Source organism: Rhipicephalus microplus, unplaced genomic scaffold (assembly GCF_043290135.1).
Source record: "Rhipicephalus microplus isolate Deutch F79 unplaced genomic scaffold, USDA_Rmic scaffold_22, whole genome shotgun sequence".
Taxonomy (NCBI): Eukaryota; Metazoa; Arthropoda; class Arachnida; order Ixodida; family Ixodidae; genus Rhipicephalus; species Rhipicephalus microplus.
This window is the reverse complement of record NW_027464595.1, coordinates 2,408,285-2,552,463: the sequence shown is the minus strand read 5'-3', so window position 1 is coordinate 2,552,463 and position 144,179 is coordinate 2,408,285. Positions and strand designations below refer to the sequence as shown.

At 44.6% G+C, this 144,179-nt stretch overlaps 2 protein-coding genes and 1 long non-coding RNA gene across 5 annotated transcripts; 2 read left to right on the top strand and 1 right to left on the bottom strand.

The window, feature by feature from the left end:
• Positions 1 to 32,536: 32,536 nt before the first annotated feature.
• On the top strand, positions 32,537 to 75,906 carry LOC142786306 (protein O-mannosyl-transferase TMTC1-like). Its single transcript, XM_075883930.1, has 3 exons — positions 32,537 to 34,748; positions 75,233 to 75,410; positions 75,776 to 75,906. The coding sequence occupies exons 1-3, from the start codon at positions 34,054 to 34,056 to the stop codon at positions 75,851 to 75,853; spliced, it is 951 nt and encodes a 316-aa protein (XP_075740045.1). The 5' UTR covers positions 32,537 to 34,053; the 3' UTR covers positions 75,854 to 75,906.
• Positions 40,083 to 99,058, bottom strand: LOC142786307 (uncharacterized). 2 transcript variants are annotated; one of them, XR_012888998.1, is made up of 3 exons: positions 98,719 to 99,043; positions 92,613 to 92,802; positions 40,083 to 40,482 (listed from the first exon to the last, which is right to left on the bottom strand). It is a non-coding gene; the product is annotated as an uncharacterized LOC142786307 (long non-coding RNA). The 2 variants fall into 2 exon arrangements; XR_012888997.1 differs by lacking the exon at positions 40,083 to 40,482 and having other exon boundaries at positions 92,530 to 92,802; positions 98,719 to 99,058.
• Positions 80,178 to 115,320, top strand: LOC142786305 (protein O-mannosyl-transferase TMTC1-like). Of its 2 annotated transcripts, XM_075883929.1 has the most exons (15): positions 80,178 to 80,354; positions 81,705 to 81,783; positions 87,445 to 87,548; positions 89,768 to 89,969; positions 91,179 to 91,354; positions 92,643 to 92,810; positions 92,963 to 93,076; positions 94,156 to 94,299; positions 94,665 to 94,876; positions 95,477 to 95,612; positions 96,409 to 96,553; positions 97,632 to 97,769; positions 100,015 to 100,137; positions 111,446 to 111,523; positions 111,715 to 115,320. In XM_075883929.1, the coding sequence occupies exons 1-15, from the start codon at positions 80,269 to 80,271 to the stop codon at positions 111,847 to 111,849; spliced, it is 2,040 nt and encodes a 679-aa protein (XP_075740044.1). In that variant the 5' UTR covers positions 80,178 to 80,268; the 3' UTR covers positions 111,850 to 115,320. The 2 variants fall into 2 exon arrangements, with proteins under 2 accessions (XP_075740044.1, XP_075740043.1); XM_075883928.1 differs by lacking the exon at positions 80,178 to 80,354 and having other exon boundaries at positions 81,163 to 81,783.
• Positions 115,321 to 144,179: the final 28,859 nt, after the last annotated feature.

The following is a 144,179-nucleotide window of genomic DNA, read 5'->3' as shown; positions in this document are numbered from 1 at the left end:
CGCTTGTACCTCTATGAAGGTTGTAAGGTGCTGGGAACCCCGCACCTATTTATTAGGCTAAAGTCTCGTTCGTTATCGGAATTAACCAGACAAATCGCTCCACCAACTAAGAACGACCATGCACCACCATCCACCGAATCAAGAAAGAGCTCTCAAGCGGTGAATCCAGAATACCATTCACCATTTTTCTTGTGCACATCAAATAAACGTTTTGTTGATTCTCTCAAGACACATGACTATCGTCTTTCGACGACTTATGCAGTGTAACATGCAGATTCGGGGCCGATTTTTCATAGTATGTAGGTGGGCACTTTGAAGCAACGTAAAATTTTTCACAATCAACAATAATAACAATACTTATACAATACACTTCAGTACTTACGATTCTATTTGGCATTACCAGATGCAATGCAACAAATTATTGCATAAAAGTTGTAAACAAACCTGCTGATAGGGGCCTTTAGGTTGCATTTTTCATTTCGCCGTCAGTAGTCTGGCTTTTCCACCAAGATCACTGATAGACTGAGTTCCGGAATAGGCGTTTCAAATTAATCGTAAGGCTTTGTTTTGTGTACAATAACATTTTAATGCATTTCTTTCGGTGTGTGGTTCCCATAGATGACTTGCGTGGGTGAGTACTGAAAGAATCGTGATCTTTATACCATCGCTTTAGCCTCTAGGGTGGCGTCGTGTAGTTTTCATCATAACAACCAAAGTTTACAGATGGCCTTATTGCAAACATTGTCCACATGCATCGACCAGTTGAATATATAAAAAAGGTGCCGCCATATCCACGAAGTGAATGATGATGAGTGGGCGAAGCTCCGGAGGTAAACCTGGTAAACCACGAATCCTCCGTACATTTTTCACACTCGATTTTATTACAACGCCCCCCTCCCCACTAGCGTACGTCGCCGCACTAAATCGGACTATTGCCTTCCACCAATGACACGTGCCATATGTGACATCATTCATATCTTATATCATCTCGCATCTTTCATCATCAACTACAAGTACCGCCGTCTAGTTTATAACATATTGCATCTTTTCATCGTCAGCTACAAGTACCACCATTTAGTTTACACTGCAAGAACTAAACGAGAAGTGGCTACATACAGGGGACGGTACCGCCATCTAGTGAACACTGCAAGAACTAAACGAGAGGTGGCTACGTACAGGGGACGCACAGCCCACGCCTTAAGGAGCTTCGCCCCTAATAATAATATTAGTGTTTATTTTTGATCAATACATTTTATGAAGGACAGCTGCAGGTAAAAGCTGCTCTTCAAAAGAGGCCGCTTGGGAAGATCCCACAGCCACCCTTTAATATGACAGCAAGAACCAATATTCAGCAGAACAAACTAAAATAACAAGCAAGAAAACAAACAAAACCCGATCTCAAAAAAAAAAAGAAAAACAACACTAATAACAATATAGCAATGGCAGAGATATATATAAAAAACTGAAAATGTGTAATTCGTGCAATGAGGATTTTGAACATAGCAAGAAATCTATGCCAGCTTTGTGCAAGCTGAATGCAAGTTCAATATTAAGGTACTTAACATTCTTTAATTCAGTTAGGACTGCACCTATTATGCTCTAAAAACAAGATAATAGTCCTTTCTTATGTGTCGAACGCATGAAAACAGTTTTTGACGCACTTTATATCATTTGCCATTCGTCGCCCTAATAGCATATTTTTTTTTGTAAATGGCTATTCAGTTCCAGCTGATTGTTTGGACAGATTGTCATGACGCGGTGGCGCACACTCTCATCTCTTACGCATACTTTGTACAGCGGAGAGGGGAGGGTGTGGACACTCACGTGTGCGCGCGCTTATCTAACGGTGGGGAGAATTGTACAACTTGGGCTTTCACAGAGACACTCTGTTGTATTTACCTGGTGCTGAAAGGTCACTGCACTCGCTGCACAGTCTTCGTTTGGGGAAAAGTCGCGCTTTTTAGACACAGCAAAAAAACTTGGTTAATAAAAAAAACAATGACACAACGGTATTCCAACCCGGGTTCGCTGCGTGCCTTCTTAGTATATCACTGAGCAGCGCTAGTGCTATATTTATTTATTTATTTATTTATTTATTCATTTATTTATTTATTTTCCCAATACTGTTAGCCTTTGGGCTGTTACAGGGGTGGGACATACTAAGAATGACAAACATCAATACATTTAAATCATACAGGAATTAGAACAGCAACACTTGAACTTGGAAATGTTACATGACATACATTGGAAACACCGGCATTGAGGCTGAAGGAAAAACAGAGCCTCAGTCAAATATGAACTCAGTAAAAAAAAAAAAGCGAGGCCTACGCGGAAGGAGCAGCACAGTCACCGTGAAATCTAGAAGAGCGGCCTCTCAAAGCCTTCGCTGTACACTCATTGGGTAACTGCTGCAAGCACACCTGCTTGATTTTTGGGTAGTAGACCGGCATTTGCTATGCTATTTTTCGTCATTCTTCCGAGAAGCTTGATATCCGCTAACACTTGCAAAGAATTTTGTACCAGTTGTTCATGATGTGGCTGACGACGATGAAGAATTATGCCTCAAGTGGAGATCCATCACAGTTAATAAGGGAACAAGAACAAGCTTTTGTAATCGGTTTGAGCGTTGGACGACCCACTCGTTACGCTATTCGCACTGTGCGATGACTGGTTGCTGTTTCGCTGTTTGAAAACGCTTTATAAGTCGTATTAGCGCGATTGCTTTCCCAACATCAAGCCTGCTTAAGGCAAGTTTGCCAACAAGTCCAAAGCCCTTGCGTGGCTAGGCGGTAGAATACTGGGCTCGCACCCAGCTGACCCGGGTTCGAGCCATCTGTGTCATTCGTACCGCGTTCCTTTCTCTAAGTTTGTGCGATGTGGTTATGGACGCCGGCGGTGGCGGACAGCTATGGCGGCGCGTGACCCAAGTTGTGGTCTCATAAATGATTTTGCTGTAAAAAACACCAATAACACAATCGGATTCGAGCCCGGGTCCGCTGCGTGCTAGTCCAGTATTCTACCACTGAGCCACGCCAGTTTTTTTTCTTTATTGCAGCACGTAACATTGAAACAACAGCAAACACGCTTGGACTGAGCTTCTAGCTCAACGCCATGGCTTCAAGGCAGATGAGCCATTTTCCACACCAACCTAAAAGCGTTTAATATGACATAATTCATCCATAAGATTTCGCAGCACATCATTGTAGTAAAGTTTTGCAAAAAATTCTTGCAACTTGCACATGTTTAATAAAATAAATGCGTACTGGCCGCGCGTCTAGATCACAATGTCTGACTGGCACCCGGCTTAGCCATATGCTGTGTAAGCCAAGGAGAAAGAACATATATTTTAGTAGGCCAGGTTTTATTTCTAGAAATCGAATCCCGTGTGAAGTGAGAGATAAATCTTTCTTAAGTGTTCTTTGTAGAACATCCCAAAACAAAAATGCGTCCTAGCAATCAATAAAAACATGCTCTAGCGACTCTTGCTTTGGGCACAATAAGCAGTTGGATCCCCACGGTAAAAAATTGCCTCTTTGTTGTAGCCACGTTTTAACCAGCATTGTATTCGTGTACATCTTATAAAAGAACGTTTTAACTCCAGCTGGTACGATCATCTTTTTAACTCTTTTCAAAACGTTTTCTCCTTGGCTTCCACTATACATAGAACGATACAAAGGAACAGAAAAAACAGTTTCAATCAAATCTTTCGACAAACGCTTCCGGATGACATTAGATAAGTACTCCAAACTAAATCTAGAACGAAGAAATCGAAAAGCCGCAACAACTTCTCGAAGAAAGCTGCTGACACCATAGCGGAATTCATCATTCGAGGTAACAATAAAGGTCGGCAATGCTGATGCTAGCCGGATTTCAAGGAATGTACGTAGATACGGATCTTGCTGATCTCGTAGAAAGAGAAACCTTGATACAACCTGCCTCAAAAATAAGTGTGGAGAGGCTAAGCCACCTCTTTTTAGTCTTAAGAAGAGGTTGTTGCGGCTTGTCCGTTCGTACTGGGATTGCCACACGAAAACAGCAAGAAGCCTATGAATCCTCTGAATATCGATCGTGGAACACGACAGTACTCGCAGCAAGTAAACCAGCCGCGATACTAAGAGGATGTTGCATATTGTTGCGCGAGCGAAGACGGACAGATCACGGCTTCCCCATTTCTGTGTCAGAACAGATAGCCCTTTGGTTTTCTCGGCCCAAAAATCATCGTTGTTCTTATACTGGTCAAGCGGAACACCGAGGTATCTGTTAGGCTTGCTTGACCGTTTTATCCGTTCATACACCAGTGGGAACGCTTCCCAATTTCCATGCCACAACCTAACACACTTGTCTATGTTTACAATACTACTGGTAGCATCACAAAGCCTTCGTACAATGCTCATGGAGGTGGGTATGCTTTCCTGACTGGTACAAAATAATGCAACATCATCAGAATATGCCAATATCTTCACCTCACACGCTCCTAAATGAAAACCATGTATATTTGATTTTTTTTGTAATGACCACACACAGAGGTTCCAGGTACAAAGCAAATAATAAAGGCGAAGTGGGAATCCTTGCCTTATAGATGAACATACATTAATTATTTTAGCTAACTCGCGATCACAATCAACTTTGTTGAACAATTGTCGTAAGCCATCTCACCACCCTTCAGTATCAGAGAGCCAACGCTAACATGTTCTAACAATTTAAACAAAATGCTATGACAAACTAGATCAAAAGCCTTCGCTAGATCGATTTGCAACATTGCAACTCTTCTGAAGTTCTAAATGCTTCTGAAGTCCTACATGACTCCTATATGCTTCGTGTTACGTGTATGTTCGTGAAAATTGATTTTCCTCTTATTCCACAGGTTTGATGTGGGCCAACCAGTGTACATATGACTGTTTGCAACCGCATCACCAGCACTTTCATTAGTATTTTGTAGTCAACATTCGTCAATGGTATCGGCCTGTAGCCAGACACATATTTCTCTTTTGCAGGGTCTTTACTCTAATGCTTCGGACTCATTTCAAAACTGGCCTTAGGAAGGCTTGATGTCGGTAAAATAATCGCGTTATAATAATATAAGTATATAATAAAGCGTTGTAGAACATCAAAGAAACATCCGGGCGTCACACGATGTGAATTGCGTAACGAATGGGTCGTACAATGCCCAATTCATTAGAAAACTTGTTTTTAATCGCCAATTAACTGTGGCTCATACCCACTCCACGCATAATTCTGCATCGTTGTCAGTGATTGCATCAAATATTGAACAAAATTTCTAACAATTGTGTAGCGGATACCAAGCTTTAGCATATTGAATGCTGGCCTACTACACAAAAATTATGATTATTTATGGCACTGTGAATACGCAGCAGTGTGCTTGTAGCATCCCAAAGAGTGTCTGGAAATGGCTCTAAAAGGCCGCTCTTTGAGCTTTCGCTGTGACTGCGCTGCACGTTCCGCGGAAGACGTGGCGTTTTTTTTATTATGCTCAAAACACTAAGTGTCAAAAAAATTAAAGCCGATGTGCATTAAAATCCCTCTAACGTTCCCTCGCTTCCTAAGAATAATAAACTGGTGCTTTAGTAGCTATAACGAAACGCAAGACCGCAAGAGCCCAGAGCAACACGGCGCTCAAAAGCACTCGCCGCCTCCTTCTGCCCTGAGCAATATGGCCTCCGTGGCTTCACTTCGATACGCGGGCGGTTAGGCGGGACCACCACTTCAGAAGTTGTAGTATAACCTCATTGGAGACGACCCACTTTGTAAAAAGCAAGTGTGAAATCTAAGATATAACTTGAAAAACTACGAGAACTACTGACTGAATAGTTAACCAGTAAGGTGTCATTTGTTTTTTGGTTGTCCAGAGGGTCACCGTTATCGCGGTCTGCTATTTTGTTTTACAGTTTGCAGAGTTCCAAAGAAGATGACGACGAAGAAAACACTACCCTTGTTTGTGTAAATGCATTAAGGATAGTTTGGACACTTTTTTTAAATTTGTGGCTTCCTTATGTCACATTTGGCAGCTAAATTTCTTCATGCTTTCTTTATAGGACACCAGGGCCGAAAGGGTTAAACGCTCTGGGAGCCAGACAATGGCTTTATACGTTGCATCGAAAACGAAAGCGCATCTTTGTACGTACGAGAGCGCATTGCGTAGGCTTTCCAGGCGTTTCTGATTCTCTCTTTATGACAGCCGTCCACGCTCTTGTTGGTCTGCACGCACATGTGATCTATGATCTCTTCAGGCAGACACAATGACGTGGTCGCTGATTATGCGTGAGTAAATTACGGCCGCCCTTCCTGAATGTACCCCACGAGCCACCGTTCTGCCGACCGCCCCTGCAGTTTACAGTGCATTCTTGTATGAAAACAGAAGTAAAAAAATAGGGGACTCTAATGCTTCGCCTTTAGGAGTTGAACACGATAGCTAAATCCTTTTCATAGTGCGTACTTCAAACACTTCGTGCATGAAAACTTTTTCGAATTTACTATTCACCCACTACGTGGCCTTCAGGATATAAGCGCAGTAGCGTGTGTGCCTTTTGTAGTGGGGTACTGGCTTTCAACCATGAGGACATTACGATAATCGCATATTTTGCCGCTCGTTGGCTATGGACGCTTGTACCTGGAATACTAACGATATTACCGCAATACTTCATGTTGCAGTGTCAAGCTTGTATACAGGACACGTGTGTTTTCAAGCATGACAGCTGCAAGCCCCGCCGCGGTGGTCTAGTGTCTAAGGTACTCGGCTGCTGACCCGCAGGTCATGGGTTCGAATCCCAGCTGTGGCGGCTGCATTTCCGATGGAGGCGGAAAGGTTGTAGGCTGTGCCCGTGTGCTCACATTTCGGTGCACGTTAAAGGACCCCAGGTGGTCAAAATTTCCGGAGCCCTCCACTACGGCGTCTCTCATATTCATATGGTGCTTTTGGGACGTTAAACCCCACATATCAATCAATCCATGCCTTCGCTGCATTTCCAAGCAGAGGAAGCTATTTTCACTGATTCCACAAGCAGAGGCGCGGACGTGTGGTACAACGCCCGCTTGCCACGCAAACGACCCGGGTTCGATGCACACTTGAATTTTTCGCTCAACACAACGACGCCGACACCGATGCCGGTGCCGACGACGGAACTTCTGTGAAATGAGCTCTTTTACGCTATGCCGCGTTCAAAAAAATTGGCAGCATATCCACGGAGTGAATGATGATGAGTTAGGGTGAAGCATTCGTCCGTCCATTCGTTCTTGCTTCCGTCCGTCCATGCATCAGTCTGTGTGACCGTACATGCATCCATCCGCCCGTCCGTGCATGCATCTGTTCGTGCGTCCGTCCCTGCGTTCGTCCATGCATCCGCCCATGCGTCCGTTCATGCGTCCATCCATGCATCTGTCTGTGTGTCCGTTCATCCATCTATTCAACACTCCAAGTTCCCCCATCTCGCATCTTTTCATCATATATTCCCCATATCGAAGCACCGCCATCCAGCGGACATTCCAAGGACTAAACGAGAGGTGGCACACGCACACTTTCTTACGTCCTTGCGCTTCGGGTCTACTTCCCACCTTTAACCTCCTCGAGTTCATGGTATATACTAGTTCACTGTATACATGGAACTGCGGCCCAACGCTCGCTAAAGCTTTCTAAAAACAAGGAGGTTACGCCCAGCGAGTATGACGTAGCAAACTTTTTCAGTCAGATAGTGCTCAATGTACATGCCAATGGCTGCTGATGGGAAATGAAAGACAGGAGAATTCGGCTTTTACTTTTTTACGGCTTGCGCTTCGTATCTACTTCCCACCTTTAACCACCTCGAGTTCATTCATGGTATATACAAGTTCATTGTATTCATGGCACTGCGGCCCAACGCTCGCTAAACCTTTCTAAAACTAAGGAGGTTACACCCAGCGAGTATAACGTAACAACCCTTTCTTGTCAGATAGTGCTCAATCTATTGCCACCATTGATAAACGAGCCACGGTGGCTCATACGCGTTTTTGGGCGCGAAGAAGAAGAGAACATCTTCGTTGCTCTGGTTCAAGTGAACTCCTGGCTGCGGGTCTTGTTTTGTTCGTGACATTACTGGTGGAGGTGCTGGGTACGTGTACTTCGGCTGTGTCGGCCATCGTGGAGACAGCTACATCTCCCAGAGCAAGAATCAGCCGCCGCCTGCGTGGGTTACCCCCTGAATTTGGTCCCTTGGCATCGACACCCAGAAAGATGGCAACTGCGATGACAAGCCAGGCGGTCCAAACCAGCGATGGCCATGATTCGCTTCTCGCCCATGTTCTCCACGTGCCACAGACACCAAAGCCGTTCCATGGAGACATCTTCGAGGATGTTGATGACTGGCTAGACCACTTTGAACGGGTTGCCAATATCAACGAATGGGACGATGTTCGCAAGCTGCGCCGAGTTTATTTCTACTTGGAGGATTCTGCGAAGACGTGGTACGAGAACCACGAGGGCTCCTTTGCAACATGGCAAGAGTTCAGCCGACAGCTTCGTGACGCCTATCGCAACACCGAAAGGAAGGAGAGGGCCGAACAAGCCATATCCAGCAGAAACCAACGGCCGAACGAACGTGTATCCATGTTTGTCGAGGACATGCTTCGACTCTTCAAGCGCGCGGACCCTGCCATGCCTGAGGAAAAGAAGGTGCGCCATTTAATGCGCGGAGTAAAAGAACAGCTTTTCGCTGGGCTCGTGCGCAATCCACCTACGACAGTCGCCCAGTTCATCAGTGAGGCGGCTACGATGGAACGTACGCTGCAGCAGCGGTCGTCACAATACGAACGCCAGATCCCGGCCACCACATGCTCTATCGGCTCTGACAGCGAGAGACAGACCCTCGCAGACTTCATTCGAAGTATCGTTCGGGACGAATTGCGACAGCTGCAGGCAGTGGGATCCCATCCACCCGTGTCAGCCCTCGCGGATGTAATCCGACACGAAGTCCGACAGGCCGTCACACCCCTAGCCCCAATCGCACCGCCGATTCCCGAGGCCCCAGTCCTGACATACGCAGCGGCATTGCGATCCCCTGCGCCACCGGCTACAGATACTGCTATGCGGCCAAGGTACCAGGCAATGCAGCAATTTCACGACACTGCTTCAAGCCCACCTCTCGGCTCAAGGTTTTCGAGCCCACCCACCTATCCGCCGTCCATCTCAAGACAAAGTGGTAGCAAGGCAAGCACGTGGCGCACCTCGGATAACCGTCCGCTCTGCTATCACTGTGGCGAAGCGGGTCACGTATACCGGAACTGTCAATACCGGCAACTAGGTCTCCGCGGCTTCCACCCTGATGCTCGATGCCCGCGCTACGGTGAGCGCCCCCGCGAAATTGAAGCCTATCTCACGGGCCAACGTACTCCTTCGACTATTCGGCACCACCAATCGAGATCACCATCGCCTCGCCGGTCTGCGTCACCCAGTTTGCCCTCATCGTCTTCCGCTCCTTTCCGATCCAAATTTCTTTTTCAGCTACTTCATAACCCTTATATCATTGTACATCCGTCCGTCAGACTCCCGCGTTATTAGGCACAAACATTCACACACACTGAAAGAGTACTCTTACCGGAATGACACGTTCAAGCACTCCTTTTTTCCACTTGCCATAAGGGAATGGAACTGTTTGGATTCCTCCATAACTAGTGCGAAATCGGTATCCGACTTTGCACTAAAATTAGAATATATGTTCTCTTAATGCGGCAATACTCGCATTACCAGAAGCATTGCGCCACCAGTGAAAGCGTACTAGTGGAGTGTACAAGAGTTAACTGGAGTGTTTGGAAGTTTGCTATTGCTACCACTGCACTTCATGCAAAATTTCTCTTCTTTTTGGTGATGGTTTTTTTGTCTTTGATGATATAAACAATTTTGTATATTTATCGCTCTTATACTTTGTGATGACTGTCATTTCACTACATTCCTGTTTCTGTTTTCTGCGCTGTTAATGTACCACCTGCATGTACAATCTGTACGCCCACCTGCTATGGTCTCGGAATGAGACTGGCAATATTGAAAATAATAATAATATTAATATGCCAGTGGCTGCTAATAGAGATCGCAGCAAACGCGTTAGCTAAAAGCCGAATGCTCCTGTTTCTCATTCCCCATTAACAGCCATTAACATGTACATTGAGCACTATTTTTTATTGTTCAACAATACACAGAAGCAATCTCTCACCGGCACCATCTTGGAGGTCAAAATGTTATACTCGTTACATACTACAACGGCTACGAGGGATGAACGGGTGCCGCTATAAGGAGCTTCGCCCCTAAAGAGAACGAAGGTAGCCATCCGTAATGGCAGCTTGTCATCATGAAATGCTTAATACAATTCTCAGCCTTTGTGTTTCCGTTATAAAAACATGTCGCCAATATCCACAAGAGAAGATTTTAATGAAATAAAAACTAGAACTTCTGTTGACGAGAGTGAAATCGACGATCTCTCCGTCCTCAAACCCACTGTGATAGAATAGAACGCATGAAGAAAGTTACACGAACCGCCCCTTTATTTCTAACAGTTTTTTCCACAGTTCTCTTCTTTAGTATAACGTTGCCGCCGCCTGGAAGCAATAAAGGTAATGCGTGGCCTCCGCGATTAGTGGCGACAACACGCAGTTGCTATACGATCATCACAATCGGCTAGTTTCTAATAGGAGTAATGTAATTTTGTCAATGAGGTATATAACACACAGCTGCGGCCGCCCAAGCTTCGCTCATAACATTCATCTATATTAATAAATTGGCAGATCCCTCGTACAGGGGCGATCGATGATATGCGAAGCACGAATGAGAAAGGTTGATATGTCACTTTAAAGTCAGCACAACATTACGAGGTGGAAGTAAATGATGCCGTATACATGGCTTCCGGGTCAAGATTATCATGTTTGGATGTGTCGTTTACCTTCGTCATCTATTCACGTCACCTGATACCAAATTTAGTATATGTGCAGCTAGCTAAACGACCGTGAGCACGCTATGAGCGTGGTATGTTGCCATGTTCTTACATGACACGTGCGTCAGGAATATGATGTCTGCACCAGTGATATATTTCGTCATCCATTGTATTCACGTAAAATCAAATTTGGTGTATATGAAGCTAGCAAAACGGCTGCGAGCGCATCATGAAGTGCCCAATATACTCCAATGAAGTGTTGACGTGCGCGCGCGCTGGGCACAGCGGCGCTACGTTAACAAAACGCGAGCACTGTATAGTTTGACGCTAGGCGTGACCGGTGCGACCAGCGTCCATCGGCGCAGCCCGACGGCAACTGGTGCGAAATGTGACATGCTGCATTTCGCGCCGATGCCTTACCCAGACGATACTGCGTCTCCATCTTTTCGTGACGAAGGGTCACCGGACGCGCTGAAACGCGCTTGCGCCAAAGACACGCAGCACGGCGCGGTGCTGCGAGTATATCGCAGAACCGGAGCCTGGCGTGGCAGCGCCAGTTCGACCCGACGAAATGAACGCCGGTGAGCACACGCACCGCGCCAAGTCTAAATGTACGGGCGCCATCACTGTAGAATGTAGTCGTGTTGCCACATGACGCGCATCTCATGATTATCATGCGTGCACCAGCCCCATACCTTCGTCAGCTATTGATGACACGTGATACCCATGTAAAACTAGCGAAACGGCCACGTGCACATCATGAATGTGGCGTGTATTCATGTTGTTGCTCGACACACATGTCGTGATTATCATGTTTGTATGTGTCATTTACCTATGTCATCCATTCGCGTCGCGTAGTGCCGAGTTTGGTAAATTTGGAGCTATCGAAACGACCGCGAGCGTATCATGAGCGTAGCATGTAATTATGGTTTTACAAGACACGCATCTCATGATAATCATGTTTGCGCCAGTATCATACCTTCATCATCCACTCACGTCCTGCAATACTAAAATTGGTATGTATGACGCTAGCCAAACGGCCGTGAGCACATTATGAGCGCGGCATGTAGTCATGTTGCTACATGACACACATGTCATGATTTTCATGTTGCGGTCTGTCACCTGTGTTTGCATGCAATCATATCATACCATACCGGTTTTGCAACATGCCATGCGAACAAAACCACCCCAAAACTGCAGGACCTTGAACTGTAAATAATGACATTCATGACATCCATGTAATAATTTTCATGTTATGATTGGTCAAATATGCTCTTCATGCAGTCATGTTATGCCATACCAAGTGTGGTATTGATACTATTAGCGAAACGGCGAGGAGAGCTAAATGTCGTAGGTGGCCAGATAGATAAATAGATAGATAGATAGATAGATAGATAGATAGATAGATAGATAGATAGATAGATAGATAGATAGATAGATAGATAGATAGATAGATAGATACGCGCAAGGTCGCCGAGGTTCACTTAGAAATGCTTCGCATTTAAAAACAATCATCCGACGCTCACCTGGTTAGAGTAAACTCGAAGCGCTTAAGATGCCCATCACACCGCAGTTCCAACTTGCCTTTGAGGAGTCACGGACAAACTGGTGGGTATAATGGAGGCGCGTCACGACATCTGAGGAAGTTCTGTAAGGCTGGAAAGATCAGTGGCTAGTTTACATAAAACGACACGCTCCGTCGATCGTCAGAATATTGACGGATGAAGCTCAATTTCCGCTATTAGTATGCAATGCGTTTGCTTGTAGTGTGAGTTCCTTTTCGTCGTGCGCATGTTCGTCCAATTAAAAAGTTTTGTGAAGAACCTGTCAACTGCTGCAGTTTTTAACATCGTGACCTCGTGACAATATGTGTACAGTGGAACCCTCAAGCTAAAGCAGAACCTTCAGTTTTGCACTAGCCTTGCGTACGCAAACGCATTTTCTTAACTTTCTAAAACCCAGAATTCTATGTCCAACTGGAAGTGCTCGAAAAAAAAAACGAGAGTTTCGCCCGCTACTCATCCTGCGGAGAAAAAAGGAGATGCGGGACTGCTCAAAGTGGCACTGACACAAAATTTCGCTGCCGAGATAGCCTGTAGGGTTGATTCCCAGAGACATTCGTATATAATCTGCAAAATATCAACAGCAAATATAGCTGGGAAGGTATTTCAACAGATGTTGAAGATTGCACGAGCCCTGGACTCCATCGTGCCATTGACACTCTTCAAAGGGGTCCCCTAGTATAGTGTCGGACGAGGCGGCGTAGCCAAAGCTAAAGGTACTGTAGCTTAAATGTAGCCAAAGACAAAAAAATAGCTAAAATATTTGTAGGTATATATAGCCATTCACATTTGCGGTTGTAGTTATATTTTCACTTTTGACAATATATATTTTTAACATCCGTTGTTAGTGTATTTTCTAAAGCAACCATAAACCACGAAGTGAATATGAGAGACGCCTCAGAAGAATACTCCAGAAATATTGATTAACTGCGATTCTGCACCTATATCTGAGTACACGGGCCTCGTCGTTAGCGTTTGAGAACGTGAGAGTACCAATATTCATGTTCTTTTTAAGCAAATAATGTGACTTTGACTTTGTATACCGTTAGGTATGTTTTCAATCATATAATTAATAATGAATAAAATTAACAGATAGCACAATTTTGCAAGCCACGTTGCACCAGTCAGTCGCTGTTGGAAAGTTACCTTCCGAGGCATGTATAAAGAACTCAGCGCTATTGGTCACATCCAAAAGATGAGCATGAATTACTTTTGACAAATATTATGATCATATAGACGCTAGCTTTTGCCGCCGTCCTTGTGAGTATTAATATTGCTACGTAGCTGACATATCAGTGGTCAGAAGACGACAACGAGGAAGTGGTCTGTCGGTTGTGCGTGCTGTCTGTGCTCGCTAGTTGGTCGCTGTCGTTCCAGGAAGGACACGTAACGCTTGCCCGTGCTCAACCTGCTGGGGTGTTCTTGGCTGAGGATTGAGTCGTTTTAACTTTCTGTCTTAGAGTCCGATTCTATAGTTTATCTGTTTCTGAGTCTAACTATATCTCTAGTGCTCGACATGTCGACTACTTCTCCTGGCCAGGCGCGATCCGCCTGGTCAGCGTCCCTGCCGTCTAATGAATTACCGCTAGACTCCTTTTTCCGCAGTGGTATCGAAAGCATTCCCGTGGAACTGGTACCTACAAATGGAGGCTTCATCAGACTTACAAACCCTCAGGTGGTTCAAAAGGAACTTAGGGCAACTTCAAACTATTTCCAGACCATCACAAATGTGCGCTCATTTGGGTGAGGGGGTATCGTGTGTAGGTCGCCGGATCAGACCTGCGTGCAGGATCTTCTCAAATGCACCTCCTTTGCTGCTACCTCGGTGAGTGCTTTTATTCCGCCTCACCTTGCATGTACCAAAGGCCTTGTTCGGGGACTCGACTGCAAGCTGAGCCCAGCTGAGACCCTAGACAGGCTCTCTGGAGCAGGCGTAATTTCAATTTACCGATGTAATCGCCTAGTCGACAAAGAGAGGGTACCAACCGAATCTGTCATCGCGACATTTGAGGGCACAAAATGCCCGTCAGAAATAAAATTATGGCCACTGATCTTCCGAGTAGAATCCTTCGCTTCTCGTCCAATTCAGTGCCAGAACTGCTGGAGATTCGGCCACAGTGCGGGAGGATGTAAATCTAACGTTCGTTGTAGCACCTGCGGAGAGAGCCATCTTTCAAGCAAGTGTACTGCAACAGCGGAAAAGTGTTGTCTCTGTAGGGGCAGTCACTGCGCCGACAACTCTGACTGTTCCGCTCGTTCCCGGAAGGCTCAAATCCTTGAAGTTATTGACCGCCGCCACTGTTCTCGAAGGGAAGCCATTGACATAGTTAGAGACAGGGCTTTTGGAGACTCTGGTATTACAGCGCGCTGCACTTCCAGTATGGACTCAAACCTATCGCAGGCTATTGAAACTGCCGTGGAAAAGGCAGTGAGTAAGGCAATGGAAAAACTCATATCTAACCTCTCCGACTGTTTAGTGCAAATTCTTTCAAGTCAGATTGGAGAAACAGTACAGACTAGTACAGAACCTGCAGTATTACACATTACCAGCGACGCCACACAGCTACGCAATGTAGTGTTGGACGAACTTTCTGCATCTGCAGGCAAGGCTAAGCAGCCAGGAACACAGGTGTACTTGGACCGACATTCGCCTCAGCCGAGCACAAGTGCTGCTACAGATATGGAACTCAATATACGAACTAATAAACGTACCAGATCCCCTATTTTCACCGATATCAAGTCCAAATCTAAACGGAATGAATCAGCTACTTCGCGTGAAGATGCTAACAAGGGTGCGACATGCGCCTCTGCGGTGCGCTCAACACCATAGGTCAGTTGAGGGTACTAAATTGGAACTGCTGTTCTATATTCTCAGCCTCAACCGACTTACATTACTTTTGCAATAATTTTAATCTTGATATTATAATTCTCCAAGAAACTTGGCTCACACCAGAGAAAAATTTCTATCTTGCAGGTTTTCGTTCTTTTCGATTAGATCGCCCATCACGTGGTGGTGGTTTAATGACCCTTGTATCAAGTAAATTATGCCATAGGGCGAAAATTTCTTTCACAATGTTAGACTTGGATTGTGAAATATTAGCAGTAGACTTGTGTCTCCCCGGATACCACCATTTTTCAATTGTAAATTGTTACTTCCCTTCCGGTGTGCAAAGCACGCGTTATCTTGAGAGCGTTTTGGTAGCATGTAGAAAGGAAATTGTACTCACAGGAGACTTTAATTCACATCATTTGTCTTGGGGTATAAGGACATATTCTTGTGGTAGGCGACTGTGGGAATGGACTATTGATCACAACTTCTCCTGTCTGAATAAAGGTCATGTAACATTTGTCCGAGGTCAAACTAGCTCAGTATTGGATTTAACGTTTTGCTCCAATGCAATCAAGGTTTTGTCATGGGCTGTTCTAGATTCGGCAACTAACAGTGACCATCTTCCTGTAGTTTTTGACATTACTTGTCCAACAATAACTTTGGATCAGCCAAAACGCACATACATCAACCATAGCAAATTTCAAGCCTGCCTCCGTTCTGCCATTTCCAAGCTTGCAAATGCCAGTACTAAGAAGATTGCATCTACGATTGGTTCCATGCTGGAGGGATCTAGAAAAAATTCCAAATCTTCTATTCCATCCAATAAACGATCCTCCTCTCGTTGGTGGAACGATGAGTGTACGCGCGATTATAGAAGAGTATATAGAGTGTACGCGCGATTATGGAAAAAAACTTCTTCCTAATGAGAACCTAACAAACTGGAAGGACTACCAATTCCTTGCTGGCGTATTCAGGCGTACAGTGAACCGCGCGAAAGAAAAATACGACAGTAGACATTTTCATTATCTTTCTAAATGAAAATATAAGCGTGCTTTGTTCGCTTATCTTCGGACAAAAAGAGTACTGCCAGCCCCTTTAACGTCGCAGTCATGTGTCTTGACGCTAGTAGAAATGAACACCTCTCTAGAAGACACAGCGCAAGGTTTAGAACGCCGCTTCACTGATAAGTTTTTGGCTATTCAGTTCGTTCTTGTATACTTGCATGAATTTACAGAAGTTTCTTTAGATGAATTGAATCAGATAGTGTTATGCTTACCGAGTACGGCTCCCGGACCAGATGGGATTATGAACTTTGTGTTGAAATGTTTACTCCAGGAATCGCCTAATCTTTTGCTAGAACTAGTGAATTATTCTTTAGGGAACGCGTGGATACCTCCAGAATGGAAACTTGCCCAAATTGTATTGTTGCTAAAAATGAAAATGATGCACACACGTTGGATAACATAAGGCCGATCGCACTGAAATCAATCTTAGTGAAATTGGTTGAGAGAATAATCAATATACGAATTAATGAACTTATTACCATGAGGTCAATTCTAAGTCCCTGTAAAATTGGGTTCAGGGCTGCTTGTTCAATTTGAGATGCCCACGTTGACTTAGAAAGTAGGCTTCAATTAGCTCGGCTACATAAAAAAATATGCTGCTTTAGTTACCTTAGACATTGCTAAAGCATATGATACCGTAGAGCACTGTATTTTGATATATAGATTAGAATACCTTGATTTTCCATCATACATAGTAGCGTGGGTTCACAATTTTCTCGCAGACAGGAAATTTTATTGTTTTAAAGATGGGTTTTTATCATCTACTCATACACAAACCAGGGGACTACCCCAAGGCTCGGTACTTTCCCCGGTGCTATTTAATTTACTAATGAGCACAATTCCTCGTAAACAGGATATAACAACTTATGTTTATGCAGACGAAATCTCATTTTTTGCAATGGCAGAAAACATTCAGACCTTATATGAACGGCTGCAGACTTACCTTAATATATTGGAGAGCTCGCTGGATGGCAACAGCTTTTTACTTAATCCGAGTAAATGTGACCTCCTTGTTTTCCCGCTGCAATACCCTGTGAACATCTCTCTGTCTTACCATTATGATTATATACCACAGATGGAATCGGTTAAATACCTTGGAGTAATTTATCACACATCGCTTAACTGGCGACCTCATATCGAATATATCGCCGGAAAAGGTGTGCGGGCCATTGGCATATTACGTATGCTAAGCAACTACCGCATAGGTATGAGAAGAGACACATTATTAATGATATATCGCATGTATGTTCGTCCCATTTTGGAATTTGGTTGTGTACTTTTCTCTGGAGTTCCAGATTACAAGTTGCGGCCTCTAATTCTTCTGGAAAGAGAAGCTTTGCGCTTATGCCTTGGCCTTCTCAAAACAGTTGCCAACAATGTGTTGTATCTTGAATCAAGGGTGCCTCCGCTTTCTTGTAGAATTCGCCTTCCGACTGTTCAGACATTCTTAAGAATTTATGAATCACCATTACGACATTCTGAAACAGCCTTTATTTCCACTCCAGAATCATTTTTCGCTGCTAGATGGCCGCAATTTCACACACCACAAATTATATTTGTGCAAAATTCGCTGGAGCCTCCACGTATATGCGACATCATGCCGAGTCGTGATAATTCAGCCTCGGTGGAAATTCAATTCAACGACATTTTTCCTAATAACGCCAAATTACTTCCCCATAATATTTTGGGTAGTTTACTACAAGATCACCTGCGCCGTATTACAACGAACGTTACAGACGCACGATTGCTACAGACGCATCGCAATACGACGAAAAATTAGGGGTTGGTATTTTCAGCCCGATTTTAAATTGGATTTATTCCTTTCGACTACCCGATTTCATACCCGTTTTTGTGGCTGAGTTTCTGGCAGTGGTGCTCGCCTTACGCAAGTTAGATACAGCAATTACATCAGCTGTCATAAGATTCCCTATCTGTGCGGCACTTTCTGTTGGTGCTGATAATCACGTAACAAAGGCGTTCCGTGCCCTAGTACTTGCGCATTTGAGAAAAGTGCGATTAGTTTGGGTGCCTGGACATAAAGGTTTGTTTCTGGATGAAATAGCCGATTCCTTAGCTAATTCGTCAATCAGCGAACCAATTCTACCGCTCTGTCCATCATCCGCTTATGCGACTGCTGCTCGATTCCGCAGACGTACGCTTATGCAAGTCTTTAAAGGGTCAGCACTAACAAACTCTACAGAATATCGCCATTTACTATATCCCTGGCGAAGAGACTTTTGCCGCACTCGAAAACAAGAAGTAGCTATCACAAGGCTGCGTTGCCGGGTACCAAATCAAAATTTCTATAAACACAGGTCTGCTCAGGCACCTTCGGCACTGTGTGCATCCTGTAATGAACTGTAAACAATACACCATTTATTTTTGACCTGCAGGCGGTTTAACACATTACGAAAAACCTTTTTAGAAATACCTTTGCATGGTAATGGTATGAACTTATCTCTGCCTGTCATTTTGTCTTTTGGAGCTTCCATTTCTGGTTTCTCTAATGGAAAAGTATGCGCGGCCGTCCGGGACTATATTGATGAAACTAATAGGTTGACTAATTAACCAGGTTCATTATCCTAACATGTCCACATAAATATATACGTATAAAACCAGATCATTGCTCTATTCTAAGAATGAATTCGTTTATGTAAATATTTGTATGCATTACATTAAACACCACACTTGCCTAGGCTATCGGTAGTCTTTCTCTTATACCTCCATCATTCCAAATCTGAACAGTAAATTTTAAAACCACTCAATTCTTGGCCGATCCCCCAAAGTGGGTATGCGCCACTAACAATAGGAGAACAACAACAACATCTTCCATCTTAGTCGACGCCATACGCATGAGTTTGAATATAGATTTTAAATAGACACGCCTCATGTCATTTTTACGTAACATCTTTGTGGTGGACGTGCTGGGTACTTCCCCGTCTCCATCACGAACTCCGCAACGGCCGCATCATCATAGGTCCAACCATGTCGCTGGTTGAACAACCATCGTCTTCGCCACCTGCCCCTACAGTGACTTCTACATACGTCGTTTTACCTCCTGCTCGTGATCCCGGTGTATTTTCCGGTCAGGATGGCGTTGACGTTGAAGCTATAGGTGGGACCCGGCTTTTATGCTTGCCAATGTGGTTTTTTACCTCGATGGACTACCGCGAGTGTGGTTCGAGACGCACGAAGCGGAGATTACGAGCTGGGACTCCTTTAAAGAGAAGATCCGTGACCTTTTTGGCGACACCGTTGGGCGGCAGATCGCAGCGCGGAATCAACTGGCGGCCCGTGCACAGACGTCGACGGAGTCGTACGTCGCGTACATTCACGACGTCATCGCCATATGCGGCCAGATTGACGAGCACATGAGTGAGTCAGAGAAAGTGGCCCATGTGCTGAAAGGCATAGCAGACGACGCATTTAATCTTCTAGTTTACAACAACGTTGCCACCGTCGACGCCATCATTAAAGAGTTCCGGCGGTTCGAAGAAGCCAAGAGCCACCGTATTACTCAGCGATTCATCCGGCTGCCCAACACGGCCGCAACCTCATCGTGTGAAGCCGCCCGCCAGTCCCCCACGTAAGACAACGTCACACGCATTGTTCGTCGGGAAATCGAAGCCGCCTGTCCGGCTCCTCTTCAGCCACCCGTTTTCGCAACGCTCGCCTCTGACCAACAACAGTCTTCAGTGGCGTTAATACAAGCTGTGGTGAGGCAGGAGTTTGCGAACCTCGGCCTTCCATCAGCATGTCCCTCGACTCGCCCTGAAGTCCCGTCCTACTCCCGAGGACATGCTCGCCGTTCACCTCCAACAATGCCCTTCCGTAACCCTTCGGAATGGCGAACACCCGACGACCGGCCTATTTGTTTTTCCTGCCACCAGCCTGGGCACGTTTCTCGCTATTGCCGCCGCCGTTGGTGAAACCAACAACGTCAGACTTTCTCTACCTCGGCGCTCATGCATCCGACGACCCCTCGACGTTCAGTCGCCACACCCTTCAATTTCTATTCGTCGTCTTCTTACAAGCCTTCCACTGACGCCCCTTTGCTCGGTCGCCGCTACCCTGATGCCCCTTCGTCCGGTCGCCGCAGCTCTCGCTCCCCGTCGCCGCTACGTCGCCAATACCGCTCTGCGCCACCTCGGCGCTTTTCCTCGCCGAGCTTCTCTGGGCGACCGCAGCAGGAAAACTAGATATTGCAGCTTATAGGGGTGAAGCTGCAATACCAATGACGGCTGAAAATCCTCTACTGACGCTTCCCACACACCATAGCCTGCTTGAAGTACAAGTCGACCATGTTTCTTTGACCGCCCTCGTCGACACAGCTCTCATGCCGCACCTGACTTTTGTGTCATGATTATCATGTTTGAATTTGCCATTTACCTTCGTCATCTATTCACGTTACGTGATACCAAATTTAGTATTTGTGGAGCTAGCAAAGCGGCCGCGAGCATGCTATGAGCTTGGTATGTTGTCATGTTTTCAAATGACACGCGTGTCAGGATTATCATGTTTGCACAAGTCGTATATTTCGTCCTACGTTGACGTCACGTAACACCAAATTTGGTGTATGTGAAGTTAGCAAAACGGCCGCGAGCGCATCATGAAAGGCCCAGTATACTCCTATGTAGCATTGACGCGCGCGCACGCTGGGCACAGCGACGCAACGTTAGCAAAACGCGAGCACTATATAGTCTGACGACAGGCGCGACCAGCCTCCGTCGGCGCGGCTCGACGGCAACTGGTGCGAAATGTGACATGCTGCCTTTTGCGCCGATGTGTTACCCTAACAACAATGCACCTCCCTCTTTTCGTGATGGAGGGACGCCGGACGCGCTGAAACGCGCATACGTTAAATCAACGCAGCGCAGCAGGCGCCTGCGAGTATTTGGCAGGACCGCCGCCTGGAGTAGCAACGCCGGCGTGACACGATGAAATGAACGCCGGCAAGCGCGCGCACAACGACACGTCGAAATGTACTGGCGCCTTCACTGTGGAATGTAGTTATGTTCTCACATGAGACGCATCTCATGATTATCATGTTTGCACCAGTCACATACCTTCGTCATCCATTAGCGTCCCGTAATATCCCATTTGTTATAAGTGAAGCTAGGGAAATGGCCACCAGCGCACCATGAGCGGGGCATATAGTCATGTTGTTACATGACACGCATCTCATGATTGTCATGTTTGCACTAGTCACATAGCTTTGTCATCCCTTCACGTACAGTAATACAAAGTTTGGTATACGTGACACTAGCGAAACGGCCACGAGCGCATCATGAGCATGGTATGTAGTCATGTTGCTTCATGACACGCATATCACAATTTTAATGTTAGGGTCTGTCGCTTGTGTTCGCCGTGCAATCATGCCATATCATACCAGTCTTGAAACATGCCATGTGAACGAAACCACCTCAAGAGCTGCAGGACCATGATATGTAAATCATAAGATTCATGACATACATGTCATGATACTTATGTTTGACTAGTCAAATATTTTTTTTCATACAGTCACGCTAAGCGATACCAAGTTTGATATCAATACCATTATTGAAACGGCCAGGAGAGCTAAAAGTTCGAGGTGGTTAGATAGATGGATAGATAGATAGATAGATAGATGGATAGATAGATAAATAGATAGATAGATAGATAGATGGATAGATAGATAGATAGATAGATAGATAAATAGATAGATACGCTCAATGTCATCGAAATACGCTAAAAATGCTTCGCATTTAATACACATCTCACTGCTTGGCTTCTAGTATAAAACTGCAGCCTAAAATTATGAGATTCACATGCCAGTAGAGCCAAAGAACGGCTTCCGGAGACGCTGAAAGGCATTCTGCACTCGCTCGGACAAAAATGGACATAGACTGCCGCTGCTCGTATCACGGTTTTCTGCTGTCTTGGGTGACAAAGCGTGTGGACTTAAGGTGAATTTGAATGTTTTCAGCCTCTTTAAGGCCAAATATAAATGCATCTATAAATACTTGCGTTCGCTCAACGAGAGTCACCTCTTGAGCGTTCATGACGGCTGCGTGACATACAGCCCAAAAAGAGATAAGTCTTCGATTTTTAGTAGCCCAAATATAGCCACATAGCCAACGTGCCCAAGACGACTCCAAAATTCTTTTTCTGAAGCCCGATTTGGCTATATATAGCCAAATCTGGCAACACTGCCCCAAAGGGACCCCCTACTTCCCTCACGTCACCACGCTGCCGTTAAGAAAATAACTTATGATGGCGTCTTAGCCGCCATTTTGTTACGCGTTTGTTACTGCAGTCTATATTTCTCGGCGGCTGGTTGCGAGTGCGTGGCCGTGGCGCAGGCTTCAAAATTTCTGTGTTTCATGACATTGCAGACCCGTTTCCTATGCGAAAGTAATACTTGATGCGGACCGTGCGGAAGTGTGTCACAATTCTGTGTTCTGACGTGGTCAAAAGCTGCACACGCTAGGTGGCGATAGCTGCACACAGTTTTTGGAGCTCTCTCAAACCAAAACTGAAACTTATCCACAACATAGCCTCCAAGTCCACAATGAGGGGCTTTTAATAAGTTATCTGTCGCGTGCTACAGCAAACGATGTGTCGTGTCATGACTAACAACCCCCCCCCTCCCCTTCCCAACAACACATTGCAGCAGAAAAATGCAAAGCCAAAGTTTTTGTTTCAGTACCGCTTCAAAATTTGTTTTGCGCAAGTAGCGCATCCACGTTTTCTCTGATTTCAGTGCTGAGAAGGTTTGCGATCATTGTCCTAGGATAGTTTCATCGTACAAAAGCTGGTAGTCATGTCTATCTAACGCGACTGAACGATGATTTCTGGGTGCACTGATACTGGCATACTCACAAAAAAGATGGGCGATCGCTCCCTAGCTCCACAATTTTATCATGTGGGGTTGTCTGCAAATGAATGCTAACGAACAATATCTCAACAAATGAAGGGAAAAATACTTTACGACACAGTGGCGTAAAATAGCTCGTTCTGCAGATATCCCAGCGTTAGCGTTGGCGTCAGTGTCGGCGTCGTTGTTGATGTCGGCTGCGTTGGTTGTGAACGATATATTAAGTGTTACCTTTCGAAGAAAACAGATATTTGTGCACATAAAATAAATAATAAAAATGTTACGTTAACTGACAATTTAAACCAGGCCTTCTGCGGAGAAAACAGGTATGCTACGCAAGAACCCTGCATTGTTTGAAGTAGCTTCGAAAGAAAAAAGAACACTTGATGAATGTCATGCAGTGCAATGAGTTTCCACAACAGGTGTATAATATTATCTTCGTTCAGCGAACTGGGAGCGCAGAGAAAACACATAGGACGAAGCGAGGAACCACACAACACGAGCGCTCCTTTTGCAATGTATAATATTACATAGCAGAAACGTAGAATCGCTACACGCATCATAACATGTAAATTACGTGACGAACGGATGTTTTAAAGGCCCACTCATTACCAAGCACCTATGACATATTTAATCATCCTCCTCAGCAAAAGCCGATGGAGGCGGAAATGTTGTAGGCCCGTGTGCTCAGATTTGGGTGCACGTTAAAGAACCCCAGGTGGTCGAAATTTCCGGAGCCCTCCACTACGGCGTCTCTCATAATCATACGGTAGATTTGGGACGTTAAACCCCACAAATCAACCAATCCTCAGCAAAAGCACCCTTGAAGTCAGCAGCTACCAAGATTCACGTGTTGCCTTACAACGATGCACACTTCGCTCAATCGTAATCGAAAGAATTATGGCAGAGGCTCAAGTTTGCTACTTGGAGGAGACTATTTACGGTAGTTTGAAACGGTCAATGAATGCCAAGCACACATTGGTTCGTCTGCTTGCGGCACGGTAAAGGCTCTCACCGAAAATAGAAGCCAGGCGACAGGTTAACACGTCTGTACAAACAGGACCTGATTGCGCTTTCGCGTTCTAATCTTGAAGTCAAAGCTGAAGTGTCCTTCAAGTCTTTTTATGAACGAGGGGACCTTCGACGCAAAAGTTTCGGTATGCCTGCCTGCCTGCCTGCCTGCCTGCCTGCTTGCCTGCCTGCTTGCCTGCCTGCCTGCCTGCCTGCTTGTCTTTCTGCCTGTCTGTCTGTCTGCCTGTCTGCTTTTAATAAGTTATCTGTCGCGTGCTACAGCAAACGATGTGTCGTGTCATGACTAACAACCCCCCCCCCCTTCCCAACAACACATTGCAGCAGAAAAATGCAAAGCCAAAGTTTTTGTTTCAGTACCGCTTCAAAATTTGTTTTGCGCAAGTAGCGCATCCACGTTTTCTCTGATTTCAGTGCTGAGAAGGTTTGCGATCATTGTCCTAGGATAGTTTCATCGTACAAAAGCTGGTAGTCATGTCTATCTAACGCGACTGAACGATGATTTCTGGGTGCACTGATACTGGCATACTCACAAAAAAGATGGGCGATCGCTCCCTAGCTCCACAATTTTATCATGTGGGGTTGTCTGCAAATGAATGCTAACGAACAATATCTCAACAAATGAAGGGAAAAATACTTTACGACACAGTGGCGTAAAATAGCTCGTTCTGCAGATATCCCAGCGTTAGCGTTGGCGTCAGTGTCGGCGTCGTTGTTGATGTCGGCTGCGTTGGTTGTGAACGATATATTAAGTGTTACCTTTCGAAGAAAACAGATATTTGTGCACATAAAATAAATAATAAAAATGTTACGTTAACTGACAATTTAAACCAGGCCTTCTGCGGAGAAAACAGGTATGCTACGCAAGAACCCTGCATTGTTTGAAGTAGCTTCGAAAGAAAAAAGAACACTTGATGAATGTCATGCAGTGCAATGAGTTTCCACAACAGGTGTATAATATTATCTTCGTTCAGCGAACTGGGAGCGCAGAGAAAACACATAGGACGAAGCGAGGAACCACACAACACGAGCGCTCCTTTTGCAATGTATAATATTACATAGCAGAAACGTAGAATCGCTACACGCATCATAACATGTAAATTACGTGACGAACGGATGTTTTAAAGGCCCACTCATTACCAAGCACCTATGACATATTTAATCATCCTCCTCAGCAAAAGCCGATGGAGGCGGAAATGTTGTAGGCCCGTGTGCTCAGATTTGGGTGCACGTTAAAGAACCCCAGGTGGTCGAAATTTCCGGAGCCCTCCACTACGGCGTCTCTCATAATCATACGGTAGATTTGGGACGTTAAACCCCACAAATCAACCAATCCTCAGCAAAAGCACCCTTGAAGTCAGCAGCTACCAAGATTCACGTGTTGCCTTACAACGATGCACACTTCGCTCAATCGTAATCGAAAGAATTATGGCAGAGGCTCAAGTTTGCTACTTGGAGGAGACTATTTACGGTAGTTTGAAACGGTCAATGAATGCCAAGCACACATTGGTTCGTCTGCTTGCGGCACGGTAAAGGCTCTCACCGAAAATAGAAGCCAGGCGACAGGTTAACACGTCTGTACAAACAGGACCTGATTGCGCTTTCGCGTTCTAATCTTGAAGTCAAAGCTGAAGTGTCCTTCAAGTCTTTTTATGAACGAGGGGACCTTCGACGCAAAAGTTTCGGTATGCCTGCCTGCCTGCCTGCCTGCCTGCCTGCTTGCCTGCCTGCCTGCCTGCCTGCCTGCTTGTCTTTCTGCCTGTCTGTCTGTCTGCCTGTCTGTCTGCCTCTATGTCTGCCTGCCTGTCTGTCTGCCTGCCTGCCTGTCCATTTCTCTGTTTGTCCGCCCTTAACGGTACCCTAAAATGCACCAGACGATGCCCCAAACAACTGACCCCATCTGCAGCACCCACGAATATTGCCCGAGACTTATCGTTCATACTTGTGCGGGTGTCTAATGAAAGCAATTATTGCGCATATCTGAAACACCACAACAACACATGATTGTTCTGTATGTGTATCTTTTGCTAGAAAATGCATACACAGGTAATTTTAAGGACCGTAGCGTTCATCCCGCTACACTGACCACGCAACGCTTGCACAAAAAGGCGAGTGTTTCCAACGCTTTGCTAAGACGACACGGTGGTGGCACCTACCCATCACCTTGCGTTCTAGACCCTATCATCTCCGAGACGGGCGAACACACCGCGCATCGTTTTTCAAGATAACTGCCGGATAGCGCTCATGTCTCACGTGTAATGTGACTTGATGCACTCGTTCGCCTCCGCTGCACGCTCGAGGCACTCCAACACAGCGCTACAGAATACCATTCACCGATTTCCTTGCGCAGAACATCAAATAAACGTTTTTTTCACTTTCTCCAGAAAGCAAGACTATCGTCTTTCGACGACATTTGCAGTGTAACATGCAAATACAGGGCCATTTTTTTTTTGTAAGCCTTAGGTCAATATTCTCGTTTTGATATCTCAGTGGCGATTGTTCACAATAGTGTAAGGAGCAAGCTGCAAGGAGTTTTCTGGTCCAAAATTAATAGCATGGCTACTGTGCTTCAATCAAAACGAGGCGGGGTGCATACAGAAAAAAAAAAAGAATTGAGCGCGTCTTGATAAATTCGCCAAGCTATTTCGCTCATTTCTCGCGCTCAACTTAGTACATTAAAGTGTTCACGAGAGCTGACAAAAATAAAAAGCGATATACCTAACACTACAACAATTCACGCTTTTCTATTTATTCTAAAAAATTATACAACCTTTCCAAAAAAACTAAGTACTATGACAAGGTTACAGGAATCGTAAGATGCCTCCTATAAAATTTTTTTTCCGTGCTTCGGATCGAGAGAAATGAGAAAGCGGACGTATTTGCTCACTCCGAGCCCGAGGCAAATTGCTCCCGTTTCAGGCCTCTTGGCACGTAGATATGGGTCTGATTACCATTTTTCTTTCTGTTACTTTGCAGTTCCCGTAATTCGTTCTCGTTTCTAGATTTCAATCAAGTCACGCCCGGCGCCCCTGTTTCTACTTCAAAGTAAATGAGACTTCGAGGAGAAAGCATGCAGAGGCGAATAATTTGCAAGATGTGTTACAAGCACACGTGCTGTTATAACACACGCTTTGGTCGGGTTTGTTCTCCTAGCATATTCGTTACAAAAATTTCATTAGAATGCACAGACGTCCGAGTGTATCTTGTTGAAACAAAAGTGGATTGCTACATCTCTTGCTACGTAATTTAAACAAACAAAACGGAACACGGGTTCGTTTGTGTCATGCGTTCTTCCAATTAGTGGGCGCCTGCTGTGGCGCGATCACTATGGAACAGGCGTTATATTCACTTTCGGATGTACGTGTGCGTTGAAAATTACGCACGCTCTAAGAAGAAACAAATACAATAATTAATGTTCGAACAGCACAAGCAACTATTCGTCACCTTCTCGTTATCGCATTGATAAAGTTAAGACAAATAGTCAAATCTTTTCCACGGCCCCAATAAAACAGCACAAATTAAGTTTAGCACTGTTTGTGATATAGTCGCTCAACATACCTTGTTCTGCGTAACAAAATCCTTTTTGTTGAGTTCTCACTGTCTGAGTCACTGCCTATATTATTCCATGGCTTTATCCCTAGCTACATCCCATACTGATGTTCCACAGGTTTTTGTGTTCCTACAATGTAATGTGTAAATTGGAAACTTCAGTTTGAGTAATTCTTTAAGAATGCTCATTCTCTGTGCTTCCTCACCATTCAGCTAAAGGTAATCAATGTATTTAATCATAGGTAGTTTTGGACACATTTTCTGTGCAGCTGCGTATGCATGTAAAAATGTAGATGAAGAAACATTGGCAGCTGTCAGAATTGCTGCTCGGCGAATACTTGAAACAGCTAATTTTACTAAATTTGGTAGTTAATTAAAATTTTATTTTTACGCGATTGTGCATTCGAGATATTGCTGTGCGAGCAATGTTTGCCTCTTCTACTTAGATTGCGTTTATAATTAGAAGACGCCAGATTTGGATTATGACAGGAATATTTGGCGCAGACTTAGTTTTGTTTTACTTCTGGATACTTAAAAAACAGATACCGAGATTTGATTCGAAATCTCCTATATTTTGCATACAATTTCACAGTTGTTTTTCTCTTGAAAAATTACACTTTTACCAATATTGTTGACAGCGTGTTCCAGATTTTGTAATTTGTTACAGCATATAGTTCGTTTTCCGAGGTATGGTCACTGTGTACAATTTACATGTAGGGCGCAATATTTTATGGAAATTCATACTGTTAGTTCGTGTATTTCTCCACTTATCACTGGCCCCACCGCAGTGGTCAACTGCCTAAGGTACTCAGCTGCTGACCCGCAGGTCACGGGTGAGTGGTCTGCTTTCTATGTCTTTCTCTTTCTGCTAATATTTTAACGCGAGCGCGTTGAAGAGCTAGTGTCACCAAAATTCCCGTGTCGGCGTCGGTGCCGTTGGTTGTGAGCGAAAATTCATCATCTTATGCGTGACCCAAACGTCTAGAACGATGCAAACTGAATAAATAAATAATGAGGAACACTGGTGCTGAGTGGGGACCGAGCCAGGGTTGTTGGGGTCCGAGTGGGAGATCAAACCCAACTCGTTCGCGGGACAAGCGGATGTTTAGAAGTTTGGGAACCCTAAAGCTTGGCCTTTAGGAGTTGAACGTGATAGCGACATCGTGTTCATAGTGTGTACTTTAAACATTTAGTGCACGAAACCTTTTCGACTTTACTGTACGCTTTTACGTGCCCTTAAGGGAATAGGCGCAGTAGCGTGCGTGCCTTTTGTAGTGTGGTACCGGCTTTCAATGACGGAGCCATTATGATAATCACATAGTCTGGCGCTCACTGGCAATCAAACCTTGTAACACGCATTATTACTACAATATTTGATTTTGCATCGGGAAAGATATATAAAGAACGTGTGCGTTTGTGAAGCATGAAGCTACTTTAACTGAATTTGCAAACAAAGGAAGTTCTTATCACAGTTCTCACAAGTAGAGGCATGGCCGTTTGGTAGAACATCCGCTTGCCCCGCAAACGACCCTGTTCGATTCCCGCTCGAACCCGCAAACAACGCTGCTCTGGTCCCCACTCTGCTACAGGATTTTTTATCATTTATTTATTTTATTTGCATCATTCTATATTTCTCGGTCAAGTATAAGGGAATTTTTGGCTCACAACCTACGACACTCACGCCGCAATTTCTGCGAAAAAAGCTTTTTAATGCTATCGCGTTAAAAACAGTGAACAAAACTTTCTTTTCTTGGAAATGCAGTTAAAGTAACTGTCATGCTTCACAGCCACACACGTTCTGTTAATATGTTTTAAAAGGCAACATTAAATATTGCATCAATGATGCGTGGTCAAGTGTCCGATGCCAACGTGAGTCAGAATTTGTGATTATCATGATGGCTACGTGGTTGAAAGCCGATGCCCCTCTACAAAAGGCGCACACAATATTGCGCCTATACTCCTTACGGCCACGTAGTGGGTGAATAGTAAATTCGAAAAAGTTTTCATGCACTAAGTGTTTGAAGTACTCACTACGAACAGAATGTCGCTATCAGGTTCACCTCCTAAAGGCGAAGCTTTAGGGTCCCCTCATTTTTTTTTTATTTCTTACGCCATCCACCACAAGAACATTTGCCATGTCGCCTACAAGGTAGACAAAAATTAGCCTCTTTATTGTTTTCTTCAAGAACTAGTTACTTCTACTCACTGTTTTTTTTCGTTTTGATTTTCTTGTTCAGCTGACTTTGCACGTATAGCAGACATATTCACATTTGTTACTGTAACTTTTTGCTTCTCTTGTGTTATTCAAGTTTTTTTATTTCCTGCTTGAATTATTTTTACTCTTGTTTTACAATTTAATAATGTTTGCTGGCTTTCTCCAACCGTATTTACTTCCTTAGCGTGCACTGACTCCTTTAATTTGTACGTTTTCGCCATTTTTCTCCCGAAACAGCTCATACAGTTTCGAGCCTCTCGGGGTTGCTGCCTATCACCCAACTTATGTCGTGCTGCTACACTGTGCACCAGTTGGCACCCTCAAGGGCGCTTGGCGAACATATAACACCCTACTACAAGGGTGTTTTGAATCACCGAAATACCCTTGACATCGGTGATTTAGTTTTCCAAAGCACTCTCATTGTTAGGTGTTAGTTTCAGACACGGTAAAGCCCCTTTAGGGGTGCAACTCATTTAGAGTGTACGGTGGCCTGCAGAATGTGCACGGGAGAAACACTTCCACGTGCAGCTTGTTCAATGAATGTCCCTCTTCTTCGACAGTTTCTTCCAGAATTTCGGCTAATGTAACATTATTTGCATTTAGATTTCTCCCGTTGCTTGTATTATTGATTCTCGGAAGCTCGCGCCATTGAAATAAACAAAGCTCATTGGATGTGTTACTACAACCTACTATTTAGAGTAACCTACAAAAGAAGTCCTGCCACACTAATATTTTGGTGAACCATCTGCCAAATATTACTCACAGTAAATAGGTTCATTATTAATAGAAGCAATGTTGCAGGATCAGTTGTGTTCAAATTGAAAAAGGGGAAAATGTTTAGTGTAACCAGAAGTTGTATGATGACAACATTTTTGGAAAGAAAATTATAAACCCAGGCAGCCATTCGCAAATAAAGACAACTTTAGAGATACTGATTAATATGAGATGGTAATGATATTCAAGTATGTAAATCAGAAAAGCAGTGTATGTCCCATAATGTCTATTTGCCTCGCTCTTGTTTCTATTTGCTTCATTTTGTTTTAACTTTGGCTTCATATAGACTTGTTTTCATTACAAAAGAAAGGTCACATTTGATATTGCCACGTTCCATTTCTCACGTTTTTGTTATCGTCCCAAAACACCACACGATTCTCAGCGCAAACTGCGCCTGCAGTTTTCGAGGAGGTTCCGGACTGTAGTAGATCATTTCGATAAGATCATGCCCACTGTGCGAACGGTACAGCTTGTTCTGGAACCTACGCCACCGCCAGCGATAACGCTGGAACATTCGACGGCAAGAGTATAAATGCCGACGCGTTTCGCCGCTTGTGAGTTGTTGATCGAAGGCCGACGCTCCGTTCGCCGCTATTAGTCCGAGACTGCTATCTGTGCAAGACTGCTGCTGTAATTAGACTTTCCGTTTACCGGGCACAGGTTAGCCCAAATAAACAGTGAAATCCCGACACGAAGTCTCCTGTCTTCGGCCACGTCACGACCCCGTGACAATATGAACACAAAGCGCCTCAGAGCCTGCGGAGAGCGAGCGATATCCACAGCGCCACCGTTACCCTTGCCACAGGAGACTGGTATTTGCTGGAGCATTCGCAGGTATTTCTCGATTGTAAACACCACTACAGAGCCTGTCTATAATGAACAAGGTTTAGCGCAGTACCTTTCGCTTTCCCAAGTTTTCCGCGTTCTCCTAATGTACAGTAAAGAGATAGGAAAATTAATCCTGAATAGTAAGGAAATTGCGTTAAAGTTTTGTTTGGACCAAAGAAAAGGTGTTATATAGCTATTACTTATCAAAGGCTATGACAATACTTGTAGGTTACAGTGAGCAAAGTTCATAATTTATGGACGACTTATGTAGTCTTTACTAAGAACCCGTACACATGAAAATACGAAAAGATTTTTGTTTAGCTTTCCAAACTTGTTATGCCCTCAAAATAACGTGTTTTTTGTTATTTTGTTTTTTTGAACAATTGTTTTATGCTTTAAGAAGAGTGCTTTGTAGTCAGAAGTTAGAAAGTAATGAGTAATTTTCTTCGAATTCCTCACTTGAAAAAATACATCACAATAGTTGGTTAATGTAACTAGTCAAATCTAGTCTGTGTAATTCCTATCTAGTCACGAACAGTAGAACTGAATTTTGAAAATTTTGTTTCATCAGTCAGACATCAATAGGCAAGTTTTAGTCTAGCAAATTATTTACAGGATTCTTCCGTCGATGTGAGCAGCCATTTGGAGCAGCTCAGACCTCAGCATTCAAATGCTTGCACTCCAGGAAGCTCGTGAGGTGGTGTTGAGGCAAAGCATTTACGTTTCCCAAAAGGAAACCTAAGCCCGGTCAATTTAAACCTTGCTAGGCAGTGCATACAGTTGTATTCATCTGTCAATTTAGGAATTGTATGACCTAACTGCTACCACATGTGCATGCCACCGTCCCCATATCCACTCACTGTAACACACTACTGCTGAATGGGCTACATCCATACTTTAACCTTATATGCATGCTTCGTCGAATGAGACAAGTAAAGACATTGTTACGTTGTTTATCGTGGCTGCTTCATCACAGTAATAATCAAAAGAAGATGTAAATTTCTTTAGTTGCAGGTATTTCTATTCGATTTCGCAATGACTGAAGCCTTAGTTCGGCGGTTTCGTTCAGTATAATTTAAAGAATCATGTGCAACATGCTAGGTTTCACACGAAATGCTATTCTTTGGCTACGCCACTTAGAAACGTTACCACTGCAAAGGCGCGATTGCGCCGAACCGAGAGATAAAGGGGGACAACCTGGCAACTGAAACTAATTTGCATTTATCGGTGCCAAGGATGGCAAATTTTCTCACACGTATGCAGTATATTGTGCTGATTTGATTATTTCACACGAAGTCTTGCAGCATTAAAATATTTCTAGTAGTGAATGTGATTTCCGAATCGAAGACAATACAAGTATTCAACGTATGAAGTTTCGAATATTCGCGCACCCCTACTTCGACTGAGAAGTCTGTACCCGCGCCTCAAATCCGTGCGTCCAAAAAGCGAGATTTTACGGCACCTCTATCCCACAACATCTGCGCCAGCCGTTAGATGGCAGCACTGCCCACGGAACGCATCGAACATGCCAGCGCAAGCCCTCTACTGGGCGTGCGCGGAAGCCCACCGGGGTTCTCTCGCTTTGCAGTGCCGTTCAGTTCGTGTGCGTCCTATGCGCTGTGCGCTCCAACTGCTGGGCGCTCTCAGCGAGAATGGTCGCCCATGTTTCCGCCCAGTGCGCGCGTGAATCTCAATTCGTGCTCTTAGCTTATCTTTTATTTTAATACAGCGTGGCGCCTGAATCGTCTTATCAAAGTTTCGCCTTCCAAAGTACTGTCGGCAGGTTAAGGGAAGGTGTTTGGAGATGCACACACGTCTTTGGAAAGCGAACATGTAGCTTCAGATGAACTCTTTTCCAGGTGCGAGCCCTGGAAAGTGGTTGTATATCTTTCTGGGTGGCTCCGCTAACGTTTGGGTGTCTACAAGAAGATGCGTTATGAAGGATGCAGCAGTAGTATTCAAATAGGTTTACGTTCTGTTTAGTTTTTCTTTAGTTTCTTCTGAACTAGTACTCACGATGCCCTGCGCACCCTTCTTTCTCATGCGGGAGGTGTTCTTATCCCCAAGCAGAAACAGGACACTCTTGTCTCCTTCCATTCATTTGCTGTACCAACCGAAAGTGACGTCTGTGGAACGAATTTACCAAGGATTACCACGATACTTCACCGGGAGTGTCGCACAAGATGAAGGCCTTGAGTGGACATACGCTTCGATTCACACCGGCGGCCGGGAATTAGCCGTCCTGTGAGCGACCACGTGCTTCGGAAAGCGCCCAGTTGTCCTGTGACGCTTTCCGTTTGCTTGTGTGCGTGTGTGTGTCTGTGCAGTTCATCGACTTCGTTAGCGTGATTAAAGTGTATTGCTTGGAACGGTAGAGCGACGAAAGCGTGCGTGCTTTGATTGTATTGTGCTACGCTGGTTGTGTGGATCTCAACGATGGCTGTAAGAAGCTGGTTTAGCGGAGGTGCGCAATCATCACTGCTTCATGCCTACCTGGAAACATCTGGAGGTGCGTCTACCGAGACGGCACTTTCGGATCACACAGACGGCAATGGGAAATACTGCCACCTGGACACATGGCACAGACTTTGTCGAAGTAAAGCAACGCGCACTGCGGGAACAGTGCGTGCGTTGACTCGGTCGTTCAGTGCCAAGTGCGTTTCGATAGTAACTAGGACGCACTCTTACTTGAAACATTCTACGATATTACGAGCAGTCAGTGTGAAGGCGACACCAGTTGAGGATCAGCACAAGCAGCGGCGACCATCATCTAATTGGCAACGATGTCAACACCCCACGAAACAACAACCACAAAAGCGAAGCGACGATGGAGCCGATGCCACCAAAGAACCGGTGTATGTCGACAATGGCGTGGAACGTAGGACCGCGTGGATGCCCGCGTTGTGCGCCGGTGTCGTGGCCGTGCTGTGTTACGTGAACTCGCTGGATGGTGATTTCGTGCACGATGACATGGTGGCCGTGGTCGGTAACCCCGACGTCACCGGTGAAAATAGACGACACGCAGCATCTTCGTCATTGTCGTCGCTTTGGATGAACGATTTCTGGGGGCGACCGATGGCGGATCCTCGAAGCCACAAGTCGTACCGGCCGCTCACAGTGCTCACGTTCAGGTAAGAATGGGCGCGCTCACAAGCAGGAGAAACTGACTACTTTGCTTTGCACATTAGATGTGGACGCTGTTTCTAAAATTGTTGTATAGAGACATCATCGCTGTCCCCCCTCCTAACATGCCCCCAAGATCGAATCTCGTGACACCACCCTAAATGATTGCAAACCAAGTCGTCTGCTGTGGTGGACAGAGTGAATGGTACTCGGCTGCTAATATGAAGTGTGTGATCCCAGCTGCGGGGGTCGCACTTGGATGTTGAAATGCTAGATTCTCATACACTGGATGATATCAGTGCACGTGAAAGAACCGCACAGGGTTGCTATTTCCGTAGCCGACTGATTCCGCGTGCCTTATAAACTTTTTATGGTTTCTGAACGTAAAACCCCAGGTTTTATTATTTGAGGTGTATAAGATATTCAGCTACTGCAGCTAGACGATACTGAATACGGCGAGACATACAATTTGTTCATCGAAGTGAACCGAAAATTTTCCCTGCAGGTGGTGCATTGAACATCGTGGATATTGAAAATGGAGGATTTAAATATTTATAGCCCTGTCTTGAAACACGAGTTGTTTCTCGAATAACAAAAATTGCTATTAGGAGACGTCTCTTAACATTTTCATTTAAACATGATTATTCTACGGTTGCGATAAACGGCCTCTTACACACAAAGGAAATATTTGACCGTTTGTAACTAAGGAAAACTGCTGCACTTTGCGTTACAACCTAAATCTTCTGGTGTGCCATTATATAAATTTAGAGTGTGTTGCTATCGACAGAACTCTATTTCTTGTTTGCTCATCATTGAGAAAGATTATGCAATAGTTTGTACCGAACAATCTGCGTTGGTGGCAAAGTTGTCATGTTATTATTAATGTTAATATTATTATTACTATACGCGGACAAAGTCAAAATAAACAGCTAGCCGAGATCCCCACTAAAAATAAAAATGTGTGATTAGCTGCGTATATTTCCCACTCTGGCATCGCTCTAATGAGCCGGGCTAAGAAGGTACAGCTTAACAATACAACTGACGTATTTCAGTTGAAATACTTTATCTTGAGCTTGTCGACAGTGATATGCACACTTTTCTTAACTTCGGAGCTATTCCTTTTGAAGATTTTCTTTGAATAGTCTCCCTCTTCATAGTCGCTGACCCACCCTGAAGTTAAACATCGCTGTTCTAAGGCTGTCTTTCGGGAATCTGCCGAAGACTTCGGTGCTTCGTCAGCATAAATTAATTGCGAATAGGGGCCCTGTTTGTGGAACCACACACACGTTCGATGGTGTTCGATGGCGTGCGTAATCTTTCTCATTTCTTCTATAGGCCAATTTATGTTTTTAGCAGAGACTGAAAGCAAGTGCTAACAGAAAAGACACACTAAGGAAGAGGAGGGCTGAAACGCCCTTTGCACGCGTACTGACCTGCGGCAGCCGGCCAGTCACGCCAGCCGCGTGGTGTAGCGGATCGGTTTATGTTACTTGCTGGTAAAGGTTGCAGGAAAAGCTCCGGAAAAATGTGAAACGTAAGTCTTTTTTTTTTCTCTTTTTTTCGCATCAGCTTTCTGCGTGGTCAATGAACAATGTGAGAGCGGAGTAAATGTTTGTAGAATACACCACACGATTCCTAGCGTGAAATCGTGGAAGTTATCCTTGCAGAAAATTTACGTGGCATGACGTCAGCAGATATTTCTTACGGGGGATGGGGGGTGAACTGGCAATTAAGCCTATGTAGTTCGTGCGTGCGTTTGTAAGTGTGATTGCGTGTATACAGGAAAAATATGCCAGGCAATAAAATACGCAAAATAAACGCTTCTAACAGGACCACGAACGTAACCATGGATGTGCCTATATACACATGCAAAACTGAATATATATTTAGAAGTTGTTGATCCCCCCCTCCCCCTCAACACTGGTTACTTTCGTCGAAGCCAATGAAACTCTGAGATTCACTGTTCGCATCGAAGTCTTGCAGTGCAAAATTTTTAGGGGCGAAGCTTCTTAGAGTCGAGCAATGTCCCCTGTCCGTCAGCGTGACACGACACAGGGGATACATGATGTGAGATAGCGGTACTAAGAGTGTTCACTAGATGGACGCACAGATGAACGGACGAACATACAGACTAGCAGATGGGCGGACAGACGGACGCACGAACGGACGGACAGGTGGATTGACGTATGTGCCACAGCGATGCGAGATGCCAGATGGCGGTACGTGGAGCGTTCACTAGATGTACGCACAGATGGACGCATGGACGAACGGACAGACAGACTACCAGACAGAGAGACAGATGGATGGACGGACGCGCGGACGGACGGACAGACGCACGGATGGTCGCGCGGATGGACGGAAGCAGGAACGAACGGACGGACAGGCTGGAGGCCGCTTCGCCCATCTCATCATCATTCACTTCGTAGATATGCGGTGATTTTTTTAAATATTGAAGTGGAAGCCTGCCGAAAATATGGGCTAAGAATAACGCTGACCCCTTTAAGCAAAGTACCAAATTTAATCTTTGTTATAGCTGAAGTAGTAAACATATACCTGGGCACAGTGTATTGAGAATCATGAGGTAAAATGGCTTCCACAAACACAAATAAACAGTGGTACTCAATATACCCTTGCTTAAAGAGTCGTCAATTAAGGAGACAAATGACCCAGTGTGCGTTCTCGAGTTATGGATTAATTTGCGCCTGTGCCCATTCGTGCACACTACGCTTCTGCCACATGGGAGGTAGAGGCTAGCAGCTTCTGCTTACAATGCGCGAAGGCGTACCACGCCCCACTGGCCTTTGTCTCGCTCCACCGAGGCTCAACGTTCGCCCGTCGACATCGTTGCCTTTCTGCATTGCATATTGTAACTTACCAACTGCTGCACATAAAGATAAGCTACTACAAGTTGTTGACGCAACTTAAAAACGTGTCTCTAACGGTAAATCAGGTGCGTTTTCGTGTCTCCGGTTAAACGTCTCTTCTTTGGTGAACCTATAGGAGCTGCGTCAGCTACAATAGGCCTGCCTAGGCATGAAAAAAATAATCGATATTTCTCGATATACAAAAAATCTCCCAAAGATTACAGGAGATTTCAGGGTCGTTCTCTTCAAACTCAATCAATTTCTAAAAATTCGGCAATGAAGAAACAAAACAGCATCGCGTTACATATTGTGAAAAAAATTGCGATCGCAAGAACGCTTTTGTTGTTGCCTTTGTCGCATATTGGGAAGACGTCACCCTCACGGTAGAGGAGCGTTAATTAAGAGACGCCATGGCGAAAAAGAGAAAGAAGGGAAACCCAGGGTTTTTTGGGTTGCAACCACAGCCGCCCACAATTCAGAGGCAATCGTGAGTGATCCCCATGACGCACAGCACGGTAAGAACGGAGACCGTCCTCGATATGGTCGTTTTAATGACATACATGCCCACACCGTGAAAGAAAAACTGAAAGTCGCAGGAATCGTTACCCAAGACAAGGAAAGCGTTCTCTTTCTCTCCACTTGAAGTTCGTGTCAAGTACAGGGTGGAGAGAAAATTCTTTCGACTTCGGTTGTGTTTCTGTACTTCTGTCTTTCTTTTCATTTCCCTCGATAGCGCTGTACGCACTGAACTAATGAAGTGGTCTACGTGATGTGTTGAAAGAGAGCGGACTTGATCAAAATCTTGTCGTCGTTCAACTGAAGACAGTTTGCTTCCCTGCTATTCTGCGAAATGACTGCTTGCTTTAACGCTTGCAGTTTCAGATGTTGTAAACTTTTTATTTTTGTTTGTTTTTTATCTCCACAGCATGAGTCTCAAAACTCTTTTATGATATTGTGCAAACAGCCTTTCAAACTTGCGAAGAATTTCTTCCTTGCGTTGTTAGTCCCTCTCCGAAAATAAACAATGCAGTGGCTGATATTCATCGTGCTTCTTTTTGACGCGGTTCTGGGGGGGGGGGGAACATAAATTCAGCGAATAGAAAACGGAATTTATGTTTAAAAAAATTGAACAAGACGTCTACTTTCATATCACCAGCAGCGAAAATTGGAAATATTTTCCCTTATGGCAGTGTTATCCGACTAATCACTGATTCTCACTGATTCGATTTTCTAAACGCATTTTTGCAGGAATTATTAGCATGCGTTGAAATGTCCACGCACACATCTAGTAAAGGCGGTACATCACTCCAAACAATGTGGGAGCAAACCTGTATTAGAAAACAAGGTTGGCCTTTTAAACAAAGGTAGTCTTTCTTGGTACACGGTAACGCAGAAATTTTGACCTGTCTCTCTGTCAGCCTGTCTGTCACACAATTTAGCCAATAAGTAAGCGAAAGAAGAACTCCCATACACCAGTATCGTTCTTCGACGAAATTCGCAGCGAAGCACGCGCAACCGCGGTCAATTTCGTTTCCTTATGTGAATCAATAAACCTGAGAGCTAGTGAAAGCATTTCATTTCGGGAAGCATGAGGCCACGTGTGTAAGCCAACCTTCGGTGCACTTGCTTGACAATGAAAGAATCTTTATTAACCAAGAGTGATACCACGCAGTTGTTCTGACTAGTAGCAAACACGCTGTTATGCTCACCGCTGCTTGTTCACTCTATATTGACCAATTGTATATGTGCGAATGCGCTTTCAAACGTATGCCAGAAGTGATAGTTTTCTATGGTTGTATTTCAATATACAGATGTTTGAGTGTCTGAAGATTGGCAGTGACGACGAGCTTCGCAACCGCGTCCCATTAGTGTTATCTTCGATTGTATGAGGATGAAAAAAATAAGACAAATTCGCTTCCAACACTCCTACAAAACAGTAAGGCTGCTGACGTTTCTTATGTCAGGCTGATGCATTTTTATGTTTAGCAAGTTTTTTTCAGATATTACGTCACTGCTCTTTATTTAAACGTTGTTTGTTAAGCTTTCAGGCGGTTTTATCAAACTTTACCTAACCACTTTCATACACAAGTTTACGAATAAGCACTCACTTGAAAAACTCTGGTATGTTATATCACTGCTCTTTGTTAAGCACTCCTTGTTACGTGTAGATGGGGTTATATAGCCACCGCATATATGGCTGCAAAGTATAACGTGACAGTCGTGCGTGACTATAATAACGCACACGCCATTTTTGGGGCAAACTGCTGTCTTCTTCCTTTTTAGTAGAAGTTGCCTGCTGTGGGATTCGCTTAATTTCTGTACCACACACTCGTTCATAACATTGATGGTTTTGTGATAGGCCGCACATATTTCTCTGGCACATACCCAGTTTTCGGTGAACGCTTGCCTCAATTCGTAGTGGACGAGTAGTTATATGGTTGGGATACATCATTGGCTCTGGCGCGTACCCGTTCCTAACACCCACGAGCTTTATGACGGATCACGCGCAATAAAGGCTTGACCAAAAACTGCTTCGCGATTAGTAACGCCTGTCCTAATGCCGGGTTTTCACACTTGAAGAAGCGTCTTTCTGTACCGCTGGTTTCCGAACGCCCATATAAACCTACAGCTCATGTTTCACAAAGACCCGAGTAGTGCCGAAAGTCCCAATCGGGAGCGCTAAGAGCGTTGTTAAAACGTCAACGTTCTCAGTCAGTCGAACTCTGAAGGAACTTCAGCCTGAAAATGAAATAATTCATTAAATAGGCAAAAAATAAAAAAAGTACACAAACCTCTGGCTGTAGTTTTGTATAATGCGCCGCTGTTTCGCGTTAGGAAACTCGTTCCATCAACGTAATGTCACCAAACCTGCGAGACACTGTAGAGCGAAGAATTGGATGGAATTAGCACAGTAAACTAGAAAAGGAGTTTGTATCAATACAACAAAAGACACCAAGAAAAAATTATGAAAAGTTCTCACTGCTCGCCGTGTCCTCATTTTCTCGTCTGTCGATTTCCCATTAAGCCCTTGCGCCGCGAAAGTTTTTATAGAAGCAAAAATAATATTAGAAATAGACCTGCAGAAGAGACGATCATACTTTAACTGTGTGTACCTTTCGTGTTGGGTTTGTTTATTTAATTCCTCGTCTCTTCTCGACATGTTGAGAAAACTCACTGGCATGGGCATTCTGTTGGGAAGACTGCGAGTTATAATTACCTCCTATGCGAGATACAGTTACAACGTGGTATTCTTCTTTTCTCTTCTTTTTCAAAGCCACTCAGACTGCCAAGAGACCTGTATCTAGGATCGGCGCCTGTGAGAGATATCTGACTTGAAAGAAGGCGTTGCGTAAAGAGCGACAAAAAGTTTTTGTTTCTTTCTGTGACGGCACCTGAGTAAAAATAAAAAGGGCGATAGAAGGCGGGACATCAAAAAGAAAAAAAAAGCTCAAGTGCATGCATTCGCCTTTTGAGAAAATTGCCTGATGCGGCAAGCTAGATGGAACTTGTTTTTCAGGCGACAGAAACCTAACCACGTGCTGAATGCAGAAATGATATTAGCTTCGTTATTTCAACAGATAGGCGTTCTTTTCTTCCGCACTTCATGTCTGTCGTCCACCAACATGCGCCAGTTTATAAGCTTGCAGCATTAGTAGTCAATGAAACTCGACAGAACAGCAATACCGTAACAAAGTTCCGTGGAAAGAGACTTCGACCGGACATCCTCCACAAACATGGCCCCTTTCTTACAACGTGCTTACCAAAATTTAAGTACACGAGAGCCCTCCATCTTGCTTTCCCACTGTGCCCTTACTCTGTAAGTTTCGACGTGCGTTTCAGTTCACGAGTATACACCATAATATGGGACCTTGCACTACACGATGCCCCAACAAACAGCTCGTTTGCATTTGTCATGCGCAGCCCATTCTCCTCAGCCATGAATGTAGAGGTGGGCGTGCTATAAAAAGACACGGCGCACACATTTCTGTACCAGTGTTTGTGCGTCTAGTATTGGCTGACCGAATGCGGCGTCCCTCTTTGTCAACTATAGCATGTAGTGTGCAGTGAACTTGATTTACAATTCGCGTTATGTGGAGAGGCTTCACCTGCGCGCACAGCTCACTGCTGCTCACTGAACCCCTTTACACTACCACCAATCTGCATTGAAAGTAAGTGCGAAAAATTGAATGGAAAGGGACATGATTTATTTATGTTGTTTCTATTGAAAGAAGGCGGTAATGGAAGTCGACTGACACCCCACGAAGTGCGGGGATCCCAATGATGGCAGACATATAAAAGAAGAGATGCATTAAATAGTTTGGTACAATTATCGAGCTCACGCTCATTTCAAGATCTGCAGACTCGGGAAGTTTCTACGCGATCTCCCAGCCGTAACTTTGTTAGAGGACTAAACTAGGAAGAAGAACGAAGTGGAATGTTGACTTTTCTCATACACGACATGCATAGGAGCTGAAACGTTAGCGTTGCTGAAGCACAAGTGCAGGATCTTTAGTTATATTTTCATCTTAATAAGATAATGTATACATGCTTATGACTATTGGGCACCCACATTGCTTCATTGACTGATTCATACGAACTCAGTAGTTGTCGGTTGTTGTACGACTGACTCGCCGGGCGTTTCTGAGAATTGCAAGCTTCGACGTGGCGTAGTTTTCGGCGAAGTCGGTGGCATAGAGGCATTATTAATGTGCGAGACAGAGTCACTTTATTTCAAGTTTTGATCCTGACCAAATTCACTGCGGAGCACCCAATACGAGCTTCAGAAAACAATTGGCCCCGTATCTGTATGTTTCACTCCAAATGTCGTCGAAAGACTATAGTCTTGAGTCTGAAGAGAGTGAAGAAAACGTTTATCTGATGTTCTGCGCGTGAAAATTGGTGATTGGTATTCTGTAGGCGCATCGTTAGTGTACCTCGATGCGTGCAGCACAGGCGAACGAGCTCATCGAGGTACGGGAGACATGAGTGCTATCTGGTAGTTATCTTCGGAAACGAAGGATTGCGTGTGCGCCTGTCTCGGAGGCGAGAAGGCGTAGAACGCAAAGTGACGGGTAGGTGCCACCACCTTGTCGTCCTAACAAAGAGTTCGAAACAGTTGCCGTTTTGGCATAGCGTTGCATTATCAGCGCAGCGTAATAAACGCTACGATCCTTAGAATTACTTCTGTATGCCTTCTCTAGTGTAAAAAGACACCAGAGAATATTGACGTGTTTTCATTGTGCCTCAGATATGTGCAATAATTGCTTTTTAATTGACAATCGCACAAGGATGAACGCTTGAACTTGAGCAATATTGGTGGACGCTGTGGATGGGGTTAGATTTTGGCCGTTTCGGGTAGGGGTTTCGATGGACAAACAGACAAATGGACAGACAAATAGACCGACAGACACACGAAACGTTTTGCGTCCAAGTAACCTAAGAAAGACTATCGAAATAAATAGAGGACGAAACAGAGGGAACGAAACAACTACAGACAGTCAGAAATGCCACCCACGTGGAGAGTAAAAATGATTACAAGCTGCATGACAAAGTTGCCGACAAAGACCCCTCGCCACGGCTGCTCAGAAACTTTGTACCGGCAGAAAATGAATGCGTAGCTCAGCACCCCAGGCGAGCTCTTGCTCGTCCCTCGACTACCTCGGCGGCTATTTATCTTCCAAGAGATTTTGTTATTTTCTCTTTCTTACACCACCCCTTGTTTTCGCTGAAGGACCTTGAAATAGGCGAGAAAAAAAAAGAAACATACATGTCGAGGTGTGCAAAATATGCGTCCTCGTTTTGGCGGCCAGCCTTCAAAGCCATGCCTTTTGTACAACTATAATGTGGGCCGTAATGCAGCCTCCACATTGTTGCTTGCGTAAAGTACGTGAAGAGGATGAAAGGAAGAAAATACGCAGCTGGCGAATTTACTTTATTTTGCTGTTGTTGGGATAAATAAGCATCCAGTTGAGAACGAAGCGAGGACGCGCCTGCTTTTCTCTCTTTATGTCTCTTATTACACCTGGTGCCTGCAGTAGTTTCAGGCGTAGGTCAGCTTGACCGACAACTGCTTAAGGTGGCGGTTACATGCCCTCCTTCTCTCAATACTTTAAAAGGATGCACCAGACGAAGCCACTTACCCACGCTTGTAAAAAGCAAGAAAATTACTCGTGCAAGTACATTCAGCATCGCCGGTCACGCGAGGTGGCAGATATTGGCCGAAGAAAACCACTGAACAAAAACCTACAATCCGTCAACTGTGGCCGTCGTTTCAACGACACGACGAAAGGTTCCCCAGTGACAGCTGGCAAACTGAAACCAGCGTTGTTTCACTAAAGTGTAAACACACGTGCGTACGCACCCACGTACACAAACACACACTCTCTTTGTCTTTCCAACTCACTCACGTTTATGGAATAACGATTGATCAGGACGTCAACAAATACTTCGAAGTGTTTGAGCGCACTGGCATCACCGCTAACCTTCTTTTTGATGTAGCGACCTTGCCATTGGCTGGATTTAGCGTCGCACGAGTGCATCATTTTTAAAGACGATTGTCTTCCTTTGGGACCTTCGACAGAAAAAATTTAGTCTGCCTGCCTGCCTGCCTGCCTGTCTGTCTGTCTGTCTGTCTGTCTGCCTGCCTGCCTGCCTGCCTGTCTGTCTGTCTGTCTGTCTGTCTGTCTGTCTGTCTGTCTGTCTGTCTGTCTGTCTGTCTGTCTGTCTGTCTCTGTCTCTGTCTGTCTGTCTGTCTGTCTGTCTGTCTGTCTCTCTGTTGTATGTATGTACATTTGTCTGTTTGTCCACCCTAACGATACCTGAAACGCCACCAATCGGCCGACCCCATCCGCAGTGCCTACCAATATTGCTCATGATTCAGCGTTCATACTTGTGCGATTGTAAACTAAAAAGCAATAATTACGCATATCTGAGGCACCATAACAACATGTCTATGTATGTGTTCCTTTATACTTGAGAAGGCAGACACAAGTAACTCTAAGGACCGTAGTGTTTATCACGCTGTACTGACAGTGCAACGCGATGCTCAAAGAGGCAAGTGTTGCCAATGCTTTGCTACGACAACATAGTGGTGGCACCTGCCCATCGCTTTGCGTTCTACATCTTATCACCTCTGAGACAGGCGGACATCTTTCTCCGCAAGCGTGCACGCCTTCGTTTTTGAAGATAACTGCGAGATGGCACTCGAGTCTAACGTGCCTCCATGCGCTCGTTCGCCTCCACTACACGCTCGAGGCACTCTAACGCAGCGCCTACACAATTCCATTCACCAATTTTCTTCCGCACAACATCAAATAAACGTTTTGTTCACTCTCTCCAGACGCAAGACTATCGTCTCTCGACGACATTTGCAATGCAACATGCAGAATTGGGTCAAATATTTTCTTGTTTATTTCTTGCCACTGAAACTGCTCAAGCTCAGCCAATTAGCTTACGCTACAAAAACAGCCAGTCACATTTCAGCACAAGATAACCTGAGGATTCTGAGGTTATTTGCTGAGTTTCACCCTTTCCAACTAGATTATAAAATGTTTACCTGAATGAAGTGCATCTGGTTGATGATTAGTTAAACAGCTTATTTACACTTTTATAGAGGAAGTGGAAGCTTCTAGAGCCCGTGGTTTTTTCTAAAACTTTTTATGAGTATTACGTGGACCACCTAGTGCATGGGATGACGTGGGATAATCCATAGGTTCGTTCACGCTGTTTCCCGTCTTGCTTTCGCCATCTTTATGCTACTTACTAAATTATGGTAAATAATCTCTCATGAAGTGTTTGCTTGAAAAAATTCTTCATTTTCATGAAAAGTATATTTCCAAATGCGACGTAATTGCACACACACAGAATATAAAATGGCAGCACAATCGAGCTCAGCGTCACACTTAGTGGGAGGGCGGGAGGAAAGGGGGTTGTGCATATTCGAAAATCATAAGGCATTATGGCGACACCCACATAGAAGCCACACCTCTGACCCCATGTTCATGTGTTCTACGAATGTATTTTTCCTATACTCCGTTTCCCTCATCAAGTGCAACGCTGTGAAGGCTAGTGAGAATTCTTGCAATGATTGCGTTGGCACTAAAAAATAGTAGAATTTTTTTTCGCATCTAAGACATGACTTGTTTTCTTCTTTCTGCTTTGTGCGTCGGAGATAAAAAAATTGGCAGATCCCGTGTACAGTCGAATCAATGATATATGAAGCACGAATGAGAAATGTTGATATGTCTTTTCAAAATCAGCACAACGTTACGAGGTGGAAGTAAATGATGTTGTACATGACTTCCATGTCACATTTATCATGTTCGGGTGTGTCGTTTACCTTCTTCATCTTATCACAACCCGTGATACCAAATTTAGTATATATGTGGAGCTAGCGAAACGGCAGCGAGCACTCTATGAGTGTGGTATGGTGTCATGTTTCTACATGACACGCGTGTTAGGATTATCATGTTTGCACCAGTCATATAATCGTCATTCACTGGCGTCACGTCATACCAAATTTGGCATATGTGCAGCTAGCGAAACAGCGGCGAGCGCATCATCATTGTGGCATGTATTCATGTTGTTACATGACACGCATGTCGTGATTATCATGTTTCGATGTGTCATTTGCCTATGTGGTCAATTGGTGTCCAGTAATACCGAGTTTGGTACATGTGAAGCTAGTGAAACGGCCATGAGCGCAACATGCGCGTAGCATGTAGTCATGCTGTTACATGACACGCATCACATGTTTATCATGTTTGCACCAGTACCATATTGTCACGTCGCTCCAGGGGGTGTCGACAAGGTTTATTGACGTCTGAGCAACAGGGCTCTAACCAAGCGCGTCGGTTGGGCTTGTTTGCCAGAGCGGGGGCCCACGCGCACTTCTTTCTTGTTTGTGGTGGAGCCTTCACCTTGGCATACGACCCACTACTAGAAGTAGGTGGCAATATTCCTCCTCAACAAAAATAAAGAAAAAGAATCGTCCCGATGCTGTAAAGTTACTGCAAAAAAGCAAAACAAAGCAGCTTAAACAATGAAAAAGGGCACCAATAATCAAATGTTAGACGCAATAAGTCCACCAATGATGAGGCAATCGTCGGAGCACTAGAAAACAGGAAAAGTGGTCTTTTAGGAACGCGCAAAATGAGGCTTCATGCGCACCACGTGAACTACGTCAGAGGTCGGTTGTCTTCGTTGTACCCATCGTGATGACGTAGCGTCCGGAACCACTTCGTAGTTTACGTCACTCACGCGGCGTAATACTTTATACGAACCGAAGTATCTGCTGAGCAACTTTTCGGAGAGGCCACGGCGACAAACAGGGGTCCAAACCCAAACTTGGTCTCCCGGACAGTAAGATACGTCATTGTGACGCATATTGTGACGTCGTGCATCGACCTGTTGCTGCTGACCAATGTATAGCCGGGTGAGCTGACGAGTTTCCTCGGCACGCTCTGCGAATTCTTCTGCGTCAGTTGTTAATTGATGGCGTCTTCACAAGGAAGCATCGCATCCAGCATGGTCTGAACTTCACGGCCGTATAGAAGGCGAAACGGTGTAAATCGGGTAGTTTCTTGAACGCCGGTGTTATAAGCGAACGTCACATAAGGCAAAATGCGATCCTATGTATTGTTTTGGACGTCGATGTACATGGAGATCATGTTTGCGACTGTCTTATTTAGTCGCTCGGTTAAGCCGTTGCTCTGCGGATGGTAAGCAGTTGTCGTTCGATGCCTAGTATTACTCAGTCGAAAAACTTTATCAATAAGCTGTGCAGTGAACGCTGTTCCTCTGTCGGTTATCACTGTAGATGGAGCACCGTGGCGCAGAACAATGTGGCACATGAAGAACTGTGCTACCTCAGAAGACGTGGCTCGTGGTATCGCCTGTGTCTCAGTATAGCGGGTCAAATAGTCAGTTGCGACAATGACCCATTTGTTGCCGTCGGACGATAAAGGAAATGGGCCGAGAATGTCCAAGCCGACTTGGTCAAACGGCTTGTGGGGTGGATCAATTGGCTGAAGTAATCCTGCCGGCTTGCTTGGTGGTGACTTTCGACGCTAGAATTCACGACAGCTTTTAACGTACTGCTTCACGCTTGCCGAAAGTCCGGGCCAGTAGTACGCCTCACTTACTGTGGCGAGCGTTCTCGAGTAACCTAGATGACCAGATGTGGGCTCGTCATGACACGTGGAGAGGACTTCGTCCCGCATGTCCTTCGGAATGACGAGAAGGTAAGCGCGGCTCGTAGAACGGGCGTCCTTTTTCGTACAGGACATTATCTCGGAGGCAGAAAGACGTCACGACGAGAGATAGATGGCGAGGTATAACCGAGCTATGACCCTCCAGATAGTCGATGAGCGGTCGAATCTCTTCATCCTCTCGCTGGCGTCTTCTCAAGTCAGATGAGCTAAGGGCGCCCAGGAAACCGTCATCGTCTTCTTCTTCTTGATTGACTAATTGTATGGGTGCACGCGACAGCGTATCAGCGACTTCATGCTTCCGTCCAGACTTATATACGATGGTCACATCAAATTCCTGTAGACGCAAGCTCCATCGGGCCAGTCGTCCAGAGAGATCACGTATGTTTACCAACCACCAGAGGGCATGGTGGTCCGTCACCACTTTGAATAGACGACCATTGAGGTACAGGCGCAACTTGGTGATCGCCCACACTACTGCGAGACACTCTTTCTCTGTGGTCGCGTAATTCACCTCGGTACGGGACAGTGAGCGGCTGGCATAGGCTATGACTCGTTCTTTGCCGTGTTGATGCTGGACGAGCACTGTGCCGAGGCCGATGTTACTGGCGTCACTGTGCACCTCTGTGTTAGCATCATCGTCTAAATGCGCAAGAACAGGGGCTGACTGCATCCGCTGTCGTAGCTCGGCAAAAGCAGCCTGTTGCTCGGTAGCCCATACAAACGGTATGTCGTCGCGTGTCAGGCGAGTCAAGGGTTCAGCTATCTTCGAAAACCCTCTAATAAATCGTCGATAGTAGGCGCACAAGCTCAGAAAGCGCCGAACAGTCTTCTTGTCTGTAGGATGCGGAAACGCGGCTACATCGGCAAGTTTGTCGGGGTCGGGTCGTACTCCATTCGCATTGACTACATGGCCAAGGAATTTGAGCTCTTCATAACCAAATTGACACTTCTGCGGTTTGAGTGTAAGATCTGCTGATTGATTAGCCTGTAGAACACTCCTGAGGCAGTGAAGGTGTTGCTGGAAGGTTTCAGAAAAAACGACAAAATCATCAAGGTATACGGGACAAGTTTGCCACTTCAGACCAGTAAGCACAGTGTCCATCATTCGCTGGAAGGTTGCGAGCGCTGAGCACAAACCAAAAGGAAGGACTCGAAATTCATACAGGCCATCAGGGGTCACAAATGCCGTTTTCTCGCGGTCTCGCTCGTCAACCTCAATCTGCCAGTACCCGCTTTTTAAATCCAAAGAGGAAAAATAGTGGGCGTGGCGTAATCTGTCTAACGAGTCGTCGATGCGTGGCAGCGGGTACACATCCTTTTTAGTCACGCTGTTCAGCTTCCGGTAATCGACGCAAAAACGTAGCGTTCCGTCTTTCTTCTTGACTAGGACGACCGGAGAGAACCACGCACTGTTGGAAGGCTCGATGATGCCAACATCAAGCATTTCTCGAACTTGCGTACGAATGGCTTCTCGTTCCTTCGCTGACACACGGTAAGGCTGTTGGTGTACTCGGCGGGCATCGTCGTAAGTGATGATTCTGTGCCTAGTGATCGAAGTCTGGCGCACCTTAGAGGAAGTAGCGAAGCATGACTTGAATTCAAGCAAGAGTTTTCGCAGTGCTGTCTGGTTTTCTGGTGTGAGGTTAGAGTTAGTATAGATATTGTTTAGAGACGTATTGGCGGCCTCCACTGCGTCCGACGAGAAGCAGATGGGAACGATTCCTAATTCATCTGCAAACGCTAACGAAGTGCCACGGAAAATGTGTCGGTGTTTGTTGCTGAAATTTGTAACGAGCAGTTGGGATCGGCTATCACGTAGCTGTATGATACTCCTAGCCACACAAATACCTTGAGTCAGCAGGCGTTCAACATTACTTTCTACAATCGCTCCACCATCTCGCACTCCACAGCATGTGACGTCGACTATAACACTGGCTCTTGGAGGAAGCGTTATACTTTCAGCAGAAACACGAAGAACGTTGGTACGTTGTTGGTCGTCCTGCTTGTCGATTGCTCGGTCGGCTGAAAAGGTGATGGGATTCTCTCGAAGATCAATGACAGCTCCATACTCCTGCAGAAAGTCAACACCAAGAATAACGTCGCATGAACATTCATGGAGCACAAGGAAACTTGCTACAAAATTATAACCGCAGACCCGAACTCTAATCGTGCACGTTCCAAGCGGAGAGACGGTGTGGCCACCGGCCGTTCGAATCACGGAGCCATGCCAGGGCGTGATTACCTTCTTTAGTAGTCCGGTCATTTTCCCGCCTAGTATCGAATAGTCAGCCCCGGTATCAACTAAAGCACCTACTGCATAGCCGTCCATCAGCACCGGTATATCAAGAGAAAGCTGCACATATCGCTCAGTCCAATCTACACCCTTTACTGTTAGCATTGATCGGAGGTCTTAAGCACGTCGACTGCCAGCGACCTTGCCTCCAAGGGTCGCTTGCGTTAGTTTTCCCGGCGTGGACTGGGGGGCCGTGCGCCAGCATGGCGCTGGGGCGAAGATGCAAAGCGCCTCGGTGACGGTGAGCGCGACTGCCGTCCAGAAGGCGGTGCAATGCGCTGTTGAGCCAGGTAGCCCTCAATGTCCCGGGGTGGCTGGCCATACCAAGGAGGTGCTGAATATACTGAAAAGCCGCGCATCCCGAGGCGCCGGTATGGACACTGGCGGTACAAATGGTCCGCTTCACCGCAGTGGAAGCATGCAGGTCGGCGATCAGGAGTGCGCCAAGCATCAGATTTCCGAGGTGAAACGCGTCTGTCGTCAAGGTAGTGTGCTGGTCGTTCCACAAGATGCACAGGACTGGCGTAAACGAGGGGTGGGGGCATGCGTGTGTTCTCGTAATACCGTAGAGGCTGCGCCGACTGAAGGGAAACCGTAGAAGGTGCCTGAACAAACAGCGGGGAAGAGGAAGCTGGGCGCTTCAAGGCTTCCGCATAGGTCGCACGGTGGTAGTCAGCCGGGGCGGGTGTGGCGTTATTCAGACTCACAGGGTCACGAATGACATGATGCAGCTCGTCCTTGACGATGCTTGCAATGGAACACACGATGAGGTGTGTTCCATTGAGGTGTGTTCCAGGTGTGATGAGGTGTGCATACACACTGTAGGTGGTTGTGGTTTGGCAGTCTTTTGGAGCTCCTCGCGTACTATAGAGCGGATAAGGTCGCGCAGACACTCGGTGTTGCCCCCAATAGCCATGAGAACTTGAGCAGTGGACGTGTTCACTTGCCGCTTATACAGGGTGGATCGGTGCTGAAGCATCTTTTCCATCGTGACGGCTTCGGACAAAAACTCGGCCATCGTGTTCGGAGGGCTCCGTACAAGGCCAGCGAAAAGCTGCCCCTTAACTCCACGCATCAGGTGACGCAACTTCTTTTCCTCTGTCATACTCGGATCAGCCCGTCGGAACAGGCGCGTCATATCTTCCACATTGGTCGTAACAGTTTCATCGGACATCTGGATGCGGGCCTGGATCGCTCGCTCCGCTCGTTCGTGGTGATCAGCACTTCTGTAAGTATTCAACAGCCGGCGGCGGAATTCGGGCCACGATGTCATCTGTTCCTCATAATTCATGTACCAGGTACATGCTCCATCCTCCAAATAGAAGTACACACGCCGTAGTTTGGCCGCGTCGTTCCAGTCGTTCAAAGCAGCCACGCGCTCGAAGTCGACCAACCAGTCCTCGACGTCTTCGAGCTCGGTGCCTTGAAATGGTGTCGGAACCTGTGGACTTTCGAAAGTGTACCATGTCACTGGGGGGGGGGGGGGGGTATCTGTACCTGTTAAAGTAGTTTGAACGGACTTGCTCATCATACTGGGGTGAACTGTAGGGTCAGCTTCGGGTGGTAATCCCCTGATCCTGCGGCTTGTCCGATGAATGGGAGTGTTGACTCGCACTGGACTTGTGGTGCCGCTTCCAGGGAGGGTCTGAAACATCCGTCAGGGGCTACTCAGCACCTCCACCAATTGTCACGCCGCTCCAGGGGGTGTCGACAAGGTTTATTGACGTCTCAGCAACAGGGCTCTAACCAAGCGCGTCGGTTGGGCTTGTTTGCCAGAGTGGGGGCCCACGCGCACTTCTTTCTTCTATGTGGTGGAGCCTTCACCTTGGCATACGACCCACTACTAAAAGTTGGTGGCAATACCTTCGTCATCACTTGACGTACCGTAATACCAAATTTGGTATATGTGACGCTAACGAAATGGCCTCGAGTGCATCATGAGCGTGGCACGTAGTCATCTGTTTACATGACGCGCATGTCATGATTTTCGTGTTAGGGTCTGTGGCTTGTGTTCGCCATGCAATCATGCCATACCCTACCAGTTCTGCAACATGCCATGTGAACGAAACCAGACCAAGAGCTGCACGACCATAAAATGCAATTCATGACATTCATGACATATATATCATGATTTTCATGTTATGACTAGTCAGCTATGCTCTTCATACAGTCATGTTACGCCATATCAAGTTTGGTATCGATACCATTATCGAAACGGCCAGGAGAGCTAAAAGTCGTAGGCGGCTAGATAGATATATACATATGCTCAAGGTCGCCAAAGTTCACTAAGAAATGCTTCGCATTTAAAAACGGCCAGTTATACGGCTTGCCTTGGTTCTTATTTCCTGATGTTTCACTTGTAGCCTTACGCGACGCTTTGCAGGTGCGTTTGTGCTCGTCTCGCACGAGCGTTTACAATGATGGAAGCTAACCGCGAGATGCGCGAAGTCACACATGTTTCTGGCCGAACTTCTTGCATAGCTCTCACAGCATTGCACCTGATGCATGAAACAGAGTATAGCTGTCAGCATAGGCGTGCACACGAGGAGGGCAGGGCGAGAGCTTGCGCCCCTTTGTCTTAATAGTCAGCGCGAAAAATCTGTCCCGTACTATAGTGCCCAGAATACGCACCTATACAATGCATTGATAAAAAGGGGGGTGCTGCTATTAACCATTGATTTTTTCTTTCGAAGGGGAACCCTCCACACGTGTATATCCGCCAGACGACGCCAGTGATGCTAAAAATATCAATGAAAGTTACGTAGCACCTTGGGGTCACTCAAGGGTGCTTATAAAGCAAGATATACGGTCTGAACATGCAGTGGCTGCATAAGGTATAGTTATTTGCTAAATTTTCTTTTGGTATAGATTATCGAGTTCGTGCAGCGTAAATTGTGCACGTATTGAAACTTTTACAAACAATCCAAAATTTGTTTCTTTTCTTCTAGCTCTGTTGCCATTTACTGAAAAAAGCAAAGTACACTTCAATCGGTGATTTTCGAATGTACGATGAACACAGACACAAAAAAAGCTGAGGTAATAAAGCTATGTAATTGTAATTATCACGCGCGCATACACATGTGTCAACGAGAATAATGTGTTTAAAAAATTGTCAGCATATCCACCGAGTTAATGATGGAGAGTGGGGCGAAGCATTCGTCCGTCCATTCGTTCTTGCTTCCGTCCATCCATGCGTGCGTCTGTGTGACTGTCCATTCGTCCATCCGCCCGTCCGTGCGTGCGTCTGTTCGTGCGTCTGTCCCTGCGTTCGTCCATGCATCCGCCCCTGCATCTGTTCATGCGTCCATCCATGCATCTGTCTGTGTGTCCAATCATACATCTATTCATCACTCCAAGTACCACCATCTCGCATCTTTTCATCATATATTCCCCATATAGAAGCACGGCCATCCAGCGGTCATTCCAAGGACTTAATGAGAGGTGGCACACGCGCTCTTTCTTACGGCTTGCGCTTCGGGTCTACTTCCCATCTTTAACCACCTCGAGTTCATGGTATATATTAGTTCGCTGTATTCATGGAACTGCGGCCCAACGCTCGCTAAACCTTTCTGAAACCAAGGAGGGTACGCCCAGTGAGTATAACGTAGCAACCTTTTCCTGTCAGATAGTGCTCAATGTACATGCCAATGGCTGCTAATGGGAAATGAGAGACAGGAGAATTCAGCTTTCACTTTCTTACGGCTTGTGCTTCGTATCTACTTCAACCTTTGACCACCTCGAGTTCAATCATGGTATATACTAGTTCATGGGGGTGACTTTAATGCTCCTCATAGGCTCTGGGGTTACCCCCAAACACTCGAACCAGGTCACCTTCTACACTGCCTCGCCCAGGAACGCCATCTCACCCTTCTTAATACTCCTGACACCTCTACTCGAGCGGGCACTGTTTCACAGCGTTCCACTACACCCGATCTCACGTTCTCTAGGAGTTCCCTTCCTTTTCACTGGCAGGTGTCCGCTGAAAATCTTTTCAGTGATCACTTTCTCATACACATCACCACCCCTCTTTCCCACAATAGGCGGAAACAACGAGTCGATCACACTGACTGGGAAGCATTCCGTAAAAACCCTTTGTCTGACTCATTTAAAACTTACGACGACTGGACGTCGCGGATCTCCGCAGCACTGACATCCTGTAGTCGCCGCGCTCGTTTTCAACTCCCCATTCCTGACCCTGATCCTCACTTCCTCCGCTTAAGGCGACGTCATCAACGTTTGAAACGCGCTCTCTGCTCCCAGCCACACAACGTCCAGCTTTCCTTCCGAATTGATGCTCTGCGGGCTGAAATTATCGCTTACGGCACTTCTCTTGAGCACTCTCGTTGGAACACGCTGTGTGACGGCCTTGACTACGCACTGCACTCGCGCTCTACATGGTCTCTGTTTAAGTCTCTCTTAGGTACCAAGCCTGCCGTTGCTCCCACCCTAGCTAAAACTCTCGCTCAAGGGACTCCATCTGATGTGTTTGAAAATTTAAAATCTCTGTATATCCCACCCCCACTCACACCTTCCTACCCAGATTACTGTGGTGAAGCTAACCCAGACCTGGACCGCCCATTCACGCTCAGGGAGCTGGAAGCGGCCTTAGCCACTCAATCTACCCGCTTGGCGCCCGGTGAGGATGAGATAACATATACTACATTACGTAATCTCCCCGACAACGCGAAGGAATTTCTCTTACACACATTCAACGAAGCATGGAACAGCGGCTGTCTTCCGAGCTCCTGGACATTATCTCTAATTTGCATGATTCCGAAGCCGGGCAAACCTCCATCTCTATCTAACCTTCGCCCTATCTCTTTGACGTCATGCATTGGCAAGACTCTTGAGCGAATGGCCTTGACTCGACTGTCTGATTTCATTGAGGCGAAAGAGTTTTTCCATCCTTCTCTTATTGGCTTCCGACGCCACGTTTGCGCGCAGGACATGTTCCCTGTTCTTCAGCATACTTTTCTTTCACCTTTTCGTAGTCAGATCCATGCGCTTGTAATCGTCGATGTACGGAAGGCATTTGATGGCGTGAGTCATGACTACATACTCGCTCAGCTCTCCTCCTTGTCATGTGGCTCCCGCATGTATTCTTACATCTGATTTTTTTCTTTCCAATCGAGTTGCTCGCTTTAGAGTCGATACTCATTTGTCCAACCCACACTCCCTCACCCGCGGCACTCCTCAAGGTGGCGTACTATCTCCTACTCTATTTAATATGGCTATGGCCCCCCTTGCCTGCCAACTGTCCCAAATACCTGACCTCCACCATATTTTTTCTGCAGGCGACATCACTCACTGGTGTACGTCTGGATGTCCCGGCCACGTGCAGGATACTTTGCAACGTGGCCTGGACCTTATCGCTTCCTTTCTCACTACTGCTGGCCTGTCCCCTGCACCGGTAAAATGTGAACTACTTTTGCTAAACCGGTCTGCGTACCAGCGCTCCCACAATACCCTCATCTCCCTATATCTTTCTAGCTCTCTCATCTCCACTGTTCAGCAATGCAAAGTTCTTGGCTTCCCTTTGCACGTGACAAAGAACGCGCAGGCCCTACATCACGCTGTGAGGACTTGCCACTCGGTGACCCACCTCCTGGGACGCATTGTCACTCGGCAGTCGAGGCTCCACGAGGCTCATGCGTGCCGGGTTGCACAAGCGCTTGCCCTTAACAAGTTCTTGTAGTTTGTACCATATGTTCAGTTCACCCAAACGCAACTCAACACACTCGAAAGAGCTCTATTAGGCCTCTACAAGACAGCTCTAAACCTCCCTGTCACTACCTCTACAACTAAGCTCTTTGCCACAGGCCTCTTCCATTTATTACGTTCTCTTACTTCTCTGCACCACGACTCTCAGATTGCCCGTCTTTCTCTCACTCGTCAAGGCCGATGGCTATAAGCCCAAGCCAGTATCCCTCACATTCCCGTTTCCGTTCCCACCTTGCCTTCTGCCGCTAGCACCGCTGCTTCTAACCTTCGCATCCTTCCCCTCCCATCTATTATGTCTACCGTTATTCACGCCGGTCGGCGTCTTGCGGCAGCACAGCATCATTCTCCTCCTCTCTCTACACAGGGAGTTGCCTACACGGATGCCTCATACATGGCTCCTCGGAGCTCGTGTGGCTACGTTATCTACCATCCACACCTTTCGGCACCTGACACGCACACCAGCGGTCATACTTACACCCGCCAAATGTACTTTCGCTCGAGGTCCTTTCCATGGTCCACGCCATGCAGTCCTTTTCCTCCCTTCCTTCTCGCCCCGAGTACACGATTTACTCCGACTCTCACGCCCCCATCCGTCACGTACAGAACAACACGTTGCCCCCTGCTCTTCAACAGGAGGTCGAGCGAGCGGCGTCTGCTCTTCAACCCTCCACTGTCTTCCTCCGCTGGGTTCCTGGGCATTCAGGTATTAACGGCAATGAGCTAGCTCATCAGCTTGTCCGCGATATATTGCACCGGGCACCGTTCATTCCCTGGCCCACACCTTCGGAAGACAGTGAGAGCTCCGCGAATAACGATGGGCAGATCTCCTTGCGTCACACTATCAAGGAGGTATATCTCCAGCTCCGGCTCGACAAGTGTCTTTACCCTCCCCCTCATCCATCACTCACTGCGCTCGAGGCTCGAACTCTACGGCACATCCAAATTAACTGCCTGATAACCCTCTCTCGCCTTTTCCTTTATAAATATAGGTCTAACCCCTGCTGTCCTAATTGGTCCTCCCCATACGCTGACCTGTTATACTGCCTGTTTTACTGCCCAACTGCTCAGCAATCCAGCTATTACCCTCCCCCATCCCTTTCCATCACCTCCTGGCTCGACTGGATTGGCGCCGAAGGGGAAAAAGAACAGCGTCGACTGATCGCACAGGCGGTCGAAATGCCTAGGCCAGTAAATTTGGCTGAATAAAAGTCTATTACTACTACTACTACTTCATTGTATTCACGGCACTGCGGCTCAACGCTCGCTGAACCTTTCTAAAACAAAAGAGGTTACAGCCAGCGAGTATAACGTAGCAAGCCTTTTAAGTGTGAATACACTTTATAAGCGACCCCAAACCATCCACCGCCGTCGGTGGCGTCCGCAGTCTTCTCTCTATCTTTAAAAGAAAGAGGACTTGGCGGGCCGCAGCGCGACGCTCTGCCGAATAAGCCACGGACACGACGCTGATATCGGTGTCAGTAACGCGCCTTATATCTTTAACGCCGCTGCGCGCGTCCCCCTCCCCCTTCGCTCGCTCCTCCGCTCTCCTCGCTCGCTGCAGCTGCGTGCGCACCCCTCTCTCTCGCGCGCCCGCCTTCTCTCTCAGTTTCCCGTCGAGAGTGGGTCGTGCGATGGATGTCCCGGAGGCAACGCTACCATCAACAACGAATGCAGTACAACCGAATGCTAGCACTGCACCCGTCGTTGGAGGTGACGGTACCGCGGTGGTTTCGCCGACGTTGGAAGACAAGGCGGCGCTGCGAAGGGCTCGTGAGACCGAACGTAAGCGGGCGAAGCGTGCAGCGGATGCCGAACTGCGCACTCGCGAGGCCGAGGAGAAGCGGGCGAAGCGTGCAGAGGATGCCGAACTTCGCGCTCACGAGGCTAATAATAGTGCGAATTAATAAATACCCCTCATAGCATCACCCCGTGCATTCGCACTTAACCATGTTCACCCTCGGGGAAATGCCTGGGAGTTTTCTTGTCAGATATTGCTCAATGTACATGCCAATGGCTGCTAATGGGGATCGCAGCGAGTGCGCTAACTAAAAGCTGAATGCTCTTGTCTCTCGTTCCCCATTAGCAGCCATTGGCATGTACATTGAGCATGGTTTTTTATTGTTGAACAATGCAGAGAAGAAATCTCTCACAGGCACCAACATGGAGGTCAAAATGTTATACTTGTTACATAGTAAAACGGCTATGAGGGACGAACGGGTGCCGCTATAAGAAGCTTCGCCCCTAAAATCACGTGTTGCAACATTTCTGTCATTCTTCTTCCTTCAGTGGCGATAACCACAATTAACGTTACACGAACATTACGGTCTATATGAAAAGTAGTTCTGAAACCTGGCGCGGCTTAGTGGTAGAATGTTTGATTGCCATGTACAAATCTTACACCTGTTCTGGAAAGTTGTGGCTTTTTTTATATTGACTTACAGGCACCATCGACAAGATTGCCATTTAGGTTGCTGCAACAGTTTTTCAAAAAATAAACCGGCATATTCTACGTACCTTGTTAATCGACGTTATGCTAAGCATGTGTAGGGAAAGTTACCATGTCGCAATCTTTATATTGCGACACATCATGAAATGACGCTAAATATATGTACAAATCTTGCACGCACAGAAACAGGTTGCAGATGTTTGTATAATCAGTTTTTCGCACTTGCGCGATGATTTCAACGAGGAACATGAGTATTAGTAACACCAAAAGCGATAAGCTGATATGAAGCACTGGTGCTCGCGAGGATGGTACCCCTGAACGCTCTTACATAAATTAACTTCAGTGCATGGCATCTAACTGCAATTGACGTTAACCCGTCGTGACAACTGTATCGCAGGTGCACCTATGTAATCGGGATATAATTGGATAGCCAGCACGATAACCACAATTAACGTTACACGAACATTACGGTCTATATGAAAAGTTGTTCTGAAACCTGGCGCGGCTTAGTGGTAGATAGTTTGATTGCCAAGTACAAATCTTGGGTTTAATTCCTGCTGCGACATTGACATTTATTCTTTGTGTTAATCAGATCAGCTTTGCCTATATCAAGTTTTTCTTAACGCTCACGTGTTAAAACTGTTCCTATGTGTTCTCGTAGTTGCTGCATGATTCCAAGTGTCGATCAGCTGTGGCATATACCCGCTCGCAGGTTCGTGCCACACTGAAGTGGGAGGTTTTTGACACCATTCGTGATGGGATTATGAAAGTATTCATGTCTTGACTATCGCGTCATATTCATAAAATTTTCTTATTTTCCTACACTAATTTTGGTTCATGCGATCGCGCAAGCACCTAGACGTAAGCGGCTAGATAGACAAAGAGATAGATAGATAGATAGATAGATAGATAGGTAAATAGATAGATAGATAGATAGATACGTTGATACACGCCAAAAGTGCTTGCAGTACGCAAAGAAATGCTTCGCATCAAAAATGTCTGTTGGTGCTACAGTACATGTAACAGCACTATTTTTTTTTCATGTGGCCATTCTCATGGGCGTCGAGGTCAGGTTATTCTTCGATGACCATACATGCTTACACTGAAACTCTCGGCTGTTACAAAATTTGAGAAGGTCCACAGAAAATGCGGATGTAGAAGGGCGATCTGTGTGACAATATTTCTGCGAATAAGTGCGCCAGTTTCTTGAAGTAGTGAAGGTAGAAGAGGATGTACCAGAGTGGACTGTGAACATCGAACCATGCATTGGTACGAATGCCAAAGTATTGACCAATAGTCTGTTCAGACCGAATGGTTCTTCATCGTATTTTGTGGTACTTTTGTATTTTGTCGAGTATGTGAAATCTGCACAGTTTTCATATGCAAGGCAAAAAAGAAAAAAAAAAACATCTTGTCTCATTTGAAGTGGCACTACATACATATCATTCGCACGGCATGTCATCGTCCATCCTTTTAAAAATTCGAAGCTCACAGGCATAAAAAGCTCAAAAGAACGCGCGAAACATGAGCAGCTGTACCATGAAGAGACGCACATTACTAAAGATGCGGCGGGGAACGCTGGTTCTGCGAACGCGTGACCAACGCGCAATTATACGGCGTACCGAAACCATTTGCCACTTGACGATGCCGCCACCCTGCGGACGTGGTGGCACTGGAAATTATTCATTACTCAGCCCTCCTCCTTTTACGGGTTGTATTGCTTACGAGTGGTGATTATACTCACCTTGTGAGGCAAACGATGAAGCTTGGACATATAATCCATACCTGTTTCACCTGTTTCTTTATGTTTAATTGCGCCACCTTTGGCAAACATTTGAAGTGACGTAAAGCAACTTGATTTTTCAGTTGATAGAGCTACCACCAAAAAACGCCTGTGAGATTTATGATTCATTGAAAATACATTGTTTGAAGCACTGAGTGGTCAGGTTAGTGCAAAAAAATATATACTAGACGCAATATGCATCTACAAATGTGCAATACTCGTTGGTAGTTAGCGTGTAAAATGAAAAAAGCGAGTCTCTACGGAACTGGCCAGCAGAAAAATTAGCTATAATCAATGCTGTTTCTTAGGTTCTGGCATAAAAATAAAGAATTTTTTTCTTCATAAAATCAGAGTAACGATCTTGCTGCTTCACTATATAGAATTTTAGAGGATCAGCTAGTAGAATTTTGTCGCTTAGTTGGTAATGCATGACCGAGTACAGCCATATACTGCCCCAATGGCACAATTATAATTAATCAAGTTTTCATCGGAGCACTAAGCGATTTTACATAAAAAATAATTCTAATGTAGTCTACATAGCCACTCAATATAATGGTTGTGCTATGTAAAGAAAAAAAGATATTCTTACACAAACCTTCATTGTTTTGCCCATATTCATTGGAACGTAAATAAGTTACTAATTACTTTACGTCCAATATCTTTTCATAGAAACCTTGAAGAGCACTCAGTCTAAACGCATAGTAAATTTCGCTTTGTTAAGTTGAATAGTTTCGCCGTACTCTGTACAATGGAGGCTTGTACAGCAAAAATGCTTTTGCGGCTCACACTATTTTCATTGCTACAGGGTATCGCTTTCAACCAGGCATTAAAATCAGATGTCTTTGAAAAAAGAGGATAATAAGCTTTCTGCAGAATCCCAATTCAGTTTTCTTTGTGAAGCGCAGCACGCCCAGTGCATCCGCAAACATTGCGTAACATGTGGAGTGGTTGCGTCCGGAGTGGGACCACCACCTTAAGGCAGCAGTGATTTGTGGGGCCTACCCTCTGTGGCCTGCACTGCGCCGCCTATCACTTATGTGCCAAATAACATAAGTAAATCACTTTGCATGCTAACTGCTGGTCCCGAAAAAATAAATACGCCGAAACTTAGCCCAACAAACAGGTATTTGTCATAGAAAATCTTGCGGTGTATGAGAAATGTCATTCTCGTAAGCTGTCAGTATGATATATATGTTGGGTGAGCTTTGTTGCTTCCCACTGGTCTGTTAAGAAAAAAAGACGGAGGCAAAATCAAGAACAAAGACAGTTAACGACATGCCAACGGTGGCTGCGAAAAGACGCCCGAAGTGACGCTAGGCCCGTAGATCCGTGAGAACTGCGAACTCTTGGTTTCAGCACGAGTTCCTGTGTCTGGAGTTTGGACATCCGTGTTGTGACTGTTTGTGCTTTACCACAAAACTATTTTTTTAGTTACATATTTCTTCAGTTACATATTTTCCTTCAGTTACATATTTTCAGTTACATATTCCGCCATCTTTTTAACGGGCGGCCTTTTTCTTGCCTGGCAACCCATCTGCAGTATTATCGGCTGCATTTTTATCGTTCCACGCTAGTTTTTAGCAGGTGAATTTCAACTGAAGTGACGCAGGTTCTGTAAAAAAGAAGTCTTAGAGACATTCTGACAAGGTTCAAGTCGTTAAGAGCCAATTGTTTTATTATACAGTTCCGCGAACGAGTCCAGTCCACCAACTTTCTGCTCGAAGAATGCGCAGTATTTTGAGCAACCGCACTTCGCGAGCACAACGGTTATCTTTCTTGAGCTGTAGTAGTCTGCTTTTTCAACAATATTTTTTTACGCCACGCCGTCGCATCGGCTAACGCTCTTGCACGAAGCCGTGTGTTGGAGTGTAGTGGTTCGGCTTCATTTCGCTGCTCTGACAGTTCTTGTCAACTGCACACTAGCTGTTGTTCAGATTGTTTCTCAGCTGTGGAGAAGTCAACATATTTTACTCGCTGGTTTGGTTTTACAGGTGCCCTGCCGCAGTGGTCTAGTGGCTAAGGTACTCGGCTGCTGACCCGCAGGTCACGGTATCTAATCCCGGCGGTGGCGGCTGCATTTCCGATGGAGGCAGAAATGTTGTAGGCCCGTGTGCTCAGATGTGGGTGCACGTTAAAGAACCCCAGGTGGTCGAAATTTCCGGAGCCTTCCACTACGGCGTCTCTCATAATCATATGGGGGTTTTGGGACGTTAAACCCCACAAATCAATCAATCAATTGGTTTCATAGGTGTCCACTTCAATACCACTCTTACATCGAACGAAGGTGACGTAGCTGCGCGTCCCATTTTCAAATGCGAGGCATTTTTTAGCGAAATTTGGCGGTTTTGAGCGTATCTATCTATCTATCTATCTATCTATCTATCTATCTATCTATCTATCTATCTATCTATCTATCTATCTATCTATCTATCTATCTATCTATCTATCTATCTATCTATCTATCTATCTATCTATCTATCTATCTATCTATCTATCTATCTATCTGTCTGTCTGTCTATCTATCTATCTATCTATCTATCTGTCTATCTATATATCTATCTATCTATCTATCTATCTATTCGCTTACGACGTTCAGCTCTCCTGGCCGTTTCGATAATGGTATCGTTACCAAACTTATCATGACATAACAAAACTCGATGAAAATAATATTTGACTAGTCATAACATAAAACTCATGACATGATTGTCATCAATGTCATGATTTACATTTCATGATCTTGCTGTTCTTGTGTTGAGTTCGTTCCCTTGGCATGTCGCAAAACTGGTATGGTATGACAAGATTGCATGGCGAACACAAGCGGCAAACCCTAACATGAAAATCATGACATGTGTGTCATGTAACAACATGACTACATGCCACGCTAACGACGTGCTCGTGGCCGTTTCGCTAGCGTCACATATACCAAATTTGATATTACGGTACCTGAATGGAGGACGAAGATATGTGACTGGTGCAAACATGATAATCATTAGATGCGTTTCCTTTAACAACATGACCACATGCCACGCTCATGATGTGCTGGCGGCCATTTCGCTAGCTTCATTTATATTAAGTTTGGTATTACGGGACGTGAATAGATGACGAAGGTAAGATACTGATGCAAACATGATAAACTTGAGAGGCGTGTCATGTAACAACATGACTACATGCTACGCTCATAATTGGGCTGATGGTCATTTCGCTAGCTTCACATTTACCAAACTCGGTATTATGTGACGCGTACAGACGAAATAGGTAAATGACACATCCAAACACGACAATCGCGACATGCGTGTCGTGTAACGACATTACTACATGCCACACTTCTGACGCGGTCACGGCCGTTTCGCTAGCTTCACATATTCCATATTCGGTATTATGCGACGGCAATGGATGATGAATATGTGTGACCGGTGCAAACATAGTAATCAAGAGATGCATGCAATGTGAGATTATGATTACATGCCACTGCCAAGGCTCCAACAGATTTCGACGTGACGCGGTGGGCGAGGTGGCCGGCGTTCATTTCGGCTCGTCACGCCGACGTTGCCACGCCAGGCGCCGGTCCTGCCATATACTCGCAGGCGCATGCCGCGCTGCGTGGCTTTGAAGCATGCGCGTTTCATTGCGCCCGGCGTCCCTTCGTCACGAAAAGAGGGAGACGCAGTGTTGTCTGGGTAACGCATCAGCGCAAAATTCAGCATATCGCATTTCGTGCTGGCTGCCGTCGGGCAGCGCCGAGGGACGATGGTCGCGCCTGGCGTCAGACTATAGAGTACTCGTGTTTTGCCAACGTAGCATTGCTGTGCCCAGTGTGCGCGCGCGTCTACGCTATTGGAGTATATCGGGCCGCGCCGAGGGACGATGGTCGCGCCTGGCGTCAGACTATAGAGTACTCGTGTTTTGCCAACGTAGCATTGCTGTGCCCAGTGTGCGCGCGCGTCTACGCTATTGGAGTATATCGGGCCGCGCCGAGGGACGATGGTCGCGCCTGGCGTCAGACTATAGAGTACTCGTGTTTTGCCAACGTAGCATTGCTGTGCCCAGTGTGCGCGCGCGTCTACGCTATTGGAGCATATCGGGCCGCGCCGAGGGACGATGGTCGCGCCTGGCGTCAGACTATAGAGTACTCGTGTTTTGCCAACGTAGCATTGCTGTGCCCAGTGTGCGCGCGCGTCTACGCTATTGGAGTATATCGGGCCGCGCCGAGGGACGATGGTCGCGCCTGGCGTCAGACTATAGAGTACTCGTGTTTTGCCAACGTAGCATTGCTGTGCCCAGTGTGCGCGCGCGTCTACGCTATTGGAGTATACTGGGCCATTCATAATGCGCTCGCGGCCGTTTTCCAGTTTTACATACACCAAGTTTGGTTTTACGCGACATCAATGGATGGCGAAATATATACCTGGTGCAAACATGACAATCCTGACACGCGTGTCATGTAAGAACATGACAACATACACGCTCATAGCATGCTTGCGGCCGTTTCGCTGGCTCCACATATACTAAATCAGGTATCACGCGACGTGAATGACGAAAATAAACGACACATTCAAACGTGATAATCATGACACGGAAATCTTGTATGGAAACATTCACCTCCACGTCGTAACGTTGTGCTGATTTTAAAGTGACATCAACATTTCTCATTCGTTGTTCACTTATCATCGATTCCTATTTTACGTGGGATCTGCCAATTTTTTATATTCTTTTTTTAAATCGTGATATTTAAAACTCTCGGTGCCACGGTACTTTGACCGACGATAGAAAGAAATCTCAAATTGTGTTGTTTACAGGGGAAATATTGTCATCATTCGAATAGCTGTATAGGCTGCGTACTTTCCGTTCATAGCGGATGTAGAGCATCGGTGTCGAAGTCGTCGCGGTTCGTTCGCCTGACAGCAAGTGCTCTGAACATACCCGAGTACCCGCGGAAGATAACAAGTTTTTCCTGTTTAAGTTTGGAAGCCACAGAACCCACTGCTCTCGCCAACAGAAAAAAAATAGCAGCATATCCACGGAGTGAATGATGGAGAGTAGGGCGAAGCATCCGTCCGTCCATTCGTTCTTGCTTCTGTTCGTCCATGCGTGTGTCTGTGTGGCCGCCTATGCGTCCATTCGCCCGTCCGTGCGTGCGTCTGTTCGTGCATCCGCACGTCTATCTGTACGTCCGTCCATGCGTCCATCCGTCCGTGCAGCCACCCGTGCGTCCGTCAACGTGCCTGTCTTGGTATCCGTTCGTCCATATATTCAACACTCCAAGTACCACCGTCACGCATCTTTTCATCATATATTCCACATATAGAAGCAGCGTCATCCAGCGGACATGCCAAGGACTAAAGGAGAGTTGGCACACGCACACTTTCTTAGTGCTTGCGCTTCGTGCCTTCTTCCCACCTTTAACCACTTTGAGTTTATGGTATATGCTTGTTCACTGGATTCATGACACTGCAGCCCAACGCCCGCTAAACCTTTCTAAAGCCAAGAAGATTACCCCCGGCGAGTATAACGTAGCAACCGTTTTAGATGCGGAGCATCTAATACTCGAGGCTTGTAGTGCGGCGCCGTCCGCAAGCTTCCTCCTCCTTCTTCCACCATCTGTGCATCCCTTCCTCCTCTACACACCGCGCGCGCTTCACTCCTCCACCATCTGTGCACCCTTCCTCCTCTACACACCGCGTGCGCTTCTCCTCTTCACGAACATTCGCTAGCTGTATAATGTAGCGCGCATGCGCCGTCGCGCTTCGAGAACATCGGCAGCTGACGCGCGTGCATGCGCCGTTGCGCTTCTCTCCCTTCTCGAACATTCGACAGCTGACAGTGCATGCGCCGTCGCGCTGTATATATACTCAAGGTCGGTGCTCGCTCGCTCAGTTGCCGCTCGTCGGTTGGTTTGTACGGCGCGTCGACGTCCGAGGTCGCAATGATCGACGTCCCTTCGACCAGCGCCGGCCAAAGTGTTGGCGGAACCGCAACCAAGTCGTCGTCCGAAGACAAGGCAGCGCGGAGAAGTGCTCGCGACGCCGAACGTAAACGTCGGCGTCGAGCGGAAGATGCTCAACTTAGAGAACGTGAAGCCGCTGAGAGACGTCAGCGTCGAGCAGCAGCACCGGATTCGGCCGCTTTGAAACGTAAGCGTCGACAAGAGGACCCGGACTTTCGAAAACGGGAAGCCGAGTGCAAGCGTCGGCGACGACTACTTCATTGACCTCCGACTACAGCCCGGCGTTCAACAACGCGCCAACGGCGAGCACTGCGTTGCTGCCGTCTGTGGCGTCGACGTCATGACGATGTACCTCGCGCCAAACCTCTCTCGTGCCGCCGTACAAAAGTACGTCGACGAGGCCATGCAAGATTACAGAAAACAACAACCGCAACATCGACCGTTCATGCTAGTTGGCGACTTCAACGTCGACGCCATCAAGGACGATTGGATAGTCGAATACATGGCGTCGCGACACTCGCTGAAACGCGCAACGCACGACGACTGCAAACACAACCAGCCGACCACCATTCGCGGAACCTGCATCGACCACGTCTTTGCAAATTTCGACCTACGACCGCTGCAACCCGATCCACTCACTCTTCACTTTACCGACCAAAAAGCCATCGTGCTCAAAGTTCGTCGCAATAAATAAACACTGCCCTTTCGCATACGTGTCGTACGTGTTCACTCATTTAACACCCCTCCTACAACCACGTTAACCAATTTAGCCAGCGACCCAAGTAAGTTGCAATTTAACACCCCATTTCACAACCACGTTAACCAATTTAGCCATCGACCCAAGTAAGTCGCACTTTAACACCCCGTTAACCAATTATATGCTCCGCATCCTCCTCAGTGTTCCCCCGAGGGAAGCTGCGGGCAATTTTTTTTTGTCAGATAGTGTTTTATGTACACGCCAATGGCTACTAATGGGGAATGAGAGACAGGAGAATTCGGCTTTTAGTTAACACGCACATTGCGTGTTTTGTATTGTTCAACAACGCACAGGAGAAATCTCCCACCGGCACCACCTTGCAGTTCAAAGCGTAAGACATGACACGTACTACGACGAGGGACGAACGGGTGCCCCTTTAAGAAGCTTCGCCCCTAAAATGTCACATGTGCTCCTTCGGTGCGCAACTGTTGCTGTCTTTGCTTTGAGCAGCACCTTAACTAAAGGGAAAAAAGGGAGTCCGGTTTTCTGGCTATCTTCACAACAGAGGGAAAGAATGGGCTTCGTCCGTTCGCTTGTCTTTCATGTCACGAACGTCTATGACGCATACGGTTGCATGAACAAGCTAGCTAGCGCTGAAAGCGTGAACTGGCACTCGCAAAACTGAGGAGCAGTGCACTGCAGGGGATAATAAAGTAGTTAGGTGCAGCGTGCTGGAGGCTTCGTTGCCAGTGTTTCGCATTTGAGGCTTGCTCTATTGTTCTATTTCTGGTTTATGTAAAGCTGCCCCATATGTCAAACAGAGTATGCAGAGTGTGGCCAAACTTGGCTAAACTCTTTCAGATGATGCGCAGCAGTACGCTATTGAAGCAGATAGTGAGAGTTCATGCGTCCGCATTTCTGGCTGAGCAATTCTGATATTTGATGCTTACCTTAATTGTGGCTTGAGCGAATCCGCGCTCCTACCAAGATTGGTCGTCAAGGGGAACGTGATGGTATTTTTGGCAAATCCGAAAGCACAAGCCCCCGGTTATTTCTATATTACGCGGGCATACGAACGCATAATGCATTCAGAGAGAGTGACCCGCAAGAGAGTAACCAGGGTAAATTGAGGTTGCGTTGGACGTTCCGGGACGCGATCGTGCGTAGCGGCGTTTCTCAGTTCAGCGTCACCTACGCCTTTACGTATTCGGTCAAGCATGCTTTACTAGCGCAACCTAACCAGGTCAAAGAGCGAGCAGCGTCTCCGAAGATACCGTTCATGAACGTTCACTGTTCTGATGCGCATGCATCACATTTTTTCATCGCCGTATATATTTTTGCTGATAACCATCACCTAGCTGTTTGCAGAACTTTTTCTTTCGTAATGTGGAATCAAGTGGTGTGTGTCTTTTTTTAAAATTTATTTGAAATGAAGCGGTGCTTATTGCCAGGCCTTGGACAGTGGCCAATTGAGCTTCTTGCGCTGAATTGACACGTCTGTTTCCGCTGATCGATTGAAGCAGGCACAGTGTTGGCTTAACTTGGACGTATACTGTGTAATTCAAGAAATTAGGAAACAATCAGGAAAATGTGATATTTGCTTTCTGTCATCACAACTCACTTTTCTTTAGCACTAGGCATATTAAGACCATTAAACGCATCTTTTGGGGCAGCCATCGAGATGCTAAATTTATTAGCTTTTTGAATATGGGAGTTGGACCTTTATTTGAAATAGAGAGGTTGAAGTTTTGCTTGCGCAGAACAAATTGCAGCCTAAAGATATACACCAGAACACAGCGAGTTCCGAGCGTGCTGACATGTTCAAAAGCACGTCGCGCCATCTGTTTCAAGCGTGGCGAAGCAACACCCATGCACTGCCACGCGAGCAGACGCTGCGCAAACCAAACGCGAAACTGCACAACCCGAGTTCGGCTGCAAGAATGTTTCGCGTTTCGCCTGCAAGAATGTTTCGCTCTCCTGGAATTTTCTGCTGAGCTTGTGTGAAACGTCAAGGAGACCTTCCTCGGCAGCCCGAAATGTCTACAGCACGTGCATGGCAGACTTCGTAAGCAACTTCATCAAGTGCTTACTATTGCGATTGAAAAAAAAACACGATTAGCGGAAAGCGTTGCTTTCGACTCAGTTGCACTGCAGCGTGCCTTGGCTGTGGGAAGGAAGAATTTGTGTTGTAAGTCGGCGTCAACCGTTTAGTTTTTTTTGTCATGCCGCGCACGCCTTGTTGCTTGTGGTTATTTTATCGGCTGTGTGTGTACTGGTTCAGCGGGTTGTCTTGGCTCATTGTCACCATTTATTCTGCGATATAAAATTTCTATGCGTATTTATTTAGCGAATTAGCATGTTTTTAAGATGAATAACTCAAGGAATAAACTTTGCAAGTGAGCGCTTGTCCTGTAGAAGTTTTTTTTTCGTTTATGTGCTGGTCATTTTGGCACGGGACTAAATATTTCTGTATATATTCACTTTTTTATCGCTCTACATTTTCCTTCCTAAATTTTCGCGGCCATTTATTTCTGAATTGTCGACATTGACATCACGTACAATCGCAATGACATTACTTTTTCTGAACGCGATGTAGCGCCACCATGGATCGAATAGTATTCGTATCTCAGACTGCCATTTGAATCTAGTGACATGAACATCTCCGGTCTTATTAGTCTGCTCGCACTCCTTATTCTTCCATATTTTCGTATGCTCCGTAGAACTTCCTTAAGGAAGTTTCCGTATACTCCATAAAGCGTTTCATATTTTCACACCTTTCCACATTTTCCTTAAGTAATATTTCGTATATACCACATGCCTTCTGTATCTTTCCATATCTTCCTAAGAAATTTTCCGTATGTTCCATATTATTTCCGCATCCTTCCATATTTTCCTTAAAAAAATTTGCGTATACGCCATACAAGTTCCGTATGTTTCCATAAAAATCCGTACACTTTCCGTATAGCTCCTAAGGAAATCGTATGGAGTCCAAGTGTTTTCAGTAAGATTTCAAACGGAATTTTTCAGTAGGGTAGTGCTAGAATCTCGCTCCAACTTGCACTCATCCACTGTGTTGATCATTTGCCACTCATTCCGGGCACTCAGAACACACGCGTTGCAAAACTGCCAACCAGAACAAGATTTTAAAATGCTACGGTGACGCCGACAGAAAGCACAGATTCGCCTAGGGAGTGAAGGCTTGCCGCAGTTCGACTGAGTTGAAAGCTATGCTTTTCACGCCATTCACGTCGCTTTGCATTGCTATAGTACGCCATTACAGAAGTATAACTGCGCGGTGCTTGCATCCACGCGTGAGTCGTAATATATCCAATTACTGGCATGCAGCCTCCGAAAGAGTACGATAATGATTCGGTGCTGCATACTATACAGTCATACTGCACGCAAAATGCTGTGAAGCGGAACAGCTGGCGTTGCGCTTGAGTAAACGCATTATTTATATTCACTCGTACACCTTTACTGGCGTCTCTCATAATCAAATGGTGGTTTTGGGACGTTAAACCCCACAAATCAACACCTTTACTGGACTCATAGTTTTTCCTTCCTGCCGATTGACATCATATGCACTGGTGGCGGAGCTCGGCGTTTTTCGTTGCGGATGGAAGTTTGTGCAATCGCAAAACACCGCACCAGCACAATTCCCGCGATGCGCTGTGAATTTCAAAGGCAGTGCTTATCAATCTATTCCTCTTGCGCTGGTTGTTGTCGCATCAGATGACAGCGCAGTGGTATCCAGATGAATTGTTATAAGCGGGGGCAGCGTGAACAGGCGCTTCTCCGCATTTTAAACTCCCAGGGCCACTGCAATCCATGCTAGCGAGGTGCGCCTTGGCAGTTGCAAACAAATTATGGCGTCTATGCGAGTGAGGGTATACCGCCAAAGGCGCCTGGTTGCGAGATCGGCGTGCTCTCGTCTATGTCGACAAATCTTCCTGTTGTATTTATGGTGCCCATTAAAATTCAACAAAATTCAATGGCACAAACGAAATTGATTTCCATGCTAATTGGCATACCCGAAAACATAGATACGACTAGAATGACTTCACTGTTGACGAAAACGATTACAAATGTGCATTTATTCCTCGTTTGTTAACATATGTGCGTCACGCATCCTATAATTGCTAGCGCAGTGCGCACACTCACGCAAAAAAGTCGATGGATGTTTGATATAACGAAGATAACTCTTTTTGAGCTTTGCAGCAGAATATGTCACTTGCGTTCTAACACGTTTTGGTTAGAGTTTTCCCAATGAACTCGGCCGAATTTAATTGCTTCGTAAATATTTCTTCAGGCTGCTTTTTTTCGAAATCTGAAAGCAGCAAAGGGTTTTTCGAGTGAATTAATTTAATTCTCCAACTTGATATAATCGCTTGACTCCACTATTTTATAAAATAACGTTACCTCGTAGCTGCAGTTCGAAATGATATTTTCAGCAATATTAGGATGCCTGGAGCCGCCGAAGTAGTAATTGTGTAGGAATAGAACAAATATCGCATTTGCCTGATTATTGAGGACTGTTGTATCTCGCTTGACACATTTTATATATACTTAATATTATGAATTTTCAAGTCCTATTTTGCCGCATGTACCTTTTGAGAAAGATTTTTTTCATTACAGCCATGCTCTTTACTCTTTGTACAGCAGTTATTACTGACGCAAAAGAACGTCTTTAATGGGGCCCTTCGTACACCATAACTGCATTTCCCGTAATAGACAAACGAGAAATTGGCTATGCAGTAAGCGCCGTGCACTTTGTAGACTCGTCAGTGGAAAGCCATAAGCTGAATTGTTATCGACCGTTTTCTTCGCCTCATACTGGCTTGCTTTGTGGGTGCCCCTGCGTTCCCCGTCTTCTACGAGAGCTTCTTTTTTTCTTCGTCTATCTATCACATAGGAAGTAATGAACAAAATTGCAGCGAACAGGTCGTTAGCGTGTCGTTATAAGATAAAGAAGAAAAAAAAATCTAAACGAAGGAAGCGATGAAGGGAATCTGATTTCGTACCGCAGCTCTAGAGGGAAGTCGACAGGGGGAAGAGAGGACACCCTAGGAAACGCTTGGAGGTTAAGCCTTCGATATGAACCCCGTCGTCTTTTATAACAAGTGCCGGGGATTAATCGATGCCCGCGGTGCTCACATCTACACCATCCCAGGAAGGTGCACTTCTCTCCCGCTGCTCGGTGAAGGGCGATATGGGCTTTTGAGCGCCAGGGGTCCGGGCTCTCACGAAAGGTTATGTATGTCAGCACGACACGAAAATGCTGCTTCAGGTTTGATATTTCAGATAATTGCAGATGTAAAAAGCAGTGAGAATGATACATTATACAGGAAGTCAAGCTAGTTGGTACTACATTTTAAAATAGCGCGAAAAGCACGTGGACACAGGAAGAAGACACTTGCTTTGTCTTCTTCCTGTGTGCTCGTGTTTTTTTTTTGCGCTGTTTTGCTATGATGAATTGCGTTGAAGCAAAAAAAGGAGGGGGGGAAGCATCGAACGTGCTAAGCATGCCGTTGTTTTCTGACCAAGTCATGAGGTTATCAGATAGGCAGGAACTGCTCAATTTTTGCACGTAGCTTTGGTGTAAAAAACAAGGTGTCTATATTCCCTGAGTGACGTTAACAATTTGCACAAGGAAGAAACGAAAGCTTACGTCAGGGTTTAAAATGAAACAGCCATTTCATCCAACAGGTAGAAGTGTCCTTACACAGCTGTTTCTTTCCTAATATTAGACAATGTTTATTCAATAGGTTAAGAAGACATCGAGATAAACTAACATTTGTTTCAAGATATGTACTTTGTTCATAAAAGTGTCGTAGCCCCCCGTGATATGAATATTCCGAGATGTGTGGCGGAAAACAACTCGTGTGCGTATAACAGATAATCTTTCCGCATTGATGTGACAGGCAGATAGGTAATGTGGCGTGAATAAAAAATGCACAAAAAGTTGACACACAACTGCTCATGCCGGCACACTAGCATTTGCAACCAGTTCTGCAGGGATTCGCAAAGTTCGTTTAGATGAAAAAAAGGAGTAATTTCGTGCCGGGGCGCTGTTTAAGAATGGCTAAATAATATTTATACGTGCAGCTCCGAACGATTCGTGGTTTTTTTGAGAGAGTGGAAAGATGTGTTTGTCCACCGCTGTCCGTATTGTATTCTCTGCGCTGGGAATCTAAATGGGCATGCAGGGCTTAAAACCTTGTTTATTAAGGAGAGATGTATGTATTTAAAACGAAGTCTGCACACCTCTTTTTTTTTTAATGCTAAGCAGCTAGAATACGCTCACTCATTCAGCATCACTGAGAAAAGTAGGTGTTACAAGAAAAAATAGATCTTCCTCTTCAAAGACGTCGCGAGTGTAGTTTTCAACATATCGAGTATTAAATTATGTCTCTATATACGCATCTACACATGTCTCTTTTACCGGGTCGTGCTGCTCCTGCCAACACACAAGAAAAGAAAACCGAAAAAGAAAGAAACAGTAAAACCGACCGACGTTATCACCAAAAACCATCTTAGTTTTTTGCTTAAAGACGCTCTTGGTGAGTCAACGCTTCTACTTGCGACGTCCGTCCTTTTGAGCAGAGAATGTTTAGCACATGCAGATCCTCTGCTGCTTCAATCTTTTCGAGGGTGTACTTGCAATCAACAAAAAGAACAGCGAAGTGCAGCGGTAATGTGCGGAGTCTGTCCTCTGCTGATAGCGAATGAATCATGCTATTCAAAAAGAACTAGCGCGCTCAAAGAATACGGCATGCATCGTCTGCAGGGATCATAATATTAAAAAAAACATAGAAGGTGCTGCTCTTGATGAAGCTTGCTCTTTAAGTACGTGCGTTAGAAAACAAAAGTGTTACTAATATATATATATATATATATATATATATATATATATATATATATATATATATATATATATATATATATATATATATATATATATATATATATATATATATATATATATATATATATATATATATATATATATATATATATATATATATATATATATATATATATATATATATATATATATATATATGAATGAAAATGAAAAAGGGGCGACAAAAATCTGATGTAGGATTATTGGGGTGGTGTTTTTTTAGCAGCTGACTTACTAATCGCCGGTGCACTGAACTCTCATTTCCAGTTTTGTATTGCTGTATCTATCCAGCGTGTAGAGATACAGAACTACATGTCTTAATAAAATTTATTATTTGAGGCTCTATCTGCTGAAAGCATTGTGTAATCTATGAGGCAAGCGGTGCGGAAGGTTCCACGGATTTTTACAATATGTTGATATTTAACCTGCCTTAGTACCGCCGAGTAAACAGCCACCTGAGACATAGCATCCATCAAAGTGTGACTGAAGCTTTTGGGACATGGCTCGGGACCTTGGATCAGCAGCCGAACACTGTAACCACTGTACCTCTGGAGGAGACAGAAATAGCTTACAGTTCGCTTCAAAAATTACTACGTAAACTAATGAGACGACCTTTCTTTAGTGACAGGCTATGCAGAGGGTATACTGCATTAAAATTTTGTAGTTTTTTTGTACTGGCTAAAAAGTTAGGGCAGAGAAGCGTCGCGCGTTCTGGCCTGACCTGCTCTTCGTCTTTCTTGATGTTGATGATGATTTGTGGGGTTTAACGTCCCAAAACCACTATATGATTATGAGAGACGCCGTAGTGGAGGGCTCCGGAAATTTTGACCACCTAGGGTTCTTTAACGTGCACCCAAATCTGAGTACACGGGCCTACAACATTTCCGCCTCCATCGGAAATGCAGCCGCCACAGCCGGGATTTGATCCCGCGACCTGCGGGACAGCAGCCGAGTACCTTAGCCACTAGACCACCGTGGCGGTGCATTCGTCTTTCTTGCAAGTCTTTCTTTCAAGACGTAGAAAGTAGCGCTTGGTTAAAATACCTTGTCCGCCAGCTACCGCAGTGATCGCAAATGCTCTAAAGAAAACAGCTTGCCTTTCAAAAAATTATTTCAGTTTATAAGTATGATTTATCCTTAAATTCAAAGCATTTTTAACTTAAGTATACCTATGGTCTGATAATATATGTATTCGAAATAACCTTTAATATTGACCAGAACTGGAAAATTCATACTAGATATTGAGAAAGGGTTGTTTTTAATATTCTGAAAACCGAAAATGAGTATTGTGACGGAAGTGCTTACAAAAGCTAAGAAAGCGTCACTTTCTGCTCGTGCCGCTTATAACACTAATGAACAGCTAATGTTAATTTTCAGGGAGTAGCGTTATATTCTCTACGACATGCATTTGCATCGACGCCATACAACCACCTAAAGGATATTCACTCGTCACTTGATCAGACTTTACGCAGCAATTCCGCTTTGACAGAATAGAGAGCTTATTGCAGAGGCAGTTGCAGCATCACATTGATTTATTTGGTCTATGCCAGGTGGTTGGTCAAAGACTTTCACAGTGGTGGGTTACGCTGGAAACTCTTCATGTGCACGTCTTCTTGTATTCTCTCGCAGAGCCAACTACTACGTCAATGGGCGGCAGGTGCGTGGCTACCACGTGGTCAATGTCGCCCTGCACTGCGCATGCTCAGTGTTGGTGGCTGTCGTCGCACGCCGTGTGATGAGAATAGCTGCGCTCCATGCGTGCCTGGCCGCTATGCTGTTCGCTGCTCATCCAGTGCACACCGAGGCCGTGAGTACTCTTTTGTTTCTCAAGACTAGAACGCCTGCTCTGATTGGTTTTATATATCGATTACTCCAACTGCTTATTTCTATACTTCAACCAATGGTGTTGTGTTTTGGACAAGTTTTTTTTCTTTGTCTTATCTTCTACGTGTCTCGTTGTGGTGTGCAGCAGAAGCAAGAGTGCAGTTTCGCCAAGACCTTCTAAGACTGTTGCGGCCCGTCGATTTTTTATTTCTTTCCTTGTTTTGTTTTCTATTTCTGCATTGTATAAGTTCCAGCAATATGCCGCACTGAGCACTTTATGATTATTTTCGTCGTGTAGTGTGCTATATAGAACGTGCTTGTTTATTCATATCTGTCACCCTGGCGCAGGTATCGAGTATAGTGGGCCGCGCCGAGGTGCTGTGCTGCCTCTTCTTTTTGCTGTCTCTCCTCTGCTACCACCGGTAAGAATACGTATGAGTGGTCATTGGTCGTGCACTTACACGAATAATATTAATGCACGTGATTATTCTTCTACTCTGACGTCAGAAAATGCCACGATAATATTGTGTTGCACTCAACCACAGAGATGTCTCCAAAACCTGTCTGTTTTCCTGGTATCGATAGTGGTTTGATTTTAGAAAGTAAGAGCTCCATTTATATATCTAAGATTTTGTTCGGGCACAATTCATTTTATTTAGTTACACATAATTATTTTTCGCACCAAATGCATTTCCACTGATTGCACGCTTAAGTTTCCCACGCGGTAAGATTTGTGAAGTCTATTGATAATCTTGTACACAGAAGCTTGAAAACATTCGTGCTCATTTCATTGTCACATTACGTTATCTATATAGAAAATCTCCACAGTTGAACGCAAAGGTGATACAGAACACTTCAAAACTTCTTGTACAGCTAGCATAAGCCAAAATAAAATACATAAAAATCGAAAAAGATATAGTCGATCTTGAAAGTAGGTTCGTTGATTGTGTCTAGGGGAACATCCGTATTTCTCCCAAATTACGCAACAGAGTAATTCAGAAAATGTTTCTTGGAATGAAATACTGTGATCAACCTTGTAATCATCGTGAAGTTTTGTGCTCTCAGTTATTCGACTTTATATTCTCGATTGCAGAGATATGAGACATATTTTCTAACCGTGGTCGTCACTTAAAAGACTTACCTTGCAATGGCCATAAATGAAACGCTGTGTTGTAACTTTATCATAATTAAAACACATAGTTGAGATGCGATTCCCCAGAGTTCTTCAAATAGTGCTTTTAAATATGAGTTTCTAGCCTTTCTTTTGCTCCAGCGAAGAATCTGAACTCTTTCACTTCCAAGTTCTCGGCATAGAGTTTCAAAATCACTTTCAAATCGCCTTTTAATAGCCTCATGCAAGACATGAGTTGCTAAATACCTATCAGGTGTATTGCCGCAATAAAAATGACATTTCTATGTATGAGGCCCTTTTACTGACCGTGAAAGGTTGACTTACCTTTGGCAAACTTTGCGGGCGTCTATCTTGCAGCTGTACTAAGAAGGAAGGAGAGATGACGGATATATTTACTTACTCGGCCATGGAGAAAAATCACCGCGCATTTATTTTTCGAGATATTTTGTCCGGCAAAGTGCGCGATCTTTTACTTTACGGTCGTGCCTCACTGCCAGACTGATGGGCGGCTTTTTAGTAATAAATTGACAAAAGTAAAATTCTGTGTTGTCAATTTTACAATCGGCTTTCGTCACAAGCTTCTTCATGTAGACAAGCGGTCTTTCAATAAAACGTTTTTTTTTCTATGCGATTGTGGGACATTTTTTGACATTAGGTATTATTCTTTAAGCCCAAAAATGAGAGACCGAGGATGGCATAGATTGATTAACAGCATAAATGTTTCGGCATTACGGATACCCACAGTTGTCGCACTGTCTGATCTTGCTACGTCATAAAATACACATATGAATCATTTTTTAGAATATACGAAGATAAGGATAAATTCGGAATAAACTATTCGCGCTTTGGAAAAAAACAATCAGTTACTTCTGTAAAAGATGCAGCTACTTCATCAATGCGCGTATGATTCCGAAAGAATTTTTTTTTTCATATCCTGCCGAACAAGCTTTCATACTCATTGCTTTACATAATTTTTGGTTGATAGTCATTCCGCTTCACTTGCCCCGATGAGTTTTGTTGAAGCATAGCGTTGCGGTGCAGCAGACTTCCTTCGCAGTATAACGAGAAAACAAAGCACGCGGTCAAGTTGTCCAACCACTAGGTTCAATTTTATGTGTGTACCCCAGACGCCTGATGAGAACGTGGCACTTTATTGCAGCCAAATGTCGTCAATTCACGTGTCATTGTGAGTAGGAAGCTTAAGTTTTCTAACTGAACCAAACTGTGTTGAAATAGACGCAATGTGGTTTATTTGAAAACTCACGTCACAGACACGATTACTGTCAGCGGCGGCTTGACTATTTTAGTGTTTGGCAATAATAAAAATTATCATAGCCTAACGTTCCAGAACCACGATATAATAATGAGGGACTGATGGCCAGACTTAGCACGAGAAAATTAGGACAAAGAGAAAAACACGCGAGACAGCGCCTGTGCCGTGTGTTCTTCCCTGCGTCTTGTTTTCCTCGCGCTACGTGTCACCATGAATTTACACACTCGACCAGTACAGCACGTTACTACAAGATATGAGGAAGGCCGTACAGGGCTCTAGAATTACCGAACACCTGGAGTGATCTAACATCCACCTATATCTTAGCGCAGCGCATCAAACGTTTTTCACCACCATCGAAAATGGACCGCCATGGCAGGAATTGGAAACCACTAGAGCACCGTGGTGAGATAAGATGCAGATATGCGGTTTGCCACTAATGTCCCCGTGGGACGTATATGTGCGAGTGGGAGACTTTAACTTATTTCGTTTTTTTAATATTTTCCTATATTCTTTCTTTTTTCCACAGTATGTTATTTGCATACTTTATATTATTCCACTAATTCTACCATGTAGATCCTAATGCCAAAGATCCGTGCGGAAAGTGGACGACAGAGTTTCTTACCTTGCGTAATGAGATGAATAAGACCTATATCTCATAAAAGAGAAGAAATATTAAGCTGTGACCTTGTATCAAAAAACAATCTCGTGATTTACCTGAAGCAATGACCATGGTTACAGGCCTTGTATTTGCGAACTAAGTAAGATTGGAGAGTAAGTATGTTTAATAGCGTTTAGTTGGAGAACTATGAACTATGAACTGCGATAATCAAATAAAGTCTCTTGGCGTTACTGCATTTATTTGTGTTTCTTTCCTGCTTTCAGTCAACAAAGAAGTACGAAAAAGAAGAATACTGATAGTGCTCCAATTAAGTCTTACGTAAAAACGCTTTGAAATGTTCACCTTCAGTTGTTGCCTGATTTATGCGTTTTCGATAGCAGTGTGCTTCTCACCAGGCATTGCATCAGATGTGCGCCGAATGTTCGGGGCACAATTGCCCTGCTGCAGTGTTGCCGATTCGCACGTAATTTTCTTACGAAAAAGGTCACCCCCGCTCATATATACAAGCTGCCTACGCATGCCTTGTCTCAGCAGTCTTGTTAGGCATACCTGACTCTAGGAACGGACGCTGCAGTTTCGCGCTTAAGCACGGACCTTTAATGTCAAGTACAAATGACCAATAAGAATGTTCGGTGGGTAAAGCACGGGGATTGTTAGCAACTTTACATAGCGTAATAATTGGATCCTGATCGCCGCCTTAATTTCAATTTTGAATGAAAAGACTGCCCAATCAGTCAATTGTGAGTTATGAGTGTTTCGCAAGAACGTTGTTAGTTGGTTATTCACTTTTTTTTCGTGAAGACGTAGTGATAAAGACACAGGAATGCGTAGGATAAGTATTAACGCGCTCTTCTGTGCCGCTGAAGAGATTTTCGCTACATACTTCTGCACCGAAAATGTGTTAGCGCTCAGAATATCCCAAAATAGAAATAATGTGAGGGGTCTCGGGTTCTCATGAAACAAAGATGGCCATGAGCATGATCGGCACATTAGTGCAGATTTAGAGGCTGTGTGATATTAGGAGTAACTCAGTGCACTCAACATTAGCTGTCAACATATTTCAACTAAACATCTATTATTGCGTAATTTATCATTACTGAGTTTAGAGAACTTACGTCTAAATAGGCTCTAGAAGTTCAACAAAATGTTCTTCACTGGCACACTACAAGGCCACGTAAAAATTGTAAATACAGCTACCATAATTCTGCCTTCCAACCCCACCAAGATATTTAAACAGACTACATAAACGAGTGATCTTTTACAATTATTTTTGGATATAGTGCCTCTGTTGGTTTTGCAATCTGATGTAAATATGAGAGGTTTAGTTTTCGGTTATTTTTATGAACCTTGTTATGTGACTTTAGGTTTTATATTACTGAAACCGTTTCGGTGCGGCATGTTGGGTCAGTCAAACTACAGATACTGCATCTTACCCAGCCATCTTTTCCACAAATAGTGCGCTCCTGCTTTGTCACAAATGTACGGATATGGCGAGAGAATTACTGATTGCATATCTCATAAGCGAAGTAATTTTGTTGTCGCATGAGCATCTCGTTACAATTTGCACGCAGACTGCGTACTCTAAAAAAGAACGTTCTGAAATATTCGCGTTCTTATTTTCAACAGGTACGAGAGTCCAGAGTTTAAGACAACCCTGAGATACGCGTTCTAATTCGCTTTTTTCTCGGAACAGCTGCCAACGTTCTCAAGATGTACAAGGAGGTCATGAAAGGTCGAAGTGGCTCGCAGCTTGTGGCCTGCTCTCCGTGTGTGCGCTCCTCTCGAAAGAGCAAGGCATCACAGTACTGCCGCTGTGCATGGCTCTCCGAGTGTGCACATTAGTGTGTGATTCTATGCACGCGGAACAAGAGACACGGTGCCATAAAGCTCAGTACCGGAAGTGGTAAGCTCTATATCTTTTTACCGTCACTTGAAATAAAGGGTCCCCTAAAACAGTTTTTGAACATTCCTTTTTTTATCAGACCACTACTGAAGCATCATTGGCACCAGAGTTCAAAAAAATACACTCAATATTAACGGAACTACGAGTATTGAAAAAGTACCTTCCTCCTCCGCTCCGTCTTTCACTCTCAACTGCCCTCAACTCTTTCTTCGAACGCTCGTGCCTAAGCTCCGCCTTGACGGCGCCTACGTCAAGATGTGGCATGAGACCGCATACGCGCAAATTCTGCAGCCGATTGGATACCGGCAGTCTGTGCTGCACGTTCCACAGCCAATCAGACCAGCCGGAAATGATGACGTCACTGAGGCAGAGCGTGTCGCTTGGTGTATGGGTGGCTGAAAACCCGTTTGGCGGAGTCGCAGCGATCTGGAGCGATTCGCAGCTTTAAAGCGTTGTAATAAATTACACAATTTACGCAAAGAGCTGAAATTGATCTCTAAATTAGCCTTGGAACTTGGTGTACCGGCCCAATTTGTTTGCGAAAAATTGTAAAAACTGTTTCAGGGTCCCTTTAAATATCTTTTATTGCGTCCTTTCAGCATGTGGAGATGTACCAGATGGGGATAACCTGTTTGCACATTTTGAACGCACAAACTTGTGTGCCTGATTATTGTTTCCAAACCTTCTCGACAATCACCACGCATGGTTCACAGCTACTTCACAAACTCGTGCATTCAATAAAGCTTTGTGAGCTCGCTTCTACATTTCGAGAAAACAAACAAACAAATGTTTAGGAATAAAAGAGTTTAGCATCAACATTCATATAAATGCATTGGCATGCCACAGTGAACTTGCTGTTCGGCATTAAATCAAACAGTGCATCAGACAGCGTTCTGAACGTCAGAACAAGATGGAACAAGGTGAGGAGGTCGATCCCAGCTGGTCCTGACAGATGCGCCGTTTGATTCTGATTTATCAGAAAGTTTAAAAAGGCTTTTAGCACCGCTTTCAAGCCGTGGTAGCCATATCCTCGGGCAGCAAGTGTTAACCCTTGTGTTGTTGCAGCCCTTTTACTGGGCCACAACAACATGTGGGTTACGTCTGGACTTCTGGTTGACAAACATTAGCTTAATGTTTCATGCTGACCGGATGGGCTTCCGTCATACCCTCGACTTCAAGGCCAGCCATGGTTCTCTCTCGAAAGTAGATCTTGTGATCTCAAACATTGTTGCTCAATTTCAATATACGAGCGTCATTGAGCATGTCTTTGAAAAAGTGCAAGAGATCTGCGCACGAAATTTTCAATGACAGCTTTAAACACATGAAAAAGTTAGCGTCTGTAACTTTCAGGCCAGTCTGCAGGTACTGTATACGAGACGTTGCCCACCGATGCATCACGGATTGTGAGCTTGTGAAGCTCACGGCACTGGTAAGTGATTCCTTGCTTCACATTTGCCTGCGTTAAAAGGAACGCTGTATAAGACTTCTAAACATAGTTATCTGGACATCTGTATTCATGTAGTAATGCTCAAACTTGCTAAAAAATTGAAGTGTTTACTCAAGGCGCATTGTGCTTTCTTCTCTTACACTTGAAAACTCGAAATGTTTTATGTATATTTGCCACTGACATATCCAACGAAGTGCTGTGGTTTATATGGCAAGAGAAGCATATCTACCCGTATACCTCTGCGTATGTCTAGTTCGTGCAAGGACTGGTGTGCTTGAAGCCGTAATATGGGTCATAAGCAAATGACTATCACTGTACCACGCACTCTACAGTGCATATTTGAAGAAGAGAAAAAGGATGACGAGCATGAAGAGGCAATGTTGCTTTGCAAGTTCATATTGCGGGCCCCGTGGTTGTAATTTATTAAAAGGCCTTGCCGAATTTTCATGCAGGAAAGCACTTAGGTGCAGTTCAATTGCTGAATCGACAGGAAGCTCACCAAGAGGTACGTCTATTGGCAGCAACTCAGTCCTATAGAAATTTGGCCCTATCTAACTTTCATATTGTTTCGAAATGAAAAAATTTTAGCAGATCCCACGCACAGTTGCAATCGATGATGTGTGAAGCACGAATGAAAAACAGTTATATGTCACTTTAAAATCAGCACAACGTTAAAAGCGGAGGGAAATATGACGTACATGACTTCCGTGTCTTGATTATTAAGTTTCGATGTGTTGTTTACTCGTCATCTATTCACATCACGTGATACTAAATTTAGTGTATGTGGAGCTAGCGAAACGGACACGAGCACGCTATAATCGTGGTTTGTTGTCTTGTTCTTAGACGACACTCGTTTCAGGGTTATCATGCTTGCACCAGTCGTATATTTTCGTCATACGTGGACGTCACGTAAAACCAAATTTGCTACATGTGGAGCTAGCAAAATGGCCACGAACGCATCGTGAAGGGCCCAATATACTCCAATGTAGCGTTGACGCACGCGCATGCGCACGCTGGGCACAGTGACGCTTCGTTAGCAAAACGCGAGCAGTCTATAGTCTGACTCCAGGCGCGACAGGCGTGACCAGCGTCTGTCGGCGCGGCCCAACGGCAACCAGTGCGAAATGCGACATGCTGTATTTCGCGCCAAAGCTTACCTAGACTGCACTGCGTCTACCTCTTTCTGTGACAGAGGGACGCCGGACGCACTGAAATGAGCATGCGTCAAAGCAACGCAGCGCGGCGGCGCCTACTAGTGTATGGCAGGACCAGCGCCTGGCGTCCCAACGCTGGCGTGACGCGACGAAATAAACGCCGGCGAGCACGCGCACGGCGTCACGTCAAAATGTAGTGGCGTAGTCATGTTCTCACATGACGTGTAGTAATGTTCTCACATGACACGCATCTCAAGGTTATCATATTTGCACCAGTCACATATTTTCGTCATCGATTGGCGTCGCGTAATACCGAGTTTGGTACATGTGAAGCTAGCGAAACGGCCGCGAGTGCATCATGAGCATGCTATGTAGTCATGTTGTTACATGACACGCATCTCATGTTTATCGTGTTTGCACCAGTCACATGCATCTGTCATTTATACACATACCGTAATACGAAATTTGGTATATGTGACGCTAGCGAATTAGCCATGAGCGCAACGTGAGCGTGGAACGTAGCCATGATGTTACATGACACACATGTCATGAGTTTCATGCTAGGGTCTGTCGCTTGTGTTTGCCATGCAAACATGTCATGCCATAAAAGTTTTGCAACAAGTCATGGGAACGAAATCACTGCAAGAGTAAGGACCACGTAATGTAAGTCATGATTTTCATGACGTACATGTCATGATTTTCATGTTGTGACAAGTCAAGTATGCTCGTCATACAGCCATGTTATGCCATACCCAGTTTGGTATCGATACCATTATCAGAACAGCCAGGAGAACCAAAATTCGTGGCGGATAGTTAGTTAGATAGATAGATAGATAGATAGATAGATAGAAAGATAGATAGATAGATAAATAGATAGATAGATAGATAGATAGATAGATAGATAGATAGATAGGTACGCTGAAAGTCGCCGAAGTTCACTAAGAAATGCTTCGCATTTAAAATCACTGATAGTGTCGTGCTGTATAGGCAGGAAACTCATTACATTACACGTCTTATTCCATTGGTAATGTTGGTATTATGAAAGTAAAAAATTATTTGAAGCAACCATTGGGGCTATGGTTAGTATTTAACAGGAGATCTTTTCGGCGTGTTGAGAACTTGTAAACTCTCCTACATCCACATACATAATGACAAAACCGACAATTTATTCTAGCACATCTAGACTTCTCATTCTCACAGCTCTCTGCCCAGTAAGGGTATAGTATGTGGATGTTTACAAGCTGGAACCGCGCCATGAATATGAGACACGTTGAGCTCTTAAAGTTTTTATCATGTGGGGTTCGTTTCCTTGTAACTGACATCACACAGTTACCTACACAGGCGCCTGGCATTTCGCCTGCATTGAAATGTGACCACTTCGGCCGACACGGACCTTTCGTTTCAGGAGCGAAAAACTGTTGCCACTGTACTACACAGGTCGACGCTTAACTGGTCGCCTATTTTCTCAACAAATGCCACTCAGCGGTGAAGTACATAATGAATAGGGCCCGTCACAGTGTGCGTGCGGATTTTGTATCGCGTAGGCGGGCTACAGGCTTTTATAAAGGAAAGAACGGCGATTGATAAACAGCGCAGTTTTGTGCCAATAAGTCTGCCTTGGACCAGAACAATAGCGTTGCCACGCTGCGCAGGAGTGATAGAACAAACCTTAACAGTCTTTATACCGTTTTCGTCAGGCTTCTCTCAATGAGTACGCCTCCGCGCTTACTTATATCGGGTAATTCCATGCCAACTATCCCAACCGTGCCCTCACCAACAATAACTTTATGTCAAATAGTTTGGGAAAATTACACAAATATATGCATTAACCCTAAGAAATTTTTCCAAGGTATTTGCAGCGTCAAAACATTTTTGCGTCCGTGGCCGCCATTTGAAGTTCAAGAAATGGCGGAAAACTAGGAATAAAAAAAAATTCCCATAAATTCACTCTTTCGCACAATATTTCAATACTTGCTTTTTGGCGTTTTTTGAGCAACGTGCTCGTATTACATAAGACAGTTACTCATCATAGCTTCAAAATCTTCAAAGCGCACACAAAACTATGCAAATTGTTGTGTTTTCGCAGAACTTCGCTACAATAAAAACCTTCAATAGAAAGAATAAATCATTATCATAAAACTCTGCGTAATATTTACTGTGTAGAAATATTTTTGTTTTGCCAGTGTGTGGCACATAGCACCGAAAATAAAACTTTGAACTTGGCAAAAAGGCCCGTTTGGTCTAAGTTGAGACGTCTGTAGTACTCTTAAGTGCTCCACAAAAAAGTCTGGTGAAAAATGAATAAGATTGATGATCATAGCAACTTTGTTCACAAAAAGTGTATTCGAAGTCATTCTTCGTATTAGTAGAGAAATACATTTTTGAAGTTTATACGCGTTATTCCATTGTATTGTTTTGGGGGCAATACAAACCAACTGAATTCGCCGCATAATTAAGTGGTAGTGCACTTGCAAAACATGCTTTAATGTTCAGCTTATTAGTACTCTATTTTGTATACCACATATTGTGGTAAAGATATAACAATGCAAATGATTTTACGTCACTACACTCCAAATAATGAAACGCGTTGCATTTATTGCATGTGGCTATGAGACTCCATTGACGTAAAAAAAAAAAGATGTCGCAACGTTCATATAGATCGTGCGAAGGGGCATGATCGTAGTAAATAACCGCGCTGACGACCCCTTCGCACGATCGCACAAGCTGATCCACACAAAATTCACCTGTGTATTCCGCAAACGGCGCACGATGTGACGACGTCCTGCGCATTCGCGCCTACCGCATGGCGTCCATATGTCGCGACAGAGTATGCTAAGCTGCTTTTTCTCAGCTTGTTTGGGTGGCTGCTGGCAACAGATATTGATTAAAGCAGGAATCGTCAGTCTGGTAACATGCACTGACTCACAGCTATCATGAGATAATATCAGATTCTTATTTGGCGTAGTCGTCAGCCGCCGCCTGTGCTTTGTGCTGATGGAGTAAGTAACGCAATTCATCGTTGGGAGCGTAGTGACGTGCAGTGCCTTCGCATTTTTATATCCTTACCTCTGTTTAATATAACCTCACTGGTAATGATGGTTGAATAAACTTCAAAAATGTTTCTTTCACTAAATAAAAATGGCTTAGATTATACTTTTGTGAACAAAATGGCTACGATTACCACCTTAGGGTGCTACAGACGTCACAAATTAGACTGAAGTGGCGTTTTCGCCAAGTTTAGAGATTTATTATAGAGTCTACGTGTCACAACCCGACAAATCAAACGTATATGTATATAATAAATTTTACCTGGAGCTGAAAAAAGTAATTTACGCATTCTAATAAGGGTCGTGTTTCGCAGCAAAATTCTCGAAACACTACAATTTGCTTATTTTTTGGTACACTATGAAGAGTGCAAATTTTTAAGCAATGATAAGGAACTGTTCAATAGTACCAGCATGTTGCTGTAGAAACGTAAAAAAGCAAGTATTGAAATAATGTGCGAAACAATCAAATAACGGAAATTTCTTTCGTACCTGTTTTCCATCATTTCGTGAATTGTAAAGGGTGGTCACGGGCGGGAAAAGTTTTTGCCTCTCAAAATATCTCGAGAAATTACTTTGAAACTATTGTCCATATGTGTGTAATTTTGTCAAACTATTTCGTAGAAATCAATTTTTATCGAGTGCTCTGGTGGGGACAGTTGGCGTGGAATGACACTACTTGTTCTGTATCTTGCTTTATTGTATGTCCAGTACGTGCGAGTGAGGCATAGTCACTTCCGGAAAAGTGTAAGAATTGCACGGCGATATCACAATCCTAGCATGGAGCAACGGTCTCGCCCCCGATCCTCTCTCGCCATATTTTTCTGTGCTTTCTCGCGTTCTAATAAGGCCACAGTGTGAACGAAGTCGTTTCGCATTTACTCCAGTGTCGGTGTCGGTGTAATACATTGTTTCCAAAAAACAAAAATGAGAATTTGCTAATGCTGAAAAATTGACAAAGATGTAGATAAACGAAGCGACGAAAATAATGACAATCACAGTGATTGCTATACATGTGCTGCGCCGTAAAGTGCAATGCTGTCACAACAAAAATACGAGTGAAGTGCCAGCAAACAAAATAAAGGAATGTTGTTTTGTATTTCAAAAGAAATCATGAAGGCTTCTCAAAATAAACGTAGCTTTAGTTTCTGCCCTATAACTCAGGTTTTCAGAGCGAATAGTGTTCAACTCACTAACGTGCCGCCCCTCCGATTAATCTTTCAAATGCCATAATCTTCAACTGCCTAAGTTTTCAATGTGAGAAGCATCTATTTGTTTATTCCTTTGCTTCGTGCTACTGTTTAGTCGGTGGATGGCAATCGTTTTCTTGCATGAAACGGCAAAATTATTGACGTCTCGATGTAATCACTGGAAGAAACTAAAGTAAAAAAACTTTAATATAACTTATATTGGGCTAATATCTTGTGTTTTGCTTCCCTGTACAGACGATATTGCTTCTGTGCTTCAGGCTATGTATTTTGCAAGGAAGTTTACCCGAATTCTCAGAGATGGACAACCCTGCGTCCTTCTCGTCGGCGAGTGCAACCAGGTGACCATATCTTTCAAATAGCACTAGTGGTATTTATACACTATTCTATATCATTAGGCTAATTGAAAATGCAGTAATGGCTTCTAGCTATTATACCCCCTTTATTAATCAGTAAGTGCACTTCCCCGCATTTACATTCCCTGAACTAATGGCAGCACCTGCTATGTTTCAAGTCGAGACAAGCTCCTAGTTGCACGCACTGCGGCTTGTCTGTTATGCCTGTTTATGTCAAGGGAGGAGAGCCTACATTTTTTATGTCATAGTGCAAATAAACTGCGCACGAACAACCTCTTTGTAGTAACTGCCTAATCAGCATTAACTGGCTACATAGCAGGAAGGCTTGCTTTACAATTATGAAAAAAAAAATGGCAGCATATCCACGGAGTGAATGATGGAGAGTGGGGCGAAGAATGCGTCCGTCCATTCGTTCTTGCTTCCGTCCGTCCATGCGTCCGTCTGTGTGACCGTCCATGCGTCCATCAGCCCGTCCGTGCGTGCGTCTGTTCATGCGTCCGTCCCTGCGTTCGTCCATGCGTCCATCCATGCATCTGTCTATGTGTCTGTTCGTCCATCTATTCAACACTCCAAGTACCACCGTCTCGCATCTTTTCATCATATATTCCCCATATAGAAGTACCGCCATCCAGCGGACATTCCAAGGACTAAACGAGAGGTGGCACACGCACACTTTCTTATGGCTTGCGCTTCGGGTCCACTTCCCACCTTTAACCACTTCGAGGTCATGGTATATACTAGTTCACTGTATTCATGGCACTGCGGCCGAACGCTCGCTAAACCTTTCGAAAACCAAGGAGGTTACGCCCAGCGAGTATGACGTAGCAAACTTTTTCAGTCAGATATTGCTCAATGTACATGCCAATGGCTGCTAATGGGAAATGAGAGGCGGAGAATTCGGCTTTTACATTCTTACGGCTTGCGCTTCGTATCTACTTCCCATTTTTAACCACATCGAGTTCATTCATGGTATATACAAGTCCATTGTATTCATGGCACTGTGGCTCAACGCTCGCTAAACCTTTCTAAAGCTAAGGAGGTCACACCCAGCGAGTATAACGTAGCAACCTTTCTTGTCAGATAGTGCTCAATGTACATGCCAATGGCTGCTAATGGGGATCGCAGCCTGCGTGTTAACTAAAAGCCGAATGCTCCTGTCTCTCATTCCCCATTAGCAGCCATTGACATGTGCATTGAGCACTATTTTTCATTGTGCAACAACGCACAGAAAAAGTCTCTCACCGGCACCACCTTGGAGGTCAATATGTTATACTTGTTATATACTACGGGGGACGAACGGTTGCCGCTATAAGGAGCTTCGCCCCTAAAAAGGTCCATTGAATCAGCGTATCGAAGACCCTTCGCTTAGCAGAATAATTGAGATAGGTGGTCTTTATAGGGGCAAGCAGTTGCTTGTACAACCTAGAATAGAACAAGATTACATTATTGTAGATAGTTGAAAACTAAATTATTAAGATGTTTCCTTCGTATTCATTTTGAAGTCCCGTATAGTTATCTCAAACACTGAGAACACCTTGACAACTGGCGTGTCACACAGATAAAGCTGAGATATTGAAATGCAGGTGTTGAACTACTTGGTATAAGTGGCTATTTCGAAATTACAGAGAAGAGCAACATAAGAATAAGATCAGCCTTTTAAATTACTGCACAGGTTGAATAATGTTTTGTCGGTTCATTGTTCGTTCCGCTATATCGAACATGAAGTTTCACAATAAAAAAACAGTGAGAAAAAGTTGCTCAAGAAGGGCGAACAAATGAAACCAGGCATTGAAAAACGCGAAGAAAATGCTGTACATAATATTTATGCATGTTTATGTAATAACTACACAGTTCCAAATAAATCCTAACTCCTCAGAAAACAATGTTAATTATGCTGCAGCTTTTATTATTTATCTAATGTATATGTCTGTGTATAGTGTTTTGAGTTGTAAAAATACTACAGTGTTTCGTCACTACTAACTGCGGGAACCAATATTCCATCACAAATTGTTGCCCAATCATTGGCACATAAACAAAAAAAAATTTAGCACATGCTAACAACTTCTCTTCACTTCAGAACGAGGACAGAGCAGGTTTGCAGCACTGCGCAAACAATTCTAGGCGACGACGTTGATTTTAAAATTAGCTCTACAAATGCGCATTGTACGTCGCCCATTCTGATTCCTATCTTTCCTTTATGACAGGCTGCTGACTTACAGCTACCTGTGTGCCTTCAACGCCTGGCTAGTGCTGTGTCCACACACCCTGTCATACGATTGGCAGATGGGCAGTATACCTCTCGTGACGTCACCGAGTGACTGCAGGAATCTGGCTACACTGGCGTTACTCGCTTCGCTATTGACTCTCGGCTGGCGGGCTTTGACGACAATAAAAATTAAAAGCAGCGTGAGTTCACATAATGTTGCGTAATTATCATCCTGCGCGCATTGCCTAAAACTGGGACAACGATCATTTACTTTAATTTCATTTATGCCAATTTTTTGAGGGAGGGAGATACTAAAATGCAATTGTTTGTGTTGATCATGCATGGACATAAAATGGTATATTTCCGCCATAAAAATTATTGTGTTGGTTTCGAAGACGATCAAATTTCGAGTCTAGAAAGCACTATATGGCGTCAATGTCTGAGAAATTTAGAATTAATTAGCATCACGAGGTCAACTTGTGTTTGGTCTTGTAGCCAACTTGTAAGAAGTCGAGGGGACCAGTATTTTTATTCTCCTCACATCTGAGGGCGATGACGCCTAAACCTACTTGCGCAACTTTTTTCGTATGTTGCATTCTAAGGAAGCTTGACATTGCTATATTTATTTGCAGATGGCTATACGATACTTGTCCTTTCACAAGGACGCGAGTTATATTGTCTATCAGCTGGATTATCTATCAAAACCGGAGAACGAGTTCCTCTGTGACGGGACGAGTAGTCTCAATAGCCCGTTCAGACGCGGTTCACTGTTCTGTCTTTACAGACATAAATTAATAAACATGAATGACTACAGACAGGCATCTGTATTGGTGCGAAAATTTGTGTCCTTGTGTTCTCCACTATTTTATGCCCTCTGCCCTAAACAACATTCAACTAGCTAAACTTCATACGTCTCTTCAAAAATTATATATTGGCCTTTCTTGTAGTGACAGTCAGAACTCTCGATATGACCTAATAAAGCTTCATCATTGAAGACTTATATCGTGCTTACACATCATCAAATAGACGCAAGCACCACACAATTACTACCTGAGACAGAAGGAAAGTTTAAAAGAGAAAGTAATCATGAAAGCAGGGGGTGCAAACACAAACACAAATAAAGGGATGAATACAACACAAACCCCGTCTGGGTTCCTTCTGTTGCGTTCCATTCTGCATGCGTTACCTCCTTCATTATGAGTCCTTACAAAGAAGCTCGACTTTCAGCCACTTTAAGTATTACCTTTAACATTTGTGCACATGCGCATGAGTGTATTTGTGTGCTTGCATGTGTGTCTTCGGAAGAAACGTTCTGTAATCATATGCGCTGCCCGAAATTGTTATTGATAGCTGTATACTAAGATAGGTGGAGAGTTTGAAGTGATTGTTATTCCATGTGACGCATGTAGCCTGCCGGTGGATCAAGAGAACAACTGTGTTGCTACAACAATAATGAGCGGCTGCACGGCCATTCATTAAGACTACTGGTGCCCCTGTTCCTGACAGTGCTGCCATTCCTTCCGGCATCCAACTTATTCGTGACCGTTGGCTTCGTTGTAGCTGAGAGAGTCCTCTACATTCCTAGGTAATACCATTAACAGTGCAAATTACAGTGGTTGCATGTGTACCTATGTTAGCCGAAATCGAGTGGTGTTCCTAAGACGGAGTGATTTGATCAAATATGATATCTGAAAAGCAACTTTTTAGTATGAATTGAACTGTGCAAATTACGTCTTTCTAAAAAAACGTTCCAACCTTGAACTAGTGGTGAAAGGCTAGAACTATCAGTGGAGCTACTTTTCGAACTAGCTAAGTTATGCTCGTAATGCCAAATTTTGCCAGAGATCCTATATTTTCACTGGTAGTACTAAGTATGCCTAAACATGCCAGACAGACATGTCACGCTACTATCGGTTACTTTATGTTCTGATTGTAGTCAGGTCACTAAGCACCGTTACGTGAGGTCGCAGGATGTAATTCCGCATGTGGCGGCTGCATTTTTGATGGAGGCGAAAGTGCAGAGGGGCTGTGTGCGTAGATTTGGGTGGCAAACTATCTGGCAAACGAAAAGCTACACTGAGATACACCAAAGCTTGTATTGCGAGACGTGACGTTGAAACGAACGTAACAGGTGGTCACAAGAAAATAATGATATTCATGTCTTGTACGGCATCATTAAAATGCCACGCTCAGGGTGCTCTCACGACCGGTTCACTAGGTTCATATGCACAAACATTGATAACAATAGACGTGGCTGATGAACATAAATGACGAGGGCAAACATATATAGGTTATGATACGCGCGTCATATATGATATTATATACAATACTCTTCTTTGGTGAGCTTTCTACTTTTATACTTGCTGTATATATACCAATATTGGTACAGCGTGACAGGAGTGGATGATGCACGTAAATGACAGGTCATGTATTGAGTATACCATGCGAGTTTCATGAGTATAGTATGTACTATATTGTACATACATCCGTGTATGTCAAGCACGCGATACATATAGCGAAATAAATGTTCAGACTTCATAACCTTCATTTGCCTCAGATACAAACTAGGTAATGTACGCGCATCTGTACTGACTGCTTTGCATCGCAGTGATTCCTTTAGTTCGTGGCTTCAACCACACTTCTTTCTTCGCGAAAGACGCTGTGTATCCTTTAACTTTTTACGTTGCACTTGGCTCGCCAATCAATCAACAGCCTTCAGAGACACGCGTTTCTCATCTTGTGAAATGCACATCACTGACAAAAATTTCAGCCTTTATTTCTTCACCGTAGCAAATTCAAGGTTTTTTGTTCGATCTTCCAACTAAATATAAGATGCTGCAAACCTTGCTGCAGTGGATTTCTTCCTATTGCAGCATAGGCGTCACTCTGCTGGTGGCTGAAGGGATGTCCCGCCTCCACACGTGGTGCTCTAGAGTGCTCCGGTGGTGCCCCACGAGCCTCTGCTTCATTCTAGTGGTGCTCTTCGCGGCACGCACCTGGAACCGGAACGGCGTTTGGACATCCAGGAAAGCCCTGTTTGAGTGGGTGAAATTCATACTGTTTTCGTGTGAAGTTCAAGTTACTTCTACATTCCCTGTTAGTCATATGCTGAATGTGAGTCTATTTACTGTCTTTTTTGTGTTTGTGTTCAATAAGTGTAAATTATATGAACAAGACATTTTGTTTATTCCAGATCTGGTATAAGAGACCTTCCGGGAAACGCAAAGATGCATTACAATTACGCTAATTTGCAGAAGGACACAGGAAACTCGGACTTGGCCATCAAACACTACAGGCTAGCAATCGAGTGAGTTCTTTGTTGTTGTAGTTTTAAAGACGATAGTCTTTCTTGGGGACCTTCGATGCAAAAATTTTGGTCTGTCTATTTGTCTGTTCGTACATTCCTAACAATAGCAGACACGGCACCAGCGGATACCCTAAATGCCCGACCTCATCCGCAGCACCCATCAATGTTGCTCAAGGCTCACCGTTCATACTTGTAGCGCTAGCGTTTATCATGCGGCGCTGACCATGCAACGCTTGCATGAAAAGGGATGTGTTTTCAACGCTTTCCTAAGACGACACGGTAGTGCCACCTATCCGTCACCTTGCGTTCTACACCTTACCACCTCTGAGACAGGCGTGCACACCCATCTAAGAGCCATGCATTTCGTTTTCCAATATAACTGCCAGATAGCGCTTATATCTCAGGTGTGACGTGTCTTCGTGCGCTCGTTCGCCTGTGCTGCGTGCTCGAGGCACTCTAGCGCAGCGCTTCCAGAATACCATTCTCCAATTTTCTTGCGCAAAACATCAAATAAACGTTTTGTTCAATCTTTCCAGACGCAAGACTATCGTCTTTCGACAACATTTGCAGATTAACATGCAGATACGGCGCCAATATTTATTCGACGCTACTAATTAAGGGTATTCTTGTTTTGACGCTTTGTTTATTATTTATTCGTTTTTCAAGTAAGAAGTGTTTTTAAGCTATGCTGGTCAGCAGAACAAAGTGACATTCAGCGAAAAGCTACCACCGTTACATGGGCACTCAAATAAGACCATTCGAGTCCTTAAACGAGGCATCGAGATTTTCAAACGGTACAGCGCGGGATTTCTAAGGTGATACGCCGGCCAAACAGCCCTTAAACCTTGTCTTTTAAACTTTACTTTTAACAAAATGGTGTCTGGCCACTATTCTTTGACAGGACCGCATTACGTAAGCAGGTTGAGGTGAAAAGAATTTAAGAAAAAGTTTATTCTTATAATGATTGATGAGGCCATCGCTTGCGCTGGTGATGGCGTTAAGTGTTTATTGCAGCAGAAAATTGGGCGTAGTAAAACAGGGTGATATTTGATTTATTCCTTCTGCTTTTCGCACCACAGGTTGTGGCCAGATCATGCCAGCGCTCACAATAACTTGGGCACTGTGCTTACATCGGCGGAAGAATCTGAACATCACTTTCGATACGCCTTGCACGTCAACCCAAACCACCCAGGAGCTCATTTCAACCTGGCCAATATCTACAGGTACATAGGGTTTCCCTACTTTTGAGGCAGTTAAGCAGTACAGTTAGCACAGCCAAGCTGCAGTGAACCACAATCACGAGAAAGAAAACCGAGAAAAAACAAAACAGACTCTTTCAACGCATATTGGTAATGCATTGGTAGGGTCGTAATAAAAGCCTTACCAACCCAACTGTGCCTATCGTTTGTTATTTTGTCTGTTGTCATGACCACGCCTCGCACTTCAGCATATGCTCGACCTCTCATCTTCTGTACATGCTTCCAGGGTAATCTTTCGCTCATTGTTTGCCAGAAATCAATCTATCCTGCAGTAAACAGTTTGCCCATGAATAACAAAAAAAGAAATATCCTTTGTTTTTTCCGTACAGTAAGCAAGGCCAAAAAGATGTCGCAAGAGCCTTGTTGGAGCGTGCGGTGGAGCTTGACCCCGATTTCTGCGAGGCCTACTCGTCGCTTGCTGTCCTCGCGGCTGACAGAGGTGACCTAGCTGAAGCCGAGAGGCTGCACGAGATGGCGTTAAAGAGCGATGACAGAAATGCCGACGCCCGGAATAACTACGGCACATTCCTTCAGTCACAGGGTGAGGCCGTCTTTAGAGTAACTTCTACTCCTCTATATTAGGCTCAAGTCGTGCCACGTAGTGACAAGATATGTACTTTCCGGCAGCTAAGTAACTTGTCACCTGTTTAATAAACTATATGTTATTCAAATCAGCTATAGCCCTAAAAACCGCTACTGCAACTTTTAAGTTTCCCGACCTCTGGTCTCAAAGTATAGACATTATGTCGAGCGTAATGAAATGACTGGATATGTTTCGCTGTACAATTTTAAGAGATTACATCGTTATCTTGCAGGACTTCTGAAGTTATCAACAATATAAACGGGATATGTTGCAAGGATGGGTAAATAATTAAGCGTTATGAGGTGTGGCTGCCTAGCATGATTGTCTACACAAAAAAAAACAGGTAGTTTAAAATTTGAATACTGCGAAAATTCTGCAGAAGACGAAGCGTGAAACGGTTGAACTAAGAATGTCACTAGTACGGCAATGGGTGTTGTTCAACTCCAATGACAACCCTCTTCCATCAATTTTCATCTCTAATTCAACCTAGATTACTCGTTGGCATTTTCTGCTTTTCAATGATCTTATTCAGGTAAGCATGTGCTCTTTTCTTTACAGGCCGCGCTGAAGAGGCCATGGCACAGTATCATCATGCTCTCGACATTCAAGAAAACCACACCATGGCACTTCTGAACGCAGCTAAGAGCCTTCGGAGCATGAATCTAAACATGCAGGCCGAAAGCCTCTACAAGAGGTTAGCTACGAGGTTATACTACAGCCGACCATCCTTCTTAGAACAAAGTTAACCAACGAACCTCCGTGGTGTTGTGACAATGCTCCGCCGCGATGACATAAGAGGCGACCTAAAGAAAGAATATGTCAATTTGATTCCATTTACCCACCCTTTCTTTTACAGCATGTCCACATTAGGTAATCCTAAACCCGCCAAGACCATGTACGATGCCTCAAATAATTACTTTCTCACCTGTTCAATCCGACAGGAGAAGTCACAACAGGGAGGACTTTAAAAGAAGTGAGCATAAACCTAAAATGCGTTTCAGCCACCCTAATTCGTGTAAGCCTTTCAGATAGCAGTGGACGCATTAGTGAGGCAGAGCTGTGGCGCTATCGTTCGAAAGATCGCCTCAGTTGTACTTAGTGGAGTAACACCATTGTGTGTTCAAGGTGTGCATTTGAATGTAAGATCTTGCGGAGAGACATCCTACATCATATGACGTCTCAGATATCAGAAAGTGAATTTTCCAACCTTTTTACCACACTTTTCTTGTTAGCCTAGACTTCCTACAAAATCATTTCGGGGCACACCTTCTTAGCGTTGTTTGTAATCTGTGTAATGAACGACTGTGCATGACAATTTTGCGGCTGATGCTCTTAAAACAAACAACAAGCAGCTGAATCCATCAGAAGCAGCCTGAAAAAACACACGTTGCTGTTAAACTAACACCGTTTATGCAACACGTGAATTAGAAATACTAGTTGATTTCTCTCAAATTCACTGCCCATGATGAAGTTTGGTTTATGACGGACAGAGCCCTTGCTGCTGAGCCAGATCCACTGGTGATGGACAACCTCGCTGTGTTCTACGTCAGCGCTGGGCGACTGGATGAAGCAAGAGAGCTGTTCGAGGATATAAATAAGCGTTTCCCGGACCACCGTGACAGCAAGGTTCACTATGTGAGTAGGAAATGAGGAACAGAAATGTTCGTTAGGGAGTAATAATTTGTAATAGCTGGTCTGTTGGCACTCTTGGACAGTGTAGACTGCTTCTTTTCACGTGAGAGAAAATTCGAACTAATCACGAGAGACAATTCCCGCTATATTTTTTATTACTTCTTGGCTTCGATAAAATTGTTTGTCCATATTTTATGCTATTTACCATTAGGCAGAATGCACGGTATAAAAAAATTTAGCAGAGGTTTTTATATGCACTGTAGTTTGGTTGTCCCTCATTAAAAAGAAGCTATGAAGCACTTGCTGAAAACGGGCACGTAGACAGAAATTTTTTTTCGGAGGGGGGGTGGGGCACTTCTTCGATTTTGGGGTGGGCGCATCCTTGAAATGGTCATTTTTGCGCTCTGTGCCATGGCGAAAAACAATTTTGGTAGGAGACGGGGCACGGGCCTGCTGTGCCACCGCGAGAGTACGCCCCTCGTTGACAAACTAAACACAAATAGTATAATAAAGCCTAATATAACCAGACAAGGATAGTATTTTACAATAATAAATGTCTTTCGTGTGAAGTGATTTAACGTTCAATTTTTATGACTCCGGCATTATACATACAAATAAAATTATTAGGTTATTACCGCAAAATTTATGCAAAAGTACGTCTCGGAAAGCTGCTTACGTATTACCAGCTAAGTAGTTATAAGAGTACAAGACTGGTATGCGTGCTTTTCAATCACCTGACATACTCGCAAGAATAATGTTACGAGAAAAGAATGGCACATTCATTCTAATATAGAAGAAAAGTCAAGAGAGTGTCAAAGAAGAGGCACAATTTTCAGAGTGTTGGGGTTGACGCTAACGTATTTTTAAAGATATATTGAGAGACGTCAAATGTGGGCAGAAGTTGCGTGGCTGTATACTGTGTAGGCACTGCTGAATCTATAGAGGCAAAATTTCTTTTTTTCTCTAAGTAAACGGGGTTGTATTCCTGCTTTGTTAGGTGAAAGCATTCAATCAATACTGTTCTGGATTTAAGGTATTGTAGAAAGCAGCATACAGTGTTTCGTTTCAACTTCATTTTCAGGCTCAGCTCCTAATTCAACTTCGAAGTTTTCGAGCTGCTGAGGACCTTCTGCTCGACGTGATCGACCACAACAGCACTGACAGAGGTGCCTTGCACACGGCTGCCCTGTTATACCACCACATCAACCAAACAGTCGAGGTACTTGTTGCATTTCGTCAAGTCGATCAATCACTTATTCTGTGTGCAAACGATGTATTTGACTCTGCATAGAAAATGAGTCGCTGGTTGCTCTATTTGCTGCCTGCGTCAACTTAAAATTGCTGTTATTTATTTCTCCTTTAGCTTGACTGATTGATTACTGCCCCTTAGCTGTTTAACGAATTGCATAACATAATAGTGTGGGCAATCTTGCGGTCCTTGTGTAAATCGTACCTTTAATGCTTATGACTCAAGTAACTTAATTTCTCGCAAGAGTTTAACAGTTCCCAAATGTACTTTAGACGTCTGAAAAGAGTATTTTGCGCACACATAGAACAATTTGTTTTTAATTTCACATCTGCTTCAGAAAGCAAGGAGTATAAGGGCTTATAAATCGTAGCCTTGAGTATGGAGCAGCCATGTTTCAACGAGATAAAAGAGCTGATTTCGTGGAAATTGTGGCGTCCGCATTGGTGTCAGTGTCGTTGGTTGTGAGTGAAAAATCGTGATCTTTATGTGACCGAAGAATCGAGAAAGACGCAAAAGAAATGAATAACTAAAAACTCTCGGTCTGAGTGGGGATCGAAACCGGGTTGTTTACGTGGCAAGCGGGTGTTCTACCACACAGCCACGCTTCTTTTAAAAAAAAAAAAACACAGCCACGCTTCTGCTTGCGCATACAGCGGAAATAACTTCCTCCTCTTGGAAATACAGTTAGAGTAAGTTTCACGCTTCACCAAACACACATACATGCTTCATAATAGAGCATGAATTATTGCAAGAATATTGCGTGGTACAAGCACCATTGGCCGTCAGGACATGATATTATCGTAATGACTTCATAGCTTGAAGTCAGTCACCCACTGCAAAAAGCACTCATGTTACTGCTTTCTGAAGGCCATGTTGTGGGTTCATAGCAACTGTGGAGATAGGTTTGCACAAGGCTTACCTACTATGCGCAACCGTGTAGGGATGCGACGTCCTCCACTGCCGCTGCGTGCGAAGATGTTCGTCGTTTTCTCCGGCACGGCGCAGAAACCACGTACGAGGCAGGATAACAACAACAACGGGTTTATTAACCCAAGATGCAGCACAGTGCAACACTCACTGGCTTGCAGGCCGTATAGCAAACTCCGCAAGTCCGAGCAAGTGCGTTTGCCTAGGGCGCTACGACTCCCGCACAAGGACCGAAGTCGAACGCTCGAACGAGAAGCCGCCTGCTAAGCAGCGCGTAAACCTCTCGTGGAGGCCTGAGAGCATCTGCCGCGACGAGCGAATCGTTGGGCGCAACACAGCTCGCAGGAGAGGAGGATGTCGCGCGCGCCCAATGGGAAATGGCACTGCGTTGTGACGTAGGCCCGCGTAGCGTGCCCGGACATGCCAGCGCAGGAAGAAGCCGACGGTTGACTGGCCCAGACCAAGAGGCGCCCTGGCAGCCATCTTAGTGGATGCCGGTGCTTATGCGCGCCCGGGCTACGCTGGTGGCGCGCGTGCGGCAGCTGGGGAATGAGGCGCCAGGTAGGAGGGCGGTCTCGATTCCTACACAACTTATAAAGATTTCCAAAACTAAAGGTTTGAATTGCGCACTAATAAAAAATTATCGCTATTGCGTTCAACTGTTGAAAGCGAAGCTGAATGGCTCCCAATTTTTATTTTTTCCAGCTTTATATTCAAGATATAATTGTTTATCAGATCCGCCTAATACACAAGGGTGGATGGCTACTGGGTACATTGAATGACATCATATAATCAGTAGGGATGCTCTACCGCTACCGTACTGTTGAACAGACCATATAAAGGGCCTGAACTACAAATTACTTTAACTTGTGAATATTACTGTATTAACCGTGTTTCACTACAAGAACTGGGTTCATATTTTAAATGCATACAAAATAGGCTAACTGTGAATGGTGCTGAAATTCATTTCTATAATTAGCGAGCATGCTGCGCATTTTCTTCATCTGGTAATTTTTACTGCTACTTGTTCACAGCACGCTTGCAGAACTTTGCTTTGAATCAATGTGATTTATTTTTTAATATTCCTGACTACAAGCTTTACATGCCATTATACTGCCTCAGCTCTCAAGGGGATGTTACGAATTTACATAATTATGGGGCACTTGCTGCGTCCCCACTGAGAGTTCCCTCAGTAGCCCTGAATACAATTGAAGATTGTATGAACCGCTGTGCGTTCTTGTACTATAAATATGATCGATAGATTAGTGAGTCTTTCTTAATCTTTCAGGCACTGGAATACGTATTAAAGGCTCTAAAGTTGTGCGCTGTTGACGACCACCTATGTGCAAAAATACACAGCGACCACGGTGACATACTGAAGGACCTAAATGACTTCAGCTCATCGGCACAGGTTCGTACAAGGCACGCGCTTTTATCAGAGTAATGAACCATTTTTTGAAACTCGATGACATAGCTTGGGCAGAATAATGATGTTCTGAAAGCCGAAATAAACACCCTCTTTTGTTTTAGTTCTTCACTTTGTGTCTGTAAATTATGCCAACACGCATAATATTGCAATTGTTTGGACATAATTTCCCGTAGATTAGGTGTGCCTAGATAGTAGCATTTTGAGTTGAAGTAATATAAAAGCACGTTATAGTCCCAGGAGCATGTATTAAAATAATTTGATATTTTACACTTTACCTCAATTTTACACGGAGCTAATCAATTTTCTGGCATGATGATGCGCAATAAGTCAAGTTAAAAAACAAAAATAGCTGTTCTATACAGCACGCGATTTGAGAGTAATTATATATATATATATATATATATATATATATATATATATATATATATATATATATATATTGAATTAACTTGCAGATAGCACATAAGAAAAGGATCGTATTTACTAACGTTTCGGCCGTGGCACGGCCTTCGTCAGAGTAAGTAGGTATGATACAATGCAGCCGCTTTTATAGGCTCACGTGATGAACTCTCGGTATAACAGCTAGGACAATCAAAGTAAAAAAAAATGGTAATCTGTCAGAACCTTGTGTTGACATGACTGACATGTGACGGGTGCATGAATATACAAGTCTCAAATTTCCTTGCGCATCGACACGCGGGGCACATTATGGTTGGCAGGACATGCAAAAGAGCTATGAAGTAGAGAAACCACGGTTGACTAATATACATTCTAATATACATTAAAATATTTTATTAATCTAAGAAGTCGTGTTGTTATAGTGCGAGGCAGGTGAGCTTTCCTACGTTTTCATTGATACCTGAACGAATGGTGTTAAATTTATGGATCAAGAAGGATTCCCTCACTTCCCTATCGTGATTTGTCTTGAAACCAGACTGAATAATAGTGGCCCTAATTTTGTCGAAACCATGGCCAGGCATACTGACGTGCTTCGACAGCGGTAGATTAGGGAGGCTTACGGTATGTGCACGGTGATTATTAAAACGAATTCTGAAACTTTTCTCTGTTTGACCTATGTACTGAGCTCCGCATGTTGAACACTCGAGAAGATAGATGACGTTTATACTATCACGCGTGTAGTTCCCATTTATCTTTAAAGAAAAACTGGACGATGTACTTAAAACTGTTTTAGATGTCGTCATGTGCGCGCACACTTTGCAACGTGGTTTGTTGCAGAGATGACAGCCTTCATGATGTGAACACGTGGTTTTAGATGAGGTTAGTAAATCACGAAGGTTCCGCGACCGCCGGTAGACCATGCGTGGTTGTTCTGTAAAGATTCCTTTGAGCCGCTCGCTCTGTAATAATATGTTAAAATGCTTCTTTATGATATGGTTCACATTTGGAGCTGAGGCCGCATGTGTCAAAATTAGATTAGTCCGCGAACAGTCTTTGGGTCTTTTGTTAGTACTCAGCAGTTCTGAACGGTCAAGCTCTTCGGCACGTTTGATGGCGTCTGTGATTATGCTGGCCGGATAGCTCTGTTTTTCGAGCGCGCTCCGAAGTTGTTCGCAGTGGCGGGAAAATTCGCTGCTGTCAGAGCATATTCTTTTAAAACGGACTGCTTGGCTGTAGGGAATACCAGTTTTGTTGTGTTTCACGTGACTACTGCTAAAGTGAAGATATTGCTGCCTATCCGTGGGTTTTCTGTAAAGATTAGTTATCAGATTCCCGTTACGTAGAGTGACCATGACATGAAGGAAGTTTATGTTCACAGGTGAATATGAGTGCGAAAAAGAAATCGCCGGATGGGCGTTGTTAAGATCTGCTATGAAAGAAAGAAGTTGCGATTCACTATGGTGCCAGATTAGAAAAATGTCGTCAATGAACCGCTTATAGTAAAATGGCTTATATTCACAATTTGCAAGAAATTTGTTTTCAAGGAGTCCCATAAATATGTTTGCGTAGTTTGGTCCAATTCCTGTGCCCATAGATGTACCACTAACTTGAACATAATGTGTCCCATCAAATTCGAAATTGTTAAGTTCAAGAATGAGCTTAAGCAACGTAGCTAACGTAGATGCAGAAACTGGTTTGTTGGCGTCGCAATCGTTGTACGCGCAGATAACTGCCTCGATGCCATCTGAGTCAGGGATATTAGTATATTGTGACGCGACATCTAACGTAACGAGAAACGAATTTTGAGGAACCTGTAGGTCAACAATATCTGATAGAAAGTGATTGGTATCTTTAATGTAAGAAGAAAAGCTGGACGGAATGGTGTTGATGAGGCTGTCTACATAACGGGAAAGGTTCTCAGTCACTGTTCCAATACCAGAAATTATCGGTCTACCGGGATTATCTCTCTTATGAATTTTGGGAAGAAGGTAAAACCTGCCAGCTACTGGGCTCAACGGTATTAGGGATTTCAGAGTGCCATAGCTCATTTCTTTATTATTAAAGAGCGCAGTCAAAGTATCACGAACAATATCTTTGAACTCGTTTGTTGGGTCATGATCTTGCCGCTTGTAATATGATGCATCACTGAGCTGCCTATGGCCTTCGCTGATATATTTGCTTCTGTCCATTACAACAATGGCGCCTCCTTTATCTGCAGGTTTTATAATTATGTCATTAAGACTAGTGATGGATTCAATTGCTTGTTGCTCTCTGTCAGTAAGGTTGCGGTGCAATGGTGTACGTTCTTTATATGCCTGCATGACATCGCGTTGTACAGCTCTGATATAAAGGTCCAGACATTTGTCTCTTTGGGAGGGGGGTGTCCAATGCTTGTAAGATGGCAATGATGGGCTATCGGTATTGTGAGCCGAGAAGCGATCATAAAAGTACTCACGGAGGCGCATGTTACGTTCGAAATTGTGAAGATCCTTCACCAACTTAAATTCACTATAGCCTCCTGTTGCAGGGCAAAAATTAAGTCCTCGAGATAACACACTACGTTCCTCAATTGATAGATCGTAACATGACAAATTTATAATGTTATCCTGTCCAGATGATTTACTTTCCAGCTCGGGCTGGCGCATTTCAGCTGTAGTTGGAATGTTTCCTCGTCGGGAGCATTCCTTTTTTCCTAAGTTATCACGCGCGACCTTTTTTGACTTTTAGCATCCAGCTCGGCTAACGTCTGCGACCGATATAATTCGAGAGTTTTTAATTCTTCAGTCGTAAACTGAAAGGATTGCACAAGCTGTTTTTCCTGATTCCGCAGACCTTTTTCTGATGATTCATAATGGCTAATAAGTATGCTGGTTAGTTCAACAGACGCCCGATTTAAGGTGTTGTGCCACCTTGACAGGTTTTTCTTTGACATCTCTGATGTGGCCGGCTGCAGTTTTAGTTGTAAACCTTTAGGAGCACTTGTTGCCGCGACATACATTCTAAGCATAGAAATGTGCGATTCACAACGAGTACGTTTTTCTATAACCTTCCTGGTCCTTAAAAAGTTCATTGAGCCAACAGATAAAGTACTCTCACCCAGGTGGCGTTGTGTTGGTCAGTTCGTTCCTCTCGTGGTTGTGCCCCTGTTCCGGAGTCCGTAGCGTGGTTGAGACGGCGAAAGTGATGCAACGACCGCAGGCGGTGGTAGGCAAGACGTAGGCTGTGTAGATTGCAACTTGTTCATGTGGGCGCGCGATGCTTTCGAGGTGACGTTCTCTGCTACGGAAGGCTTGTTCGTCAGGGTGAAGGTTGCTGTCGGCGCGGTGTTGTTTCTTGAGTTTGACTGTGTTGTAGGATGACTGGGTGCTGAAGGTCGCCCAGCTCGATCCACTCGATGCGGAGAGTCGTCATTCGTTGATGAATCGCACCAGGCAGCTGATGTCGCATCCACCGGTCTCCTGAAGCACAGGTGGCGGATGTGGCTTGCAATGACAACGGAACTGTGAACGTCGTAATAAGCAATCTGCTTTCTGTACAGGCTGACGCACGTTTTTCACCGGTGATACCCAACCCTGGAAGGAAAAGTACCGTGGTCCCTGGCTGCATAGTTACGCTGCTGCGTGCTTCATTTGTGCGCCTGCGTGCTGCCGTGTCCTGCGCGGTGCAGCTTCGTCCACGTCATCAAATTCACCCTACAAGAAGAGCGCTCAGGTCGCCGGCTGCATCACTTGGCAGTGACAACGGAACTGTGAACGTCGTAATAAGCAATCTGCTTTCTGTACAGGCTGACGCACGTTTTTCACCGGTGATACCCAACCCTGGAAGGAAAAGTACCGTGGTCCCTGGCTGCATAGTTACGCTGCTGCGTGCTTCATTTGTGCGCCTGCGTGCTGCCGTGTCCTGCGCGGTGCAGCTTCGTCCACGTCATCAAATTCACCCTACAAGAAGAGCGCTCAGGTCGCCGGCTGCATCACTTGGCAGTGACAACGGAACTGTGAACGTCGTAATAAGCAATCTGCTTTCTGTACAGGTCAGTGACCAAGTATACTGAGCTGCTTATAGCTTTTTTGTGTGTTCCGTCGTCACTGCCAAATTGTTTTGAATTATCTGTGGTGCTTTCTTGCTTCTTTCGTAAATCATTAAGATTTGTTATGGCTAAATTGAAGGAGGAAATGAAGACTGAATGTTTGAAGTTAAAGGAGGAGGTGCAGCAGGAACTTAAGATGTTCCGTGACTCTGTGGTAAGGGATTTCAGGAATGAAATTCGAGACATGAAAACAGAACAAAGGAACATGACTAAAAGCATTGACTACGCTCACGACAGTATTGAGGAGTTGAAGAAAAAATTAGAAGAAGCTGTCGCTGAAAGTGCTCGCCTTAAAAGTGATAATGCTTCTCTACGCCTAGAAAACGCGTCCTTGAAAACCTCTGTATTTGAATTGGAGCATCGATTGACCGGCTGTGAACAGTACTCTAGGAATGTCAATATAGAAATACAAGGCGTTGTGAAAAGGGAGACTGAATCGGTCAGTGACTTACTTTGTACGCTAGGCACGATTATCGGAGAGCCGCTTAGCAAGGATGACATAGAGGCGTGTCACCGTGTGCCGAGTAGAACGGAAAACAAGAGCAACATCGTTGTTCAATTTAAGTCCCGCGTCAAACGGGACAGGGTGCTAAAGAAGGCAAAAAAAGCGCGCCTTACAAATGCTGATTTGGGCATTGGCAACTCAACTTCCTTTTCACCGCCTGTGTATGTGAATGAACATCTTTGCCCGACGTTGAAAAAACTGCTCGCGACCGCTGTAAAAAAGAAGTACGAAATGAAATGGAAATCTGTATGGTCTTACAACGGGAAGATATACGCTAAACAGACTGACGAAACACCTGCTGTACACATACCCAGCGAGCGTGATATCGACAGGATTTTTGGAGGGCAAAATAGTTCTGTGTCTGCATAATGTCAGTTGATGTGCTTGCTTGAAACTTTGAAATAGCATTTATTCGCTATGGATTACCTAGAGCTTGCTTTTCCTCGCGATATCTGCTTACACAATCAAACAGGCAACTCAGTTCTGCATATTAACACGAGGTCACTTAACCATAAAAGGGACGACGTTGCACTCTTTTTAGAGCAATTCCAATTAAAATTTGACCTCATTATGATGACTGAAACTTGGGGTACAAATGATGAACCAACTTTTACTCTGGATGGCTACAATACATTCTATCTTAATCGGACGCATAAGCGAGGGGGAGGGGTTGCTTTGCTTGTTACGACAAAAAAGAGTTGCCACATCGTCCCTGAATTCAGTAAGATAACAGATGAATATGAAATACTTACAGTCCAGTTTAAAGATGAGCTTATCTCGGTAATCTACCGACCGCCAAATGGAAGCATGGCAAGTTTCATGCAATTTTACGAGAACTTCTTGGAGTATGCTTGTTGTAATAATTTCCTCCTTATTTCTGCAGGAGATTTTAATATTAACCTACTGGAGGAAAACTGTGTCACCCGCGAGCTAAATAACCTTTTGCTCTCGAGTGGTTTTAAAAATCTAATTAATACGCCAACACGAATTACATGCTCCACTTCATCAGCACTGGATCTTGTCATTACCAATATTGACACAGTAATTTATAGCGCAGGCACAATAACATCTGATATTAGTGACCACTGTCCCGTGTTTATGAGCTATTTTTGCAAACCTCTTGATAAAGGGACGCGGCGGGTGCTGCCTACCATACAGCATATCACATCTCGAAGTCTTGAAGCTTTTACGCTCGATATATCCAAACAAAACTGGTCATCTGTATTTAAGGAGAAAAATGCCGATAACGCATATGATGCATTCATCCAAACTTTTCGACGCATTTACGCAAAACATTTTCCATTCAAAACATTAAAATCTGCAAGAAAGGCAAGGAAACCCTGGGTCACTCGCGAGCATTTGAGTATGATAAAGCGTAAAAACATCTGCTATCACACTTTTCTACGTACGCGCTCTGCTGAAACTTTGAAAGAATTTAAAAAGCTTCGCAATAGATTAAACGCTGAACTTCAACGTGCCAAGAAAGCCTACTATCAGCGTATCTTTGTACATGCCAATCGGCAACGTTCAAGTGCTACGTGGAAGCTAATTAATACCATACTCGGTCGTGATAATAAAAATGCTTTGCCTGAGTCTATAACCTTTGGGGGTAAAGATTTTAGAGGTGCAGCACTCGCAGATCATTTTAATAACTACTTCATAAATGCAGTAGCGTTGTGCAATGATAACGCGGATTTTGTCGCCGGATGCAGTAACGTGAGCCAAAGTATCTTTCTTGACCCAACAAACGAAAGTGAAGTATGCGAAATCTTCAAGCATCTAAATAGTACTAAATCTCTTGATGCCGACGACCTGCAGATCACACCAATAAAACACGTTTTATATTTACTTAGTAGTGTACTAACCTATATATATAACTTAGTTCTTGAACATGGTGTTTTTCCAGAAGCCATGAAGAAAGCTCGTGTATCAGTCATTTTTAAGGGTGGTGACCGCAACAGTGAAAGTAACTACAGGCCTATATCGGTCCTTCCTGTCTTCTCTAAATGTTTAGAAAAAATTATTCATGTCCGCATAACGAAATTTTTTAATAAACACAATGTGTTAACAGATGCGCAGTTTGGCTTTATAAGCGGCAAGTCCACTGAAACTGCATTGTTGACATTAAAGGAAGCTATACTTCATAACTTTGAACAAAATAAATTCACACTCAGCATATTTCTAGATTTCAGTAAGGCATTTGACTCGCTTCATCATAATATATTGTTAGACAAATTAGAATCAAATGGCATTCGGGGTGTTGCCAAATCTTTAATTCGATCATATCTTAGCAATAGGTGCCAAAGTGTTTACATTAATGAAAATAGCTCGTCATTCTTGCCCCTCACTCGTGGTGTGCCGCAAGGCAGTATACTTGGTCCGCTGATGTTCAATGTTTACATTAATGACATTGTTCAACTGGACACAACAGTTAAATACGTCATATATGCGGACGATTCAACAATAATCCTTGATGGCGTTAACTTAGATGACATTGTAAGCAAAGCAAATGATATACTTTCAAGAATTTCGTCATGGTCCAGAATGAACCAGCTTAAAATTAATCCAAATAAAACCAAAGCCATTGTTTTTCGTGCCAAAAATAAAGTACTCGCTACCCATCAACCTTTAGTTCTTGAATCAGTGCCGATTGATATTGTTGATAGCTACAAAATACTCGGAGTTTATTTTTCCTCCAATCTAGGCTGGGATACACATGTAAATTTTGTTTGTAAAAAGCTTTCTTCGGTAACAGGAGTGATGTCTCGTTGCCGGAACATTTTGCCGCTCAAAGTGAAACTTCAGATATATTATGCGCTATTTAATTCACATCTAATGTATTGCAGCCTTGTATGGGCCACGACAAGCAAAGCAAACATCAATAAAGTCATTACTTTGCAAAAAAAAATAGTCCGCCAGATTGGAAATATTGAACCGTTCGGAACGACGCGTGGAGCTTTCCAAGAATTTAATATAATACGAGCTGACAACCTTTACACATTTCGCTTATTGCACACACTTTATTTCTCGAATAAGGAGTTCTCCAACTTCATTAGATTACTGTCATGCCTACAGCGTCGTGTCATTACGTTTCCTACAAGAAATACAGATATTTGGTTCGTACCGCGTTTCCGCACTACATATAGACACCAAGCCTTGGCCTACAACGTTCCCACAACACTTAACACGCACGAAAGTACAATCTCCTGCAACAAAAAACAACTACACTCACATTTCTGCTCTCTGGCTCCATAGGAACATTCCTAGTCCAGTCCAGTGTAAATAAATTGTATCATGTTATATCTCGTTATCTTGCGTTGTATTAGCGATATGAATGTATGTGTTTTCACATAAATGTATATATGTTTCTTTTTAGGTTGATAAGTGTCAATGTATACGATTTGTCTGTGCATGGTGTATTTTGCTTATTGAAAACCCTTTTTTACACATTTTATAACAGGTATTGTAAAATAATCAGTTAAAAAATCATTTTTGAATTGTGTATTGTTCATATTTTTTTTATTGTACTTGCATGTTATGTACTTGTAATCATTTCCGCACTACTGCCATGTGTATATTCAGGTCACCAGGGCCTTTGTCAAGCCGTTTCTCACGGCTTTTAGCCTTGGCGACCTTCCAGTTTGGTCTGGTAAATAAATAAAATAAAGAATTTAAAGAAAAAAAAGAAAGCAACAACACACCCTCGAAGCTCATATGAAGGCCGTCTGCTGCGAGGACGCGTGTGGGTGGTAACCATTCGATTTCATGATCGAGGTAGCAAACTAGCCGGGAATAGCGGCAAAAATTCCGAAGCATGTTGTTGAACACTGATGATTCTCTGTTGCAGCGCCGGACGAATGTCAGGTTACAGTTCCTTTGTCGACGGTTTCCACTTCTAGGCAGTATCAGCGTGGCGTAAATTCGCCGAACTTCTGGGCGGTCTTTTGCAATGCTTTCAAGTAGATCGCGGTATTTTGCAAACGCCTCGTGTCCCGAACTCAAAGCCACATCGACCGTCCCAACATGAAGAATAAGACAGGATGCTGAGCGGGGCACAAGATCCAGTAAGTCACGCCATTTTATAAGCCATTTTACTATAAGCGGTTCATTGACGACATTTTCCTAATCTGGCACCATAGTGAATCGCAACTTCTTTCTTTCATAGCAGATCTTAACAACGCCCATCCGGCGATTTCTTTTTCGCACTCATATTCACCTGTGAACATAAACTTCCTTGATGTCATGGTCACTCTACGTAACGGGAAGCTGATAACTAATCTTTACAGAAAACCCACGGATAGGCAGCAATATCTTCACTTTAGCAGTAGTCACGTGAAACACAACAAAACTAGTATTCCCTACAGCCAAGCAGTCCGTTTTAAAATAATATGCTCTGATAGCAGCGAATTTTCCCGCCACTGCGAACAACTTCGGAGTGCGCTCGAAAAACAGAGCTATCCGGCCAGCATAATCACAGACGCCATCAAACGTGCCGAAGAGCTTGACCGTTAAGACCTGCTGAGTACTAACAAAAGACCCAAAGACTGTTCGCGGACTAATCTAATTTTGACACATGCGGCCTCAGCTCCAAATGTGAACCATATCTTAAAGAAGCATTTTAACCTCGCTCCGTCACAATATTAATACAGAGCGAGCGGCTCAAAGGAATCGTTACAGAACAACCACGCGTGGTCTACCGGCGGTCGCGGAACCTTCGTGATTTACTAACCTCATCTAAAACCACGTGTTCACATCATGAAGGCTGTCATCCCTGCAACAAACCACGTTGCAAAGTGTGCGTGCACATGACGACATCTAAAACAGTTTTAAGTACATCGTCGAGTTTTTCTTTAAAGATAGCCCCGCCGCGGTAGTCTAGTGGCTAAGGTACTCGGCTGCTGACCCGCCGGTCGTGGGTTCATATCCCGGCTGCGGCGGCTGCATTTCCGATGGAGGCGGAAATGTTGAGGCCCGTGTGCTCAGATTTGGGTGCACGTTAAAGAACCCCAGGTGGTCAAAATTTCCGGAGGCCTCCACTACGGCGTCTCTCATAATCATATGGTGGTTTTGGGACGTTAAACCCCACAAATCAATCAATCATCTTTAAAGTTAAATGGGAACTACACGTGTGATAGTATAAACGTCATCTATCTTCTCGAGTGTTCAACATGCGGAGCTCAGTACATAGGTCAAACAGAGACAAGTTTCAGAATTCGTTTTAATAATCACCGTGCACATACCGTAAGCTTCCCTAATCTACCGCTGTCGAAGCACGTCAGTATGCCTGGCCATGGTTTCGACAAAATTAGGGTCACTATTATTCAGTCCGGTTTCAAGACAAATCACGATAGGGAAGTGAGGGAATCCTTCTTGATCCATAAATTTAACACCATTCGTTCAGGTATCAATGAAAACGTAGGAAAGCTCACCTGCCTCGCACTATAACAACACGACTTCTTAGATTAATAAAATATTTTAATGTATATTAGAATGTATATTAGTCAACCGTGGTTTCTCTACTTCATAGCTCTTTTGCATGTCCTGCCAACCATAATGTGCCCCGCGTGTCGATGCGCAAGGAAATTTGAGACTTGTATATTCATGCACCCGTCACATGTCAGTCATGTCAACACAAGGTTCTGACAGATTACCATTTTTTACTTTGATTGTCCTAGCTGTTATACCGAGAGTTCATCACGTGAGCCTATAAAAGCGGCTGCATTGTGTCATACCTACTTACTCTGACGAAGGCCGTGCCACGGCCGAAACGTTAGTAAATACGATCCTTTTCTTATGTGCTATCTGCAAGTTAATTCAATATAGAAAATACCCGGACCTGTCGTGCCTTCCCTTCAAGTTCTTCTATATATATATATATATATATATATATATATATATATATATATATATATATATATATATCAGTATTTATGTACTTACTTTTTGTAAATATAAATTTCTTACCTAATTGGAGACATTTATTGGTATCGCACCTTAACAGCAGAATCAATATCCCTCCCCGTTTATTATACGCACTTATGTTGTGTGGTTAAGCATGTAAATGCTATTAAAAAGTTTTCTCAGGATATTTTTCAAAGAAATTCAGAAATATTTGTCAAACGATTGTAAATTGCTTATAAAGTCTTTCCCGTGGCTGAGTCACTACTTATAAGGCATGCTTATAGAAACCCCTGCTTGAAATGCCTACTCTACTGCACCAAATATCTGCTGCTTTTTATGTCAATAACATGCATAAAATACATAAAATATTTAATGTGCCATTTCGTTTTCTGTTTCAGAGCTATGAAGTTGCCATTCGTCTGGATCCTGATCTTGCTCACGCTCATCTGAACCTTGCGGTGATCAGGCACTTGGAGGTTAGCTTTGTTGTTGCGAGATATAGCAACGCATTGCAATAACTGGTTTCATCATGCGTTAATATTTATTGCCTTCACCGAAACACGTAATACTTAGTTGCCACGCTTGGGCTTAAGTGACTGCTTATAAATGCAGAGCTCATTGTGCAGGTTATTCTATCAGAGATTTTATGCTACATGTTATTTTCCAGAGTGACTACCCAGCTGCATTTCGACACTACCAAGTGGCCCTCTCTCTGGATCCAAAGAACAAGCTCATCGTAGACAACATGGCCAAGTTGAGGCGACGAATCACTAGGCCACTGCCCTTCTACGACTGCGTTTAGTGCTGGAGCTTCGTCGGAGTGCAATTACCGCGCCACCTATCGGCATATATACATTCACGCTATGCCTTTTCAAGTGGCTTCACGTGTTCCCTAAACTTTACCAGTGAGCAGGCACACATTGCGTTTAATTAGCTCGAAGTGCAGAATGATCGTATCTTGACTCCTAAGTAGCAGTTCGTGTTATAGGTGTATGCACTGCGTCATTCATGCTTCAAACACCCCGTCCTATTCCACAGTGCTGATAACGAAAAGAAATTGTGAAACTTTTAGTTTTTTATTAGTAAGGTTGATATCTTGTGAATAGGTATTTTTCAGACACCGGGACACTCTGTTTTTTCCAATTGGCGAAAACCTGTGCCCTATATATGCCTGTTGAAAGTACGTGATGTCGCACTTTAGTTTTTATGGAATAATTGTGATACTACACTATGAACTCGTCTCACAATGTTAATGTTCAATGTTCGCACGTTAACTATTTGCCCCTGTTAACATATAAGACTTCAAAAATACTTCCAGAGAATTTCGTTTTTTGGTTCAAGAAAAAAAATAATAATGCACTGGATTTTTTGCCTAGATTTCTGATTCACGAAAACGTTTAGATTGTTCACGTGGAGTTTTAATATCAACACAAAAAGTGAATGTATACTACGATCCTCTTTTTATGTAGTTTTCTTTCTACGCCATTGAGAAGAAATGAAAAAAAAAATAGACGACAACACTGAATGAATGTATTACTGAATGTAGCATGTGTGTCAACCTACTTGTCTTCACCCTCTTTGTCAGTATCTATGTGGTTTGCTGTAGTGAAAAGTACCACTTCTTCGAGTAGTGGCATAAGTCTATGCAACAACGTGCCTATAGATTTCTGATTGTCAGAGTTTTTTGTGGGTTATCTATCACAATGTAACTCTCTCAAAGTGTGACAGATTTGCTCTGATGTGGTTCCCGTTACTGTGTCGTTGTGTGCGTCGTGTTATAAATGTTTACGAATCAAGTAAAGTCGGAATGCAGCACCGGAACAATACAAGGAGATCTCGCGAAAAATGTCTGACGTAATCATCGCATCGCAGTGCGCGTAACGTTGAGCGTGTTTCCGTGACCTACAACGTATCTGGAAAACCTGTGTATGTTCGGATTTACAGGACGTAATGAAGTCAGTTGTCTCGAGCTGCTCAATGTCTGTGAATGTAAAGCGGAATATTTGTTTCTTGGGGGAGCACGAGAGGAGTGGCAGCATCGTGCTTAGAACGGCAGGAAGTTCAACCAGTTTATGCAGATTTGTCATAAATAATGTACACATGTAGACACACAAAAGAAGAGTCAAGACAACACAAACGCCGTGTTCTTGCTGTCTTCTTCTATTTGTCTGTGTCTGTTTGTGTCTGCGTTCTTTTTTTTACCCTTGTACTATTGCCCTGTGACGGGTTTTCCTGGCATTATTTTTCTTATCATTTGTGATGTTTTTACGAATTAGCAGTTGACTCTTTTTCGTTGTTTTTAACATCTCCAGGTCCATGAAAATTGCATGGCACAGGAGCAGCACAGCACACCAAGATGTTGCTAGACCTAATCTTACCAAGTTTCTTAGGTTTTTTCCGTAAGACTGCGGTGCCACAAACGCTAAAAACTGTTCGTAATACTCCACGGTGTCTAGCCGCTATCAGAAGCACTGACAGTAGCACATAATAGTTCAGAAGTGTGCTTGTAAACAGCAGCATGTGGTGGCAGAGTGCGACAATAGCTGTTGGATGCGATGCCACTCCTTGACTAGCCTGCGTAACGCTGACCGTGTTTCTGCACAACCCCCACACCAGAGGTGTTGGAGCGGTGCCAAATTGGTCAAGGTGCAGCTGCGCGTTGACGTTACTCTCTTCCTCACCTGCAGTAGCTTTCAGCTCCTCCACCGGCTTGCAACAAACTTCTCCTCACTTCACCTTTTCCACCACACGCAATGCTCGAGCGCACGTCGAGTTGAAACTCTAGGCCTATTTAGTTACGGGTCTGCGGCTACCGTACGGGCGTGGCCGGCCATTGTAAATGGCCAGCAGGCTGCGCCCGTATGGGTGCTGTGGGCACGTGACTAACCCCCGCAATCAGAAAAGGTCCTCGACTTGAAGTTGACTTCAAACCGCCTAATGTAGCGCGTTTGTGTTGCCTTGGCACCGCCTGAGGACAGCACGTTCGCAACGTGCTCGTGCTGCATTGAAGTCTGTGGCAAGTGAAGTTGAAGTCAAGCAGCGTTTCTGAACGCGGGGGTTAGTCTGTCTAATCTCTCGGCTCGTTTATCTGCAATAAAACTTGCACAATACCAAACCCATCTACCGTGTCTTTGCGTTTCAAAAGAGCGTTCACTCGAGTAAACGCTACACCGAGTTTCGCTTCAAACCGTTCTTTCAGAGCCCGCGTCAACGCCCGTTTCAACCTGGTCAGCGCCGTGCGCACCGCTGCTGCTTCGCATCCCATCAGGTTTCAGTTTGTAGATATGGTCCAGAATTTCTTTTACCGTCGTGGCGCTCAAAGCATCGCAAAAGGATATGTGTGTTTGGCCACAAGGCGTATACCATTAGCTTCGCCACATTAAAAAATAAACCATTACTCAAGTTTATACTTGTGATACGTTGGAGTGAAAAGCCCCCCAGAGGTCAATCTACCAAATATTGGTCAGTCGGTTCTCAGGTTTATAATAAAGTTAATGATGTCTGTATGTCGCCACCGGAGGCAGTGTCATCACATTCCTTGTACGATTGCGTGCTAGTTGTTGCCCATGGTATTTTATTGGCTCAAGAGTTTGCGTATGTGCCCTTTGTAGGAAGTACACAGACTGCCCGAGAATATAGAACTTTAAGAGGCTTTCGAGCACCTTACGTAGCCGTAACAAAAACGTGGTGTTAATGGCGCATGGTAGGTGTTTATCGTGTCAACAATGTTTATGTTGCCTTCCTTCCACTTAGCTGCATAGTGGAGTCCTGACTGCTGGATGAGCTTGCAGGAGTCGGTATTTGCATCGCCTTACTTCACCAGAGCCTAGCAAGGGTAGTATTTTTTTGTGGGAAGTTGTCTCACTGTGTAATCGTCTCGTTATTTGTGTGTGTTCACGGATTTCATGGATACTAATGCTTGCCGACGCGCAATCATCCCAACTGATGTGTTTATAACGTCGATTAGAAGTGATGTAACCGTGCTGTGCGTGGTTTTCGTGTATCGGTTGAGACTACCCGGAAAAATCATAATTTTTGCTAATGTTGAATGACTGAATCTGTTTCGTACACCTATTTTTATATCCTATTGGGATAAAACTTTCGCGTGTCTTTGTCCCGTATGTGTGCTTGTTCATCACCCCATTTATTAGTGCGCAATTTTTGGAGCTGTCACATCACGCATTTGCGCTTGAGTGTTATTCGTGGATGTACAATTTCGTAAAATACTTCATGCTGTCATGTCCCACATTAAAAAAGCGATGCTTTCATGCAATTTTGTCTCGTTTTGAATGAGTTTTCTACAATACCAACTTTTTTGTATAATGCGCGTATTATTACTTTTTGCTGACATGATATACAAGTAGATATCGGTGCACAAGTAAGGTGCCGGCTACGCCTTCGCCCTTGAGCAAATGTTGAGTATCCTTCACCTATAGACCGGTCCTCAGTCTGTAGAGCGCGCTCGAAAGTTACCTCTCTGGGAAGCCCTTAACGTTAAGAATAACACTCACGCCATGGTTAGGAACTGCGGTTTCTTTAGCATGGTGCTGCAAAACGAACGTACAACAATGCGGACTTATACATAAAAATGACGAAGTCTTGAAAAACAAAACTACCGGCCATTCAATTATAGAGGAAGGTAAGTGGCCATTTTGCCACGCACGTCCACTTATACGTTATCCGCAAATTTCATACCTTTAGTCAAATTCCTACTTAGCATCTTTCGAAACCAACGTGTCCTTAGTGTCCGAACCATGTCGAAACCGTTGGTGCAGTTACTGCCTCTTCAACAGTGAGAAATGCACACAGAAGAGAGGGACCTCCTGCGCAGGATAAAGCGAAAAAAAACTGCAGGTGCTGAGAGATTCAGTGGTTCAATGACAAACTAATTTGCTACCAAAATAAATGCTGTACTGTTCCTCTATCTTTGACATCTTGCTGTTGCACATTTCAGAAAGCAGAATCCCGGCATCAGCGCATCACATCACCTCAATTGAATGCTCGGCAATATACGAACGTGCGGGCGCTGCTCAGAGTAATTAATGCACCCGCAGCGTATCCTGGATAATGTGTCTACTAGATCTCTAGGCAACAATGGACGCCGTGACTCGCTCAGCGCTTCCTCATCGACCGTTGCCGCTGCTTCGAACGAATAGTCGTCCGGGTATTCTGATTCCATGCTCCACTCACTTTATTCATTTTTTTTGTTTTCATATCAAGAACCATCTCAGGGCATTTCTACGTACGAGCTACAACTATCTCTGGAGGTTGCGTATGTGCGTGTTAAAAAGAAAGAAGAACGGAATTGTCACTCGACAAAGCAGCCAAGCAAGCAGAAACGAAATTGCCGCATTCTTTGGGCCCCACGTCGGCCTACCAAAGGAGTGCGCGCAGCAAACTTGTGCATTCCTTTCCCAGAAACCACTTTCGCTGCGCCATTTTTTTTGCCACGTTCTCTAACACTAGCGTTTTGTAGAGTTGCCCAAAGGTGTATATAAAAGAGGTGACTGCCAGCCATGCTTCTTGTACCAATTTTTGGCCACCGCAATCATTTCACCATTCGTGAAGTTTGCATGTGGCTGCGGCGAACTTCAAAGCATTCTCTTTTATCTCGTCCGTCTAGAGGTCGTAGTTTTGACATTGTGTGTGTACTGTGCTTGAAATCTAAGACTGAGCCGCATGTTGCGAATGGTGCATGTGTGTAGGTATACGCGCTTATAAGGATTCTACTATAAGATTTATTTTGGAAATGCACGAAGAACGTGAAAAAAAAAAGCGCACCCTTGCCCAAATGTTGTAGCGGAAGGTTGTTGCGGCGATTCCTTGGAAAGATATTGCGTAGTTATAGGCGGGCACAACAAAAACCGTTCAAGATCGATTTCATTGCTTGTCCATCGTAATGATTCAGTGGTTATGGTAATCGGCTGCTGGCCCGTCGGTCGCGTTTTCGATCCCAGCCACGGCAGTCGCATCTTGATGGAGACGAAATGGCAGGGGCCTGTGTACTGCGCGGTGTCAGTGCAGGATAAAGAACACCAGATGGTCAAACTTTATGTAGCCCTCCACTACGGTGCCTCCGATAATCTTATCGTGGTTTTAGGACGTGAAACCTCAGATGTTGTAATATTTATTAAGCTTCTTTTACTTGGCCCGGTAGGTAAGATTATTTAAGCTTATTATGAATTTGATACCGCTTATTGTGCATTCTGTGCGCAATCATACGACACAAACTATTAACGCACACTTTGAGAGGCATTGGGAGGCTCTCAGAATGTCAATATCTGCTGAAAGTAGTAGACAGCGACGTACAGCTAATTTCTGCCTCTACAACTTCTATCATTACAAGCATTTGCAATACGCAACAATACATTGAGAATGGCTTAGTTTTAAGGCGAATGCGCGGTTACAAAAGCCATCAAGACAGCACTCTGAAATATCACTGAAGAACCCTTCCAGTATCACATATAACAAATGCGTAAGCTCACACAACTTTCTCGCCAAAAAAACTTCAAAGACTCTTCAAATTCGCGATCAAGAGTTGAACAGGATACTCTAAGCGGCTCCCTTGCACCGTCTTTACAAGCGCTAGCCAAGCTTAGGAATTCATCCCGATGCACGCCAAAAATGAACCGAAAATTCACAGCATACACATGGAGCTTCGGAGGGTTTCATCGGCAAACCATAAGTCCTCCTCTGGCCGCGTCCATCCATCATCTGTCTGTCTGTCTTACTGTCTGTCTGTCTGTATGCCCGCCCGCCCGCCCGCTTGTTTGTCCGTCCGTCCGTCCGTCCGTACGTTCATTCGACACACGAACGGATGGAAGCACGAACAGACGCATGGATGGACGCATGGATAGACGTACAGATGGACGCGAAGACGGATGAACAGACGGAAGCATGAATGGAGGCATGAGTGGACAGACAGGTGGACGCATGAACAGACGGACATACGGGCGCGCGAACGGACGAACGCATGGACGGACGAAAGCAACTGATGGACTGACTGACGCTTCACCCCACTCATCAACATTCACTCCGTGGATATGCTGTGAGGTGGTTTCTACATACAGGCATGCATATAGGTGACGACAGACCCACGCTATAAGGAGCTTCGCCCCTAATATCTTCAAATTAGGATTCCAGTTAAAAACGTGTAAGGTTTACACACCAAAGGAAAGTGCGGAAAAGAATAAACATAGTTCTTTACTGATAGAGTCCATCGATACAGTTTGAGTTTACACTAATAACCTCGCAATGTCTGCGAGGTGACTATACAAACCAGTATTGCGTACACTCATAGCTGTGCATTCGCTTAGAAGTTGAAATAAAAGTGAGAGGTTTTACATTTTGCAGAGAAGTCAGTATTTAGATAAAAAAGGAAAAGACATAGTGAAAATGCAATAAAAAACACTAAATACTAACTCGTTATACATATATTTATCGCATACAACTTAAGGTTTAAACCTCAAAGCATTGGTAACATACCATTTTTTAGAATTCTATATCTTTTATTAGGTAGTTATCTGTTTTATCAAGATTCGGAACACCCTGATCACTCCGAAGTGCAGAAAGCTCAATATTTTCTAAATTGTAAATGCAGGTAATATTCGAATAGTTAGTGTGAACCAATGCTGAGGTATAATTTCAATGATTAGGCCACATAATAGTATTAGTATGTGCAAGTGAGCCAATCTGTATGAGCCTCCTTTAGGAATAATCTAGTGCTCATGAGCGCAGCTCCAGACCTTAAAATATTGCTGTGTTGCAACATTAGACAGATTCAGCAAGGTTGAAGCACGATTCAGCAAGGTTGATTTACACATTGAAATCAGCACAACGTTACAAGGTGGAAGTGAATCGTGCCATACATGCCTTCCACTCCATGGTTATCACGCTTGAACGTGTCGTTTACCTTCCCCATCTATTCACATCACGTGATGTCAAATTTAGTGTATGTCGAGCTAGCAAAGCCACAGTGAGCACGCTATCAGCGTAGCATGTAGTCATGCTTTTCATGAGAAGGAAATTATGATTATCATGTTTCGACATTCATCGTCTTCGTTTTTTCAGTCCCGTGATACCAAATTTAGTATATGTGTAGTTGGCGAGATGGCCGTGAGCACATCACGTGCATGGTATGTTGTCGTGTTCTTACATGACACGCATGTCAGGACTATCATGTTTGCACCAGTCATATACTGTCGTAATTCATTGACGTCACGTAACACCAAATTTGGTTTATGTGGAACTAGCGAAACGGCCACGAGGGCCTCGTGAAGGGCCCAATATACTCTGACGTAACGTTGACGTGCGCGCACGCTGGGTGCAGCGACGCTACCCTAGCAAAACGCGAGCACTCTATAGTCTGACGCCAGGCGTGACCGGCGCGACCATCGTTCGTCGGCGCTGCCCAGCGGCAACCGGTGTGACATAACGTTACCCAAACAACATTGCGTCTGCATCTTTTCGTGACGGAGGGACGCCGAGTGCACTCGAACGTGCATGCATGAACGCGACCCAGCACCAAATCGGCGCCTGGCATAGAGGCGCCGGTGTGACGCGACAAAACGAACGCTGGCGCGCACATGCACCGGTTCACGTCGAAGCGTATCGTGCCTTGAGTGTGGCATGTAGTCATGTTTTCATATGACACACACCTTATGATTATTATGTGTGCACCAGTCACATTCCTTCGTCATCTATTCACGTCCCTTAATACCAAATTTCGCATATATGAAGTGTGCGAAATTGCCACGAGCGCATCATGAGCGTAGCATATAGTCAGGTTGTTACATGACCCGTATGTCATGATTTCCATGTTTGAGTTTGTTCTTTGTGTTCGCCATTTGGTAATGTCAACCATACCAGTTTTGCAACATGTCACGTGAACGAAATAACCACAAGAGCACCAAGACCATGAAATGTAAATTATAAAAATATTAGCATACACAGCACGATTTTCATGTTATGACTAGTCATTTATGCAAGTCTTGCAGTCATGTTATGCCATACTAAGTTTGGTGTCGATACCATTATCGAAACGGCCAGGAGAGCTAAATGTCGTCGGCGGCTAGATAGATAGATAGATAGATAGATACGCTCAGTCTCCACGAAGTTTGCTAAGAAATGCTTCGGATTTAAAAGTTGCTCCGAGAAGTGACCGTGGTGAGGGAGCTCGTCCGGGTCTGCCAATTGAACATACAGGGAGCACTGTCAATCTGCAAATGGAATAGACTTGCTCTGCATGGAGCAGAATAAACTATTACCGGAAGTGCTCCGAATTTGCCAATGGATGACACCATTAGCCACGTGAACGCAGCAGCCGTACGGACGCAGCCTGCTAGCCATTTCCATTGGCAGGTTGCGTCCGCACGGCTGCTGCGGATGCACAGCTGAATCTGTCTGTTGACCACGGAGACGCATTCTGACGGGGCTTGTACGTATTGTTCGTTTCGTGCACGCTATGTATATACCGAGCCTCAGTTTACGTGGTCTTCCAGAAATACTTCCTGAATTTGCTATGTCAAGTAGCAACGAAGCTGATTAGGTCAGAAAACTGAAAAAAAATGAACTTTGCATCCGGCGTTCCGAAGTTTGTTGCATGCGTAGAAAGAAAGATGGGGACACTAAGTATGATGGTTCTGGTAACTGCTTTTAGGGTGAGACATACTACTCCACGCCTCTCAAAGTAACCAATTCCGTCTCAATTACCTTGAGCCGCCGGAGTGTGACGTGCCGCCACGCAAGTGTGGCAGGCAAAACTTAACCGCACGTGATCCGCCGCGGAGATGTCTAACCTCGCCTATGCGGTGACATTGAACCAAACGTAGGATGAAATGGCCCTTGAAGCACCCAGATGTCAGTATTAAGTTGTGGCATTGCAGTTGTAGGCGAGTTTAGAGCGAACGTTATTGATGTTACACGCATCCGATAAACGAATCACGAACCTCGTCAGTTTGGCTCTTCTCTTCGCTGAGCTACGCTCGTCGGCTTGTCGGTCTACTACTTCGAGTGACAACCACAGTAGGGTCCACTACTCCGAGTGACAACCGAAACGTACGCGTGACAGCGCGCCTGCTTTCGTTCGCGATAACTAGGTTTGCAACTTTACTGTATTTCTTCACAGTGGTTCTTCATTACACTAGAATACACATGGGGGACATTTCAACTATCAATACTAGCAGCCGTAAAACTAGCAGCCGCAAAGACAACAGCCTAAGGCTTCCCGGCATCATGCCCAACCATAAAATGAGCGCGCCCACCTCGGCCCGAGACAACTTACCGGCCGCGACGTAGCCACAAAGGCACAGCCGCCACCATGATTGGGAGGAGCATCGACCGAGGCACGGTGATGGCCACAGGCACCGGCACTGCCGCAATTGCCACCCCCACTACCTCCATTGTTGCGGCAACTGAAGTTAGTGCAGAAGAGGCAAGGCAGCAGAGGTGCACGGACTGCTATGCAGAAGAATTTCCTGCTGCGTACCACGACGTGCTTGAGCATTATAGGAAAGACCGGGCGAAATTTCCGCAATGCCACGTGCACCTGCACAGGTCGCAGGCTGCAGGCGAGCACGTTCACCAACCCCTACCATCTGCACTGCCTATGGCCCACACTGCAACCGTCGCCTGGCTCCCGTGGTGCGCGCACGAACGGGCCGATATTGCACATATACTTTGGCAATGCGCAAGAGATGAAGATGGGTCACGAGAAAGGATGACGTCAACTGAGGGACTCTCCAAAATGAGGCACCTTGCTGAGCGATGACAAGCCGCCCTTCTCAGCGAGGCGCTCGAAGACCAGGTGTGGGCCATCCAGCGGGCCAGAGTCGTCGCCGAGGACCTCGCAAGATGTTCCTCGAACGATGTGTCCCTGGCAGCCTAGCCCCGGGCACAGGAACAACCGTTGGACAAATAGTGTTTATCCAACTCAACTCAACTCTGAAACAGTGAGCCCGAAAATTTTTGACTGACTATCTTAGGAATGGCTTGGTAGAATAAATCGCTAATAATCATGATAGGTATAAACCGTGTTCATCGTTTGCACAAACTTTCATTTGTACAGCTGTATATGCAAGGCGAAGAAATGCACGGAACTTCGCTCACACCATTAGAAGGTGGTGGCATTCTAGATATAGGCTCTGCCAGCATATACAATTTAGGGCAACCATTCTTGTGCTCGACTGAGCAAAAATAAAATTTATGGCACGGTTATCAGCAACATTCGTTCTCTGGCTAGTAACAAAGCCCAGTGCGAGGACAAGGCTCGAAAACTGTCTTCGTATATGGCTGCCTTTAATAGGAGTGTCCTGACAGATGGCCTCATCGAATTTGGTATGACGTCTGCAAGAGTGGTAACAGCGGCAGCAACAACAAATCTCCCACAACAATGTTTGCAGCTTTATTGAGATTAATTATCACTTCCTCCAAGATGACCGTTACGAATTTCACGTAGGAATGAGTCTTTACCGAAGCAGGCAAAGTCTTGAACCGCACAGTAGAGAACTTTCGGAATGGCAAAATCATACTGAAATATCTGTTGAAGATGGTGCATATAAATGAACTCAACATACGCGACACGAGCGTACCTTCCACTTCAGCGAAAAGGGCCACTGAAAGGCACAGTAATTAACCCAGTACGGCTCAGACAGCGACGGCCCGACACCTCGCACCCACCATGGAAGGGAGGACAACTCCGGCAGAGGCGATGGAGATGGTGGAGGCGGCGACTTTGACGAATATATGATACCAGGTGACATAAATTGACTGGTCATGTTCCATGAAAATCTAGGCACATCATAAGCAACAACGAGAACAATATAAGCCACCACACAAACAGCTAGACAGATCTCAAGAAACAGACTGGTGAAGATTGCAAACGAGAACATTTAGAAAATCAGTACACCTGAATCACGGTATAGTATGGTATTAAAAAAATCAAAGCATATTCACGGCATATCATCCGCTCGCTGCGTCCGTCAGTCCGTTTGTCTATCTGTCTGTCTGTATGTATGTATGTCTGTCTGTTTATCTGTCTGCTCATTCGTCTGTCCATTCATCTGTCCGCCTGCCTGCCCGTCTGTCGGCCTGCCTGCCTGCCCATCTGTTTGTCTGTCTGTCTGTCTGTCTGTCTGTCTGTCTGTCTGTCTGCCCGCCCACCCACCCGTCCATTCGTCCGTCGATCCGTCTATACGCATGTCCGTATGTCTTTCACCCCGTGCGTCCATGCATCCAGTGCACACTTCAGGTTCTCGTCATCTGGCATATTTTCATCATATATTCATCATTACAAATACCGCCATCCAGCGGACATTCCAAGGACTTAAACTAGAGATGACTAGTACAAACAGGTGATGCACAACCCACGCCTCAAGAAAGCTTCGTCCCTAAAACACAATAAAGTGCATGTTACAAGTACTGCGTCTCTTGTGTCTCTTTTTTCTTGTGTTTTTGTCATTTTTGTGCACTGACCGCGATTAAAATGTTCCAGTTACCCTAATTTTCTACTGTAGCTTAAGTATTTTAGTAAGCTACTGCAGGCGTTGTTAGTTTGAAGAATTGTTTTCTTGATGTAACCCACATGGTTATGTGCTGAAAGTTAACCGTGAAACCAAAACTACAATTCAGAAGGGGCATCGAGAAAGTCGCTTTGGAGATAGGAATCGACACGCTGTTAGAATCGTGGCACAAATCTTTTTTCAGCAGATATGATCTGTATATGAGCTACGGAAAAGATGTTTACACAAAATTTGTACCTACCCCCCTCCCCTTAAACACCATTTTTACGCTCTACATTAAAACACCCCGTGCGGCGGACAGACTGAGTGAGTGTGGCCCTCTGGCTGAAGTGAATTGAAATCCGTGCCCCAAACGAAGTGGTTGCTGGCTGCGACGCATAACTCTTTTAACAAAATGCTTGCGTTGAAACCATTGACCACAGGAAGTTCACGTTCTACGCTGCAGCACACGTGTTTCACGTGTTTGCTAAAAAAATGACCCGTTAGTCTCTCATCGTATTACAATCCAGTGTGCCCCGCCACGGTGGTCTAGCGATTACGGCGCTCGACTGCTAACCCGAAGGTTACGAGTTCGAATCCCAGCTTTGCCGCCTGCATTTTTGATTGAGGCGAAAAGGTTCGACGATTTGAGAATTAGATCCAGGTGGACGTTGAAGAACCCCAAGTGGTCACAATTTCCGGATACCTTCACTATGGCATTTCTCATAATGATATAGTAGTGTCGGGACGTTGAATCACAGATCATATTAATATTACATTCCAGTGTCTTGCTACCACATTAGTTATTTCGTGTTTGTTACAAAACTGTGGATGTTTATGTATTATTGCACGACTTTATCGTCTTGATGATTACAATACTTTGTTTCTCGTAGGAAATATTTTCATTTTTACTTTTTAGGGGCGAAGCTCCTTAGGGCGTGGGCTGTGCGTCCCCTGTAGCCTGTATGTAGCCACCTCTAGTTTAGTTCTTGCAGTGTTCACTAGATGGCGGTACCGTCCCCTGTATGTAGCCACCTCTAGTTTAGTTCTTGCAGTGTTCACTAGATGGCGGTACCGTCTCCTGTATGTAGCCACCTCTCGTTTAGTTCTTGTAGTGTTTACCAGATGGTGGTACTTGTAGCTGATGATGAAAAGATGCAAGATGTTATAAACTAGAAAGCGGTACTTGTAGTTGATGAAAGACGCGAGATCTTATAAAATAGGAATGATGTCACATATGGCGCGTGTCATTGGTTGAAGGCAATCGTTCGATTTAGTGCGGAGAATATACAGCCATCAAACTCTCTCACTCTGGAATCGTCCTCATGACCATGTACCTCGCACCCAACCTGTCGACTGGGAACATCAAGACATTCATAGACACTGCGTTACGAAATTATGAGAACAAATACAAGAATGGACCATTTGTACTACTTGAAGACTTTAACGTGGCTATCATAGACAATAATTGGCTTATCCAACATATGGCTTCTAGATATGCACTCAGACGTATATCGTTTGACCATATGAAACCTACCACGATCCGAGGAACATGGATAGACCTAGTATTTGCAAATTTCCCACTGCAACCCATACAGGAACCGCTCTCCCTTCATTTCACAGACCATAAAGCCGTCATAATGAAGGGACATCGCAAGCCATCCGTCGTTTAAGAACAAATAAAAGTTGATTTGTGTATATACACACACAGCGTTTCTCACGTCTTTACATGATGATCGACTGGGCGAATTACATGGAAGATTCACAGTTTACCGATGAATCCCTCCGGAGCTTCGCCCATTCATCATCATTCACCCCGTGAATATGCCGTAATTTTTTTCAGGAATATAAGCGATGGTATCTTTCTATGCTTAGCTTACTGCAGTTATGCGTAATTACTGCAAACAATACAGCCATATTTTTTTACGGTGACTTAGGTTCTGAAATGTCATACCGAGCCAATAAGGCGCTTGCAAACATACACATGTGGGTGACTACTAATAATCTTAGGATTAATGTAGGAGAAACAAAGGCAGTAATGTTTCGTTCGCGCGATAAACTATTTCAGCTAAACCAAAATAAATTGAACAATAATTAAGTACAAATACTGTCGCCTTTCAAATAACATGGCGCGTATTCTGAAACTATGTCATGAATTCACTAAGTGAATCACTTTTAAAATTTTCAGAGCTATGGGTAATATGTGCCGCCATTGCACTGATCTTCTTACATCAATTAGGAATATGTTACGTATCTTTATCTTTTTTCTGGTTCGATGGTAAATTCTTAAGTGGGGGACCACTACACCGGGAAATATTTGCTGACTCGTGGTACTACAAAAAAAAAAAGAGCCATACGCCTTATTTCCAGGGTGCCATATCTTTGGCATACTCCTGCTTTGTTCACATAGCTTAGTACCATACAAATTAAATTTTTGTACACATATAATTTGTCGCATGTATTGACTGGGAAAAGTTAAGAATGACGACTATTTATTACCAATGGCATCCTCACTGCAAGATAAGTATTTTTTAAATTACGTATTTAGAATTGGATTGTCCTTGGATTGTCAACAAAACCAGAACTGTATACGATAATAAAATGCTACAGTTTTGTTTACCGACTATTTTGAATCGGTTACATAAAGAAAATGATCTCGATGATCCACTCCGTCGCTGAAAAGCCTACCTAACATATTCGTGTGATGAATTGCGCCAACAGGTTCATTTGTTGTTTTTTGTTTGTGCTTTTTTCATCACTACGGGCATTTTTTTCTCTTGGTTTTTTTAAATGTTCACACCATACCCTTGTTCATTATTTTTTACCATGTTTGTTTACACTTTTTGCTGTTTTGTTCATGCATTATGTATATGACATGCTTTCAATTAATGTAAGAAGTCAGTGTGTGAGGTGGCTAGGTAAGCTGCTCAATCAAGCTTTTCCGCCTAGTCTTCTCGCAACGTTGTCGCGCAATAAACCCAATTGATGATATGTGGGGTTTAACGTTCCAAAACCACCATATGATAATTAGAGACGCCGTAGTGAAGGGCTCCGGAAACTTCGACCACCTGGGGTTCTTTAAAGTGCCCCTAAATCTGAGCATAGGGGCCTACAACATTTTCGCCTCCATCGAAAATGCAGCCGCCGAAGCCGGGATTTGATCCCGCTATCTGCGGGTCAGCAGCCGAGTACCTTAGCCACTGGACCACCGCGGCGGGGCCAATAAACCCAATTCAATTCAATTCAATTCAATTCAATATGCATGCTACTCATATTTAAATCCCAGGTATGAGGTTAAGGAAGCCAATAACCTAATATCTGGTGTTTTACGTCCACAGACCACGAGATCAGTGTTTGAGACGCAGCCAGTAACTTACATGAAGGTTAGGTTACACTGTTTTGATCCAGATTTTATTTATTTATAGTAAGCCAAAATCTTCACCACGCTGGACAAACCAACAGAAAAAGAAAAGAAACTCTCTGACGACTGGGAGAGTAGTTGGGAACCAGTCATATGCATATGGATATTGTCGTCTCGCGGATGCTGTTCACGGCTGAATGCACCCCGCCGTAATGGCTTTCTGTTTCGTCCGTGTGATAAAGCGAGACTTCGCGTGACTGTCGCAATGGGTCCGAGGCTCGCTATGAATGAAGACCAAAAATAGTGTCGCTAAACAATAGCCAGTGGCGTGGGACTCGGGTCATTGTTATTCATACTAAGAATCCTCTAAGCAGGGCGTACACATTGCTCATAATCGATTTTCGGCGGCTTATGCTTACTATGAATACTTGTTTTCTTGCAATTGAAATACAGAGAAAAGTACCTGTTCATAAAATGTCTAGGTACATGGATTGAAGCTTCAGTTCATCCCTGCAACGTTCTTTGGAGTTGTGACAAGTCATGATTTGTCATGATCGCTATGTGAAAGTTGGTATTCGGAGCAGCCTGCGAAGTAACTTCCTCCTACCTAGGGTGGGCCGTTCGCGAAGACTAGCTGAAGACACCTGCTGAAAAACAATAGAATGTTTTGTAACAAAGCAGTGAAATAAAAGAGAAGGGCACATAAAAGTTCTAGAAAATTGAATATTTCAGCCTGGGATGAAATTGGCGCAGCGCTTCATGAATAAAGCGACAGTTTAATAATTGAGATCTGCTACTATATACCAAATAAACTATTCGTGTTTATTGAAATGCGTTTTTCGTGAGTAATGAAAAAAAATTAAACACTTTTTAGAAAAACCATCACGCTTTTCATTCGACCATCGGAAAAAATACTCTTGTGAGCAGTGTGCTGTGAAAAATTATAAAAGTGTGACCGGATTGCGCTTGAAAGCTTCATCACTTAGCACCATCAGGTATATCAGTATTGCATGCGAGAACAGATATCTTCCGAAAGCTATAGTTTCAAAGTGAACAATGGCAACAAAATCAGGTTATGCCATCTACAGAAAAATATATACTGCATCATCGTCTTGCTTCTTTCACCGGTAATTTTCCTCTTATCAGTCTTGTGCTTCAGTCATAAGCAAGACAGCAAGCACATCTGCTTGATTCTTCGGCCTATTTCTCAGTGAAGCTGTAGTTTATTTTCTTTTCGAAGCCACAATGACCATTCGTACCTATCACGCCAATTATTCCGCAAATCGCTCTTTTTTATTTAGAAACAATTTCTTCACCGTCATGCCACCGTAAATATTTTCTTTAGCTTTTTTGGGCCACTTTTTATCACTACATTCTTTTTGCCTGTATAGGACATGTGAAAAGGAACAAAAATATCACAAAACTTTGTCTACAAGACCTCTTTAAAGCCTTTTCTGGCCACTTGTTTTGCATGTCCCTTCATCAACGAGGAATGCAATGACTCTGTAGCTTTCTAATTTTACGCTTATTTATACTTCTCTTTCCTTTTCCTTGTTTTTTCCTTCATGAAGAAGTACCAGAGAAAGTTTCTGGCTGCATTCCGATGATTTCTGCTAAGAGGATCTTTTGTTATCTTCACTCCGCAGTGATTTTGCACGTAGAGCCATTCGTTATTCCTCTGGGCTTAATAAATTTTCTTCTTTTTTTGTTTACTGTCATGACTCAGCAGTTTTAGCAGGACTTGGTAATCAAGCCAGCCTTCACATTTAGGCATTCAGTGTGTCGTTTTCCCCTTCGTTCTCATGGGAACGTTTCCAGTGGGTCAATTGCCGGTGAGTGCGCAACTGGGTGTGCTTGCTCGTGGACTTGCTCGACAAGACAGTGTTCCGTACATGAACGCCAACCTACAGTTGGCTATCCAGAGCGTCATGCCTGGAACTGTGTGGGAGCATCTCCACGCAGTGCCAAAGTGGCACCAAGAAATTGCCATCATGTGCGAGGTGTTTTGATAACTAGAAGCTGAACACTGCAGGTTTAAAAGATGAGCTCATTCAGTGACTACAAGCCGACATTCAGCAGCATGGTAAAGCAACCCCGCTATCCTTCTGTAGGAACGAATGCATGCGCCGTGACCACTGGTATGCCTTTGACAGTAGACCCAGTCACACTACAGAGTGTTGCCCTGCTGTTTCAGCAGCACGCTCACCCTGCAGCCACACTGCCCAATCCGCAATTGCCGGGATGCAACTTTACTGCGCCACCTGCCGTTAGAAGTAGCTTTCACGAAGGCGTTTTCTTTTCCCATAGAAACGGAGGATAACTCCAGATGCGAGTCGTGTGATAGTGACGAGAAAATAGAACGTCTACTGTCTTCATGGGATTGTTCTGTGAACGAAAGCAACTTGCCACGCATAACTTTACAAAAACTCTATATTGCACTTTTTTTCCGAAGATTCTCAGTTCATGGCTCAACGCGTCGCAGGCCAGCAAAGTGACGCGGGTATCGCCAGGTTTTTTAGAAAACGATTGACGAAGAATACAACGAGGAAAGCTTGCCTTGGGATCATGCGCTACAGCGGCAACCCACAGAGTTGGGCTGCGGTTTATTGTAAATAAACCCCTTCTTTCTTCTCAAAGGGGGCCTAGATTTTCTACAAGTGGGGCTGAAACCTGTGACTAAGCCAAGAGACATACGACTCAAAGCCACTTGATTTCCCCACTCGAGCAGGTCTCACGTTTTGTGCTCACGTGCGTTTCGACGAGTTTTCAAGGCGCAGGCTCCTTTCCCAAGCGACGTAACCACTGAATAGCGAAGTTCCAGGCCGGGGAAGTGCTTGCGCCCATTTTGCAGAAACCTGTGGGTATCCGTAGGCCACGGGAATCAAGCCCACGACCTCCCGCAGCTGAAGCGAACACTTTGCCACGAGGCCACGGCTGCACTAAGTCAGCTAAGCTGAAGTGTGGGCTACGCCAACTTCAAGATTTCCGGAACCGTGCTCTACCACCGGCAGCACCTACTTAACCCTTGTCACGCACGCCCCAGCCCGCCATCCAACTTCCGAAAATATTTACCTTAAGAAGTTCGATGGCCAACCATCATCGTGGACGCCTTTTTGGGAACAGTTCAGTCAACAGATCTACAACAATGGTGCGCTCACCGACGTAGACCGCCTCACCTATCTACCTTGCGCTTTGTCCGGTGACGCAGAATCGCCGGACTTCCAGCAACGGCAAGGTGCTATTCAGAAGCCCTGGACATTTTAAACCAACGCTTCGCTAAGACCAACTTCATAATTCAGGCTCACATGCAGCAACTCATCGACATGCAACCCATGCAGTCCTCCACCGATGTTTGAGCACTTCTATGCCTTTAAGACGCGGTCCGAACCCAGATGTGTGTCCTCAAGACTCTCGGGGTATCAGAGGACCGTTACTCTGCAATGTTATACTCCATCCTGCTCAAGTCACTTCCTCACGACATCGTTCTGAACTTCAACAAGACCATCACGCGTTAGCATACAGAGCCCACAGACCTGCAATGCCAACCACGGGCGGGTATTAAGTCTTTACTGATTTTTGTTCAAACAGAAATCGAAGCTCGAGGGCTAACAGCCCTGCGCCTTTCTGTGAGAGAGGACACTTCGAAAAACCTAGCTAAAGATTTTCACACTAGCACGACGTCATCGTCACGACATCGATCCAGCACGGAGTGTTTGACCTCATCCGTAAAACCAGCTACTCGAAAGAACCCCGGCTTTTTCTATGATTCAGCTACGCAGTATACTGAGCAGCAGAAGAAAAAAAAGGCGCCTAATAGCTGCCGACGGCGGCTTCCGCTGCACCTTGAAAAACCATATGATAAAATATTGTAGGCGAAAGGTCAAATGTGCAAAGTGCTATCGATGCCATGTGGATACAGCGCCATGCGGATACGGATGATGAAATCGCCTACCGATACCCAGAAGTTATCAAAATCGGCCCAATGCAAAATATTTAAAACGGAAAACTCAAAACCGAGCGTGTACCTCCAAACTGCTGTAGTTTGGGCAGCAGACGAAGAAAGCAAAGTGATCGTTCAAGTTTTATTCGGCGCAGGCAGTCAGCGCAGTTTTTGGACGAAGCTACTGGCTGAAAAATTGCTTGTTGATTACTCGGTTATGAAAATCTTTGAGTGGGCTATCTAGGAGAACTACATGAAGAGAAGTTCTTTTCACACGTGTAACTCACCTTGAGTTCAGTGCGTGGTTGCAAGTCACAGCAGGTAGAAGCTCCCGTCACGGTGAATATCAGCCACCAATCAATTCCACACCAACAAGAGATTTCGTCGAAAAGCTCGCACACCAAGGACTTTACTACCCCGACATAGACTAAGCTGAGAGCCTAAACGTTGTTGACGTTTGAATCCGCAGTGACTATTACTGGTCTTCTGTCACTAATGTCATCGACGATTTAGAAAATGGACTAAAAGCAGAGAAGACTTTCTTAGGCTTGACGCTACATGAACTAGCAACCTCTTGCGCAACCGCCATGCACTGCAACGAGGTCATCGTAGTGAAAGCCGAAGTGATAAACCGTAAGAATACAGAGAATTATGTGGACTTGCAAATCATGAAATTAGAATCAGAGGGAAGTGAGAACACGTAAAATGAAGACCCAGAAGATGCTTCAGTCGAAGTCGTGTCCCTACAGCGATCGTAAGCCGGCGAGATATCATATGCCTCTGTGAAGTTACAAAATGGGGCTTTGGACGATCCACTTGTTATTAGAATGAAGTCTACGGGACCCCCACAGTTTAGTATCGCTAATGTGGAATATGTGCCAAAAGCCTTGAGACTGCTTGGGCACACTGACGCCGGCGTATTATCGTGTAGTGAGAAAAACACTGATGAATTCATTCAGCAAAAGACCGACAAGAAACCCTTCATCCTGCATATGACATCTCGCTTACACTGCTTAAATGGCAGGTTGAAGTCTTCCTCAGATAATAGGAAACATAACCCCGTAAAGCAGACGACTGCTGATTTTTAACAAGAAGAGCATCCTTTGCCTGGTGGGCTAGGCTTGGACGGCTTACTTGCAGAGATAGTGAGTGGTCATCACGCCGTCTCTGTGCAAACTCCGCCAACCATGTCACAGCTTGGCTACTACAACATACCTCTAAGCGCAAAGAGAAGAGTGTTTCTAAGGCAGCCTTCAATGATGAAGATATAAGAGCTGGTGCAGCATGCTTTCCAGGGAACACTGATTTAACGGAGGCCTTTGGAACATGAAAACAGCTATAAGCCAAAAGCTATTATTGCAGCATCTTGCTTCGTGGAATGGAGCCACTAGGCGTTTCATCACCGCTAGCAAGCTGAAATGATGATGATGATGTATGGTGTTTTTGGCGCAAGGGCCATTTGTTGGCCAAAGAGCGCCATTTAATCTTACTGAAAATATGGACAATGATTGTGATAAGCGTCTGTATAAGGGCCATAAAATTCCTCGCGATAAGGCGGGTAAAAACATACAAGTAATAAAATGATGACCATGCCGTGAAAGATGTGTGTGGTGTGAATGATGACAAAAGTTGGTGATAATAAGACGATGGTGGATATGTATGGCATTAGCACAAGTACCTCACACGTTAGTACCCTTGCGTGCAAGGGCCGTGAGGCAAGTGCTTTGCTCTGTAGCCACCGCAGCAAAAACCTCTCTAGAGAGGTCGTGCTACGGTATGCCCGGGTATATGATATGAAAATTATGAATTTCCTTTAAAAACGCTAATAATGATTTGTGACTAAAAAGCGGTTCCCTACCGACGAACATTGAAGGGTGTAAAGGTATATGTTGTCGGTAGGATAGTGGGAAGTGTTGTCTTCTTAGAGTGTCTAAATGTTTACATTGAATTAAAACGTGAAGAACCGTTAATGTCTCACCACATTTATCACACAATGGTGGATCACCACCGGACAAAAGATGTGTGTGTGTCGTGTATATGTGTCCTATCCTGAGTCTTGTTAGTGTTACCTCTGTTAGACGTGATTTTGATACTGGTGGCCAATGGCCAAGGTGTGGCTTGATAACGTGTAGTTTGTTTTGCGTGTGTGTATCCCACTTGCTCTGCCAGTAGTCCCGGAGGTTTCGCTTGAGAGACGGCTTAAGATCAAGGGCCGGGATTGATATGGATGTAATGGCGGTGCTCTCATGGACGGATGCAGCGAGCTGATCCGCCCTCACGTTGCTTGAATCTCATGGTGCCCTGGCACCCAGCACACTACAACATGTTGTTTGAGTGTGCATAAAATGGAGTAAAGTGAGACAAGGACTGGGTTTTTGTGTTTTTTAAGAGTGTGCAGAGCCGTTACTACACTGAGGGAGTCTGTATAAATTACTGCTTTTTGTATTTGTAATTGTTTTATGTGTTTAGCTGCCACAAGTATCGCGTAAGCTTCCGCTGTGAAGATACTTGTGCGTGGATGTAGAGGGCCAGCATCCGAAAAGGATGGGCCGACAGCAGCGTAGGACACAGAGGAGTTAGTCTTGGAGGCATCTGTGAAGAACTCAGGACATGTGTATTTGTGTTGAAGTTCCAAAAAGTATGTTCGGATATGGGCAATAGGTGCATGTTTTGTAACTTCTAGGAAAGACACATCGCAGTCTATAGTCTGCCACTGCCACGGTGGCGGGTATGCTACAGGAGCCATTAAACTGTGTTCAAGTGACACTGCAGTTTCTTGAGATAGACACTTCAGGCGAACTGAGAAGGGCTGCCTCATCGAAGGCCTGTTTTGAAACAGAGTTGAGCTCGACAAATCATTAATTGTAGAGTATGAGGGGTGCTCCTTGTCTGCTTTCACCTTAAGGAAGTAAACAAAGGACATGTAGGTTCTTTGCAGATGAAGCGACCACTCATTTGACTCAACGTAAAGGCTTTCTACGGGGCTGGTGCGAAAAGCACCCGTAGAAAGGCGGATGCCCAAATGGTGCACGGGGTCCAGCATCTTCAAGGCACTTTGAGTAGCAGACTGATAGACAACGGCCCCATAATCTAAGCGGGTGCGAATGAGGCTTCTATAGAGGTTCATGAGGCATTGCCTATCACTACCCCAAGTAGTACGTGACAACACTTTTAAAACATTCATGGCTTTTAAACATTTTGTTTTTAGATACTTGATGTACGGCACGAAGGACAACTTGTTGTCCAAGATTAGGCCTAAGAATTTATGCTCGGCTTTGACGGACAGACGTTGCCCGTTCAGTCGAATGTCAGGTTCCGAGTGCATGCCTCTCTTTCGAGAGAACAAAACACACGTGCTTTTTTGAGGGTTCAGTCGGAATCCGTTTTCCTCTGCCCATTTGGAGAGCTTGTTTAAACCTAACTGAACCTGCCGCTCACACAATGGCAGATTGCAAGACCTAAAGCCAAGCTGGACGTCATCGACATATGTGCAATAAAACATATTGCGAGGGATGGACAAGCGCAAGGAATTCATTTTTATGAGAAAAAGTGTGCAGCTAAGTACACCACCTTGTGGCACGCCTGTTTCCTGAATAAATGTTTGGGAAAGAACCGTGCCCACTCGGACACGGAATGTCCGGTTTGACAGGTAACTTTTGATTATGTGAAACATTCTTCCGCGCACGCCAAGGTGGGAAAGGTCTCTTAGAATGCCGAAACGCCATGTTGTATCATAAGCCTTTTCGATATCGAGGAACACAGAGAGAAAATATTGTTTATGGACGAAGGCGTCTCTGATCTGTGCCTAGATACGAACAAGGTGGTCTGTGGTGGATCTACCTTCTCGAAACCCGCACTGAAATGGGTCGAGCAAATTATTTGTTTCAAGGAAATGTACAAGTCGGCAGTTTATCATTTTTTCGAAGACTTTGCACAAGCAGCTTGTAAGTGCGATAGGCCTATAACTCGAGGGTAAAGAAGGGTCTTTGCCCTCTTTCAAAATGGGAATAATAATAGCCTCTTTCCAGGAGGTAGGGATAGCGCCAGAAAACCAGATAGCATTGTACAAACAAAGTAAGGTTTTTCGTGTTTCGATTGGTAGGTTTTTTAACATTTCATACACAACACTGTCAGAACCTGGGGCAGAAGTACTGCAGGAGTTTAGAGACATTTGCAGCTCAGCTAGACTGAAAGCTTGGTTATATGCCTCGGATCTAGTGCATTTGTGTTCAAGTTTCTGCTTTTCTATTCTTGTTCTGTATTTTTGGAAAGTGTCAGTATAGTGGGATGAGCTGGACACCTGTTCGAAGTGTGCACCGAGGAAGTTTGCCTGATCTTCCAAGGTATCACCCCGAGTGTCCACGAGTGGAAGTGTGCGTACTTGTTTTCCTGCCATCCTACCGACCATGTTCCAGACTTTAGCCTCCTGTGTGTATGAAGTGATCCCTGACAAAAACTTCTGCCAGCTTTCTCTTCTGGCCTGCCGACGCGTTGTCCTGCCTTGAGACTTTATTTTCTTGAAGGTTTCAAGATTTTCGGCTGTCGGTGAGTTCCGAAGCAGCCTCCAAGCTCTGTTTTGCTGTTTGCGCGCGTTTCGGCATTCAGAGTTCCACCATGGCACACGCGGTTTTCCTTGGTGCTCATTTGTTTGTGGGATGCATTTTGTTGCAGCATCAATCAAAAAAGCTGTGAAGTAGTCCACAGCAACATCAATGCTTAAAGTACATATGTCACTCCAATCTATACGAGCGAGGGTAAGAAACCGTTCCCAGTCGGCTCTGTTTATGAGCCATTTGGGAACACGGGGTGTACACTCAGTTGCTGTAGTTGTGCTCAAAACTACGGGAAAGTGGTCACTTCCGTACAGATTACTGACGACTTTCCACTGGAGTAGAGGCACAAGAGATGGAGACACTATGCTTAGGTCTATGGAGGAGTAGGTGTTATGTGCGAGATTATAATAGGTTGGTTCCTTTCTATTTAGGAGACATGCGTTCGACGAGAGAAGGAATTGTTCAATAAGTCGACCTCGCGCGTCGCAACGAGAGTCTCCCCATAGCCTGCTATGCGCATTGAAGTCTCCAAGGAGAACATAAGGCTCCGGAAGTTCATCAATTAAAGAGTGTAAATCACGTTTTTGCAGCTGATAGCTAGGAGGGATGTAAATAGTGCAGATTGTGATTAGTTTATCAAAAAGAACCGCTCGAACAGCCACTGCTTCAAGGGATGTTTGGAGTTGTAAGTGTGTGCATGCAATTCCTTGATTCACTATGATGGCAACACCTCCGGATGATTTCATGGCATCATCACGGTCCTTTCGAAAAATAACGTATTTGCGAAGAAAATTTGTGTGTTTTGAATTAAGGTGTGTTTCTTTTACACACAGCACTTTTGGTGAGTGTTCGTGTAGGAGTTCTTGGATGTCGTCAAGGTTTCTGAGAAGGCCCCTGACGTTCCATTGTATAATTTGAGTGTTCATGGTGAATGTAAAATAATGCTGTGTGTACAAAAAGCGAGTGTCTGTTTAGACGGGGAATTTGAGTTCACTTAACAGGGCCGTCACCAGGCCCTGTTATTTGCTTTTTTGTTTTCTTGGCGCGCTCCAAGGAGCCACGCCGCTCTTTCGGCACCAAGGGTGCCGACGTATCCATTGCCTCCTCGGAGGCACTGGATGCCCGCACGTGCGGGCTGTTAGTTTGGATTTTGGGCCTCGCCTGGTGAGGGGAGGCCTTGAGACCCAAAGACTCTGGAGTCTCCGGTCTCTGTTTGGGAGTAGGCGGTGTAGCCTGGGCTACAGCCGCCTTGGGGGCAGGTGCCACAGCCGACGGCTCGCTCTGCGCAGGCCGAAGGGGTGGCGAGGGCTGCTGCGGCGTTGCCCCCTGACGCGCCACATCAGCATATGTTGCGCCGTAAAATGGCGACACTCTTCGTCTTGCTTCTTTAAATGTGATGTTTTCTTTGACTTTAAGAGTGATTATTTCTTTTTCTTTCTTCCAGTTAGGACATGAACGCGAATACGCGGCGTGTTCCCCGTCACAATTCACGCAGTGAGGCGTAGTAACACAGTTATCAGATGGGTGGCCGTGGCTACGACATCTTGCACAAGTTTCCTGACCCCGGCAGTTCTGCGAGCCATGACCAAATCGTTGACATTTATAACACCGTCTTGGATTGGGAATGTAGGGACGGACAGAGAGTTTGATGTATCCTGTGTCTATAGATGAAGGCAGTGTGCTAGATGCGAAGGTGAGTATTAAATGTTTGGTAGGTATTTCTTTGTTGTCTCGTCTGATGACGATTCGTTTCACATCTGTGACATTTTGCTCTTTCCACACTTCAAGCAGTTCCTGTTCAGACATTTCAAGAAGGTCTGCTTCTGAAACAACTCCGCGTGAGGTGTTCGTTGATCTATGAGGTGAAATAGATACTGGGATATTACCAAATGCTACGAGACTGCCAAGTTTTTCATAGTGGTGTTTTTCAGGGAGCTCAAGGTCTCCGCTAGCCATCTTTGTAACCTTGTATCCTGGGCCCAAGACCTCTGTCAGGGATTTAGCAACAAGAAATGGAGATATTGCTCTGGCTTGTTTTGTTGGGTTTTCGCTGTGCACAACATGGAATTTGGGAAAGCATTGTCTGGGTTGGCTGAAAATTGATATGTCATCGGTGCGTCCCCTCTTAGGCGGGAGACGATCTAGGAGACGGGGAAATGCAGGTGTTCCCATAGTAGTGTACTTTTTGTTCTGCAGCAATGGCGACCACCCACCATGGAGTCCAACCAGGGGACGCTGAAGCACTTAATAGCATAAGGCTGCAGACGCCAGCCGTACATTGCCACTATAACCAAATATAACTACTCAAGGTTGAGTAATTACACAAGGTTAACCCTTGCCGCCATGAAAAATCGGAAGTAAATGGAAGAGAGAAGAAGACAGGACAGATTTAAAGACGAGAAAAGACTAAGATGTAGGAAGAGAGAGATAGGAAAAAGCGACTGCCGATTTCCCCTGGGTGGGTCAGCCCAGGGGTGCCGTCTACGTGAAGCCGGGGCCAAAGAGGTGTGTTGCCTCTGCCGGGGGGCCTTCAAGGTCCAATCACCCAGCTTTGGCTCAACCCCCAGGATCGCCTTTTCCCCGGACATGGCAAAGCCACGCACGGCTAGGCGTGGGAGGGAGTAGAAACTCCCCCGTTAGCTCGGGTCCGTGGTGTCGCTACACACCAAACGCCTACTTGCGCAGGCGCCCCTGCGGGGTAGCAAGCTGAAATGTACCGTGCTAAACTGTAAGTAATAAACCAGTTAGACCAAGGGGCGTGTGACCCTGAAGGACCAATTTTCTTCAGAAGTCTGCCTCATCAAAGCATAAGAAAAAAAATCATGAATAGAACCAAGCCCACATCCAAAAGATTGCACCAGTATGCTTTTGCCAAGTTAAGTATAATAGAGCATTGCCACTTTGACCTCTCTGATGCACGAAAGATGGAATACTTGCGGAACGGGTCACGTGGACAACACATCCAAGCCACCGAAACAGCCACCCAGCCCCTCACCTTTTTTTTCAATTCAATTCACTTCTTATTTTTACGTGTAAATTACAGAAATACCAAAACTGGTTGGACCCGTAGCAAAAGGGTAGTTGATTTTTATATTTATTTTGTTTTCACCTACACTAGCCTCCACATGCGCGTAAACATATCGAAGCCAAAGAACACATGATGCGATTGGCCAGCTCTGTTGAGGCAGCATCGAGACTATCTCGTGAATCTAGGCTTCCAGAGTGTGAACAGCGTCGCACAAAATCGTCTGCTCCACACCCTACCTGAGTTATTTATTTATTCATTTACTTGAAGATACTGCTAGCCTCACATCTGAGGCTGTTGCAGGAAAGGGGGCATCTTCAAGTAGGCGTGTACGTAGGTAAGGTTGAATCAGACAATTCATATGTTGTTTACATTAACTATACAAGGGCTACTAAATGATGGCAGTAATAAACAGCATATTAGAATGGAGATACATATTCAAAAGAACACAGTTTAGTTGCAACATTAGAAACTCGCATTTCTGGACTGACCACCCATCAGTAAGAAGCTATTTATCGAGATGCTTAGGCCCACTATTGCCATAAGGAACGCCCTCCAGTACCTCCTGCGTGATACCTGTACGTCTTTTTTATCTTCATAAAGTCGCACAAGGAACACTGGCACATGCTCCGATTCCCTGGCATAATGGTGAGCACACTGCAAAAAAGCTTGCTAGCACTGGTATAGAAGCGCTGGCTTTGAATTAGGCTGAGCCAGCCATCCAAGTCTGTCTACGTGTTACCGGTGTTTCTCGTTTTTAATTATGTGCTCTTCGGCAAGTGTAATGAAGAAGTATATATTGAATTTATTATTTTTTGGCTTTAGGGAAGAGTTACAAGAATGAATGTTGTGAATTTATGCCGCAGCAGTGTGAACATTATAGGCTGACCAAGGGTCTCCGTTACAATGGCGCCTACAAGTGTCTCCTGGCGTAACATACGGTATGACATGACATCAGCCGTCATGCTAGAGCCCAGATGACAGTATTATCAAAAGTAACAGTGCTCTACAGTATGATCACACGTAACTTTCATAAGTCTATTACCGCTAAGTAAAGCAACGCTGGAATATAGATTCCTGATTCATTGGCATGCAAGTGTAATGCTAATTACACTATTATAAAACTGAAGTCAAGACTGAAAAAATTTACCTTAATTAGTTGGGACATCTGGGTTATAAGTTTACAAATGTTATTATAGAACTAAATGTTGTTGTTATAGAATGTTGTTATAGAATTAAATAGCCAGCATAGTAACCACGCGCCGCCATGGTGGTCTAGTCGCTAAGGTACTCGGCTGCAGATATGGAGGTCGCCGGATCTATTCGCGGCTGCGGCAGCTGCATTTTCGATGGAGGCGAAAATGCTGTAGGCCAGTTTGCTGAAAATCGGGTACAAGTTAAAGAACCCCAGGCAGTGAAAATTCCCGGAAACCTCCACTACGGCGTCTCTCATAATCATATGGTAGTTTGGGGACTATAAACCATACATATCAATCAGCACTGCAACCACAATTCAGGTTGCACCGACGCGATGATGGTATACAATCTTGATGTTCACATCGATGCTCTTCACTTTGATAATATTTACGCTTGTGCTTTACTGTAAATGCTGAAGTTAAGTCAAAGTATAAGTCGACCTTTAAACGCCATAGTTGTGTCCGGTAAGCCCACGATAGCAACGAACTACTACACTTTCAAAAATACGTCGAACCACTTCATAAAGCTTGGCTCGAAGCCAGCAAATACCGCTTCGAACTCGCCGCTGCCTGCTTCGAATGACACCTATTTGCAAAAGTCGTGCAATTGGCCAACTTTATTATTATTTATTATTGCAGGTCTCTCAATTTTCCGGTAACGGCAACGTTTATTATTAGCTAGCAATCAACTATTCTAACACCTACGACGACACCGATGCGGCTACCGACACGAGCATCTCGTCGAAGCGAGGTCTTCAACACCAGCGCGTTAAAACACGCTGACAGTGTCCAAGCACACGTTGGTGCAACAAAATGTGCTTTTTAATAAAATATGAGATGATTAACAAAGCTTAAACGGTGTCCAAGAAGCACTTACAACCATGTATATTTCGGCCCCAGTAAACGATTCACAGGTGGCCTTGTGCAGATGTTCGCATTCGCCATTCCCATTTAGCACATATACGTTGGTTTAGTGTCCTCGCATATATCCGCCGATACACGAAAGTACTTCTAAATAACAGATAAAGAAGATGCAAGAAATGGCGAAAAAGTTTGCCTGTAAGAGACTTGTGAACGTGCCCTGCGTTATCATCTGAATTTTGGCCTTTCGGAATGCCACTAGATACGATCATTTTCTTTTCTTGCTTTAGCCGAATTATGGGCCCTAACAACGAAACGAGGCAGCAAAGAACAGCTGACGTGAGATAAATGCACCCAGATAAAGGCGGGTGTTTCAGAAGGAATATTCGGGCACATGCGTGGTCGGAGGTTTATATTTTGTGGAGCTACCATCTTTCGGGGATTTCGAGCTGCCCCTCCTGCAGTTTTCCGAAGCACCAGATGTTTGCCGAGTTGCTCCAACAATAATTTTCCCCACACGCAGCACTTACGCTGCCACCGGGTGCACGGCCAAGTCTTACGCCTCCTGGCAAGACAGCATTCTTGCGCGCTGCTTTTCTGTACCTTCGAAAAGATGCTTGCGTCATTGAGCGATCCCCAGGTTTTCGAAGAAAAACACTATAATGGGAAATAGAGAAATAAAGTAAGACACGGTTGTGCGACGCCGGTATTGTGGCATGCGCTGAATAGGGAAAATTCTTGTGAAGACTTTTACCAACAACAAAATGAGTCTGTGATGTGAAACTTAGGATGACTGCATGATATATTACGCAGCTGCTCCACTGTACCACATTGTACCACTATCACTTAAAATAGAAATAAATAGTTGAGTTCAACCTGCGTGCCAAAATAACCCCGAAATCACAAGGTCATACATCTCAGCTTAGTCCTTCTAGCTGCTTTTCTTTTGCCCAAAGATAAGAAGTAATTGCACATGAGCTTGTGCAATAATTTATTCAGGTATGAAATTGTGGCAGAACCAAGTTTCAATATAGCTAGCCACAATTTTTATTTATTGGAGCGTTAGCCATGCACTTGTCATATTACTGCAAACTACACTTCATAAAATGCGCACAAAAGACAGGTATGGTTCTGTACTAGCCTACTGCGACCGGCAGGCGTATTATGAAAGACACGCTAGCTGGTGTTGGCACCCCGTTTATTGATAGCACCTCTGCAGTATATATAATGCAGGGGTGACGGGATCAGGGCAAGTAAACATGATGATATCTCTGCTACGAGTGTTGGCAACAGAAGAGTGTGCATGAACGTGCGCGCGCACAGCTGGATTGGATGGTCGGCAGAAACGAACACAAACAAAACATAACATTCGTTTTCTTTTCATTTAGAACCGCTGTATCCGTTTCCGAATTCGTCTGGATCTTCGTGAAGATGGTTGTGCAATATCAGTTGTCTCTGTGGTTACGTGAACGTCAGGATTATGCTGTGGCAGTTGAGCTGAGTAATTATTCAGGTCCGTCAGGGGCTGTTCAGTCGAACTCTGTACATCTGCTGCATGATTCTCTGGCGCTTGCAGGGCCTCGCTCGTCGCGCCAGTCGAAGCGGCAGTGCTAGTGTTGGTTCACCCGTCCGACTTTAAAGACGATAGTCATTCTTGGGCACCTTCGACAGAAACATTTTGGTATATCTGTCTGTCATTACATTCGTCTGTTTGTCCGCCCTTAAGGCTACATCAAAAGGCACTAAATGGCAAACCCCATCCGCAGCACCCACCAATATTGCTCAAGGTATAGCGTTCATATTTGGGCGATTGTCAATTAAAACCAATCATTGTGCATATCAGAGGCGACATAACAAGAAGTCGATGTTTTGTAGTCTGCCTTTATACTAGAAGAGGCACACACAAGTAACACTAAGAAGTGTATCGTTTATCGCGCTGCGCGGACAGTGCAATGCGATGCTCAAAAAGGTAAGTGATTCCAACGCTTTGGTACGACGACACAGTGGTGGCACCACCCCGTCGCTTTGCGTTCTACACTTATCACCTCCGAGACATGCGTGCATCTTTCTACGCGTGCGCGCGCCTTCGTTTTCAGAAATAACTTCCACATGGCGCTCGTTTCTAATGTGCCTCGATGCACTCGTTCGCCTCCACTACACGCTCGAGGCACTGTAACGCAGCACCTTCAGAATATCATTCACCAATTTTCTTACGCAAACATCTAATAAACGTTTTGTTCACTCTCTTCAAACGCAAGACTATTGTCTTTGGACGACAATTGCAGTGTAACATGCATATTCGGGCCATTTTTTTACTTGTTGAGGTTTAAATAGCAGTACTTCTGGGCGTGCCTTCATGACAGTGGCATACTTGGTCAAGATGACGTTGCACAAATTCGGCTTGAGTTTCCACCTTTGCAATCGTGGCTCCAGATGTTCATTGCACGTGCCGAGGTGTCCACTATTGTCCGGTGCCATAACTGTGCACATATACACTGCTGCCTGGCGAGACAGCCTACTCGGCTGTGCCTGTTGATGAATACGCAGGTCTGGGCGGCAAACACGTATCTAGGCGCGAACGTAGCTTGTAGCCCAGTAGCAGCTCCGACAGAGACTTTCCTTCCATTGGAGAGTACGTCTGTAATTGAACTACACTTGCAACAGGTTATCTTCCAGCGCCCCTTCTGTCACCTTACGGAACCCATCCTTGACACTTCGAACGTCTCTTTTGGCTGCTCCATTCGATCAAGGATTAAATGGTGCTGTCCGCAGGTGCACAATATTATTCCTCCTTACGAACGTGGCGAACTCCTGACTTGTGAATTGATTGGCATTATCCGAGACGATATTGAATGGTACTTCGAAGCAGCAAAACATGTTTCGCAAGAAGCCAACAGTACAAGCTGTATTCGCGTGTTTTGTGGGAACCGCTTCAATACACTTGGTAAGTGTGTGAAACACCATGAGTATCAACTGACCTGCTATTGGCCCAGCAAAATCAATGTGGATACGGGACCACCTTCAGATGTTTTGGGCCAACTTACTGGCGGGACTGCCAATAAATGGGTATATTTTGCACGAAATTTATAAACTAAGCTGACACGGCTTCTATGACCCTGTCTACACCTGGCCACCAGAACAATGACCATGCGACCAACTTCGTGGATGAGGAACCCTGGTGCGTTTCGTGTATTAGCTGTAACATTCTTTCTCGTGCGGCCGACGGTATGACAACCCTACTTTCCTGGTGTATTTGCTTGTGGGCTCATGACAGTTTTAACTTGCGGTCACAAAATTGGCAGCCGAGAGTTTTTCATTCTGTTAGCAGTTCCGGGCCAGTTATGTAATATACAGCGCGTGACACGGAGTTTTACAGTATCCTTTGAAGTGAGTTCTTGTAATTCATGAGTGGTTACAATACCTTCATGCAGGGCCTCCAACGACAAGACGTACTCGGGTGCGTCACCATCTAACGCTGACCCTGTCACCTCTTCTGGAAGTCTGCTGAGGACGTCTACTCTCAGCAGTTGCTTTCTCGGCACGTGCTGTAGCTTGCACTGGTAGCCGCCAAAGAACAGTGCCCACTGTTGAATGCGAGCTGCTGCCATCGTTGGTGTTTGGCGGTCGGACCTCAGTAGGCCGAGCAGGGGTTGATGGTCGGAATCAGGGAAAACTGGCGACATGAAAGGTAATCCTGAA

Excerpts from the sequence above, each read along its gene's own strand:
- LOC142786306 (XM_075883930.1), top strand. The coding sequence starts at position 34,054 with ATGGCTGTAAGAAGCTGGTTTAGCGGAGGTGCGCAATCATCACTGCTT. Across the intron at positions 34,749-75,232 it reads CTCACAGTGCTCACGTTCAG|AGCCAACTACTACGTCAATG; the intron begins GTAAGAATGGGC and ends ATTCTCTCGCAG. Across the intron at positions 75,411-75,775 it reads ATCCAGTGCACACCGAGGCC|GTATCGAGTATAGTGGGCCG; the intron begins GTGAGTACTCTT and ends ACCCTGGCGCAG.
- LOC142786305 (XM_075883928.1), top strand. The coding sequence starts at position 81,616 with ATGTCTTTGAAAAAGTGCAAGAGATCTGCGCACGAAATTTTCAATGAC. Across the intron at positions 97,770-100,014 it reads ACATCAACCAAACAGTCGAG|GCACTGGAATACGTATTAAA; the intron begins GTACTTGTTGCA and ends TTAATCTTTCAG. Across the intron at positions 100,138-111,445 it reads ACTTCAGCTCATCGGCACAG|AGCTATGAAGTTGCCATTCG; the intron begins GTTCGTACAAGG and ends TTTCTGTTTCAG.